Source organism: Pecten maximus, chromosome 6 (assembly GCF_902652985.1).
Source record: "Pecten maximus chromosome 6, xPecMax1.1, whole genome shotgun sequence".
In the NCBI taxonomy this organism is placed as follows: domain Eukaryota; kingdom Metazoa; phylum Mollusca; class Bivalvia; order Pectinida; family Pectinidae; genus Pecten; species Pecten maximus.
In genome coordinates this window covers 24,108,074-24,241,442 of record NC_047020.1, presented here as the reverse complement: position 1 = coordinate 24,241,442, position 133,369 = coordinate 24,108,074, and the positions used below count along the sequence as shown (strand labels likewise).

At 35.6% G+C, this 133,369-nt stretch overlaps 4 protein-coding genes across 9 annotated transcripts; 3 read left to right on the top strand and 1 right to left on the bottom strand.

Annotated features, from left to right (window-relative positions):
- The first annotated feature begins 1,489 nt into the window (after window positions 1–1,489).
- Window positions 1,490–19,013, top strand: LOC117329306 (ceramide phosphoethanolamine synthase-like). The gene is made up of 5 exons (XM_033887200.1): window positions 1,490–1,552; window positions 5,820–6,767; window positions 9,200–9,322; window positions 9,961–10,041; window positions 10,767–19,013. Exons 2-5 carry the CDS (start codon window positions 5,934–5,936, stop codon window positions 10,788–10,790), a joined length of 1,062 nt encoding a protein of 353 aa, XP_033743091.1. The 5' UTR covers window positions 1,490–1,552; window positions 5,820–5,933; the 3' UTR covers window positions 10,791–19,013.
- An 8,866-nt stretch (window positions 19,014–27,879) lies between these two features.
- Window positions 27,880–48,984, top strand: LOC117329305 (ceramide phosphoethanolamine synthase-like). Of its 2 annotated transcripts, none has more exons than XM_033887199.1 (5): window positions 27,880–28,296; window positions 39,210–40,089; window positions 41,634–41,756; window positions 44,749–44,829; window positions 46,179–48,984. In XM_033887199.1, exons 2-5 carry the CDS (start codon window positions 39,277–39,279, stop codon window positions 46,218–46,220), a joined length of 1,059 nt encoding a protein of 352 aa, XP_033743090.1. In that variant the 5' UTR covers window positions 27,880–28,296; window positions 39,210–39,276; the 3' UTR covers window positions 46,221–48,984. The 2 variants fall into 2 exon arrangements, with proteins under 2 accessions (XP_033743090.1, XP_033743089.1); XM_033887198.1 differs by lacking the exon at window positions 27,880–28,296 and adding an exon at window positions 32,361–32,692.
- Window positions 48,985–69,060: 20,076 nt separating this feature from the next.
- Window positions 69,061–124,595, top strand: LOC117329304 (heat shock 70 kDa protein 12B-like). 5 transcript variants are annotated; one of them, XM_033887197.1, is made up of 5 exons: window positions 69,061–69,460; window positions 118,563–118,879; window positions 119,884–120,102; window positions 120,782–120,929; window positions 122,023–124,595. In XM_033887197.1, the coding sequence occupies exons 2-5, from the start codon at window positions 118,571–118,573 to the stop codon at window positions 123,012–123,014; spliced, it is 1,668 nt and encodes a 555-aa protein (XP_033743088.1). In that variant the 5' UTR covers window positions 69,061–69,460; window positions 118,563–118,570; the 3' UTR covers window positions 123,015–124,595. The 5 variants fall into 5 exon arrangements, 4 of the variants coding, with proteins under 4 accessions (XP_033743088.1, XP_033743085.1, XP_033743087.1 ...); XR_004533145.1 differs by lacking the exons at window positions 118,563–118,879; window positions 119,884–120,102; window positions 120,782–120,929; window positions 122,023–124,595 and adding exons at window positions 97,111–101,393; window positions 102,264–103,034 and having other exon boundaries at window positions 69,080–69,460; XM_033887194.1 differs by lacking the exons at window positions 118,563–118,879; window positions 119,884–120,102; window positions 120,782–120,929; window positions 122,023–124,595 and adding an exon at window positions 97,111–103,034 and having other exon boundaries at window positions 69,080–69,460.
- Window positions 124,596–127,406: 2,811 nt separating this feature from the next.
- On the bottom strand, window positions 127,407–131,806 carry LOC117329303 (macrophage migration inhibitory factor-like). Its single transcript, XM_033887193.1, has 3 exons — window positions 131,546–131,806; window positions 130,170–130,345; window positions 127,407–127,738 (listed from the first exon to the last, which is right to left on the bottom strand). The coding sequence occupies exons 1-3, from the start codon at window positions 131,663–131,665 to the stop codon at window positions 127,699–127,701; spliced, it is 336 nt and encodes a 111-aa protein (XP_033743084.1). The 5' UTR covers window positions 131,666–131,806; the 3' UTR covers window positions 127,407–127,698.
- Window positions 131,807–133,369: the final 1,563 nt, after the last annotated feature.

Sequence of the window (133,369 nt, the reverse complement as noted above, 5' to 3'; positions counted from 1 at the left end):
AAACCCCAGGCTTGCCTACATCAAACAATCTTTATTGTAGCTCTGTTGGTAACATAGCATTTCAATTTTTTTCTGTATAATGCATTCATTGCTCTTTTTTTTACTATGCTCGACAATATTTTTATTGTCTTAGTTTTTTGCTTGTTTTACAGAAAGTGCCGTTATGATAAAAAGGCAGGCCTATAAGAGAATAACTATCCTGTGTGTCTTACACTTCACCAAAAAACGTAAACCATGGGTGCTTAGCACGTTTATATGTCCAAGACCGATTTTAAACTAATATCTCTATATCTTAGTCTATCAGTCTTGGACTTATAAACGTGCTAAGCACCTATGCGTTAACGAATATTTGTACATTACCGGTTTTTTCTTTTTTCAAAGATTATAACTGGAGTTTTATTAAGATGAGCCTTACTTTCCAAATGTCACAATATATATCGAATTCAAGAAAAGCTTTCTGGAGACCTTTGCTGTTTCTGAAATAATTGATTAAGAACTGTAACAACAACAACAACAACAACAACAACAAAAAGAACAAAAAGAACAAAAAAGAAACAAAAAAACTTCAAGATCATTTAGATATATCGAGAACAAAACGGGGAGATATTTTCGCCTTGTTACATATACCCCCAATAATGCATGGTCACGTCAGTGGCTTGTAGTTTTTAACCCTAATAAATCGGAAACCATCACCATAAGTAGGAAATGATGCCCTCCAAATCACTCTATATCCTTCATATGAACCAAGTTCCTATAAATAACGTATCTTTCCATCTGCACCTCGGGAGTCTTTTTCTCTTCCAACGGTAGTTGGGCAGACCATGTCAACTACATTATCGCCAAAACATCACAACTCAGCTTTAAGCGGACTTTTTGTGGCTGTACAGAATAAAATACTTAAAACTTGCAGGTTTTCTTCAATAGATTGATGACATGTAGAATATGGTTATATTTCACCCAAAACTTTACTTCCAAGTTTAACTAGTATTGTTGCCATTAATTGGTAAACACGTTAATTTGCGAGTGAGTGTTTGTGGATGAATGGTGTTATTATAAGTTGCTGTTTAGAAATGGTGATAAGTTTACATATATGTCTCTGACACTTGTTCCTATTTCCCAGTGTAATCTTGTACAATAGTATCAATATGCTTGAAATGAAATGAAAGAAAGTTCGTTTAAACTAAAGCCTACAAATAAATAGCATTACATTTTTTTTTCTGTGATTAATTATCTTCCATAAACCAGAGACCTATATACTAAACCAGAGACATATATACAGACAGTATCGAACGCTTTTCTGAAATCGACAAACGAAACAAAATTGTCTGATTGTTTTATGACTGACTATGTTTCATCGACAAAACATTTTACGCCAGACGCCGGCGGGACACGCCCACCCAACAAAAGATGACCTAGATTTTGATGCCTCACCAAGATGTTTGTCATCCTCAGTGGAAAGCGCAGCCTCAGAGACACAGTTGTACGCATGCGTAACTCAGTTTGGGAGTGAAATGGAAAATGGTGAAAGATGGAAAGGGACAACACTAGAAAGGTAAGTGTCAAATAGCTAGAGTCTTGATAAAAACAAGCCGAAAGATTCGCATTTATAGAAGTTACGTTTTGGCTGTATTTCCGATGGCCAAACCCCGACTGTTGACAGACGATTTCGCAAAAGACTGAATAATCCTGAGCATATGCCGTGACGGTCACTCACCTGTTTTGGCGTGACGGTCACTGGGTCGGATGTAAATAGACAAGTAATATAAGCTAGCCATCATAATGCTACATTGTTTATTTCAAGAAATCACTGTGCATTAACCGTCTTTCTGAAACCCAAATTACTATTATTAAAGATAGACACACTTGCAGATCCAGGACTATTTATTTATATGAACTTCGCGATTCTTAACAAGTTACCGGTAGGTACTACTGACGAAATCCTACTGAATGACAGTTTACATTAGTTCAAAAATATGGCATGTAGGCTTACAGTACATTACAATAGCGCGAGTTCCCTCTGGCCTGACACCAGACTTTGACGTGCTGATAGCGAGATGTTTGGTTATTTACGAACCTTGTGTTAAAATGACAAAGCAAACAATGAAATAGTTGTGAAAGCAATGCTTTTTTGAGACAAATTTTCTTATTTTACCTAGATGGTGTAGAGCAAGGGTACGTAATTTCGCACAGTACGTAAATTCGCACACCTGACGATTTTTTGCGTTTTTCCTCTTAGTGGTCGAGGACTGTGTTTTTTTGTTTATATGTTGACTAATGTCAACCTTTAGTGGAACATTTCCCATTTTAAGTACATCTTTCCAAATTAAGTTCGTTTTGAAAACAAATTTTAACTGATACAACTCTCTTCCGATAAAATTGTTACCGGATGATTAAATATTTTATTTAAAATAATCCCAGTTGTTGATTGGCATGTGAATTTGCAAATATTTAAGGAAAATATCATTTGATCAGATTATAAACAAAACTGAATACAAATCCACCAAGTATAACCAATAACAGCGCTGACCTGCTGACACCCCGTCATTTTCGCCGCCTTGTTTACATTACCTCTGTAGGGAGCGATCATTATTTAAAGCAAACATGGCAGCAAATTGACACTTTCCAATTTTACATTATTTTGTTTTTAAAGATTTTTTAATCATGGCATTGGGCTTAATCTTAGTTTAGGATGTTGTTTGTCTACAAAATGGTTGAAAACTATTTTTACTAACAAAATTTAAGAAGTTAGATGGGTGTGCGAAATTACGTTCCCGATCGACTTCAAACCCAGCAATAAACACAAGTTAACAACAGCTCCCATGCGCAGTGTTACGTGTGCGCATATCAGGTTGCACACTTGTATGTTACGAAGCATTTGTACATCTAACAATGTGAGGTATTCTTTTTTGATTTGAAATTGATTTGATGGAAATGTATTTAAAAACATACCGAAAGTGTGCGAAATTACGTACCCCCACTCTACAGGTATGTATAGGCCTACAAAGTGACTTGCATATATATAGGAATATACATATATATAGGCCTACTGCCTGAGCCTCTGTTGAGTACAATGGGTTCATTCAAATCTTTCTAGAGAGTAGATTGATAGATTTTTTTATTTAGGTATTGTCCAATAATCTTACCATAGTGACGCAAAAACAAACAACCCTAGCTTTGTTATCAACTGTATTCTCTAGATATGTTCATTACAATGTGTAGAACTGAGGGATTACAAAGCTTATAACTATGTGTCAGAATCTACATCTACACTGTGCATGGATGAAAATTGAACAATTTTAAGTGTTTTATGTGTTTTAAACAGTATTACCGGTAAGGAGATATAATATAATATAGTGCTTATAAATATATTTTAAATGGACTTGCCAATAAGATAAATGTAGAACTTTATACTTAGGTAAATATAATATGTAGCTTTGTACAATGTTAGTTATCACCCGCATAATGGGAGGAACGTCATAAACAATTACGTCATAATCATATACTATTTTTAGACTTAGATGGGAGCCGCATTTTATGCACAATAGGGTAACAAAATTTGTAAAATTTGTCCTGATGAAGCCTATATAAGGCGTTTGGAAAAGTTTGGAAAATTCAACTTCGACTGCTGTTGTGATCGATATACTTATCGTAATGTGTAGAACTAATACATATGTGAATATACTGTTTCTACCACAATACCCTGTGTTATTCCACTCTCAAGCCATTGTATAAATGTGCCGACTGTTGGATAAATATATGTTATATACCACTAGTGGTATATGACCTTCCGGTCTTTTGATTGGTCAAGAATTCGAACTTTGATCCATGCTGCAATTGTTATTGACGTCATCAATAATCAAATGACGTCACATCACCGGGTCCCGGACGTCACCGGTACACTTTATTTGCATTTATACGCGAAATTAGACTTGGCCACGTTTCTCTTTGATTCAAGCTGATATTATTGTGGTAGAAACAGGTCACACGACTCGTGATTATTGGATATGGAATTTAATTCACACTCGTAAGTTATTTTTAAAAAGTTGCAAAAGACACCAGCTAAAGCTTGTGTCTTTTGTAACTTTAAAAAAATAACTTACTCGTGTGAAATAAATTCCATATCCAACAATCACTCGTTGTGTAACCTCTATATATATAATACTGTCATGCTAAATTATATTATTGATATTTTGTATGGATTGGGTCATCACAGTTAAGAGTCATTCGTGATTATAGACTACTGATCATACTCTATATAATTAATAATCAATGAAGTTTTCTGGGGCATGAGTACCTGAGTGATATCCTGTATCAATAGAAAATAAGATGGCTAAATTGTATTGCTATCATCAGTATCATGACAATAGTTTTGTGATACATTTGATGTATAGTGTTCCTTCAACACCAGATCCCTATACTGAAAAATTAAGAATGATATCTGGATCTTAACAATATCACTTGTAGATCTAGACATGTCTTATCTTGTGGTTTTCAAGTCATTAAACTTTAAATGTGCATGTATAATAATGAGTTACTAATAGATTTGGCCTAGATCACAACAAAACAAACTATGAGAACAACAATATATTGTTATGCTTTTCCATGGTAAATAAATTATTTGGGATTTAAAAGCACTGATTCAGCGTAACTTTTAACTGACTGAATTGAGCTGAGGTTTCAAATTCTACCTGGGCTTAAAGCTCTGAATTGGCCCTATATATAAAAATTACTTCTGCTACCACTCGGTACATATACTGTATAGCTCTTTTAATACCAACAAAATCATTTATTAAAAAGACCTCCCCCTATAACTATAACTGCATGCACTCCCAACCTTTTCAGGAAAAGTGGATGGGAATACATGAAGTTTAACCGTTTCTTACCTTGTTGATCTAATAATTTTCTTCATTCTTTTAACAAAAGTCTCTGGATTATTTATTTTTCCTTCGTACATGTTACATGTAAATAAAAAAAAAGTTCTTTTTTTTTCCACCCAGATTTCACATGGAAACCTTTCCCAATATATATATATGATTTTACTGAGTGAACCCCTTTTGTGTTTTTGTAAATAAGAGCACTCTAGATCTATAAGTATACTTATTAGATCAAAAATGGTATAGTCCTGGTCTAGCCTGACACTTCTCTAAGCACTGTAGATTTCAGATTTAGGTGACATTGCTTGGTCACGCATGATCTCATTTGCACATTGAATATCAAATATATTTATATATAAGTGAATAAGGAGACGGGCTATCATAATAGGTCAGGGCTACAGGCCTAGGGTAATCACAAGTCCCACAACAAGCTAAAGCATGGTATGTACCGGTAGTTTACACCTCAGATATAGGTTTTTGTGGAGCAGCCATAGCAAGAATCAGTTTGGATTTGGTTTATATATGAGTTTGTTTGAAAGGAAATTTACAATTTCAATGTCTACACATGTTTTTATAGACAGTAACTTAACCAGCTACTGCAGATTTTGTACATTACCTAGAATCTTTACAAAGAATGTAGTAATTACATGTAATGGCCAGCTGACATATTACTGTGAATTGTTGGTGAGTTTTAAATACCTGTAATTATCGTGAAGACCAAAGCTTGGAGCGAAAGTAATTTAATACGGGTTGGTAAAAACATGCCTCTGAGTTATATTCATTATCTTTTTGCAAGTGTACAGCTCATTTCATTTAAATCTTTGATGTGTGTTGTGCTTTTAGCTCTTATCAACCAAGCTTCTGACTGAGGTAAATATTATTAACATGTTATTCTGTCTCTAGTGACTGTGTGTACTGTATAACTCCTATTTCTTTGTTTTGTAGGTGGTGAGGACAATGAGAGATAAAACGGACACTAATTAGGAAATTCTGCGTGGTATTGCGTAATATCCTGTGGATCTATTGTCATTGTTGAACAACCCAGCTTTACCCTACATAATGAAGGAACTACAGCAGATTCAGAGAGAGGCACCCTCCAGGATGATTTCATATTTATTCCAGTCAGTTCGGAATGAGAGAAATCTGATGATGATGGTTAGCGTAATGATATTGATGTATTTCTTTTTTATGGACATTATACTGTATGCTTCCTTACAAAATACCAACCTTCTAGACCAGAAACGAGATGGGCCGTATTCGCCTTTCCACCCGTTGTCAATCAAACTGATCATGACTGATCCAGCTAGTCACTACATTATTAACCCTACGACGGAATATTTTGATCAAATAACGCAGTTTAGTAACATTTTCTATTTCATTACTCCAAATGTAATTAGCACATTTCACCTCTTCCTCGGACTTTTGGCAGCAAAGTTTGTATCGTCGGATTCATTAAGGAATCGTAGACTTGGTGTGGTAATTTATGAGATCCGGAGTTGGTTGGATGGATATGATGGAGTTGTGTACCGCAGTCAGTCAGGGAAAAGTCTGTATAAATCTAACAGACATACGTTTGGTTATTTAGTAGACTCTGTATGTGACACAACAGCTGGTATAGCATTATGTTTTGGTTGTTTGTTTTATTTGTGGAAATGTCCACCAACTACAAAAACAACAACTATTCCAGAAGTTTTACCTTGGACAAAACCTACAGAAAGCAATATACAGACTTCTGGTGAAAAATCAAACAGTGGAAAACCAAGTAAAAATATCATGTTTTTCAAAGTGTTGTGTTTTGGATTGATGTTAGCACTGGCTTCTCTGACATGGGACCGTACAGTGGAATCCTATGCCTCAGTTCTACAGAAAAAACTGGAAACCACACAGCAAACGGTAAGAATTTGGCTGATACATGCATTTTAAACGATGCTGTCATTTGAGAAAATACTGGTAAAGTTTTAATGTAAAGCTGATCTGAACTGCAACAATAATGCACAGGTGCCTGACTCATTTTTTTTTTTTATTATAAAATAACATGTAGGAGTACTTAAATGAGAAAATATATGTAAATATATGTACTCTTATATATGTTATTATTTTATAAAATGAGTCGCTCGATCGGGCACCTGTGAATAATGTATAACCTTCAGAAGGTTGTTAAAAGTAAATAATTTATATACAGTAATTACAGTACACGGTGTTCCTGAATGTTGGTTTTTGTTTAGTTTATTTTGTATCTCATTTAAAGCTGTACTGTTAAAGGTTTCAAAAGTTTTGTAAACGTATAGTAGTGTTACACATTCTATATTGCAGATCTAAATCTGAAATGATTTACAAAAACAAGGGAACAAAAGAAAGGGCTTTTTATTGGACCAAAAAGAGTTATTTGTGCATTAAAAACATACTTCAATTCTTTCACTCAATATAATTTTATATATACAGTAAAACCTGCTCTAACGGCCACCTTGAATAAGCAGCCACCTCCATCAAGCGGCCAGTCAGTGGTCTGCCTGATGAAAAACACTATATAATGAACCTTAAATAAGCGGTCACCTGTCTAACGCGGCCAACGGCCACAAAAATCTGCCCCAAGTCGTTGTATTGTCCTGTATTAAGCGGCCACTTTGTCCGGAAGTAGACATCCGCGATTATCATATATATGACCAGGTATTTTTTATCAAATTCATCAAAACTTTAATTTTTGTTGGTTTTCATTTCAAAATACACTGTACAAGGTATATTGTTATCAATATCAATAAGTGCATTATAATATGATAAATTCAATAAACTGTTGAAAAAAGAATTGGGCAACAGGCCGTTTCTGGCCAACCTGGTTTAAGCAGCCACCTGTCTTATGCAGCCAATATATATCTGTCGATCCCTTGGGTGGCCCCTTAATACAGGTTTGACTGTATGCCATATGCATATGGTGATCATATTGTGGCGTGGAGACTCAACAGTACTAGTTGTCGCACACTGCTAGGATTTGTAATGAAAGTGTAAGGTACTGATTTATTGAAATCTATGTATGGACTCTATATATATTCAGATATTAAATTTCGTAACATTCAGATATTAAATTTCGTAACAATTTGCAACTCGCTTGTCAGCTCCACCATACATGACTGTACATGTCTAATGAGAAATTTAAATAACAGGTCAAGTAGTTTATGACATAATGCCTTTAGCAATATTAATGCCTGCCATCAGCCTGATATTCAGTACTTTGTCTCATTATTTATATTGACATAGAGGTTATTAAGCTTGAACTTTAGGGTACAATGAGTATAGTCACTGATCAAGACATTGTGTGGATAAACCTGTAGCTTTATGTACATTGTATTGCTGATTTCACTGTGTATTTCCTCCTCTCGAGACATAGATATGCTTACAACAGGTTCTGATTGGCGTCACTGGTATGATCTGTTAACATTAGGCACTTGAAATTTATTTACATTACAATACAAGTCGAGTAGTTTTCTATCCTTTGTGTGTGTCGGTCTATAGAAGATGTAATAGTTATTGATAAAAATCAACAAAGGGAAATCTGTAATTTTTGGTAGTTCTATAAGAGGATACTATTAATTGTAAACCATGGTCTAACAAATGCACTGATACTGGAATTAAATTTAGACGGAAGTTTCACAAAGCTTTTGTTAATTGGTTTAATTATAACCCAATACTAATTAATAATTTTGGCTGTTGCTTTCTGATTGAGTTAAAGGTAAAGAAGATTGTTCAAGGTCACAGGCCTAGGTTTAAATGTGTTTTTTTTTTTCCTTTCTAGCAGTTGATCATGAACAGCTATATACAGTATATTTAGTTATACATGCATATGTAGTTTTTATGTACTACATATATAGGGCAGTTTGCGACGATGAGTTACTCTATCAAATTCATTTGAACATATATGATAACTTATCTAGAGTAAGTTTGAAATGTAGATATATTGCAGACATGTTCTTTAATGGTTGTTCAAATTCATAAAAGACTGTCTAGATCTACTATAGGAATCCAATATTCATGTTCACCCTGAAATTTGTGATACAGTTGTATTTATTTTACTAATAAAACACATATAACAGTTACTGACTGTTGGAGGAAATTTAAACCAGAGCACCCGGGTTACTACCCATGTGACCAGCAGTTGATCCCATACCTTTACATGTCCAATCAGGGAATCTAACCTCAGTAAATAGTGAGGATATCAATATATATAGCAGAGGTGGTTGAAGTTTTTGTCATGATGAAATTACTTCACTGTAAAAATGTGATGGATTTGTAGTAATGCATCTACTAAACATATTTTGGTTTTTAATTGGTAGGAGCTTCAGACAACTGTGCTACACTCAACAGGGACCTGGGTGATTGTGTGGATTTGGAGGTTATGTGAAGGCCAGGCCATGTTACAGATGATTCTTATTGCCATCTTCATTGATAAAATATGGGTAGGTATATCGGGGTATACAAATATCTACTAAACAAGCTGTCTGTCACTAATGGTCAGAAATTACAGTTCATCCATGTCCAGACCATGGGGTTTCGTTCTGTACAACGGACAGTTTGTTATCAGTTTTAATGAAGCTTGATCATGATATACCAAAGATTTATTTGATTATAGTAATCATGTATATCGGTAATCTTTTAAAAGTCTTATTATCATCATCAATGTTGATATTATTTTTACCTTGGAAACTGCATTTTTTGCACAGTGGTATATATATTGCTGGCAGTTCTAGATCCTCCCCTCAAAGATAATGTTTAATTATTATATAAACTAACTACAGATTCAGGCCCTGCTAAAGCCTTTGAGATCTCACTTAAACAATGTTTTCGTGAAAAGGGAAATGGTAGTTACTTCCCTTTGTTCAATGCTAACAGTATTGTGATAATGATAATCTTGATGTGCAGCAGTTTGAGGCTGAGAATGGATATGAAACACTGTCACACACCAACTTAACTATACCATTCATTAATTGCAACCCAAAGAAGAATGAGAGTGTTGTTATCACTTGTGAAAGAACAGTATATAACATGTGTTATAAAATATTTTTTGTTGTCAATTTGTTCACTTATTTCCTTTCAGGAATTTTTAAATCTTATTCAGTATTCAGGATTTATTATCCTTGGAGCTTTGAATATTTTTAGCGAGATTCACATTCGCCATGTAAGTATGAGGACAAATGAAAGGCTATAGGTACATGTATTTACACATGAAATGAAAATTTATATGTCACTTTCTAAAGTTTATTAATTTAGAAAAAAATTGCTGATGATTATTTAATATCAGAAGTTAGAACATGAAATTCAGAATTTTATATTTACCATCGTATGGCACTGCCACTATATAACCCTACCAATTCAGTTGCGAGTTCACCAGCCTATGAACTGCCAACAGGAAGTGATCTCTGCTACTGGTAAGCGCGGGAAATTTGAATTTGAAAATTTCAAAACAAAAATCGCATGACAAATAAAAAATCGCAGATGGTAAATATAAGAATTGAACGGCTTTCAGTTGGCATTCATAGTCAATATGAATTCCAACTGGACAGAGGCAAATTCAACATGAAGCGCTAGCGCACTTCATGGAATTTGCCTCTGTCCAGTTGGCATTCATATTGACTATGAATGCCAACTGAAAGCCATTCAATACTTAAATGAATATCTGAACAGAAAAGAAATTTAATGTCAATTACCAAAACAGTGATTTAGTGACAAATTCATGATTTTCAAAATTAATACATGGTATATATAAATATATATTTAGCACAGATTAAATTAACCAATATGTTCACGATCTAGAAATAGTAATATGATAAGCCGATAAATTGTACCATATACTTATATATTTGTAATTAATACCTTAAGTAACGTTTTCTTTTTTTTTTACAGGCCAAGTTAATCATTGGCATGTAATCAAGTGTGTACAGGAGAACAATGCTGGTGAATTTCATTTGTTATTGGGTGATTTTAGATCATCCAAGGGCGAACAAAGATGTTAAAACCTCGGTAAGTGTTTCCTACAGAGACATCTTGTACAATTCTGGGCACGTTTGAAAGATTCCTTATATTTAGGACAGAGCAAAATCCGTTACTTGTGGATAGGATGACGGTGAGTTACATTGGTACGGAGTCTGTAATTCTAGTTATTGTTCACAAGGATACTGTAAACTTACTTATTCTAACACAGTCAAATTTGAGCGCAAACGCAGAAAAATGTAAAATAGGATTTATTTGCTTGGACATGAATTTCGTCTCTGAAATTAGACACTATCTCAACAAGTGACCACTGACAGATGTATGAACTGTTTTCATTAAAATTGAGTTGTAGTTGTTTCATTGCTAAATTGCTAATATACCATCTCCAGCAATGACAATAGTAATCCATACGATCTCAGTCAGTAACGTGTTTGAAAGATTGTGCAACTATCTCAATTGTATCAAAGCATACTATAAACCAATGACTTTACACAGACCGAATGACAAATTCATTTATCGTAACATCACAGAGAAAACTATCAAACTCTTTTAAATTGAGGCAAAAAGATCAAGCCAAATATGGGGCATTTGTGTAAAATAACAAGAGTGAATATATATCGGACAAATTTCCAATGACGTAATTATGTAGCGGTAAAGTAATGGAGTTGTTTTCTGAATATGCGTGCAAAGAAAAAAAATTAACAGGGTTTCAAAAGGATCACACCAATAGGCAGAATGCTGGCATGTCATTTAATATACCATGATAAGTAACCCTTGATAATATACCATGATAAGTAACCCTTGATAATATACCATGATAAGTAACCCTTGATAATAACACCATGATAAGTAACCCTTGATAATAACACCATGATAAGTAACCCTTGATAATAACACCATGATAAGTAACCCTTGATAATAACACCATGATAAGTAACCCTTGATAATAACACCATGATAAGTAAACCTTGATAATAACACCATGATAAGTAAACCTTGATAATAACACCATGATAAGTAAACCTTGATAATAACACCATGATAAGTAAACATTGATAATAACACCCTCCAAGCCCAGGTAGATAATATATAATTCGTTGATTTGTCACCTGGCAGAAAGTGTAGTCTATTTAGATAAACAAAAGATTGAACACCTGACATGCAGCAACCTGTTCACGGCTCGCTACACACCAGGTAAGTTTTACCACAGGTGACTGCAGGTCACAATCATGGGGTCAATTAACGTTCATTAGTGTTCTTTGAGACTGTCAGAAGTGGTTGTCATTCAGAATAGCTGGGCAGTCTTATTACTGAAGTGACATATAGAGAAAAATAACGAGACTGAAAAAAATACCAGCATGCATAGATTAGCGATGCAAAACAGCGAAAAGCACTTAAATTAAACTACCGCTAAAATAAGTAAGTTTACAGTATTAGAAATCAAAGAAAAGGGTACTAAACCACTCATGAAATTTCTTGTTTGGGAAAACATTCATTATTTGAAGTGAATCCTTATTAGCTTATTGGTATGATAAGCCATTTGGGTCTATACCTAATCAATTCAAATATCTGTACAGTCAAACCTGCATTAACAGTCATCTTTATATCTAAAATTTAAAACAGGTATATATTGTATTATAAAAAGAGATATGTATATTTCTGAAAAAAAGTTCAATAAATCTATTGAAAAATATGTATGTCAATAATTAAAATATAAATATCTCAATTTTGAAAACAGATATTTCTACATTTTGCTTGTTCATACAGATATCAGTATTTGAATAACAGACATCTATTTCAAATATGGCAAGCTGTTCTGGTTTTCAAATACAGATACCATCCATATCTTTCTTCAAAGATATGTTTAATCAAAATACAGAATCTCTGATTCAAATACAGATACCTATATTTTGAATACCCATTCACATATCTCAAATTCAAATATAGTTATCTGTTTTTATGTCTGAAATAATTGCATCTGTGTTTCAAATGCATACAGCTATCTGAGTTAATGAGTGAAAACCCAAACGGCTTGCCGTATTTGTATACTGGTACATAAAGTCAGCTAACAACCATTTGTATGTTTAAAGTAACTTTGTTGAATATATTAAAACTTTGTTGAAATTAAAATTTAAACATAAGCCTGATCTATCTCGTGCCATTTGATAATTTCACAATCATGCATTAAGGGTAATAACGGTAAAAAGTGAAGTAACTCCTTCAAATGTTGGTAAATCGTTTGAAGTTGTTACACAACAGACAGGTGCTTGTATTATGTACATGTAGTGATATTGTACTGTAATGAATTTTTGTAGAGTGTATTTATATGTTTATTGTATTAGTTTTATCCTAATGAATCTCACGTGAACTGACAGCTATAATTCTGTGATGGTTGAGTGGTGATTGTTGATAATTGTACTGTTTTGAAAATTTGTTGTATGGTAGTAATTTAAGTACAGTTTAACAGGTGATCTGATATCAGTTTACAGTTTTTATAGATTTATTTATCTTAAGCTTAATATAGTTTGCTTTAAGAAAATACTGTTTTAGATTTTATATAGACCTACGCTTGAAGATGAACTTACCGGTATTTGTTAAACTTATTTACATATAAGTTATCTTTTTTTACACCTGTATGGCAGTATGTTTATTTTACTTTGCAACTAGTTTAACTTTAAGAATAATATTCTGTTTTTACCCTTAGATAATCCTATGGTAAGAGAAATAACGTTTTTATGATTTTTGTATTTTTGTAATTTTGTTGGATAGCATTATATACAATTCAGGTTGCCATTACGAGATTCTATTTATTTTTCTTCTTCAGCAGTGTCATTTAATGTATTTGTATTAAAGTAAGTATCTTATGCAGGTTATAAAAAACTAACCCTGGCAAACATTGCACGGGTTGTGATTTAAAGCTGTCTTGGTATGAAGATCAGCTCTTTGTGTACTCAAGTATCCTAGGATTATTATTTCTACCTAACATTAAGTGTATACTCGCATAATAATTTGTGCAAATAAGTTGAAGTATACTTGTGTCGCCAATTAAAAAAAAAACTGTAAATAAACGTGATATATTCGAGATATATATTTGTGTCACTGATAAAAAATATCTATATACATGTACACGTATGTACATGTATATGTGATATAATCAAAACATTTAAAGATGCACCATGTGGGTGGATCATAATTATATATAGATCTTGATAAGATTTTGGTGATCATTGGTCAAAAGGTCATTTCTTACAGCAGGTTTGATGAAGAAAAACTTACATAATAAACTTTATGTGATGTTATCAGAATTCAGGGTATTCCATTATCATTTTAAGTTAATTACCTCTGATGTTCAAAATAGGTGAAGGGGAATAACTCTACTGAATTTTAAGTTATTTGAAACAGATAGATATTAAATTATAATTAGCAAGAGTAAATGTCATTCACCAGAGTATTTAAATGTTTGTAGCTGTTTTGTCCAAATACTCTGCTAAAGCTCTGATCGTCCAGTTCTTTTGTTTGATTTTTTCAATCGATTACCCTTCTACCAGTTTATAATTTTCTTTTTCTTTGTGACAAACAAAAATAAGGAAACCAACCGTATACATATACTCCCTTGATTTTGACCTCTGGGACAGTCTAGTGTAACAAATGCTATAAACAATTGCAAAAGTGTTCTTTGTTAAGTTGTAATTTCCTGTGGAATCTACCAGTATGTGTGTTAATTAAATAGCTACAACCATATGTGTTTATCCTCTTATTTATATAGGTAAACCTTTGTGATGTAAGGTTAAAACAAACATAAACATCTAGTACTTACCAAAAAACATACAATATAATATTACCAAAGATTCAACAAGATATAAGGCATGACATTATCTGTAATTAAGGATTTTTTTTTGTTGGACACTATAATATAGAGCTTATTCATTGTCTACAATGTGTAGGGCTGCGTCTTTATCAAATATCAATGATAAAGATATATTGATACACTGTTTACATAGATTTTTGCACAAGTTCTTCCTTCACATTCAAATAAATTTATTTTATATGCCTAACATTTGCTAAAATAATTAAAAAATGTGATGTTGTTTTTTGTTTTGTTTTTCCTGGACATGAAATGAAATGTTGTATATAATATTGATTAATATATGTTTACATACACATGTTTATTTGTTTTAAACATTATTCAGTAATCAAGTTTACAATATATATATGATTTCATGTGCTTAATGATAATGGATATGTGCTTGTATCAGTCAGCATTCATTTCTTTTAAAGTTTTTTTTATATAGATATAGATATGATTATGAAAATATACACTAACAGTGAATTATTTTTTAACCAAAAATCCACTAGCTAAAAAGTGTTTACATTCCAAATATACCGGTATATAGGTTTTACATTTCTTCTTAATCAATTGGTCGCGAATTGACAAAGAAAATTGGATACAGCAAAGTTTACTTTTGACAGGTTATAATATATATATACATATACAGATATTTTATTTAAGTCTCATCTTTCGTAATAACATTAAAACATTGCTATACATGAATATGGAAGATCACATAAAATTTTATCACGAAAGCCACTCTAAAAGAGTTATGAGAGACTATAGATATTTAAGAAATAAGAAAAATTTGTGTTAATTAAATTTCTTGGTGATTTAAAATATCACTTAGGGCTTTAATTTGGCACAGAATTATATAATGTATTATTTATGTATAAGCCATCAACATTGTTTAAACCAAAATTGTATTTTCAAGGAGCATTACTATAGAAACATCCCCTTTTTTGCCTATATAAGATGTTTTTAAGGAATCCTTCCCATAGCAATTCTGTCTGTACAGATTGTGCTATGAATGTTGATCATCTGTATTTTCTACATTCAGAAATTCTTCTCTTTCATACTGTGTTTTGCAGGAACCTGCAAATATAAAATTACCCCGGGTACCAACTTGGTTGCAAAGGAATTCTCAAACTAATTTTTTTCTCTTTTTCTGTCTGTTTTAAAGGTAGCTATCGTTAAACATTTTTCCCCGCAGGAATTGATAAGAAAAAAGTGTTCTGAAACTCCAAGATTATTCATAGAATTATAGTTTTAGTTAAAAAATTGTTTGTTGTCATAAGTAAAACATTCTAATTGACTTTTCTGTCAATTACGATTTGTATTAACTTTTTTGTTACTTTTTGTGTTAGTACTGGATTATAGAACATTCTGTTCTCTGTGTACCCAGAAATATCAAACTTTATACAATGTTTTCCGAGTACCTGGTTATAGCTGTCATACTCTAGGGCACACAGTTCAAGACAGATTAGATGTACAGGATAGTTTTAAATGCTCAGGTTAAATATTTCATACCGTTCATAAAAACTTGACAGAGTGTTGTTTTTAATTACAAATTATGGAAAATGTTCATAAGAACTGGAATAAGTGTTGTTTTAAACTATAAATTGTAATGTTCCAGATTTAAGGGAATGATATATTGTTTGAATATATATACTCAGGTGGTACATGTCATGATCTGGAAAGAGTAGAATTGTTTTGTTTGGTGTTTGAATAATACAAATGTTTATCAATTACAATGTATTTCATTGAACTAGTATTTATTGGTGTAAAACAAATGAGCATTTGTTTACAAATAAAAGAGATTTTATAATTTCAAACCCCTCTATGTCTTGTTCCAAGATAGATGAATATTATGCCAAGGTGACATATACAATGTAGGTATTACTATGTCAGCATCAACTCAAGTTCCTTTGGATCAATCAAACTCAAACTTCATGCAGATTTCCTTGCCAAAAGTGCTTGCTTGGATTGCTTTTAAGGTCCGAAGTTCAAAGGTCAGGTCACTTTTACTTAGAATAGAAAATTAGTTTTATTGTGATAACCGAAGTTCCTTTGGGCCCATCAAACTAAATTTATATGCAGTTTTTCTTTACTACAAGTGCTTGCATGGGATTAGTTGGTTTTTTTTTACTGATCCAAAAGACAAAGGTAAATGTTACTGTTACTATAAATAGAAAATCTGTTTCAGTACAATAACTCTTGTAAACAACTTTCTGTGCAGCTGACACATCCACTTCTGTGAATTTTTTTATTGATATAGGCATATGCATGTATTTCAAATTTTACAAATTATAAAAACTTCCAATTTTTGAGGGTATAAACTTCCAATGCCATGCCATTTAATTACAGTGTAACATATTGACAGCATTTACTTTTATGTGTGCAATTTTTGGGTCACCTGAGCAAAGCTTAGTGACCTTTTCCAATCTGGCTTAGTCTGTCATAGTGTTTCGTCTGTCATTAGTTAACTTTTTTCACATTTTTGACTTCTCAAAAACTCTGGAACCTTTTTTGATGAAGTTTTGCAGAAATCTTCCTTAGCTTAAGGTTTACCAAAATAAGTGGTCCCTTCCCCGCTGGGGCCTGAAGGGCAGGACCAAAAGAGGTCAAATTGACAAATTGATTTCAAAAATCCTCTTCTCAAGACCCAGATTTGGTAGAATCAAATACTCTTCATGGATAAAAAGTCTTAAGGTGTTTTATCAAAATTGTAAATTTCATGGCCCCTGGGTTTCATGTTTCTCCCTGGATGAAAGAAAATCCCATTTTAATGGAAATTATTCCAAATTAGTTAGAGCGGTGAGGATCGGGGAGTAAAACTTAAGTATTATTTATATAGAATCAAAACTGTATGTAAATACAAAATGTACATCAAAGATAGTTACAGGTTTAAGACTCAGGTGACCGTTAAGGCCCATTGGCCTCTTGTTATGTCTGTAGAAAATGTAAACTAATGGTTTTAAACAGCATTCCAATTTGGCATATTTGTTAATTTGTTTTCATGTGTCATTAGAAAAGTGGTGTTAAAAATATGTTTACAAAAAGCATTTTAAGGGTAGTTTGAAACATGTTATTTCATTTAATATGAATAGGGTGCTAGAGTTATTTCTTTATTTGTGCTGAAAGTTGAAATAAAGCTTTATCAAATACATGTTGTATGTTTTAAAACAAAATCAAACTCGGTCCTCAACATACAATATGATGTTAAAGTAAACATACGCAATCAGACAAGTAAATATTGTATGATGGTGGTCGGATAGAAATTTATGAATCTGACTTTTAACATTTCTGTATGGAGATATTATTTCTTATTTGTAATAATTTGTATACAGTGAGAGGTTGACTCCGGTTTGTAACATTTCTGTATACAGTGAGAGATTATCTCTGATTTGTAACATTTCTATATACAGTGAGATTATCTCTGATTTGTAACATTTCTGTATACAGTGAGAGATTATCTCCGATTTGTAACATTTCTGTATACAGTGAGAGATTATCTCTGATTTGTAACATTTCTATATACAGTGAGAGATTATCTCTGATTTGTAACATTTCTATATACAGTGAGAGATTATCTCTGATTTGTAACATTTCTGTATACAGTGAGATTATCTCTGATTTGTAACATTTCTATATACAGTGAGAAGTTAACTCTGGTTTGTAATATTTCTATATACAGTGAGAGATTATCTCCGATTTGTAACATTTCTATATACAGTGAGAGGTTAACTCTGGTTTGTAACATTTCTGTATACAGTGAGAGGTTAACTCTGGTTTGTAACATTTCTGTATACAGTGAGAGATTATCTCTGATTTGTAACATTTCAGTATACAGTGAGAGGTTAACTCTGATTTGTAACATTTCTGTATACAGTGAGAGATTATCTCTGATTTGTAACATTTGTGTATACAGTGAGAGGTTAACTCTGATTTGTAACATTTCTATATACATTGAGAGATTATCTCTGATTTGTAATATTTCTATATACAGTGAGAGGTTAACTCTGGTTTGTAACATTTCTGTATACAGTGAGAGATTATCTCTGATTTGTAATTTTTTCTATATACAGTGAGAGGTTAACTCTGATTTGTAACATTTCTGTATACAGTGAGAGGTTATCTCTGATTGGTAACATTTCTGTATACAGTGAGAGGTTAAATCTGATTTGTAACATTTATGTATACTTTGTAACATTTATGTATACAGAGATAATTTTGTTTTGTTTAAGTCACATTCTATATATTGGGTTGGCCTGTCACCAAGTGTTTGACATCATCTTTAATAAAATTACTTCATGTTTGTTATTTTGTTATATATTTGTTATAATTATCTGTCAAAAGTTCAATAACGAAACATACAATTTGTTTAGGACACCTATGTAGTATGAATGTCCCCGTACAATGTGTATATGATAGTGAGCCAGCCATTATCTTGGCCTATATATAGCCTAAACCAGTCATAATTAGAGTACATTTCCATTGACCTATTGGAAATGCTGAAATATACATACAAATATTGCCATGAATTCCTGTCTCGCGAAAGCAACATTTTCAAAGTAATACACCCCCGCCCCTACAGCACTCTTGCCACGCTACTGGAGTATGCATGACGGCCATTTTGGCTGTTACACCAAGGTCCGAACAAAGTTTTATTGACTTAGCGTTACACCAATTAACTGTATAAGGTGTTGAATAATGCAGTATTTACTATAAACAATAACAACATTGGATAGTGATAGTCTACAGATGTGAAACGTCATATGACATCCATGGGGACTGTACAGTTGGAAGCAAAATTAGCCATGTAGGGCAGGAAACTGGCACAAAGAGTAGCGTATTTTAATATAACGAAACGTGATTGGACAATTAGGCTTGTTGGGTAGGTGGGTAGGAAGCTACGCTGTAACAAAAAAGGAACAGTAATTTTTTTAAATCCAGAACGCTATTGGACAGAAACTAACGTTGTAGGGAAGGAGGCTGCGGTCTAAAGGACGGCGAATTGCTACATGTATATACCAAAACACGATTGGGCAAAAAAAAAACCTAATTCATCTGGTCAGACACATATATAGCACATAATTGTTTTACTCTTATAACATAAGAGGCCGCTGGTCGGCTCTTTTTCTATCGGATATGATTTTGCCGACTGCGACGGCGCCTGTCAAAAGTATCTCGCCGTGTAAAACCTCTAACATTGTTTGAGTAATAAATGTTTCTGATCTGGTAGAGTAGGGGCGGTCACAAAGGGTAGTTAATTGTTTCAATAAAAAAGTCATTAGACACAAAAGTTAGCCTTGTAGGGGATCGGCAAATTGTAGTGACAAAACGTCATTGGACTAAAAATCTAGCCTTGTTGGATGGGTGGCCGTCACAAACGATAGTGAATCATTAAATATGAAAGCGTCATTGGACGAACAACTAGCACTGTACGAAATTAGACTCAATTATTTGAATTGTAAAGTATGAAATTGTCATTGGAAAATTCAAAAAATCCTCGTAGAACCAAAGCAATGGTGCGGTATAGACCGCTTGATCACGATTAGTGTACATACATAGCCCCACGGGTAGTTAGGAGCCTACTTTGTAACTTCCAATAAACTCTCCTATAAACAGACATATATTGACTTACGTTCGATATCTGTTATTGCCTACATGCCTGTGAACACGGCGTACCTTAGCGGTACGTGTCACGAGATTTATGTAGGTTGTAGGATCAACCGACCCCACTTTTAAACTACGTAAATTGATTTCTATGATAAATGTGTTGATGATTAAATTAGTGTTTCTTTAGAATATAATTCACAAATCTTATAAAATTGCCAGGTACAGAATGTAACAACTTGCATGAGTCGGCATTGTTACTGATGCTACGAGAGACTATAGACAGATATCTTGTTTATTTTAATTGAAGTCATAACAAATCGTTTGAAATCCTAATAGGAAAAATGTCAGTTATGTAATGATAATTGATTTCAGTGTCTGTCGTGGTTTTCCCGGGTGACGATACTTTTTTCTCTTACCCTTGACAGGGATATCCGCAGTTTTACCGGGGTGAGATTTTCTTATCTCACCCTAGGGAAAAGACAAGCTACACGTGCTCTTTTCACGTTCTGAACAATTGTATTTCGTCACGTCAACAATACAATGACGTCACGGCAACAGTACAATGACGTCACGGCAACAGTACAATGAGGTCACGTCGACAATTCAATCTCGTCACGTCAACATTTCCTTGCATTGATGTAACGTCAATATTAGATATATAAGAGGGTAAACAGGGTAAGAGAAAAATAATCATTCCCCCCCCCCCCCCCCCCCCCCCCCCCCCCCCCCCCCCATGGAAGTGAGACAGGGGAATCTCAACCCTCAGGGTAAGAAAATTAAGCTGCCAAACACTCGGCAAGCCTCATGTTTGGCAACTTAATAATCTTCCCCTCGGGTTGAGATTCCCCTGTCTCTCCCTCAAGGGGGTGAAAGATTCTATTGATCCGTAACAATCATTGTATAGGGTAATGTAATGTACAGTGAAATGTCAGCGTTTCCGAAAGTGAATTCATATTTCTGTTGTGTATACATTACATGTTAAACAGTCGCACAGGAAATGTACTTTGGATTTGCTGAGTGTTATGTTTTCAAGTGTTAATTTGCGGTTGTATCACGCCTCAAGCGGGCTAATCACGCGCGGATATCAGCAGAATCCAGAGGACAATGAAGCCTACATGACCTTGGCATGGTATGTTTAACTTTCACGTCATACTCGATACTCCAGGGTAATTGTGATATTGCATCAAAGACATCGTTATTGAATTGAATGCTAAAAGATGATTTGAAAAGATACCTTAAAAGTTATCCGACAATCAAGCTGAAAATGAAATACATTATAACCTTGCTGAATTGCATCATTAAACAATATAATAGAAATCTAGATGGTCATTCTCACTACGTTACATGACAACATCCCATAAGGGGTCACGCCAGGGTGACCTTTTGGATTAACCAATCAAATTACTACTTACAGAATATCGTATGTGCTAATGATTAGAGTCCATATAGCTATACAAATGCTGTACCGAAATGTTAGCTTCATATGCATTTTGTGACGAATGTGTGAGCGATCGATGACATCGAAAAATTGACAATTCGACCTGAAAGTGAAATATTGAGATAAAAAGGTCGTTAGATTGTTCATGTAAGGTAATGAGAATGAGCATTTATATTTTAATTGGATTGCATCATAAACATAGTACAATGTTTTGTATCGGTTTAACGTCCATATATTCAAGGTCATAAGAAGGGGTTTCAATGAGACGGACAATGGAGAGATCAACAGGAATGAAAGGTTAAAGGTTCCCTGTGTTATATTGGAGACATTTTGGTCTCTTCAATGTCTCCTAAGTAGCGGGTCTCCAGTTCTGTAATGTCCCATTAACAAGATTCAAGATTTCAAGATTTTATTCAACACTCAGACACATAAGATATGTGTAAAATGAGGAGGCATACAAATACATTTGACAGAATGGACAGTTAAATTTGGTAATAACAGTTACATGTACATGTGTGTATATAATAACACCAGCTGCACACACACCCACGCACAATGCATACATTATACAATTTGGACACGCGCTCGCACACGCACCTACATATAACTCGTTCTTATAAATCTACACTATGTTTATAAATGTATACATATAAATAGCTTAATATTTAAATCAGAACAGTTAAACATTTGCACACGAATTAATTACAAAAGAGGAGACATTTTGGTTAGGAAAATAGATAAACCTGTCAGAACTTGTTGGTTGCATATTGATAAAAAAAACCTTTAACTTATCGATATTTGGGTTTGTATAATAATAGCGAGGTATATATTTGTTAACAAACAAGTAATGAAATTCGTCGCCAATACTGTCCACGCATAAATTACATAAACGATTCTCTCTAGAGATATTATACCATCTACCCGTTTCTATTGGGAATTTAAAATTCGAAGTGCGCAGTTTTGTTATTTGTATTCTGGCATGTTCTGACAGATTAAGTAAATATTTTTCTATACAAAATTCTGTATTGCATACAGAGTAGAATTGTCCACGAGATGAGTTAGCACAGGCGGAAAACCATCTTTGTATAAACTGATCAATCAGACGTTGTTTCAAAACATCTTTGTAGAAATTATCAGGCATCTGTATTTTATTATCGAATATAAAAGAAAATCCAGTTTCGTTCAAAATATTTTGTAAACATTTAATCCATTTAAAAGAAAAACTAGCGTCATTTTGCAATTGTAAGGCTAATTGTAATAAAATGCTACTTAGTTTATTGTCATTGCTTAGCAGTCTATTCCAAAAACATACTAATCTTAATTTAACATTTATTTCTAACGGCACACGACCTAGCTCACCATAAATCATAAAGTTTGCGGTAGTAGACCTCACTTTCAGAATTCTTTTGCAAAACTTAAGGTGAACCTGCTCAGTCATTTTCAAATTTTCGAATCCCCATACATCTGATCCATACAATAGGATCGGCTCTACTAAAGAATCAAAAAGTTTTAATTGTATATCTATCGGAAGAGAAAGATTCCTGATTTTTTTATGCATAGAAAATATTGCGTAATATTGAATATTAACAGAAGGCATCGGAGAAATCACCTGTAAGGGGGTCGGGGAAGGGTTTCACCTGTAAGGGGGTCGGGGAATCAAAATTCTGTAAATCCGAAATGGCTTCCTTTAAAAATAAAAATAACATTGACCGACCAATTTAAGCAAAGTTGGGCGGAAACATGTAGAAACTCTCCAAAATCCATAAATTATAGAGTTTTTAAATCTGAAGTTACTTTTGAAAATTATTTTAATATTCTTTCCAGAAAAGATGCTATATTATTGTGTAAATTCAGAACAAGAAATAGTCACTTACCTATTGAAACTGGAAGTTGGCGACATATACCGAGGGAAGAACGTCTCTGCCAGAAATGTAATAAAAGAGATATTGGAGACGAATATCACTATATTTTTTAATGTTAGACCTTAGATATTGAAAGGAGAAGTTTTTTACCTCAAAAATTAATCATCCGACATAGTGTAATTTCATTGCAAGATATCATGACGTCCAAAAGACTCTCTTCCTTAAAAAAAGTTATGTAACTTTATCAAAAAAATCAATTTCGTATGTTCCCCTGAGTAGATACTAGATATTTTAATTCAAATATAAGTTTACATCTTTATGATACTTTCATCCCTCTGTATATCCACGCATGTTCACCCATATTATTGTAAATTTACATGTATTGCATTTTGTAGTCTATCTCTGTATACCTGTATAGGTGTTGAGATAATAAATGAATTTGAATTTGAATTTGGGAAGGGTTCTTTTTTCTGGTCAGTATCGTAACTCCCATACTGACTTAAGTGATGACATTTGCATACGTATGTACATTTTGTATAATGTATGTGTCACATCGTCTATTACAGTGTGGCTGCTCATATAAAACAATGCCAATATTGTAGTAACTGGAGGAGGACAAAGAGCATCCCTGACCCCAACCACAAAACGGAGATTATATCTAAACATTTACATATCTACGAAATTGTACTGACGGATCGAGCTTGTATAGATATGGTTAGATTTTCTTTGTATGATGTTTACACTAAATATAAAAGAATTTTATATATTTGTTTTATATTTATATACTTGAATATGATTATAATATATATATATACTTACACATATATCCTTAATAGAGGTTACTCAACGAGTGATTGTTGGATATGGAATTTATTTCACACGAGTAAGTTATTTTTTTAAAGTTACAAAACTCGTGTGAAATAGATTTCATATCCAACAACCACTCATTAATTGTGTAGCCTCTATATTTACATCTTTCCCTACTTCAGCTTTGTAAATTCTGTCTGCGAATAATTTAACGTCTACGCAGTGAAAAGAGGCTCAGTGGATTAATAAGCGCGGGAATCGGTAACATAATCATGACGTCGTCTCATTGTGATGTTACCGGAACGTCGATCAACTAGACGGCGCCATTTTGAAAGGACTGATCAACGCAATTTTAGCGTTTTCGCCTGTTGCCCGATGATTTCTGCACAAAAAGCTAGCAGCAAGCGAGTATTTTGTCAAAAACTAAATTGATTATTGCGGACATTCGATCACGTCACTACTAACTTTGTGTCAATACACGCTGTGCTTGACAGCCATAGTTTATCTGAGACGGAAATTGTGGATTGTGAATGTATCAATTAATTAAAGCCACATACTCCCAAAGAAATATACATAAGTGTTTACATTTTGACCTCTTTACATATTTCAGACTTAATATAATTATACCGAACAAATTATCGCGAATCAAAACCTGGATGAATGTGTATTTATGAAAGAATAGGGGAAATTCCCAAAAATAATAACTGGGTCCGACGGACCAAGTTTCTATCCAAATTAGTCCCACAATGCAACGGACGGGTTATCAGTCAATAACAATAATGGCGGAACGCCGAAAGCATGTGCTTGCCAAAACGCAGATAGATTTCTGCCAAAAAGAAACGTAAAATGGACTGGAATCGGCAAAGCCTCTGGATTTCCTTGGGAGAAGAATGGCTTCGTTGGAACTTAGCAAGAGAAGAAAAGGGAATAGACTCGAATTCCGATTTTGCCGGACGTCTTTTGGTTTGCTGGTTAGCTTTTTCTATTCCTCGTACATTATCAATTTTTTTTTTATCAATATTGCTATATTTTAAAATAAGTATTTAGTTGTGTTTTTGTTACTATTGATCAGTTATTACGTGAATAGTTTGTTAATGTGTTCAAATGAAAGTATTAATAGGCAAGTTTACGCATAATCGATATGTAAACAACGGCAATGTGCTTAATTTATTTCACGGGGGTAGGCGCGGACCTTCGTCACAAAAAAATAATTGTCAGATAAAAAATAAAAAATCACGACTACATATCTTTACATATCAAGCACAGCGGGTATTGACACAGATTTAGTAGTAACACGGTCGAATGTTAGCTTACCTCGTTGAGAAGTTTAACATTCACTCATTTCCGCAAGCTTCAGTTTAGTTTTTGACGATATACTCACTTACCGTCAGCTTTTCTTTTGAAAACGGCACCGTCTAGTTGACGTTCCGATAACGTCACAAAGAGACGACGTCATGATTATGTTACCGATTTTCCCGCTTATTACTCCCCTGAGCCTTTTTTCACTGCGTTTACGCTAATTTTAACGCAGTCGTTTACTAAGCTGAAGAAGGGAAAGGTGTAAGTATAATCATATACCTTTTGTATATGTACATACAGACTTACACATATACGCTTACATAATTATATCATATATACACGTATACACATACTTGTATATTTATATCATATATACACGTATACACACACACTTGTATAATTATATCATATATACACGTATACACACACTTGTATAATTATATCATATACAGTATACACGCATACACACTTGTATAATTATATCATATATACACGTATACACACACTTGTATAATTATATCATATATACACGTATACACACACTTGTATAATTATATAATATATACACGTATACACACACTTGTATAATTATATAATATAACACTTATTTAATCATAAATAATACTGCGTACTTTATAGATGCTTCACATTAATTTCCTATCTTGTATATCATTATCTCGCATTTTATTGCCTACATCATTCAATAGATATTGTGTGTACGTCCTTATCAAGGTCATCAGCGTCGGTGACGTCATCAGCATGTTGTATATGTACTTGCTATAGATTTAATGGGACCTTTGACAAAGTCATATCGTGTGATGTGTATTAGCTGACCACCTAATCAGTCTATCTCTGATATACACTGTATATGACTGTAATCTGGGTTCGTTAGAGTTTACTATGTTATCGTTACTCTATAATGAGGTTTAATTTGGTAAATACGCTCCCTACTGGAGCTTGGTCCACCGTTCTCGGACGACTTCCGCGTTGGAAGACAACATACACTAGTGTTGTTACCGTTATATCACAAACAGAATGTAATAACCAAATATATGCAGTACATATATTTATTCTGACAACACATACAATATAATTGTTACCGTATATATACAATATAATTGTTATCGTATATATACAATATAATTGTTATCGTATACATACAATATAATTGTTATCGTATACATACAATATAATTGTTACCGTATACATACAATGTAATTGTTACCGTATACATACAATATAATTGTTACCGTATACATACAATATAATTGTTACCGTATACATACAATATAATTGTTATCGTATACATACAATATAATTGTTATCGTATACATACAGTACACATATTTATTCTGACAACACATACAATATAATTGTTACCGCACACATCACAAAAATGACTGTTTATACGACAATTAAGGTTGCCATAAATCATAATAATACTAATCCACGTGCCAAGATTTAGCACTAAAGCCGTCCCCATATCCGGTCTTTGAAAGTACATATCTTTCATAATCGAAACAAACACTGTCCTTAATATAAAATGCAAGACAAACACGTGGTGTACTCAAAGTATTCGATGTGACTTCGTTTGAAATCTGTCGTATAATTAAGTGTTTGAACATCGTCATTATCGATCGCCGACGGAGACAAACATTGCCTACAGTACATCTCTTGTCTGCTGTGATCTGTATACTGGATAGCTGTGTAGTCCTTTATAGTAACATCAAATGACATCACTCATTAACCAACTACTATATAAAGCTAATGAAGACCACGACCTTGTCCTGCTTTTTCATTTTGAAAGAGAGAGAGAGAGAGAGACTGGCGGTTCGGTAGCAATATCATTTTGAAAGGGCAATTAATATGTAGCTCACCATAGAATCACAATCATGATGGTCATATTTTCAAGCATTTTTTTTGTTTTTGTTTTTTGTTTTAGAATCTTAGTAACACGTCTAAATTCTTGGTTTTTGTCTGGTTAACACTGTCAGCTATGGGACTGAACAGAACACATCATGTATATTATAGCTTAAAGGTTCCACTGAGTCATACGCAACGTACGTGTGTTATACGTGCATTAGCATATATAGTGAAGAACGTGTACCGTGTACCTGGAGACCCTGTTTACCTGTACCATTACGTTACCGAACACCCTGTAACAGGAAAATACTTAATATGATATAAACAACACTTCTCGTGTAGAACAACAGAACACGGTGGTAAGATTCAATTTTGATTACATTGATGTGTTTTAACGACTTGTTGTGTAGTTACAATGGCCATACCTGACCCATTGGGCAGTGTTCTTAAGACAGATACAATTAGGGACAGATCAACGAACAAGATAAATTATAACCGCCACAATACACGAAGTGCGATGAAGCGTATTGAGCACATCATTCATTGATTACAGTGTACATGTAGCGGACAGCACACGACAGAGGTCCTACTATAATTGTACATACAGGTATAGCCACGATATTACCAGGTGCGGGACAACCAAGATGTGACGCCACGGATGTAAACCTGACCTGTGATGTTCGAGAAGACTGGTTTGTGGATGTAACACAGGTGGGATCCAGGGTGAGTGCATTTCAGTGACAGACAGAAACCATTGTTATCGACTAACGTCGGACAGGTAAAGGACTCCACATATAAACATGGCGGCAGTATTTGTAATGTATACATTTGCACTCATTACAGCGATGTTGAACTGTATGTGTACAGGATATAAGAGTATAATATGTGATATCTTATATTACGCGAATGAACTTTTTAAACTCATATTCATCATTTGAGACATGTTCACCGGTGTAGACTGGTCTTAGGCTCATTACAATATCCATCGCCAGTCGCTTTGGGACACATGCTTATATGGACGGATATTCGAATCCGCCCTTACAAACCGGACGTTTACTTAAATAATACAACTAGAGTTCACTTGAGGAAATATGTCAATTGTATCGAAATAATTGACCAGCTAGTTAACGAATATGACATCATCATGTCTTAATTAGTCACAAACCTTCAATACGACAGGCTTCTCTATAGCTGTATGTTCAGTTAAAGACCTCGACACAGCAGACTCACTTCGTACAATATAACGACCATCATAAGTCGGTACCGTGTATATATGACATGAGCATCATTGTGAAAGTTTGTTTTCAAAATACCGTTCATTCACTTAAAACAAAGAGAATATTACGTTCAGGTAACAAATTATTTATGAGCGGATGTACTCATCGTGCTGAAAAAGATGTCTCGCAACTTTTTATTGATATATGAGCATACAACTAAATTCTCTCACGACGAAAGTGCGGATTCCTAAATCTTTTAATGGCGAATAAACGGATACCAAAATCTTCTAACGGTGAATGAGCAGATACCTTAACATTCTTACGGTGAATGAGCGAATACCCAAATCTTCTAACAGTGAATGAGCGCTACTTTAATCTTCTAACAGTGAATAAACGGTTATCCAGATACTCTAAAGGTGAATGAGCGAATACCTTAATCTTCTAACAGTGAATGGTGAATGAGCGAATGCCTAAATCTTCTAACGGTGAATGAGTGGATACCTTAATATTCTAACGGTGAATGTGCGAATAACTAATATTCTAACGGTGAATGTGCGAATAACTAATATTCTAACGGTGAATGTGCGAATACCTAAATCTTCTAACGGTGAATGAGTGGATACCTTAATATTCTAACGGTGAATGAGCGGATACCGAAATCTTCTAACAGTGAATGAGCGGATACCTAAACCTTCTAACGGTGAATGAGCGGATACATTAACATTCTAAAGGTGAATGAGCGGATACATTAACATTCTTGCGGTGAATAAGCGATTGCCTTAATCTTCTAACGTCTAACGATGAATAAGCGGACACCATAATCTTTTAACGATGAATGAGCGGATACCTAAACCTTCTAACGGTGAATGAGCGGATACCTAAACCTTCTAACGGTGAATGAGCGGATACCTAAACCTTATAACGTTGAATGTGCGAATACCTTAACATTCTAACGGTGAATGAGCGGATACCTTAACATTCTAACGGTGAATGAGTGAATACCTAAACCTTCTAACGGTGAATGAACGGATACCTTAATATTCTAACGGTGAATGTGCGAATAACTAACATTCTAACGGTGAATGAGTGAATACCTAAACCTTCTAACAGTGAATGAGCAAAAACCTAGATCTTATAACGGTGTATGTGCGAATACCAAAATTTTCTAACGTTGCATGTGCGAATACCTAGATCTTAAACGGTGAATGTGCGAATACCTAAAACTTCTAACGGTGAATGAACGGATACCTTCATATTCTAACGGTGAATGAGCGGATACCTTAATATTCTAACGGTGAATGTGCGAATACCTAAACCTTCTACCGGTGAATGAGCGGATACCTAAATCTTCTACCAGTGAATGAGCGGATACCTAAACCTTCTAACGTTGCATGTGCGAATACCTAGATCTTAAACGGTGAATGTGCGAATACCTAAACCTTCTAACGGTGAATGAACGGATACCTTCATATTCTAACGGTGAATGAGCGGACACCTTCATATTCTAACGGTGAATGAACGGATACCTTCATATTCTAACGGTGATTGAGCGGATACATTAAAATGTGCGAATAACTTAATCTTCTAACAGTGAATGAGCGGATACCTTAATCTTCTAACGGTGAATGTGCGAATACCATAAGCTTCTAACGGTGAATGAGTGGATACCTAAACCTTTTAACGGTGAATGAGCGGATACCTAGATCTTCTAACGGTGAATGAGTGAATACTTAAACCTTCTAACGGTGAATGAGCGGATACCTTAACATTCTAACGGTGAATGAGTGAATACCTAAATCTTCTAACAGTAAATGAGCGGATACCTTACTCTTATAACGGTGTATGTGCGAATACCAAAATATTCTAACGTTGAACGTGCGAATACCTAGATCTTAAACGGTGAATGTGCGAATACCTAAACCTTCTAACGGTGAATGAGCGGATACATTAACCTTCTAACAGTGAATGAGCAAAAACCTAGATCTTATAACGGTGAATGTGCGAATACCTAAACCTTCTAACGGTGAATGAACGGATACCTTAATATTCTAACGGGGAATGTGCGAATAACTTAATATTCTAACGGTGAATGTGCGAATACCTAAATCTTCTAACAGTGAATGAGCGAATACATTAACATTCTAACGGTGAATGAGCGAATACATTAATATTCTAACGGTGAATGTGCGAATAACTAATATTCTAACGGTGAATGTGCGAATACCTAAATCTTCTAACTTCTAACGGTGAATGAGTGGATACCTAAACCTTTTAACGGTGAATGAGCGGATACCTAAACCTTCTAACAGTGAATGAGTGGATACCTTAACTTTCTAAAGGTGAATGAGCGGATACCTAAATCTTCTAACGGTGAATAAGCGGATACCTTAATCTTCTAACGGTGAATGAGCGGATACCGAAATCTTTTAAAGCTAAAGGAACGTGTTTGGACACCATTTTTGATGATTATGAGGAGATTTCCAAGAGAAATTTATTGGTCAAGATGCAGTTCAATCAACAGTGACGTCATCTTTCCAAACAACGTACACGTACCTACATGTATTTATTACATTTTTACCAGTGAAATATCAAAATTTATTCATTCTATAAAAGTGATATTTTTCACTAGTGAAAAATATCACTTTTGCTGATTTGACCAATCAAATTAATGATTAGAAAATACCAAAATAATTGACCAATCAGAAAGCCCGACATATATCTCAGCACCTGGACAGGGGAACTACATTTTTTGTTTACAAATTATCGCTGTAGGCCTAGTTAGCATACTGGGTAGGTTTTTCGTTGATAAAAAATGTAATAAGCAGAATATCTAACAGTGTCTTCAGTAAAACCAAATATATTTCACTCGTGCGGCTAATATTTTGATATTTTTCACTCGTGCTGCGCACTCGTGAAACATATCAAAATATTAGCCCCACTCGTGAAATATATTTGGTATTACTGAAGACACTGTTAGATATCCTCTATATATTTTACACCGAACAACGTACACCGAACAACGTATATTTCACACCGAACAACGTACCTATATATTTCACACCGGACCTAATAGTAACTTACTTCGAATAAGATATTTGTTTCCTGAACTTATATCTTCGTCAAAACTACCTTGGTACATACATTATATATTAGCGCCCCGACTATTTGGGTTCCAAGCTGGAGTCTGACCAGATGTTTGAATAATTCAGTGAATATCAGTTATTCGGAATACTAGCCTACTGGCCTTACCATAGGAGTGTATGTACTCGCGATGTGCTGATGGTTAGTCGACCATATCGACCGTGTATATACGTTGTACCATATCATGCTTTAAACAGATGTCTTGTTTGTGTTTTTAATCGAGACATACGTCATTAATACTTCTGTATTATACTTAATGCTACTTCGATGTCATTCGACGTCTTACTTGTAAGTATAGTGAGTGTATTTGATAACTTTCTCTGTCTCATTCATTCTCAGTACACGTATAAATACAATGTACAAATATAATACTGTGTACAAACGCGTGTTCTTATCTATACAAAATATAATGTAATGAAGATTTTCGTTCCACGGTTGCCGGCTAGTTATCTACTTATCTACACATATGTAAAGCTACCGTACAGTAGCAGAAAACACCCGTCCTACAACGGAATGTTACATACACATACGTCACGTGTACACATGCTTATCAACAAACACGCACACACGCGTAACGGGCGCGGTCACGTGTGTGTGAGGGATATAACATATTTTGGAATGAGTATACACATCTTTGTCCGTCGAGGGAGCACGTTTACTCCACACACGTACGACTAGAATACCGGACGAAAAGATTATATAGGCCATGTAGAGTTTAATACCATCAGGTTACCATTGTGGATGAACAGCTGCTTGCAAAGGTCAGTATGTCGTAGTAGGATAAGGGAAGTGCGGTTTAACTCCCTGTAAACTCCAGTCGATGTAAGTTATTTCTCATTCAGTGTTACATATGCTATAATTGATACATCTTAACGTGGTCTCTCACATTAGTATTCACAAAATGAACTTACTCCCATAGTAAACAAAATTACACGGCAGCCGTGATATTATTCCTTATTATGTATGCGACGTTACCTCGACACTTATCAGTCCTACATTGATACACCCCTGGTAGTTAGTCCTAGACTGATACACCCCTGGTAGTTAGTCCAACACTGGTACCCCCTGGTAGTTAGTCCAACACTGGTACCCCCTGGTAGTTAGTCCTACACTGGTACACCCTGGTAGTTAGTCCCCACGTTGGTACCCCCTGGTAGTTAGTCCAACACTGGTACCCCCTGGTAGTTAGTCCTACACTGGTACCCCCTGGTAGTTAGTCCAACACTGGTACCCCCTGGTAGTTAGTCCAACACTGGTACCCCCTGGTAGTTAGTCCTACACTGGTACACCCTGGTAGTTAGTCATACACTGGTACACCCTGGTAGTTAGTCATACACTGGTACCCCCTGGTAGTTAGTCCTACACTGGTACACCCTGGTAGTTAGTCCAACACTGGTACCCCCTGGTAGTTAGTCCTACACTGGTACACCCCTGGTAGTTAGTCATACACTGGTACCCCCTGGTAGTTAGTCCTACACTGATACACCCCTGGTAGTTAGTCCTACACTGATACACCCCTGGTAGTTAGTCCAACACTGATACACCCCTTGTAGTTAGTCCAAGCACTGGTACCCCCTGGTAGTTAGTCCTACACTGGTACACCCTGGTAGTTAGTCCTACACTGGTACACCCCTGGTAGTTAGTCCAACACTGGTACCCCCTGGTAGTTAGTCCTACACTGGTACACCCTGGTAGCTAGTCCTACACTGATACACCCCTGGTAGTTAGTCCAACACTGGTACCCCCTGGTAGTTAGTCCTACACTGGTACACCCTGGTAGTTAGTCCAACACTGATACACCCCTGGTAGTTAGTCCTACACTGGTACACCCCTGGTAGTTAGTCCTACACTGGTATACCCTGGTAGTTAGTCCTACACTGGTACACCCTGGTAGTTAGTCCAACACTGGTACCCCCTGGTAGTTAGTCCAACACTGGTACACCCTGGTAGTTAGTCCAACACTGGTACCCCCTGGTAGTTAGTCCTACACTGGTACCCCCTGGTAGTTAGTCCTACACTGGTACACCCCTGGTAGTTAGTCCTACACTGGTACCCCCTGGTAGTTAGTCCTACACTGGTACACCCTGGTAGTTAGTCCAACACTGATACCCCCTGGTAGTTAGTCCTACACTGGTACACCCCTGGTAGTTAGTCCTACACTGGTACACCCTGGTAGTTAGTCCTACACTGGTACACCCTGGTAGTTAGTCCTACACTGGTACCCCCTGGTAGTTAGTCCTACACTGGTACCCCCTGGTAGTTAGTCCTACACTGGTACACCCTGGTAGTTAGTCCTACACTGGTACACCCTGGTAGTTAGTCCTACACTGGTACCCCCTGGTAGTTAGTCCTACACTGGTACACCCTGGTAGTTAGTCCTACACTGGTACACCCTGGTAGTTAGTCCAACACTGGTACCCCCTGGTAGTTAGTACTACACTGGTACCCCTGGTAGTTAGTCCAACACTGGTACACACTGGTAGTTAGTCCTACACTGGTACCCCTGGTAGTTAGTCCTACACTGGTACACCCTGGTAGTAAGTCCAACACTGGTACCCCCTGGTAGTTAGTCCTACACTGGTACACCCTGGTAGTTAGTCCTACACTGGTACACCCTGGTAGCTAGTCCTACACTGGTACCCCCTGGTAGTTAGTCCTACACTGGTACACCCTGGGTAGCTAGTCCTACATGAGTACACCCCTGGTAGTTAGTCCTACCACTGGTACACCACTGGTATCTAGTTCCTTAACACTGGTTACCCCCTGGTAGTTAGTCCTCCACTGGTTACTACCCTGGTAGCTTAGTCCTACACTGTACACCCCTGGGTATGTTAGTCCAACACTGGTACACCCACTCGGTAGTTAGTCCTACACCTGGTACACCCTGGTAGTTAGTCCTACACTGGTACCCCATGGTTAGTTAGTCATACCACTGATACACCCCTGGTAGTTAGTCCAACACTGGTACCCCCTGGTAGTTAGTCCTACACTGGTACCCCTGGTAGTTAGTCCAACACTGGTACCCCCTGGTAGTTAGTCCAACACTGATACACCCCTGGTAGTTAGTCCACACTGGAACCCCCTGGTAGTTAGTCCATTACACCTGGTACACCCCATGGTGTTAGAGTCCTACCACTGGTACCCAACCTCGGTAGTTAGTCCTACCTGGTATTTAGTCCTACACTGGTACCTCCTGGTAGTTAGTCCTACACTGGTACCCCCTGGTAGTTAGTCCTACACTGGTACCACCTGGTAGTTAGTCCTACACTGGTACACCCTGGTAGTTAGTCCTACACTGGTACACCCTGGTAGTTAGTCCTACACTGGTACACCCTGGTAGTTAGTCCTACACTGGTACACCTGGTAGTTAGTCTACCTGTACCCCTGAGTAGTCCCACTGGTACACCCTGGTAGTTAGTCCCCACGTTGGTACCCCCTGGTAGTTAGTTATACACTGGTACAACCTTGTAGTTAGTCCTACACTGATACCCCCTGGAAGTAAGTTATACACTGGTACACCCTGGTAGTTAGTCTTACACTGGTACACCCTTGTATTTAGTCCTACACTGGTACAACCTTGTAGTTAGTCCAACACTGGTACACCCTGGTAGTTAGTCCTACAATGGTACACACTGGTAGTTAGTCCTACACTGGTACACCCTGGTAGTTAGTACTACACTGGTACCCCCTGGTAGTTAGTACTACACTGGTACACCCTGGTAGTTAGTACTACACTGGTACACCCTGGTAGTTAGTCTTACACTGGTACACCCTTGTATTTAGTCCTACACTGGTACAACCTTGTAGTTAGTCCTACACTGGTACACCCTGGTAGTTAGTCCTACACTGGTACACACTGGTAGTTAGTCCTACACTGGTACACCCTGGTAGTTAGTACTACACTGGTACCCCTGGTAGTTAGTACTACACTGGTACACCCTGGTAGTTAGTACTACACTGGTACACCCTGGTAGTTAGTCTTACACTGGTACACCCTTGTATTTAGTCCTACACTGGTACAACCTTGTAGTTAGTCCTACACTGTTACCCCCTGGTAGTTAGTCCTACACTGGTACATACTGGTAGTTAGTCCTACACTGGTACACCCTGGTAGTTAGTCCTACACTGGTACTCCCTGGTAGTTAGTCCTACACTGGTACACCCTGGTAGTTAGTCCTACACTGGTACACCCTGGTAGTTAGTCCTACACTGGTACACCCTGGTAGTTAGTCCTACACTGGTACACCCTGGTAGTTAGACCCCACGTTGGTACCCCCTGGTAGTTAGTCCTACACTGGTACCACCTGGTAGTTAGTCCTACACTGGTACCACCTGGTAGTTAGTTATACACTGGTACCCCCTGGTAGTTAGTCCAACACTGGTACCACCTGGTAGTTAGTCCTACACTGGTACCACCTGGTAGTTAGTTATACACTGGTACACCCTGGTAGTTAGACCCCACGTTGGTACACCCTGGTAGTTAGTCCTACTCTGGTACACCCTGGTAGTTAGTCCTACACTGGTACACCCTGGTAGTTAGTCCAACACTGGTACACCCTTGTATTTAGTCCTACACTGGTACAACCTTGTAGTTAGTCCTACACTGTTACCCCCTTGTACTTAGTCCTACACTGGTACACCCTGGTAGTTAGTCCAACACTGGTACACCCTGGAAATTAGTCCTACAATGGTACACACTGGTAGTTAGTCCTACACTGGTACACCCTGGTAGTTAGTACTACACTGGTACACCCTGGTAGTTAGTACTACACTGGTACACCCTGGTAGTTAGTCTTACACTGGTACACCCTTGTATTTAGTCCTACACTGGTACAACCTTGTAGTTAGTCCTACACTGTTACCCCCTGGTAGTTAGTCATACACTGGTACATCCTGGTAGTTAGTCCTACACTGGTACACCCTGGTAGTTAGTCCTACACTGGTACTCCCTGGTAGTTAGTCCTACACTGGTACACCCTGGTAGTTAGTCCTACACTGGTACACCCTGGTAGTTAGTCCTACACTGGTACACCCTGGTAGTTAGTCCTACACTGGTACACCCTGGTAGTTAGACCCCACGTTGGTACCCCCTGGTAGTTAGTCCTACACTGGTACCACCTGGTAGTTAGTCCTACACTGGTACCACCTGGTAGTTAGTTATACACTGGTACCCCCTGGTAGTTAGTCCAACACTGGTACCACCTGGTAGTTAGTCCTACACTGGTACCACCTGGTAGTTAGTTATACACTGGTACACCCTGGTAGTTAGACCCCACGTTGGTACACCCTGGTAGTTAATCCTACTCTGGTACACCCTGGTAGTTAGTCCTACACTGGTACACCCTGGTAGTTAGTCCCCACGTTGGTACCCCCTGGTAGTTAGTCCTACACTGGTACATCCTGGTAGTTAGTCCTACACTGGTATACACTGGTAGTTAGTCCTACACTGGTACCCCTGGTAGTTAGTCCAACACTGGCACACACTGGTAGTTAGTCCTACACTGGTACCCCTGGTAGTTAGTCCAACACTGGTACACACTGGTAGTTAGTCCTACACTGGTACCCCTGGTAGTTAGTCCAACACTTGTACCCCCTTGTAGTTAGTCCTACACTGGTACACCCTGGTAGTTAGACCCCACGTTGGTACACCCTGGTAGTTAGTCCTACACTGGTACACCCTGGTAGTTAGTCCAACACTGGTACCCCCTGGTAGTTAGTCCTTCACTGGTACACCCTTGTAGTTAGTCCTACACTGGTACACCCTGGTAGTTAGACCTACACTGGTACCCCCTGGTAGTTAGTCCTACACTGGTATACACTGGTAGTTAGTCCTACACTGGTACACCCTGGTAGTTAGTCCTACACTGGTACACCCTGGTAGTTAGTCCCCACGTTGGTACACCCTGGTAGTTAGTCCTACACTGGTACACCCTGGTAGTGAGTCCTACACTGGTACCCCCTGGTAGTTAGTCCTACACTGGGACCCCCTGGTAGTTAGTCCTACACTGGTACCCCCTGGCAGTTAGTTCCCACGTTGGTACACCCTGGTAGTTAGTCCTACACTGGTAAATCCTGGTAGTTAGTCCTACACTGGTACCCCCTGGTAGTTAGTCCTACACTGGTACACCCTGGTAGTTAGTCCTACACTGGTACATCCTGGTAGTTAGTCCTACACTGGTACACCCTGATAGTTAGTCCTACACTGGTACATCCTGGTGGTTAGTCCTACACTGGTACCCCCTGGTAGTTAGTCCTACACTGGTACCCCTGGTAGTTAGTCCAACACTGGTACCACCTGGTAGTTAGTCCAACACTGGTAAACCCTGGTAGTTAGTCCTACACTGGTACACCCTGGTAGTTAGTCTTACACTGGTACACCCTGGTAGTTAGACCCCACGTTGGTACACCCTGGTAGTTAGTCCTACACTGGTACATCCTGGTAGTTAGTCCTACACTGGTACACCCTGGTAGTTAGTCCTACACTGGTACCCTGGTAGTTAGTCCTACACTGGTACATCCTGGTAGTTAGTCCTACACTGGTACACCCTGGTAGTTAGTCCTACACTGGTACATCCTGGTAGTTAGTCCTACACTGGTACACCCTGGTAGTTAGTCCTACACTGGTACACCCTGGTAGTTAGTCCCCACGTTGGTACACCCTGGTAGTTAGTCCTACACTGGTACACCCTAGTAGTTAGTCCCCACGTTGGTACACCCTGGTAGTTAGTCCTACACTGGTACACCCTGGTAGTTAGACCCCACGTTGGTACACCCTGGTAGTTAGTCCTACACTGGTACACCCTGGTAGTTAGTCCCCACGTTGGTACACCCTGGTAGTTAGTCCTACACTGGTACACCCTGGTAGTTAGTCCCCACGTTGGTACACCCTGGTAGTTAGTCCTACACTGGTACACCCTGGTAGTTAGACCCCACGTTGGTACACCCTGGTAGTTAGTCCTACATTGGTATCCCCTGGTAGTTAGTCCCCACGTTGGTACCACCTGGTAGTTAGTCCTACACTGGTATCCCCTGGTAGTTAGTCCTACACTGGTACACCCTGGTAGTTAGTCCCACGTTGGTACACAGTGATAGTTAGTCACCAGTGGGTACACCTTTGTTAATAAGTAATTAAAATGACACAACTTTGTAGCTGAAGTCATGGTGTTGCGTTCATATCATCCTACGCCTGTTGTTTGTGATTTGGATAAAATTGCAAAAAGCTTTAAACAGAAATAGTACTATACATTGATGTATCTGATAGTGTTCCATTTGTTGCAGGAAAACGACATCAATTCAACAGACAATTGTAAAGATATTAGGAAGGTTACACTTCAGGGAGGTCTCCATGACAACCGACCCTCCGTTGAGAATGCTGAACTACTTGTTGCAATCTTGTCGGACGGAGCGAAGTCTGCTGCTGATGACGTCACTTCTCATCCTCATGTACTTCGTCATCATGGACATCGTTCTGTACATGACACTACAGAGTACAGCTCTAGTGGATCAGGAAAAGACTACCTCTTATTCCCCTTTCGGACCGTTGTCAGTAAAACTACTGATGACCGCGCCCACAAACCATTACATCATCAGCTTGACGACGGAGTACTTCGACGAGTATACACAGTTTAGTAGGATTTTCTATTTCATCACCCCGAACATGATCAGTGCTACACATCTCGCCCTCGGATTTCTGTCTGGAAAATTCGTGACGTCAGAATCATTACGTCGACGTCGCATCGGCGTTTTAATTTTTGAACTTCGCCTTTGGTTAGACGTTTATGACGGGGTTGTGTATAGAAGCCATAAAGGACTACACGGTTACCGTAGCGACAGGAGAAATCTGGGATTCGTAGTAGACACTATTTGTGATACAACAAGTGGCATTGCCCTTTGTTTTGGCGTTCTTTTCTATTTATGGAAAAATCAAGTGCAAAAACAGCCAACCGTTTCCCTACCATTCACAAAGTCGCCCGAGAACGGTACAGCATCTTTAGGGGAGGGTGAAAAACCATACCAGCAAAAATATCCAAGAAATCATATATTTTATAAAGTGTTGTGTTACGGCCTTATGTTAGCCCTAACGGGAATGACTTTTGATAAAACCACGGAAGCTTTCGGTGGAATATTTACTACCAAGATGGAAACGTCACTAGAAGAGGTAGGTAGATAGGTAGACGGTGGCAGAAGACTGATAAAATAGTGGTAAATAACACGTTACGTTAGATGAATAAACTAATATACATGTAGATTACGATTAACATGCCCAAAGTCCTTAGAAGTGAAACATGTCATTATAATGGATGATAACACTAATGGTAATAGCTGATAATGTATAGTTATAGGTAAAGATATACACATGTACATAGTTATGGGTAAATATATACACATGTGCATAGTTATGGGTAAAGATATACACATGTACAGTTATAGGTAAAGATATACACATGTACATAGTTATGGGTAAAGATGTACACATGTACACAGTTATTGGTAAATATTTACACAGGTACATAGTTATAGGTAAATATTTACACAGGTACATAGTTATAGGTAAAGATATACACAGGTACATAGTTATGGGTAAAGATGTACACATGTACATATTTATAGGTAAAGATATACACATGTACATAGTTATGGGTAAAGATATACACATGTACATAGTTATGGGTAAAGATATACACATGTACATAGTTATGGGTAAAAATGTACACATGTACATAGTTATGAGTGATGATGTTCTTAGAGTCATTGTCACCAAAAACGAAGTCAACATCTTTAATCACTGAAGCCATAATGTTCAATTTAACCAGTACATAAACAAGGATGTACCTACAAGTCAGGGATAGTATTCCCCATGCCTTCTACTTAGGGGACATTGGTTACCAAATATTCCTGACATGTTGGGTCCCACTGTACTTAGGGGACATTGGTTACCAAATATTCCTGACATGCTGGGTCCCACTGTACTTAGGGGACATTGGTTACCAAATATTCCTGACATGTTGGGTCCCACTGTACTTAGGGGACATTGGTTACCAAATATTCCTGACATGCTGGGTCCCACTGTACTTAGGGGACATTGGTTACCAAATATTCCTGACATGTTGGGTCCCACTGTAGTTAGGGGACATTGGTTACCAAATATTCCTGACATGCTGGGTCCCACTGTGTGTTGTCCGGGTGTGCGACTGAAAGTGTCCTCCATCCCATGCAACTGAAAGGCCGTAAGCTGACGAAAGCGCCTTGACCTTCTACATAGGGCATATGGAATAGACGAACATTGTTGTGCTTCCCCAGTTGCGACTTTGTATTTTCCTTTCTTTCTAGTGAAGTTTTTCTTTCTTTGATTTGTTTGCTTCTATTGGAGGACTTAACGATAAAATGTTCAAATATGTTCCGATTTGAAATGGTAGGAATTCGAATCCCTATGAGTTTGCAGAGGCACAAAAAACATCTACTATAAGGGTCGATGTTGTTCAAAGTTCGTGAAGTAAGATATTATTTAATTAACATACATTTAGATTTTAAATTAAAACAAAAACATGTTTCAATATGTCTCCGCGAGTTTTAAATGCAGACATGACACTCAACTTAATGGGTATGGATTAAAAAAATCCCTATCATATGCAGCCTTGGACCAAGAAATGGTGGTAAGCTTGAAACAAGTACAATGACTTTATGACTGTATTTTATTAACAGGAACAACAGACACTAGCTCTCCACTCCTTAACCACGTGGGTAGTGTTTTACTCCTGGAGACTGATAGAGGCACAAGCCATGCTACAGTACCTCCTCCTGGCCATATTCCTGGACAAGATATGGGTAAGTACCACTACAGCCACTCAAAAGGCATCTCCGTATATCTTTAATTGTAGCAAAATCACCACAAGATAAAGGTAGGTGCTACTGCCATCTCTCCAATGTCGTGGCTGCGAACGATCAGGCGGTATAGTATCCAGCAATGTACCTCTAGTGGAGAGTAAGTATCTCATGGAAGCTGTGACCACGGACCGTCCGGAGCTGCTGTGGTTTTGGCCTTGTGACTAGAATCTTTACCCTATTTGCACTAGATGACATACGAGAGAGGTCCCTTGTATGTCGTTTAGTGAGGTAGCCACCAAAAGGATTTCAAAATAATCCAGCTGTTCATAGGGAAATATGCCCAGCAGTTGTAAACAGTTATTCAAAATACCTGTATGTGCCATGCACAAAACACCATTAATCCGAACAGACCCATGTCGGTAGGAGTTACAACTACAAAAGTTACTGGTAAGTATCAGCTTAAGAATATAATGGAAGTATTTAAGCACATCAACATACATGGTAAATACCTAATGAAACTGTTAGTACACAACTACACTGTAGTTTATAAACCTATCAGAAAGAACTTAAGTATACATTCAACGATACGTCTACTGTGACAGCTGAAAGATATGCTCATACCAAATCCGAAATTTGGAAAGTGTTTGGTAATTCGTCGCTATAATACGATAACAGTAAACTATCGGATATTGATATTAATATATCCATTGATCTATTTGATGTTAGTATTGATATTGATATATCCATTGATCTATTTGATGTTAGTATTGATATTAATATATCCATTGATCTATCTGATGTCAGTATTGATATTGATATATCCATTGATCTATCTGATGTCAGTATTGATATTGATATATCCATTGATCTATTTGATGTCAGTATTGATATTGATATATCCATTGATCTATTTGATGTTAGTATTGATACAAATATACACCTCGACTGATTTGGTATTATTATTGATATGAATATAGTCAATATACACATTGATCTATTTGGTGTTACTATTGATATTAATATATTTATTGACCAAATTGATATTAGTATTGATGTGAATATACACATTGATCTATTTGATGTTAGTATTGATATCAATATACTCATTGACCTATTTGGTGTTTATATTGATATTAATAGATACACTGACCTATTTGGTGTTTATATTGATATTAATAGATACACTGACCTATTTGGTGTTTATATTGATATTAATAGATACACTGACCTATTTGGTGTTTGTATTGATATTAATAGATACACTGACCTATTTGGTGTTTATATTGATATTAATAGATACACTGACCTATTTGGTGTTTGTATTTATATTAATATGGGGCAAAGAAGTAATTCAAACAGTGTAAACAATAAGGTTTGTTAAATTTTCGAGGCAATCCGCCCCTTTATCAAAACACAAAAAATTACAAATACAATCACATAATATATATAAGAAGTACTGGAAATACAATAAAAAACAATAAGAATAATGTTTTAGTAACTGGAGAAACCACAATGAACCCTTCGGCAAACGTGGGCCGAAGGCGGATACTAGCGTGACTGCATCATGTTCAACACTAGAACGCTATGCGACCAACGGCAGAGATATTTTGAATTCCCCCGCACGTGAAAGTATATCGAAGAGTTCAAAGACGATTCGTCCCTAAATACTGCTAGTGGACGACATTGCATTCATATAAAAAAATTTGCATTATCGTCTCTACAGTGATTGATTAAATATCGTGTACAAAGTCTGAAAAACTTTAGAAAAATATGTTTTAGATCATTAGAATTATAGAAAGTGGTGTGAAAAAACTACTACAAATATTTATCAAGACTGAAAATATAAGAAATACGAAGGCCGAAGTGTCCCTACAGGACGCTACGGGAAACAGACGATTCGGACCAACTCGGACCAAGATGCTGTTGCATGATGGCGGGAGGCGACTAAATGTGAGTCTCAAAGAGCAACAATGAATAGATGCCCCAAAAAGTACAGCAATTATGAAAAATTTAACAAATTGAATAATTAACTACATGAATAGTCAGATATAATGGTCAGATGGAGAGTACATCCAGAAGACGTCTTTAACGTTCGTTCATACCCCGAGGGTAGCAGGTTTGGAGATTGGTAATCCAATATCTTTCTCTGGAACGAAACGTCGTTCCAGAGAAAGATACTGGATTACCAATCTCCAAACCTGCTACCCTCGGGGTATGACGTTTCGTTCCAGAGAAAGATACTGGATTACCAATCTCCAAACCTGCTACCCTCGGGGTATGAACGAACGTTAAAGACGTCTTCTAGAAATAAATAGCAGTATTTAGGGACGAATCGTCTTTGAACTCTTCGATATACTTTCACGTGCGGGGGAATTCAAGATATCTCTGCCGTTGGTCGCGTAGCGTTCTAAGTGTTGAACATGATGCAGTCACGCTAGTATCCGCCTTCGGCCCACGTTTGCCGAAGGGTTCATTGTGGTTTCTCCAGTTACTAAAACATTATTCTTATTGTTTTTTATTGTATTTCCAGTACTTCTTATATATATTATGTGATTGTATTTGTAATTTTTTGTGTTTTGATAAAGGGGCGGATTGCCTCGAAAATTTAACAAACCTTATTGTTTACACTGTTTGAATTACTTCTTTGCCCCATATATAATCATTACAAGTAATTCGTATCCTCCATACATTTATGTGAGGATCCAGTGTTATCTGGATTATACTGTTCATATTACTTCTTTGACCCTTATTGATATTGATAGATACACTGACCTATTTGGTGTTTATATTGATATTAATAGATACACTGACCTATTTGGTGTTTGTATTGATATTAATAGATACACTGACCTATTTGGTGTTTATATTGATATTAATAGATACACTGACCTATTTGGTGTTTATATTGATATTAATAGATACACTGACCTATTTGGTGTAAGTATTGATTTGCGATCTTGTTCATTACGGATTACTTTCACTCTTATTTCAGGAGTTTCTTTGTTTCATCCAGTACACAGGATACGCGACGTTATTTTTAGTCAATATTATGAGTCAACTACAAATTCGAAATGTAAGTATTCTTTAATTTAAATCATTAAAAATTGCTAATATCCCACATAGAGCTCTCAGAAGAAATGTAGTCCTACTGCCGACATTATACTGTCTGTTGTCAAAAAGAAAATATCTTTCCAAATTCGCTAAGTACATAACACAAAAGGTTGGATCTGTGGATGTCTGCGTTTTAGGATTCCAATGGGAACAGAAAAATACGAAAACACCACATTTCCCCAGGTTGCTGTTGAACGCTGTATATATCCCGTGGTTAGGCTATATCATATTGGCTGGTGTTATATGGTTGAACGTGTAAGGACTGGGTAAAGTAAAGGACGATTAACTATCTTTCTAGACAGAGAATTATTAATAGCGATCGGAAGTGCCCAGACAGACGGGAATTACAAAACATATACAATAACCAGACACCAATGTTATAAAGACACGTGTGTTAGACACTAGGATGTATAAAACTACAAGGGTATTTTTTCATATGTGGGTATGAAAGACCAACAGCATTTAGTAAAAACCAGAGGCTTGCCGTTGGTTTTACCACAGTTTGTGATCCCGAGGGTAAGATATTTACATCCTTCGTACCCACTTATGAAAGAGTATTTTTTTCTCATATCTTTTCTATCACAATTTTCCGCTATGTTTCATTAAAACATTCCCCCATTTTGAAAATCCACAATTATCGACACTTTGTTCTTCAAGAAAACCATAACTGGAAATGAAATCTTGGTACCCGAAAAAGCAACCACCAACCTGAGGTGGCGCATAAATATCGTAGCTTCTATCACCGCCTGTGTCCTTTTTACGGGTTTCAGAGGATGACGTTAAAGTTTTGACGGGAAGACTTTGTCATTTTGTTGACGTTATGTCATTGTTCTTTATTATGACGTCAGAATAAAGTTATCAGGTTTTATTACATAGCTATGCATGCAGTAAACCAAAGAGTTTATTACAAGGGATCAATCAGTATTACATCTGTAGGTACGAGAGAAGCAAATGTTTACACGTTGAAGATGATTTCTACAGAAAGTTTGGACCTGTTAAATTTTCAAAAATCGTTCTTTTTTACTAGATTCTGGCTATTAGTCTCGATACGTTTTCCTTCTTAGGGCGCCCTAGCTTACCTACATAATTTCCTGTTATAGAAAGTTACAAATTCCCAGCTCTGTTATAGAAAGCTATAAAAGTCCAATATTAACATGTACATTTTGTATTCAAATAGAGATTTAGCTCCCATTTAAGAGTCTTGCGCTTATGGTTTCCTCTCCAATATACTTCTGGTTAGCTATTTGTTTGTATGTTGCATAACGATGCATAACATTTATCATATTCTCTTCTCATCATTGATAATTTCAGGTTCGACATATGATCCAGATAGTTGGCCCTGAATATGTATAGCTGTGGCCCTAGATATGTATACAACAATGGCCATGTCCTCTGCCTTGACATCTCCTAGAAGGGGATACACTGCCTTACCATGTAGTGCCCATGTGTTCTTCTATGAACGGGTGTATTATGTTTATAACCGACCACCGTCACCTGTTACCCATGTATTGACAACCATTAAATGGTTTGGTGTCTATCACATGACGATAAAACGTTGGGACGACTCTATGACTTGTGTTACAAAAAGCTTGTCTGTATATACTAATCAATTACGGTTTGCATTGCTTAAGTATGTTTTAATTGTTCAGTTTTTAAAAAAAAATTATATTTACAAAAATATATTTATAAATTTGCTAGTAGTTTTCATTAGAAATTTTAGCTTGAATTCTGCTCAATAAGTCAGGATACTATGAAATATGTTACTTTTACTAACAATGAAAAGATTGTCTCCGATACATTATTTCACACATCACCTACACAATGCTATCGGAAATATTACAATAGCAATGCCATTTTTATGATTATAACATTCATGGAGGTGCCATTTTTGGAAAGAGGACATTTTGTGTATGTCAGATTGATATTTTGGTTGTTGAATATGGTATTATTTTACTATAATATGTTTTTATATCTGTTACTAACGATGCGATAAAAGTATGATTATTTATTGATGTTAAGAATGTTTTATCTTAATTTGCTGTTTAACAGGGTGTGAGAAGTTAGTAACTCCTAAAAATAATGTGTTTACCGGTTTTAATGTATAACATGAATTTGGTTAAGGAAGTAACTAGTAGGTATAATACATGTACATTGATGTAGTTTTTATGTAAATTGGGAGAGGAACTGCTGAAAATAATGTATTCACCGGTTTTAATGTATAACATGAATGAGGAGTAACTAGTAGGTATAATATATACAAAATTATAAATGTATGTTAATGTAATAACAGGGTATGATTTGTGAGAGTAACTGCTGAAAATAATGTATTCACCGGTTTAAACGTATAACCTGAATGGTTAAGGGGGGTAAATAGCAGGTTCAATGCATTTTCTGTAATGACAGGGTATAATTTGCGAGATCAACTATTGGAAATAATTATAAGATATTTTAGCGTTATAAAAAAGGGTATGATTTGAGAGAGTAACTGCTGGAAATATTGTGTAAGATATTTAAGTGTAACAGAGTATATTTATCGGGTATATCTACTGGTATTCTGTGTACTTCACTTTTTATTTTCATTTAGAGTGCACTAGACTTTTTATTCCATTGTTATAATTCATTATTTACATGCCGAAAGTTTTGCCTTACAATGTAACACAGTTAAGTCGACTTATTGTATTAGTGCCTATAATCGATATGACATATCAAGCCAAATTTTCATATAAGCTTATCATGTCAGCAAATTAAAATAGTGTCCATGACATTGTGTACTTGCAAAAAGAATAAAAGAAATGAAATGAATTGAAAAATACAAAGTAAAAAAAAACAATAAGCAAATCAAAATATATATAATGAAGCAATAATTATACGGGATTAGATTTGCAATGTTAATGAAAGTATTGTTAACATATATAGTATGATATAGGCCTGTCCCTGTTGGTAACATTAATATTGGGCTGTATTTAAAGGATCACAATAGTCGGTGAGATTATAGACGGAGTATTAAATAATGTTACAGTAGTAACAAATCCTTACTATGGCCATGCTTGTCTACGAAATCCTTTAATCAAATTACAAATATTTTTACTATGGTCGTCTTCAATGTAAAATGACTGTTTACAGCAGTCATTATGATAATGTTCAGGTGTTTATGCTAATATTTTTTTACGTTTTATGTGGCTAATGCAAATTATATGCTATTTAATGTTGAATTAAAGTTGACAGACAGGTCTGTCGTGTTACTAATTATAGGTATGTAGTCTTGCTAAATAGAAGTTTGCGAAATGGTTATAACTAAGTGAAGGATCGGCTGAAACATCCTACTGACAACATATATTAGCATTCCTGTATTGACTCTACAAGTCGATAACGGATAACGTAACCCAAAACATCATGAAAATAAAGAAGAAAAGGGTATTCCATTAATGGATTACTTTACCGTAAATATCGTAAAATTCGCACTGTAGTGAGGAAAGGTATTCAGCTAACTAGTCGTTAATATACTATTTTTATTGAAATATAGTAAAAACCGCACACTAGCGGGGGTTAGTCCTCAATATATTTAATAGTAATACTATGGGTTTACCAGAAAAATGAAAATAGTGCTGTAGCGAGAAAATTATTTCTTATGATACACAAACGTAGTGAACATTTGTGTGTTTGTTGTTTTATCTGTGATACAACCTCGTCCAGTACTTGGCGTAATGATTCTCCACCAGATTTTATAATCATTGTATTTTTTTACCACGGATGTTAATCAAATGATTAAGTTGCATTGATGTGTTATGTATTTAAGCCTGAATTGTGTCGGTAAGTCTTGCCTTTACATGTGATTAATGGTGTGTGCGGTATTAATTCCGTATAACGATGCCTACTTGCCTGTTATGAAGGAAGTTTATATTGGTAAGATATTTTTTTCTTTTCTTTATTTTGTTTGTGTTTTTTATTTATTTTTTTTATCATTCATTTCGTTAGCTGAAATAAGAAATAATTGATTTTATTTCTCCTGCAAGGGGCTCTCATTTTTCCTCATCTCACAAAAAAATACAATGTACATAAGATAGAGATATGAACGGATATATCAGTAGTGTAATCTGTAATAGTGTTCATTGAAATTAAAAAAAAAACTTTCCTGGTTGGTGCACCCTCGAACGCACCGGAAGTTGACTCTCTGTTTGTGCAGTAGACCTACAGTAAGTGTAAATATCAACATTGGATGGCCATGTGCAGTTAGATATAAAAGATTTTTTATTAATTAAATAAAAATGTTAACAATATTAGAATTAAACTTCGACCAAAGAACTGCAAAATTTAGTATAGTCATTGTGTTGTGATGAGATTCGTCTGTTTGGTATAAATATTATTCGGAAATAATTATTATCCTTAAAGAGGCTTACCCGCAGACGGACCGGTAAACGGCACATCTCCGATCACTAAATAAACTTCAGTACACGTTTCTATGTGACAAAATTAGAGGCTTTCCAACTTTATTTCTTGAAAACAATTACAGAATATGTATTTAAAAGACGTTTTAAAACTCAACCTGAGAGGGAAATGTATGGAATATAACGGCAAATCTTCTTTGTAAATCGACGCTGCCTTTGAAGTTATCACTGTGCGGCACTGTGCACGTGCTTGTTTCTTTGATTAAACTCCACTTTATAGCGGGGACTTATTGCGGGTTGCGATTAAATAAATAATATTTAAAAAATGAGGTTTTAATATCACTTTTCAGCGTTTTATAAGGAAAATAAAATGAAAAACTCAACAATTCCAACAATCTGTCATGTGTAAAAAATCTTTTTCTATTAGCCGATTTTTCTGATCTCTCTGCGGGCAAGCCTCTTTAACACAAACAGTGATTCCAAACTGCGTTTGTTGGCTTTAGAAAACGTCAACAAAATGTTTGCATAGAGTTGCTTGACAAAAGGAAACGGGACGTTTTCGAAATCTCTTAGGCAATTTTTAATCGCTGTTTGTGTTACTGTTTGTGTTACAGATTTAATATATTTCCAATGTAGTTCTAAAGTTCTTTTTTATTCGGACCTTTCTATCGACCAACCAAAAAAGCATTCGTGAACCACAATGTGATTGTTACAATAAAAAGGGAGATTACTCGCAATGGTCGCTTAAGGCTGAGTTAATATAATGACTTGTATTGCTAAACGTTCTGTTGGATTTCCGTTTTTTAGAACCATGTTATTTCTATGCTTTACATATAAACACATATATATGTCGTGCTCCAATATGTACAGTGCTATTATGCTTTATAAAGGCAAGTTATCAACTTAATGTTTATTTTACTTTCTTCAAAATTGATTTTGCAAGTGTCATTGATGAAAAATATTAGCTTTCCAAGTAGTAGTAACTTTAAAAACATTTCAATGTAGTTGATACTTTTTACCCTTTCCATAAGGCTTCCATGGCACGTATAAGCATAGAAACACCAACGCCTTATGTTTTTATTCAAAATTTTATTGACATATTTTATTGGCAAATTGTCATTTGAATTATTGGATTCGTTTCATAATGTTCTATTTGATCAGCCGCTTACTTCGGTCTTTATTTATAACTTAACTACAGAGACAGCTTACAGCGTAACCAGTTGTTAACTTAACTAACAGAGACAGCTTACAGCGTAACCAGTTGTTAACTTAACTAACAGCGACAGCTTACAGCGTAACCAGTTGTTAACTTAACTAACAGCGACAGCTTACAGCGTAACCAGTTGTTAAGTTAACTAACAGCGACAGCTTACAGCGTAACCAGTTGTTAACTTAACTAACAGAGACAGCTTACCGCGTAACCAGTTGTTAACTTAACTAACAGAGACAGCTTACAGCGTAACCAGTTGTTAACTTAACTAACAGCGACAGCTTACAGCGTAACCAGCTGTTAACTTAACTAACAGAGACAGCTTACAGCGTAACCAGTTGTTAACTTAACTAACAGCGACAGCTTACAGCGTAACCAGTTGTTAACTTAACTAACAGCGACAGCTTACAGCGTAACCAGTTGTTAACTTAACTAACAGAGACAGCTTACAGCGTAACCAGTTGTTAACTTAACTAACAGAGACAGCTTACAGCGTAACCAGTTGTTAACTTAACTAAAAGAGACAGCTTACCGCGTAACCAGGTGTTTATATTTTCCCGTCGTTTATCGATTATTTTTTAACTGTCATTACAACGTCCTATTACTTATATATAGCACAGCAAACATAGATCGTCGTGCTTCGATATTGATTGTATACTCAAATACTGTAAATCACTTAGATTTTGCGAATACTGACCTCATCAGACATATTCGTGAATACGTGATTTCGCACACGCTGATTTAGAAATGACCAAAAATATGAGAATGACCAGTTTTTAGAGTCATGGACTCTTATCGATAACCGATAGCTTGATCACCATCGAAAGGTGTTATTTTCGTGCAATTAATCGCAAAGGATTTGAATTCGCGATTGATCCTAAACCCCAAGTTAAATAAAAATGATTTACAGTATTAGTTTACTCTAGAGGGTTGTATTTCATTATTTAAATACGTTCCGCTGTATTTCTTGTTATGTACTTATTTGGCACACGGTACATGTGTCTTCAGAAATGAGCAGATGCCCTGTATAACTTGTTATCATTGTTCTATATGGCGTTATTATGTCTAAGCTGATATAAACAATTATAAACGTAATACGTATTCACCGAAGATCGGTTTATTTGGGCCCAGTGCACATGCTTGACATGTTTTTACTCTTTTGTCTCGCCTGCGACGAAAAGTCGCGAAAGCAAGAATATGTATTACTTTTCCGGTGACAACGGCGGCGTCATCGGTGACGGCGTGACTTCAAATCAATGTGCCTTTCATGTATCTCAATCATGATGCTGTTGCATTTTGTAGGAAAAACCATGATATGTCGAAGAAGTTTGTCAACATATTGATATTTCAATGTTTGCTGTAAATTTTAGTTTAGTTTGAATTAAAACATTTCCACATTGATCATGCTATGCCAAAATATTTGTTAGGATTTGAAATGGAATTTAAACAGCTACCACAAAGTGTAGCTGACATCCTCATATCGCAGTATATATTTTTATCTCCGCTATTCGTATAGTACTTGATACCGACCTTCATTTTTGAAAAAAACAAATTTAATGATTTTTTTGTGACTAGTTTTTTTATGTTCCACTAATTACACTCATTACCTCATGTCGCCTTTTCTTTCCCCGATGCATATTTCATTTTATACATATTATCTTTTGTCTTGCTGTTTCACATACTTATTATATATTGTATGTAATATTATTCGTGGGCCGTAAGGCTTTACAGTCAATAAATTGAATTAATATAAGTTTGTGTTTGTTTGTCAGTGCAGAATGTGATGGATGGGTGTGCGGGTAACTATGTGTATTTACTATATGAACTATAATGGGTAGAGAGATTTTGGTAACCAAATAACATTTAATAAAATATAAACTGAAAACATTAATTGCTTGAGTTACTCTCAAAATGTGTACTTCTTTGTGGATTAATGCGGGGATACTAGAAATAATAAAATAATACATTTTTGAGTAGTTCGGGATTGTCAATCTTGTCTCTATTATCCATGGTCGGATACCAACGGTTGATTGCAATACTCTACGTTTCACGTATCACCCGTGGGTCAACTCTGTGAAAATTCCTCAATTCGATGACGTCGCTCTATAAGTAGAAACCAATCAACATAACCCTTTCAGAATCAGAACACTTCAGTTTAGAGATGAAAACATTTAAAATAAAGTACATATAATGTTTCACACAACTAATCATCTGCTGTTATCACCAGTTACTTCGTCCCCTCGCTCGCTCATTTGAAGATAAAATGATATGAAATTTATAATACATTAAAGTTTGAAATTTTCACCAACTGAAACATGGTGTTGTTGTATATGTTTAATGGCAAATAAGAGCACACCAGTACTTGAAAGACAGTAACCCCGATGTTTACAGTGCACTGGGAAAACCCACCTGGGGAGCTCCAGCCTGTTTATACTTGTAATCCTACGTCATTCTATTTTAGTAGGAGTATATGTGTGTTATTATTTCTTTTTTTTTCGTATAGAGAAAATACTTATTTCATATGTTATCTACTAAGAATTATGAGTGAGCTACAAACCTACGAAACAGACTTTTTCAGGGATTTGATTCAAGCAAGCAAACAGCTGACTGACTGATCAGTTGCGTGAGACCTGTAACACTGTGGCTGTGTCCATAAAGGGACCAAGGGCAATCTACATGTGGAGATTGAGAAATACTTCTTAAGAAGTAGACATTACAAACTTAACTTAATCTGTCACGAAGGCTGTCTGTCGGCCATTTTGTCTTCCCGATCAGACTTGAAATTGAATAGATACAGCTGGGGACCAAGGAGAACCTACACCTGAAGTTCGACAAATATCTCTCCAGTACATTTCAAGAAATATCTTAAACAAACTTCAACTGTCAAAATGCAAAATGGCTGTCTGTTGGTTATTTTGTTTTGCCGATAACAGTCAAAATTGAATGAACACAACCAGGAACCTACATGTGAAGTTTGAAAAATGTCCTGTTTGCTACTGTTGTCTTGTTTCGATAAAACTATTATAACTAGTACATCATTTGCGACACCACTTATGTAGCCAGTGGCGTATCCAGACGGTATCCCGATATTCCTCTTTGGGTAGTCGAGGTCGAGTCTTTTAATCTTTCAGGAATCTAGCAGATAATGTTACTCTGCAATATCACTTTAGCTAAATAAGTACCTACGCAATGTAGAATTACAATTACTGAATTGTGTTTATCTGCACAGCACGGAATCTTTCTATAGAAACCGGCAGGAGTAGAACTATTGCCCAAAATAATAGATGAATTGTAATAAATGTAACAAAATGACATTGAGGATGAATTTCACTTTCTATTTTCATGTCCTAGACGCACAGAATTAAGGAAGAAAATTATTAACGAACCTTATTAATAGATTTACTGAATACAACCCATTTTAGAGAATTGAAAACAGATAAGAAAATTCATTAGATACATTACAGAGGCAAATAAAAGTAGAACAATGTAGCACTATAATGTCACAGTGTTAAACATTCTGTCATGTATTTTGATTACAAAAAAATATGCAATAACAAATAAATAAATGAATAACATGTATGTACAAGGTATATAAAAATAGGAATTTTAGATAAGTCAGATTTCTATATTTTCCTTAGAGAGAGAAACATGTAATTACTATGTTTTTCCCAAAGCCGCATTACTTAGTATCAGGATTTTATATAAAAAAAATACATGTTTCCTTAAAAGGATATTCAACGTATCTGTGTTAAACAAACTTAATAAATAAACCAAACAAACAAACAAACAAACAAACAAACAAACAAAAAGAGTAGTATTCATAGTTTCGACCTATCAGTGGAACGGGACATTTGCTGATTCTTACCCGACACATTAACATATAAAACACAAAATGTACAACAGAGACAAATGATTACGATCTAAAATACATACTGAGTGGAGCGTATTAAAAGAAAACAAGAATAAGGTTAAGAGGAAAGATCTAAACATAAGGTGACCGTAAGCGCATAGGTTACATAACAACAGTGTACACAACAATTAGATCATATATCAAAGCACTACCACTGATGTACACAGAAGATAATATAAATGGTAAGTAATTGCCAGTAAGGTACATGACATGCATCTCAATCACGCTACATCACTATGGCATAATGTTAAAACATAATTAAGTATGAGAAATAAATGATAAAGAAGTAATAAAACATCTGAAAATAAAGGCGCTGTCCTTAACTCATTTGGCAGGCTATTCCGGCTGCCTCAAAGCGAAAGGATTATTTAAACCTTACCTGGTGTTGTTCACTCTTGTAATCTCCACTGTGTTTTCTTTCCTGTTGAAAACATTTAAAGCACGATAAGATCTTGAATATATGTAGGTGATACAATATTTACAATCTTAAAAACCTCTTTGGTCATCAACTTAGTGCGTCTACCATATAAATGATTCATCAAAATATCATAAAATGTGGTTGTGTAATTTTCTACCATTCAGTGTAATTAAGGCTCGTTCCTGTATTTTCCCAGAAGTGCCAGATCAGAGGATAGCAATTAAAATTTGACAGAATATAGGATTAGAAACTTGACATTCTGCTTTGTTTGGATTCGTTAGCGAGCAGCTAGTCGTTTAGCAGCTTTTCTACATATGTTAGAGATGTGAGTGTCAAACTCTTGGTCAATATTTACAGAATCTACACACTGTATAACGGAATCTGAAATATTTCAAGAGATGATGCTGCAAACGTTAAAATCATAAACGATTGCCTGCTTTATCACTCAATATTCCGAACTATTTATCTCACAATCTATTACGCTTGCTGCCTGGTTGGGTGAGGGAAGGTAATTCGTGTATACTATTGTAATAGCTTATCACGACATTGGAAAGTAACCTCACGGGTAAATAAAAATGACCCTCACCTGTTGAATACTGGTTTAAGACAAGCATTTTCAGTTGGCAATCAATAAGTGAAATATCCGGTTGTTTCTATTTTACTCTAAAAATGAAAGTATAATATTTCTGATTGATTCTGGCGTCATTTCCAAGAAATAAACAAATGGTTGTGCTGGTTGACCTGGACGAAGAGATTATGAGGTGAAACCTAGCTAGTTTCAGCACCTGAATGTTTGATTCAACAAATCACTGAAACGGATAAAGTAGGCCCATTCTTTGGTAACAAACAATACATTTCCGAGACAAGTTTCTTCTAACGAAAGTTATCATAGATCAAATATCTACTAAGTATTTTAAACCCTAAGAACCACCGATCTAAGAATTAAACTTAAACGTAGCTTGCCAATTGAGTGAGCTATAAAAAGTAATTCTGCATCATTCAGCAGAGCGATAACACATCAACAACATTTTCAAAGTCAATCAAATTCCTGAACATCCAGGAGTGCAGGAACTTCTTGTGGCAGCCTCAAAATTCATATGGCAGTCTCTTTATTGGTGTTGTCTCCCCTACATCACTGCTACTATTCGTAGAATGATTTTCACTGCAACTTGCGAATTGCCGACGGCTGAGCGCTTTTCCTTGAATGCTTGGGACTACAGGCTGCCTTGACATCAAATTGAACGTAGCCTATCGAGGATGGGGTGTTGAAAGCTGAGGAATCAAGAAGAGAGAGAACACGTGTCTGCAGACCTATTACTCTGGTGATGGTTGAGAAAAATTCAATTCAATTCGATTTGATGTCACTGAGACACATGCTCTTTATATTGTATGCGATAGGAGGTCAATATGAAGTTCTGTAATTAAATGCTATGATTGAAAGTAAAACACACATCTTATCATTCAAACGTTCAATGATATACACACAATTACACTCGTCATAAAATGATAGACACGACATGTCACTGGTCATACATACTATCATACCATGACTTGACTTTTGGTATCATTACTTACATGTACAGTAATTTTCCACAAGACACCACCAATATACTTTTAGGAGTTCCAAGATGTATTCGAGCTGATGGTGGAACTGGAAATGGTCATGTGAAGGACATGCTAAAAGCACTCGGGTGCAAATAGTGTCATTATTTGTAGTTCAACATCAAATCAGGTACATGTACACGTTTTATACAATGAAAACAAACAATTGCTAAAGCTCTCCAGCCTTGCATCACTCGAAAAAGAAAAGTACGCAAGTGCAAAGAACCTGTCTCCATCGCGAGGCGAATCAATGGCGCGAAGCAAGGCCTGACGGGAAATCTCGCTTCGGAACCTCGCCTCGCGATCTCGGACTTTAGGTCGAGATTGCGGCCACCATACTTTTCAGCTGTGTTGTCAAAAACAATGAGTCCCACAATGTTAGATTTAAGTATCTCCAGAAATTATGTGAGCACATACAGGACTCGGGACTCCCATGTAGATTTATCACTGTGTGATTATCAAAATATTGAAAAGAGTTTTATTTTATTTTAAACCTTTTTAAATTCAGATTTAGGTATCAAATATTTGAAAGCGTTATGAATGCTTACTAGACTTAAATTTAAATATAATTCTGCCGCTTAGTGTCAATTATGTCAAAGAGTTAATAACATATTCTTCGTAATATTGTTTATGTATGTAATTTTACCCTTCTGTATATCACATAAAATTGTATCATATTAAAAAAGATAAAGGTCAAATTATTAAACGATTACAGTAGGACAAACGATCACTCAGAATATATAATGCATCGCACATGTTTTACAAAAGAAAAGTGTGGGTTGTCATCATACATTATAAGTGAAGGTTTATACACAAGCTATCTGATCTAATGTGTGACCATTATGATATAATTAATTTTCTTTGTTTTCATGGTAAATACTCAAATCTGATTGGTCGAAAAATTCTTTTCATTCTTCTATGAAAGAAATTCCGAGAATGGCGCGGAAAATGTGACGTCACAATACGACAATTGATGTTGCGTATGGATTTGAGAAAAAAAATCCCATTTAAAACCAGTAAAATTGTACATAAAACATGTTTTAAATTAGAAAATCATTTTCAAAAATTAATTATAAACGTTGATGTCAATTATTTTTTAGTTTCATCGGGGTATGAAACAATTTTGTTTGCAAACTTCTGTAAGAATCCGCTACGCGGATTCATACAGTTTGCAAACAAAATTTGTTTCATACCCGATGAAACTAAAAAAATATTACATCAATGCTTAAAAGTTTACAGGTTATAAATTGTAGGAAAATTAGCATATCGTATATCATAATTCCTACGCACGAGAAAAAAACCCAGTATGAGTTGATTACATATTATATATATTACAGTGATAACGGGACTATTTTAAGTTTAAATTTGCAGCTTCCTCTATCACTGACGTCATCAGGTTCAAATACCGGAACAGCCGATCTTCCAGAAGGATTGATATAGTTCCCTCATGTCGTAATTAATAGCAAACACATAAAATGGTTTTGCACAAACTTGGCTTTATTTTCTATTTCATACACGTTTGTAGATATCGTCAAATTATTCACAATTGCATAATTTCTGATTGTTTAAAATCAATCCAAGCCGTTTTTCGGCGCAATGCTATACGATTAACATTTAGAAGTGAATGCGGCTTTGAACGGGTATTGCACAGGACAGACTCGATTCCTCAGAAATACCTAAGTTTCTATCGACTGGATTTACGTTATTTTCAGAAGAATATCAGTTCTTAAATTCTAAATGAAAGTCGTCTTGACAGTAGGTGAAAAGATTCCAAAGATATTTCGTTCGAAACAGATTCATGTCTAGGTTTACCAGTCGCATCTTAGCAGACGACTTTCAACTTCACACGGGCTCGATTTTGTAAGGTAGGCCTTTAACATCAGTGAATAACCAAAAAACTAAAATCTAATATACATACACAACCGGAAACCATGTCGATGCTCCCGATTTTTCACAAGATTTTTATTTTATTTTATTTTATTTTATAAATACTGGACTTTTAGTGTTGTCGTGTCTTACATTTCTGAAAATTCGGAAACGAGCCCCTGTGAGTGTGACGACATTGACAATTTGATAATTCTTATATCAAAACGGCGCTTTAGTTATTTTATGTTGACTACATTTTGTTTTGATTATAAAATATTACTCTCATAACTTGTGAAGTTGCTTTATTTTTCGTGTTGTGGATTATAAATGCTAGCATTCGAAATCTATCCAGGCTGAAAGTAACTGGCGGCCATTGTTTTGACCAGCAACACCTGGGGCTGTATTCCTACTCTGACCGAATCACTGTAAATTGTAGTATACAGTCTCATGAATACAGTTTGGTTTACCAACGACATATAGGCAAATGCAACACAGAATGTAAATATTTCTATATGGACCGGAATACTGGCTACTGCCTGATATATATATATAGGTTCTAGTAAGTAATAACGACGGTATGGTCAAATATCTATACCAACTGTACACCAACCAAGATGTTTCGTAATTGATTAAAATATGCCCTCGGCTAATGAATTATCGACCGAGGGGTCATTAACACAAACATAACGACATTGCTCGTTGTCTATCTACTATATTTGTGTAACTGTTACATGTCCTATGTCTATATGTGATCGTTTGTTATTTACTTGTGTCTTTATAAAGATGCAGATTGTCTCGAAAATTCGACAACTTACTTGTCTGTACTATCCTTATTACTACATTACCAATTATATATATTTATACATATGTTTACCACGCACTTGGAACCATGACTTGTGGTTATTGTAGACCGACTGCTGCTTCTGAATTTACATTATCTATGTATTATAAATGTTATGTTGTATTCGCATGCAACATTACCGGATATGTTCTTTTCTAAGCAATCTCTTGGAAAACACTGAAGATCGACAGCGCGTCTACTTAGCTCAATCACAAATATAGTAGTAAGAAAGAAAAGAAAGGGTCAAGTGCTCACTCATTGTCCACAACATATACCACATGTACATAACACTAGTATGTCTACTTGTATACTCGACGTCGACGAAAAGAAAGTAAACACACAATTACGCGATTTCGAAAAAAGGTACCAACGAAAATGAGCGCAAATAAAACACACATGTACCAAGAGTTAATTGTAACGAGGCCAATTACAGAAGTCCCCTATTACCTCGCATTCGATAATGAAGCAATGATGTTCATTCGGGCATAACCGTATGTTACTATCTTTTAACATCCTATTTCATCGAAATTGAACATCTACATTTTCATCAACCAGAAGATAGCAATGTAGTGGCCATTCTTTATATCCAGAAATGGAAGTCACAGTTGTTGCTGTTGGTGTAGCATCATGAATCACCGACGTTACCATTACCATGGCAACCAAACATTTCATAACTGTTCCGCATCCCTTAAAACTCTTACGTAGCAATTTTCGTCAAAATTATACATAATTTCATTGTTTGTTTGTTTGTTTGTTTTGTTTTTTGTTTTGCTTTGTATTATTATCAAACAATGGCTACATGATTATAATAGACAATATCTGATGAGGATAAGCGATTCAGCGATCATCAATAAACCGCCACGTGATCAGGTCGGATGCTATTGTTTTCCCCGAGTCCGACCAGAGTATATATGGTCACATTAACGATCGATAGCGTTAATGGATAATGTGCTCAAATGAGTGATTATCGATTGTTCGGTTGTTCTCAAAGGCTAATTAAAGTCGAAATTAGTTCCGCGCCATCACAGGGACACTAACATGCACACACCTCACACACAGGGAAGGTTTCCTTAAATAACTGTTGATACGACGTTAAACAATACTAAACCAAATCACTAGGGCAGGTGGTCGTGATGTTTGTGTAATTCATTTTTGTTCCAAGATGTACAGAAACAGACAAAAAAAGAGAGAAAAATAAACAGTTGACCTATTTAACATTTTATCGAGATTTATTCGATCAGAGAGAAAATAACAGTTGACCTATTTAACATTTTATCGAGGTTTATTCGATCACAGAGTGGAAATAACACAGTTGACCTATTCAACATTTTATCGAGGTTTATTCGATCACAGAGTGGAAATAACACAGTTGACCTATTTAACATTTTATCGAGGTTTATTCGATCACAGAGTGGAAATAACACAGTTGACCTATTTAACATTTTATCGAGGTTTATTCGATCACAGAGTGGAAATAACACAGTTGACCTATTCAACATTTTATCGAGGTTTATTCGATCAGAGACAAAATAACACAGTTGACCTAATTAACATTTTATCAAGGTTTATTCGATCATGGAGACAAAATAACACAGTTAACCTAATAAACACGCTATCAAGGGTTTGGAAGTTTTTTTACATGAATATACATGTACATATACATAAAAAGCACGCCACACGTACACATATGATCACATAAGATTGTAGTGCACTTTATTCTTCGAAATCACGTATTCATAAAAAGAGCAATCTCACTGAGGCAAGTACAAAGTCTAACTCAGAAATAGCTCAAATGTGCATTAAGATATTTATCAGATACTTTTTATTTCATAAACAACTGTAAATCCTTCTCAACAGTTGGGCGAACTGTAAAACTTGGCATCGAGGCGAGATTTGTTGCCGGATTTTGCTTATATTCGATTATCAAAACAGTTCAAAGTTTGTCTTTATTGTCAGACAACGTGGAGTGGCGGCGGTTATTATGGAACGATAATGATAACCCAAATGGTAACAAGCTCAGGACCTACGGGCTATGATATATTATATATTATATTCTATATATTATTATACAATGTATTGTTGTAAATGATAAAATCTCCTTTTTTATATCATTGCCATTTCCATGCACTTCCAATCGGTCTCTTTTTTTTTTACTTCATTGATTTCCAAATTAATTTCATTGTATATAACGTACAATGTACATACATGTCTATTTCTGTGTAAAATGGATATACAGAGAACTAGTAGGCGATACCTGGTACAGTTGATACACCAGACCGCCAATTCCGGTACCAGAGAGAATGTGTGTCCACTGTGACATAAATGGAAATGTCAAATAAAATTAGTTAAAACTAAATATTGAAGACGAAAAACATTTTCTTATCGATATTGTATATGCAATGCTACGTCATCATCATACTTTATTTCCTCCAGAAGGAGATGTTTGAATATAAGAAATTAACAAAAGAAAGAGAAGAAGAAAAAACAATAACTAATTAGTACATTAAAGTGTCAGTATGGTAAGGGAAATTACAGGACTAAATGAACACATTGTTATTTTTTTCGATGGAAATGGTTCCGAAATCAGTGTTGCTGAGATATGTAAAGAAATTAAACATATGCTAAAAATGTTAAATCATATGATATAGATAGTACATGTGGAAGTTTTACGTTGTGGAAACATTTTTTTTTTTTTTTTTTTTTTTTAATAAACTGTTTAATTTGTGTTTCCTAATTGGAATAATACCATATTTATGGAAACAAGAGTAAATAAATCCTTTACCCAAGTCATCCTCGGTTGAGCCAAAAGATCCACTAGGATGAAGGGGTTTTATATTAACCCCAATATCGTATGAATTATACTGTTTTATCTTAAATGATCGTTTTAACAAGTTTGGAGCAGTTTACAGCGTCTTGGATGATTGTCAAAATGCTTTTTTGCAATGCAGTAATACAGTTGATCATTTATCTACCCTTACTTCTATTACTGAGACACGTACATTGAAACGTTTGTCGACCTTTTGTGCATTTGTTGATTTTAGAAAGGCATATGATAGCTGATACCGACGAATTCCGTTCTCGAAGCTTAGAGATTATGGTTTTTCAGGTAAATTCTACAGTGCAATTTTCTCCATATATGACATGTAAAATGTTGTGTAAGGCTAGATGGTTTTATATTGTTTGGTTTGATGTAAGAAGCGGTGTTAAACAGGGGTGTATGTTATATCCCTTGCTTTACAATTCATATACATGTATCAATGATTTGATGATAGTGTTAAAAGTGCCGGAATAGGTATTGATATAGGCGAGAGTAAAGCATGTGATTTATTGTATACAGATGATTTAGTATTTTTAGTAGAAAGTGCTGCAGATTTGCAAGTATTTTTCTAAAACCTTTTAGATGTCTGTAAAATCAAACACAAAATGGAAATTAATAAGGAAAAAACCAATGCAGTGCATTTATTGTGCGTACCAAACATATTTTTTAATGTGGCGAAGATAGCGTTTTTGTGCGCGATAGTTATGGCTATCTTGATATTTCACCATCAGAACATTTGGATTATTCCGTGGCGGCTTAGCATGTTGCTAATTCAGCCTCTTGAGCTCTTCGCTTGTTAATAACTAAGACAAAATTTATGGGCTGCTTGCCTGGTGGTACTTTTACGAAATCATATAATGATATAGTGTTAGCTATTATAACATATGGTGCTTCAGTTTGAGGACAAAGACAGTATGCATGTGTATTAGCCATTCAAAATCGTGCTTGCCGTTTCTTCTTAGGTGTAGGTTGATATACGCCTAATGGCGGCAGTAAATGGAGCTGTAGGATGGGCTCCAATCTTAAAACAATGGGAAAATGTTGCAAGCCAATTTTATAGATTAAGTACTAAGAAAAGTAGTAGGTTAATTAGAATAGTGTTTTGTTGGGCTTATCAGCTTAGAAGTTGTAAAAATTGGAACTTTGGAGTATATATGTACCTTAGTGATTTTAGAATTAGACAAATATATAATTGGCTCAAATGAGGTTTCTTATAAAGTATTAACATGCTCTGTTACTGAGAGGCTAGCTTCAATAAATACTTCCGTGATTAGCAGTCACAGTTAAACAGGAACTTGTCAAAGCGAAATTGCGTATCTATAGAAAGTTTAAGTTAAACTATGGTGTAGAAAAATGTTTGTTAAATTATGCCCATAAGGTATTGGGGTGCTTTATTAAATTCTGTTGTAGAGTTGCTCCACTAAGGCTGGAAACTGGTAGATACGAGGGTATTCCAGGAGAGGAATGCTTATGTTTCAATTGTTTGACGGTGGTTGAAGATGAAGAGCACTGTCTATTACACGGGTATTAAACGGGTATTATTGCATGAAACGGTGTGTGTATGTATATGCATGTTGAATGAGAACCTCCTTTGTGATGTCAATTTATGTACGTTTGTTTTTGATGATGAAGAAATAAAAATCAGTGAACCTGAAAACAATATAGCTATAAATGTTCAATGTTAAGTCGTGTGATATTGGAGCAGCATAATCCAAAATTAGATAGTACAGAATATGCCTACCTGTCTGATGTCACTTGATATACTTATTTATTTATTATTATTTATTGCAAGGCAGAAACATGTGACAAAACGAATTGCTAAATCAAACGCTGCTGAAAAGAACGCAATTGCATTGTGTATGACCAGGTTCGTACATAATTATACAGGGAATGTAAAAAGTCTCTGTCTGATAGTAACGACGTAGCGAGATGACATCGAGTTAACTCCCTATTTTTATACAGTACATCTTGATTGTTCATTTTTTAATCACTTAAAGCTGAATACGTTATAAATTGCTTTATCAAGCTTAATAGCAAACGATTTTGAAAAAAAGTTAAGCAAAGGTGGGGTCAACATTTGGCCCCTACATCAATTTCTTTCATATTTTCTTCATATGTAGATATATGAAAATAAACCATAACCCCATAAAGTATTAGTCATTATCACTACGGATAGTCATACTGGACCTCCTTGCATAAAACCAGATTGATTGACAGGGGTACTCTAACAAAACGCTTGATATTTGTCACAGGTAAAATGTCAATTTTCAAATAACTGATATCATTGTATAGTGTATAAATTTACAGTTATTGTGATACCAAATATGTTACATTGGCATATACGAAGTAAGCGTAGTGACACCTTTAATCAGAAAAATATGCGAATTTTTCATAAAACAAAAAATATATCCAACATTGTAAACATGATTTTGTATGGTTCTAATCACAGTCTACCTTTTATACTTCTCAAAAAAACTTCCACATATATATGCTGTATACAGACAAAAATAATGTAATTTCAAAACCAGTAAAACGCTTTTTTGAGCACGCCATAATCATGAAGATTAGCCTATCATTTTTTTTAATGCAAAAACTAATATTTTTCTATTTTTATGACAAACCAAGTCACATCAATTATATTATTTATGATTTGATCTTCATCAGTTATAACATTAGAAATAGGCTTTTTGCAAAAGTTATCTATCCTCTGAACAGCTACCTTAAGGCTGAGATTGTAAACTTTAAGAAAAGAAATTGATAAAGTAAGAAATGATAACATTGTCTGACACTCGACACAAGTTATTTTCTCAACATATTTATATAAACTCTGAAGCTAGCATCTATGCGAGACACTATTTATTAGTTCACTTACTAAAAACCCATGTCAGATAAGTGTATAGGTCGTGGTTTGCAAAACCAGATTGAAAAATTTGCCTAAAGAGTCCCGAAAACAAATACGACAGGTATAGTTATCTCAATATAACTGGTTGCAGCAAATACTGGCTGCTGAGAGCATCAGCATATCAGAGGAAAGTATAATATGTGGGAAATGTTACAAGCGCTACATCAAACAAAGGCCGTTGCAATCGAAGGTTGAGGTTGATACCTACATTAAAATCTTGTAATTTCACCTCTATTTCACACACATTGTAACTATTTCAGCAAATCGCTTTCGTGTGACCTTGAACAAGGGTCAGGGTCACCAATTTTAACAAAATTGATACCATTTGGCATGGACAACCATCTTGCAAAACATCAAGACTCACCGACTTTTGGTTATTAAGAAGCAAAAGTTTAAGGACACATGGTCGCGATTTTTTGGTTTTTTAAAGCAAATGTGTAAAACGTAAAACGACAAATTTACCGGTTTTTATTTTTTTCATAAATCGTCTTGTTGAAAGATAACATTGGCAGCCAACTTTTAACCAAGTATATAAGGTAGACTAGTTCTGGAACTTTGCAAATTCAGCTGTCCAAAATGGGAATATTCTCATTTGTGATGGAGTTTCGCAAATTATTTTGCTTAAATCAGCAATAAAAATGAACAATTTCCCTTGAAATATCGTAATATTTGGTATCAAAATGTTAGATGGAATATTCTGAATACAATGATAGAATAATTTTATGGTAATTGTGTCATATAATACTCGGGGGGGGGGGGGGGGGGGGGGGGGATATAGCAGCACCTCTAACAACGACATAGGTGTTAGTCAAGGAGGTCCCATTTTTCACAGAATTAATTCTGAAACTAGCTTTTCCAGATTTAAGCTTCTCATACCCATACATTTTTGTATTTAACATATTTTGAAAATCCAAACGGGGCCGATGCTAATGTTAAGCCTCCATATATGTTGACGCCCACCTTTTGCATCAAATAGCAGACCTCTGAGCAAATATGTCCAACTTTACATAATGCCTGCTGGTATAGTATTAGTGACATAGTGACCGCGCACAAATACAAAAGCGCGCGCTACGTCAGTCTCCAAACTTGTGGAGTCACCAATCCCTGTATGTACGTCCCTGGTATGACATGGTTAAAAAACCTATCTGGTGATAAAAGTGATGTATGTGAAAGGGATATACATGTATACTGAACGCCAACATTTTGAATTTCTCTGGAGGGCAGTTTGTTTTGATAGGGATTATAGTCTTTTCCTTAAAATGAGTCTTTGTGCCAACAGGTAAATACAGGTAAAAAAAGACAGCTTATATGAAACAGTATATAATTTACTCCCTATTATTTCCTATAACAACACCTATAACTAACTATTGTTGAAAAATATGTTGGCGTTTAGAGAACACGTAATCTCCTGTCATGTAATGTAACAAGCCATGATTCATGCAGTAAAAGTATTTTCATTTCAAAATATTTTATTCAATCAAGCATTTGAATTAATTTAAATACAATATTTCATAATAGAGATAGATATACAAATTGGATTGGACAACAGGCTTAGCCTATACAGGTCCTTTCCATACTTCCGTTAACATAAATACTATTAATAATTTTAGTGGTATAGTTGTAAATATAATTATGTAGGGAAAAAGTAAAATGGAATGCTTATTATCAATTTATGGAAAAGAAAGATCATAACTGAGAGGAGAGTTTTGCTTTATAATAGAGAGAATAATTTATTGAAGAGAATGTATAACAGAGAAGAGAAAAGGTTAACAAAAAATAAAATATATAAATAAGTAGAAAAATGAAAAATAGATATAACAGTAGTTAATGGAGATGATGAGTAAACAAGGAGAAAAAAAAAGAAAAAAAAGAAGAGAAAACCATCACCTATCTTCATACATACATACATACATACATACATACATACATACATACATACATACATACATACATACTTTACATACATACATACATACTTTACATACATACATACATACATACATACATACATACATACATACATACATACATACATACATACATACATACATACATACATACATACATACATACATACATACATACATACATACATAGATTCATACATACTTACATACATAGATTCATACATACATACATACATACATACATACATACATGTATGCATGCATACCAATGTCATCGATATCCCTATACTCGTTCACACACACATACATTTAAATTTATACATACAATTATACATTCACATACATACTGCCACATATAAATATGTTGTTTTATATAGCATGGTGTGTTTATATGGTATAAATTACTTATAAGTTGTAAATCTTTTTGTTTTGTTTTTTTAAATATGAACTTGTATGAAATAAAATAACTTCATTAATTTCATTTGACTTCTCAAGAGAGCCACTTAATAAAATATTCACATTTACCAAACCAATAATATTAAATACTGTGTATATATGTAATTTAAATTCATTATATAGAGGACATTCTAGAAAAAAATGTTCAACATTTTCTAATGGTGCATCACATTCACAGGAACAATCATCAGTCAAGTGATCAATAAATTTATCGTGTTGTAAGTCACTTGCTTTATTTCGTAATTGACATAGTAATATATTAAGATTCCTAGGGTTACAGTTAATAAAAGTTTCAGAAATTGTTGTTGGAAATAATGTTTTTATCTTTGATTTAAAACTTGAAATAGAGACAGAGTTTCTTAATGAGTTATCAATATTGTTCCATTGTCTCATCGTAGAAGGGAAAAAACTGTTAGTATAGTTGTTAGTCCTAGTTTGTGGTATATTAAATATTCTTTCATTTCTAAATGTATAGTTGTTATTTGTGTTAAAGAAAGGATTGATGATATTGTGAAGTAAAAGTATACATATATATCAGGTACAACATACAGAATATAAACATAACAGTATATTATATACTGGGTACAACATACAGAATATAAACACAACAGTATATTATATACTGGGTACATCATACAGAATATAAACACAACAGTATATTATATACTGGGTACAACATACAGAATATAAACACAACAGTATATTATATACTGGGTACAACATACAGAATATAAACACAACAGTATATTATATACTGGGTACAACATACATAATATACACATAACAGTATATTATATACTGGGTACAACATACAGAATATAAACACAACAGTATATTATATACTGGGTACAACATACAGAATATACACATAACAGTATATTATATACTGGGTACAACATACAGAATATAAACACAACAGTATATTATATACTGGGTACAACATACAGAATATAAACATAACAGTATATTATATACTGGGTACAACATACAGAATATAAACACAACAGTATATTATATACTGGGTACAACATACAGAATATAAACATAACAGTGTATTATATACTGGGTACAACATACAGAATATAAACACAATAGTATATTATATACTGGGTACAACATACAGAATATACACATAACAGTATATTATATACTGGGTACAACATACAGAATATAAACATAACAGTATATTATATACTGGGTACAACATACAGAATATAAACACAACAGTATATTATATACTGGGTACAACATACAGAATATAAACATAACAGTATATTATATACTGGGTACAACAAACAGAATAGTAACATAACAGTGTATTATATACTGGGTACAACATACAGAATATAAACATAACAGTATATTATATACTGGGTACAACATACAGAATAAAAACACAACAGTATATTATATACTGGGTACAACATACAGAATATAAACATAACAGTATATTATATACTGGGTACAACATACAGAATATAAACACAAAAGTATATTATATACTGGGTACAACATACAGAATATAAACATAACAGTATATTATATACTGGGTACAACAAACAGAATAGTAACATAACAGTGTATTATATATGTATGTTTCTATTCTGTATGTTGTACACACATTTGTTTAGTATACCACTGATCACTGATTTACTCTTCCATGACTCATTGAAATCAATTTATTTCACTCAATATTGTACAGAAATATTCAAACCTTGACAAACCCGTAATCAAAAGAACAATTACCTTTGAAAATATTTCCACACGATTATCGACAGGGTTAAAATCTACATAACACGACAAAAATAGAATTGGGCACTGGCAGGCCACCTACCGGTAACTTTAAAAGATTCGTCACACCTGGGCGGACACATGCTGACACTAAACACTGACAATTAACAACTGTTCAAAAGAGTACAGGTCAATATTAGGGTTATACATCCTACAAATATCCATAGAGAAACCTCATATTACGATGACATTTATAAACAATCGATATTGTTACGGGTGTCTTAACATATTCAACCAAACGTATCCAAAAGTACTTTTATTAATGATGACATTAAAACCGAAACACACCATTGTCCCTAGGTATCGACCACAACTCAGATAAAATAGGCCATTGGAAACCTGTTCTACAGGGCATTCAAATATTCACCACACCTGACCGCCACTATTGTAGTCGGGGTCACAACCGAATTCTTTACCAGTGTTGGATGTAGGAAAACTCGGAACCAACGAAGAAAAGGGAAAGGAACGGCTGTCTTACATCTAAGAGGTAATTCTTATCTTTTAATTTTAGTGTTTTTGACATATCTCATATGACCAGTGAAATCTTAATCTGTAGAGACCATTTTCGACACTCCAGGTTCGATATTATATGCTTTCGTTGGAAACACCCAGTTCATACCATACTGGACAGGGATCTGAATGCCAATTAACCTGTTAGGCAACAAAACAATTGTAATTAAGCAAATATTTAACCAACATTTCCATCATCCTTTGACAGAGAATGGTTTGCTATTCAACGTCACATTTTCGCATTTTAAACACAAAGAGGTACTATTCTTGGGAAGCGGCTGGTGGCATTGTGGTGTTAACCCCTTTTCACTTATCACGTCACATGGTGTGGTTGTAAACAACAATGACCTAATATTTGGATATTTATATAAAATATGAACATTTCCCTTACGCCGCTTACACTGTATGTAGGTTTATCTTTGATTCAAAATAAAATAATAACGACGATATAGGAGTTTGTATTCACCCTATTGTTCCACTATGAAATCATATTTATACTTGAGTACCATTTAACGATACTGAGCATGCTCCAAAATTCTCCAACGTATGGCTACCAGATTTATTTGTTTCGAACCTAACATTATCATAATGTTCTATACACGTCTTGAATAATTGTTTAACTTTATTTCATCCAAAATTCAGTGAAGGACCTCTGATACATGGGAATATGATCTTGTGTACCCAGACCCTCCTCATATTTGTATTGTCGGTCGTCTCAGATGGTCCAATAAGCAAGTGGTATTCTAGGTGTTGTACTGTACTGTACTGTCATATGTACCTAGAAATCTGATAGCGGTTGTTGTTCTGTTGTTTATGCGATTGTTCAGCATAAGTTAACTGTTTAGTAAAATGTTATTGTAGCCCTTCTATGTCATTCTTGGATTGTACATACTGTATCTTATTATGGTGTTGAACAGTGACATTTGAGAAATGGTTTACATGCCCGTGCGCATGTCTCGTGTTGATAATCCTTCCTAAGTACCTATGTATGCGTGTACAGTGCGTATTAACCGGTGGTTGGAAGGCTGGGCTGGTGATCGAGGGATCACTACCTCGAGTGCTAGCATTGACGTAGTCTCTTTTAACAAGAAATACCACCAGTAGGATTTAACTAAAACTTGCGAAGAATAGTCCTGAGATGGTTCTGATCAAGTATTGTAATTTTCAAACTACTCCAAACTCCCGCATGGAATCCGGATATATATTAATATTACTATTTTACCAGTGGTCGTCACTAGTTTTGGGGTCTTTATGGTCATATTCTGTAAAATCAAATTTACCCCACTCGGTCTTCATGCGGGAAGTCATTTTTATCGAATTTCAATCTAACCCCATCCCCACCCCCCTCCTTTCCAAAATAAATAAATAAATAAAAAATGTCGAAACACACGTAACTAATTCTCAGGTCCCTGTGGGTTGTGGTCATAACAAATTCTCAGATCCCTATGGGTAAGTGTGGTCATAAAAAATTATCAGGTTCCTGTGGGTAAGTGTGATTAGAACTAATTCTCAGGTCCCTGTGGGTAAGTGTAATTATAACAAACTCCAAGGTCCCTGTGGGTAAATGTGATCAGAACTAATTCTCAAGTCCCTGTGGCTAAGTGTGATCAGAACAAATACTCGTCTGCCATTGACATCACCCAATTTGCCTTGGCATTACCTTGATAATGACAGGCCATTGAAAATTAAAGGAATGTTCCAGATTTGCTTTACTGTCCTTGTCAGTATTTCTAGTAAAGACATTATTTGTTAGCCTATTTCTATAGCGTGCTGTCCTCCTTTTGCTCAACGCGGGTTTGCAGAGCAGAAATTAAAATGTCGGCACTTCCTTGTAGATACGGTAACCGGAACATTCCGCCATTCTAGGGGAATATCTCAGAAGCGATTTCTGAAAAACGGATACTTCATATATATATAATATTGATTGGAAGCTTTGTAACTTGCCCTGTCACGCTTAAATTACTCATTGTGAGAGTGTACGCTGAAATTAGTTCGTTAGTACAGGATTAATGTCACTCCCTATCCTCGGGCGTAATAAATCCATTATCACTAAAAAACCAAACAATTGATTACATCTACAACAAAAAATACACTCGTTAGCATGTAAGTACGAACACGTGGTGTGGTCAATAGAGCCGACACGCTGCTTCCAAATGACCCTAATATTTCATGTAAACATAATAGTTAGACGCTATGATATTGACAGGTCAGTCTGTATAACTTGTATGGTATTAAGTGCGAACAAAGGGTAAGCCTCGACAATAGCAAAATATACATTACAAATGACAAAAGAAACAAGTTAATAACGTATTATGTTAATGTTTTATGCTGAATATCACTAATGATATGGATAAAGAGACGAGATGCCTGTGTCCTTTAACTGTCCTAACTCTTGTAAAGCGTATGGAAATCATCCAGGGTTCACTGTCAGAATAATCGATGTAACCAAACCATATACAAATAGATCATGGACGAAACCTCGTGCAATAGAACATCGGTCGATTACCAGTACCCGGGGTCAAATGATCTGGACTATCGCGCGTGTTATACATGGTTCTCTCCAGCCAATACCTCTGGTGACGCAGTTTTTACGATGACGTGGATAAGTGAGGATGACGTGCTTTACTGACATTAGAATTCATAAAAGAGACAAATATTGTACGAACTCATGCCAGGTCTTGCTAAGCTCTTTGATATTTTTTTTGATGTTTTTTTTTCTCCCAGAATCTTGGCCACAAAGCAATCTCCAGTGATATAATATTGAAAATAAGGATAGACTATACTGTTGCTGTAAAGATTATAGGAACATTTTTTTATTTATTTTTATATAGTTTTTTTTTTGCCATAAATTATATGAAGTCGTTTATGATGAAATCTTATAAAACAAGAAATGATGGAAGAAATGTTCAAAGTTAACGTGCAATCTTTTTACGAAAACTTGAAATCTTGTATCAATTTTAATATGTTTTTGTCCGAATATTACAGAAACACTATCGGATCATTTCAGAGAAAAATTTGTCTTCAATTTTGGTCATCAATTTGTTTTATTAGGTTCATGACCAGACCTCCAGTAAATATTATTTGCTATTGAAATAATTTGTACAAACACCAGGGTGTTTGCGAGATTAGCTATGGTTTTACCTGTGTTTCTTTTGAAAATGGAACACTCTTGTATTCACAAATGTCTACCAACTCTTCCTAATAAACCAAATGGTTGGTTCGTTTATTGCGAGAATAAGTAGAAACTTCAAAAAAATCTATCTCAAAACAGGTAACAGGTACGAAATTATACTTTTCTATGAATAATCATATGGTATTTACAAAGGTACTCCTATGCTTGAATTCTAAAACTGCATCTTAGATTTTGACTTTCAGTGTTGTAAACTCACCTACCCTATGTATGAACAGACCATTTCAGAGGGGTAGGTACATGTGACAATGAGTTTTTGGTATTTATAATCAATACTCAGGTAAAATATTGATAGCAGTACCTTTCAGACAAATTGATAAACAACTTGTTTTATTTTCGTAATGATGCTAGTTCCAGAAATGGCTCTGGATTTTTTTGAAAGGACATAAATTTTGCCATTGGATTTGCTAATATTGGGCAATGTATACATGTAGGTGAAATACACAGATAGTATGTCCTTGGATTGTAAAAGTGCAAGGTAACCTGGGGTCCATTGCGGGTACAGTACACATTTTCAGTGGAATCTTATGTAACAACGTGTTTCAGTTTCGTTAAATACCCAATGCAGTACCTCACCAGCAAAACCTGTTCGGAAGTCGGAAAGGTGTCTGCGGTCAAGAATGACGGTGTTACAATGAGATTCACTGAGAGTGTTGTCTCAATAGCCCTGGGCATAGACGACCAGGTGTGATTACCGTAGTCGCTTCGTAAAAAGCCATGGGTTTACAGGTAAAATAAATCTGAACGAAGATGTTATGTCAACTTCAACTTTCAACTTTCTTTATTCAATCTCTTTACAAAAGTTCAATGTATAGAGAAACATATTTACAACATTCAACAAATACAATATATAAGGAGGACAAATTATATAACTTTTTTAAACAGAACTTTGATAAATTTACATAAATTTCTTAATGTTTTGATATTTGTAGAGTTCATTAGCTGTGCAAATTTTATAATATTTGGTATCGTATAATAGTATTTATTAATATATAATTTTCTTTCCAAAGTCAAAAATGGGCATTTTAATAGATAATGAAATTCATCACCGATGTCATTGGTATCACAATAAGGACAAATTCTATTTTGATAATTTACATTATTTCATCTACCAGTTTCCACAATGAGTTTATGATTACTTGTTCTAAATCTACACATCAAAATTCTGTCGTTGTCACTTAATATTTCAAAAATATTTTTCAAAATTACACTCTTTTTTATACATTCTATAACAGACTGACATCGCTGAATTAAAAAATGTCATTATTCCATTTTTGTAAAAATTGATCACACAATATCTGCTTGAGCTTTAACCCATTGTGGGTTCAAATTATTATGGAATTGAGAATTCCATATATACATCAGACCACAATCATTTAAAATAGTTTGTATAAAACTTAAGTATGGAACAACTCTATTTTCATTAATAAATACATGATATAACATATTATACATTACAACATTCAATTTACTTTCTTTTGATATAATCATATTTGACCAATAATTAATCATCTTTATTTTTATGTCAGTTACAAGTGGTTTTGTACCCAGTTCGCCATATACCATGCAACTTGGTGTACTTTTTTTCAAACCCAATAGTAATTTACAGAAGTTCAAATAAAAACGCTCAATTGATTGTATATTTGTAAAACCCCATATCTCACAACCGTATAACAAAATTGGTTTAACTATTTTTTCAAATAATTCAAAAATACACCTGGTCGATAAATTCAACTTTCTTCCTTTTATCAAAACGTCATGCATCGCAATTGAGGCTTTTTTAATATTCTGACTCTTGGCATCATTAAATGAAGATGTCTTTGAAAATACTGTACCAAGATACGTAAATTTGTTCACACATTCAATTACGACATTTTCGAATTTGAAAACATGTCCATTGACAAATCTTCCTTTTGAAAACACCATACATTTTGTTTTATCACTATTAACTCTTAATTTCCATCGAGTACAGTATTCACTAAATATATCAAGCTGATTTTGTAGATCAGTAGGATTATCAGAAAATAAAATCGTGTCGTCTGCATATAGTAGGATGAAAAGTTTGATATATATACGAAGTTCCATTTCAAATTTATTGCTAAGACATTCAATGCCTTTAATATTATTTTGAACTAAAAAATCTTCTACGTCATTGAGATATATGCTAAAAAGAAAAGGTGACAAGTTTTCCCCTTGTCTCAATCCGATGTCGCACGGGGGAAAATCTTTATTGTTGACCATTTAAGTTCATTTTAGACTTAATTCCTTGGTACATATTATATATAACAGTGTACATCTTACCATTCACATTATTAATTAATAACTTATTTCACAGGCCTGCTCTCCAAACTCTATCAAATGCTTTCTCAAAGTCTATGAATACACAATAAAGCTTTTTTTCAACATGTTTGTAAGGAAAATTAAAGAGTAGAAAACATAAATATTATCTAGCGTTGAGTACTTCCTTCGGAAGCCAGCTTGGTTTTCCGATATAACATTATGTATCTTCGGAGTACCTTTGGAGTCTTTCATTCAATATACATGTAAATAACTTACCAAGACAAGTGACAATTGTTATAGGTCTATAGTTTTTAGGGTCATTAACCGAGCCTTTAGTCTTATATATTGGAATTATAGAGCCCTCTATCCATTGTTCCAGAATCTTACCACTATTGAAAATGAAATTAAATAGTTTGACATAGATATCTATCATTTTAGGAGCAGAATGCTTGATATATTCATTTGAAATTTTATCATCAGCACATGCTTTATTAGATTTTAGTAGCTTGATAGCTCTTTCAACTTCTTCCCTACTTATAACATTATTTATTTCATAGTTATTCTGGTTAGCATCTAATTCAAATAAGATATGCTCATTTCCATCGTCATTTTCAGCAGCATTGCAGTTTTTAAAATAGTTAAAAACGGTTTCCAATGAAATCTGTGTTTTTGATTTTTTCCTTATGCAATTATTTAACAATTTCCAATAATCTTTGGGATTACTACTTTTCATATTATTAAATTTGGACCTCATATGGCGCCTGTAAGCATATATACATTTATTCATTGTTTTTCTCTAAGTTTTTTCAGACGATTTATGTTTACTTAGGAAATAATCATTTCTGTGACGTCTGTATTGGTTTTTATGACGACGATAATTCTTTTTGGCCATACTACACTCTCTATTAAACCAGGGTTTTGTCTTTACCTTATGATTAAAATAATCATTATTATAGTTGGTTTTCCGTGTACCTAGGGTGGATTTTTCAGCATTTAATAGTACATTATTACATTCCATTACTAAAACATTTACATCTAAATTATAATCATATCCAGCTTCATCAATAGAACCTATAATGTCTTCTTTGTGCATAGTTTCAATATTATCCGAGAACTCTCTAGATTTCATACTATCCCACTTATTGATACGGTCATCTTTACTACTTCTATATTTAGTTACATTGTTCCTGTCAAAAATATTGGTATTAAAATTAGCTCGAATGATTTCATTAGCCAGTTCATCACTTTCGTCTTTTTCACTGTTATCAATGAAGTCCAGACAATTAGCTGTTCTAGAATTAAAATCTCCAACTAAATATACAAATGAACAATTACTCGAAAAATTCGTATATTCGTTTTCAACTTCAGAGTATGGGTCTCCGATACAATAATTGGAGCCCTCAGGCGGTATATATGTCAGAAGTGTGGACATGTACCTTAATTAATATGCAGATGATACTGTTTAGATTGCACCGCAGTTCCCCAAGATATGTTAGGTGTGCTGTTTCAATATAATAATGATTGGAAGTTGACATTTAACGTTTAGAAAAAAATGACCTAATGTAGGAAGACAGCGTGACAACAAAAAGTGGTCTTATAATAATGCATGTACCTAATACAGCGTGTCACGTGATGGCTGAGCGGTAAAGACCTGGGGTAAGTTGTGTGATGACATTTTCGCTATAATTCATACTTCTAGATGTTTCTAGTTATTGTAACTTTCCCAATGTGCTGACATTCACTTGACAATACATTGTGACGATTGAAACCGTAGGAATTTATCTAAATGTTGGAAATTGTCAACGACGTACTTGGTGGCTTTGTCTGGCAAGCTATTTTTAGAACTGGTAGAACGACTGCACGCGCACATAATGCATTGTATACAGGTATTCAGTCCAATTCAATACAGTTCATTTATTCCTACAATATACATAAGACGTGTATCACAGGAGCAGGCTAATATGTTTGACTCCTGTAAACTCCAACCTTATCTTTTCACCAACAGTGTAGTGAATATTGGTTTCATTTTACTCCTGTTTTATCCCAGAGTGTCTGTATAGGCAGATTTTACCCAATTCATTGGTCAAATTGTACTATTGTAAATCTACAAATATCATACTATACCGTGCATTCATGCTAACCGAAGGAGTGTTTATAGCGCACATGTACCTACATGTACGCTTTTGCACATAAATAACAAAAACATAAGTTTGTATATTAAGTAATAGAATTAGCATTTATACAGGCTTTACTCATAATACTCATGTGTATTCCGACACTATGCTTATGCTTTTTTTTTTTAAAGATGTTTTCGTTTTCCTCTCATTCATTTCAATGTTTTGAAGCATTTTCATGCGTAGTCTGTATAATTGGTACGTCACAATTCACACATTCTAATAGTGTGTGTATATTTGAAGTGAAGTTTGTACGTGTAATGTACATGTACGTGTCAATTTTACGTACTTTGCACAAAAGTAGTTGAATGAATGATAATTATATACAAAGAAAACAATTATGCTATTTTTTAAATCGTATGGAGTGATTCAGGAGAATGAAAACCTGGGAAATAGAGTGATAGTCAATTTAACAAACTGAAGGTTGTCGGGGCTACTTAAATTATGCATATATATTTTATTTACAAATCCGCAACAACTATATTTAATGATCATTATTTCCTTTCCCTCCGCCTTAACTCCATCTTATTTTATAATTAAAAGTCGTTATAAATGTTAAGAGTGTGTCCTCGTTCTGCGTGAGATGTGTTTACACGTGTGAAATTGTTACTTATCGTAACAAAATTAATGTACTTGTATCTACATACTAACTAGATTATCCTTGACATAGAGTAACTGGTAACTTAGAACAACTTGAACATCTCCGGTATAGTTTATATGTAGAGCTAATGGAATTATTTCATTTTCTTTTTAATTTTCGGATAGTCACCACACAGTCTTGATGTCCTCATCACATCACGTGATTCTCCACACTGCCCTATTTTCCTCAAATGAAGTAGTGAAACGGGGCCGAGGTGAGGGGTGGTTCAGGTGTCCCGACACTTTATCACTAGCCCTCCACCTCTGGGTTGCGAGTTCGAAACCCACGTGGGGCAGTTGCCAGGTACTGACCGTAGGCCGGTGGTTTTTCACCAGGTACTCTGGCTTTCATCCACCTCCAAAACCTGGCACGTGATCCACGCGGAACTTCATGATGTACCTCATCGTGTCTTGTTCTATGTGTTCGTTAACATTATTACTTGCTGGGTTGCACGTCTTTTTTTTTAACTTAAATAATACAAGGTGCCGATTTGCTGTTCTGCTACTGATTCTGGCTACATATTTTATAATGTGCAATTCCTTTATGTGTCACAGAATAACGATCGGCAGGTTTATGTACTGCAGTTGAAGAGAAAAAACGTGTGAAGTTTTTGTGATATTTCCAAAGCTTTTGATAGGGTTTATCTTATAGGGGTTTGTTGATTAAGTTAAAACCGTATGGTATTTCAGGTGAATTGTATTCTTGGCTAGAAAGTAGAAACTACAGGATATGATGCTGTGTGTCGAATTAGGCAGGTTCCCATTATGCATTACCAGGAAACTGAAAAAAAAATGAAACTTAAATTTCATTGTCTAAAAACCGCCACCACCCATTGATATATCACAACTAGCACGAGTTCAGATATCAGATAAATAAACCGGTTCTCTCTGTCTAATGCGGATTTCTGCCTAATCTGCTGATCTATACTTATATTGAACAGAAATAAAATCGTGATATATACATGCCTGATTTAAATCCCGTCTTATGCTAACTTTAATATCAATACTACTAATCTGTAATCACATCTATTGCTGCTTTGTTATACCCTAGTTTCATGTTGTTACTTTACCTAAAAACGAAGAGTTTGGTGTGTACTTAAACAATCTGCCTCACGAGGACTTCTTGAGGCGCCTCTTAGGTAAAAAGACTGTACAGTCATCATCCATCAAAGACACAAGTGCATTTTACCTAGAAAGTGCGAAATCTGTATTCAAGGCAGCCAGATTCTACTTTGTAAATAAGTAAATGTCAGTCTTATATATGTGATATTCATCTCTCTGAATATTATATATGTAACATGTAAATATGACGGAGAAAAGACTTTGCCAGTTAAAGCTAATGTAACATAAATTGTGTAATATCTTTTCAATTTGTTTCAAAATTTGAATCTCTCAACAAGAGTAATAAAATAATTGATTGATGATTGATTGATTGATTGATTGATTGGCCCTTACAAGGGCTGACCCAAGGTCTGATCAGTACAATACACGTATATATAACCCATGTATCTGGTAATGACCACAGGTCTGACCGGTACAGCACCTGTATATATAACCCGTGCTCCTGACAATGACCACAGGTCTGACCAGTACAATACTCGTGTACCTGACAATGACCAAAGGTCTGACCGGTACAATACCAGTATATATAACCCTTGTACCTGGCAATGACCACAGATCTGACCAGTACAATACCCGTGTACCTGACAATGACCAAAGGTCTGACCAGTACAATACCCGTGTACCTGATAATGACCACAGGTCTGACCAGTACAATACCTATATGTATAACCCGTGTACCTGACAATGACCACAGGTCTGACCAGTACAATAACCCGTGTACCTGACAATGACCACAGGTCTGACTGGTACAGTACCAGTATATATAACCCGTGTACCTGACAATGACCACAGGTCTGACCGGTACAGTACCAGTATATATAACCCGTGTACCTGACAATGACCACAGGTCTGACCGGTACAGTACCAGTATATATAACCCGTGTACCTGACAATGACCACAGGTCTGACCGGTACAGTACCAGTATATATAACCCGTGTACCTGACAATGACCACAGGTCTGACCGGTACAGTACCAGTATATATAACTCGTGTACCTGACAATGACCACAGGTCTGACCGGTACAGTACCAGTGTGTATATACCTTGTATCTGACAATGACCACAGGTCTGACCGATACATCACCAGTGTGTATATACCGGGTACCTGACAATGACCACAGGTCTGACCGGTACAATACCAGTATATATAACCCGTGTACCTGACAATGACCACAGGTCTGACCGGTACAATACCTGTATATATAACTCGTGTACCTGACAATGACCACAGGTCTGACCGGAACAGTACCTATATGTATAACCCTTGTATCTGACAATGACCACAGATCTGACCGGTACAGTACCCATGTGCATAACTCCTGTATGTTTTATAACAATTTACAACAATAAGATAAACTTTAAATTATAGAAAATGTTTTCTAGTTTTCGGAAGATGCCGACTCTTTCGCAAACATTTCTCTTAGATCTATCGGATTTTGGAATTTTGAATACTTTTTAAGAAGCGTTAGTAATGTTGTAAATCCACTTAAGATCCATTGTACTGCAAATTTTTGACGCATGGGCAGACACATCACCTTCATTTCATCGGAGGTAATTCATTTCAGTACATTTTTAGAAAAGAAGAATGGAACAGGATATTCCATTTTTTGCTGGTTTTAATATAAACTTTTCATATTTTTACTTAACATAATATGTGGATACAGATACATTGCGTGTTACATTTTGTCATTATGCCATAAGAATATTAAACTGCAATTTTTCAAGATTGTAGACTAAAATGTACTACAGTGATTCGGTAAGTGTACGAATACAGTTAATGGTGTCTCCCGTGTAAACAAACATGGCCGACAGTCACAATCGCTTTAAAGAATCGATTGTAGACTGTACGGACATCGATTAGCTAGAGGGGAGGACCTGGTGTCTCTGTTGTAATCATTAGAAGGCTGGTTATCGATGTGCATCGAAGTGAATTTGATGGCAAACTTGTAGACTATGTCAGTGTGTAAATATGCATGGCTATAACCACAGTGTTGTTCCCATTTCATATTATGAAGGTAAAAAATCAAAGAGCTATCTTCAGAATCACGTATGAATTATAGATCCATGTATCGGTATGTATATGCCCGCTAGCTATAGGCGGGCCTGAGCTCCAATGTTTCGAGCTATGGGCTGGCCTGAGCCCCATTGTACTATAGACAGGCCTGAGCCCCAAAATTTCTAGATGTAGACGGGCCTGAGTCCCTAAAGTTTTGGCTTTGGGCGAATCTGAGCCCCACTGTTTCTAGCTATGGTGTCCCAAAGATTCTAGCTATCGGCGGATCGGATCTAAACATACTGTTGTCAGGCGAGACACCAAAACAAAGTACAGTCAAATAATATATAAAACATACTGCCTTTAAGTAAGACATCAAAACAAAGAACAGTCAAATATAAAGTTAAATTCACGGGAATTTCTGTTCTAGATCTGTGCTTAAGCTCGACATCAACTTAATGTGTTGATAACGAAATTGTAAAGACCGAGAAGTACGTAGACATTTTCTTGGAACTGAAATACCAATCTTTTCTACTGAGACATTTAAAAAGGAAACGAATTGCTAGAATTGCTAATGAAATACAAATTTCCCTTAAAACACGTTTTAAATTTTTTGTACAAATTCTAGTTGATGAAAATATGAACAAGGTGAAACTCCTGAGTTTTAAAGCATGCGCCTCCTGTCTTTTGAGAATTACGTTTTATGGAGACCGTTTGATTCGGTCTTGTATTGTTTGACGCCCTATCAACAGCTATAGTCATTTAAGGACGACGTCCCCTGTAGTGAACGTGTGTTGTTTGGAAGGCTTGCGATATATTCGTGTTTGTCTCATTGCGATAGGTACAAAACTAAGTGCCACGTCGCTGATGGTACTGTAGACTTCTTAGCCATGGTTGTTAGACTCGTTGCCATTAAACCGTGTTAACCATTACAAAGATGTTTATTAAATATGAAAATTCACCAAGTTTTTCAAAATGTTTTCACTATATTGGCAATGCCACTAGTTTATAGTTTGTAACGCTGTTTCTCGGACCAGACTTACAAACTGGTATGATATTTGCTTTTTTAAAAACACAAGAACAATACCACCGGGAAGTGATTTATTGAGCAGGAAGCAAGCCGGAATAAAGTATATTGCCGTATCATCAAGCCTGTATCAATATTTTACGGAAAGCTTACGGAATTTGATAAAGATCAGTTCAATTGTTAAAAAGGAAATTTTCAAAAGCGTTGTTTAGTTTGAAGATATCTTCATCGGAAGTAAACACATTCTGATGATTCAACAATGCTTTTTGCTTTGTTATCAGAATTACATACCTACCCTGGAGTTGGACCTTTACTTCTTTTGCTATTTTTATAGCATATGTCTCCACACCATATAAAGACGAGAGGAGAATGTTTACCTTAGCTCCCACCACATGAAATTCCTTGCCTCAGATTCCCCCAGGCAGGAATCACAGACATGACGAATACAATACGCGTGGATGACCAACACAGATGTAGATAAATATTGATTTATTTGAAGACCCTTGAATATTATAGTGATAGCTCGAACTAGAATTTATAATATTGCTAGACATACCTGGATAGTTTTAAACAAGAAAATCCCGGTAATAGTATTTCTAGACATAACTTGGTAGTTTTAAAAACAAACAAGAGAAAGCCGATAATCCAAAGAGAATTTAAGGTAGACCGACCCTTCTGTGACGTCACAGACATGAGTCCGGCGATCCGGCCACCCGGCGTCCGGCGATCCGGGCCCTTGATTATATTCACGAATAGTTACATCTGGTTTAATAATAATAATAATAATAAAACTTTATTTCACGAGGGTTACATATTTAGTACAGTACTAATCTTACATATGGCCCTCACATAAAACATGAAGAAAACAAAAACATTCATTTTGACAGCAATACAAACATCGTAACTTTTTTGTCAATATTTCCTTCACTCACACAAACACGTCTAATTAAAAATCAAAACATATTAACAATTATTTGTTAATCATTTACAAAAATACTAGAGCGACAGTAGCATGTGGAATGTTGAAAATATACCTAGTTTGATCATGTAAATAAATTAAAAATCAATTTGTTAGATACATTGTTAACAAGTGAAAACTATACATTTTCAAGTCAGCTGGGAGATAAATGTTTAGGCCTACAGCACGATACGGTCAAGAGGTAAAGGGGTCAGTTTTGTAAAACTAAAAGACTAGGTAAGGCTTATGCTTTCAATGAAGTGAGAACATAAATTAAAGCACAGGTGCCTGACTCGTTTTATAAAATAATAACATATAGAGTACTCTCATTTATATGTACTCTATATGTTATTATTTTATAAAACGAGTCAGGCACCTGTGATTAAAGATGGTCCATTGAAAACAAGGACAGCGCCGATGTATCACATTTGTGCCAATGTGTGACGACCATATAACGTTAGTTACAGTCTCGGCGGAGACAATTTATATCAAGTCAGGAAGAGGTTAGAACATCTCCAATTTATGGCAATGTAGAACAAGAGGACACTTCATGGCGCACGGGCCGACGCATAGTGGAGTTGGGGACTTTGGCCGATGCTCTAAAAGCATGTGCACTTTGCGGCAACCAACTATTACTTCAGTATGTACTCCATCTGTCAGATTGTATATTGTAAGGGGAACGTAAGTTCGGCCTTGCGCACTTTACATGTGATATATTGTTATTCAGAATGCGAGGTAGTCAACCATATTCCAACCGCGGGTAGACACAGATCAGAAAAAGGAGGAAACGCATGGGACGTAAACACAAAACTTGCAACATGCATTGATGGTATAAAAGATCTATATAAACTCTCACGAAATTTACGTTGACATTCGACAATTTTTCAAAAACCTAAAACCCGTGAAATTGATGTAGATGTTAAGTGTCTTTTTACTCATATACTGGATATATTATAAATATTGTATTTAATTAACTGTAGGCCTATAAAACACGTTTCTTGTGATCGGTCTAGGCTGGAGATTTCACTCCATGGGGAGCTCTCTACCAGGTTCGAGCAGTTTTATAAATAGATCATAACAAAAACGGATGACGGATTGACAAGCACAAATTCGGACCCTTTAAAGAGGCATGTCCGTGAATGAATTGTAACGAGTTGCATAAATGCAAAAAATACATAAATAAAAACCATCAAAAGGCCAACTCTGGTAATTTCTACATCACTACCATGTCAGCAAATTGCGGCGCCCGGGTGTTAAGCTCAAGAGCGTCTTCGTTGCCACAGGTGTAAAATACGGAAATGTTTAATTTTCCTATTTAACTATTACCAATCAATCCAATAAGACTTGACAATGTCAAAATATATAATTCCGATAAACTGTGAGATTTACAGTCATTTCGATCGCGGATTTTGATGTATATGTTGCATAATTCGTGGATTGCGGCATAATTTGGTCATACCCGCCTACAATGTGGGCGAATTAGCAAAAAATGAGAGGTGTTTTTCCTGTCAGTTATCCTTGCAAGTTGTAGCCAATCTATCATTTTGTTCCGTGGTCGGGTTATTTTCCTTGAAGGACATCATTATCACATCAAAAAAGAGAAAAAATATTCCAACCGTTCTTCCGATCCCGTCTTCGGCGTTCATTTTCTATAGAAATTATCGTTGCCCGGGTGTAAAATTCATCGACGCCCAGGTGTAAGCACCGGCGTCCGGTCAGTACGACTGAACCCGGTGAGTAAAGCCTGGGGTCGCGGTTCGATGACGGTGGAGGCACACTACTTGCTTTCTGTTACATCGGTTGACCACTCCAAGTGCAAGCTATATGAAAATGAGAGGCTTCGTTGGGGATAAAACCTGGCTTAATGTGTGTTCGGGGCGAACACGTTTGAAAAGTGAGGAATAGTGAGGCAGGTTTTAATTGTAAATAGGGTACATAGTGATTTCAGGTGGGGGAATTTCCATTAAGTCAGTCGGTAGAGCGACGGAGCAGTAAGCAGAGGGTCGCGGGTTTAACCCCTTGTGGAGGCACTAAATTCGCTTTCCTGTTATATATATCATGAAAATATTGTTGTATCGTCTGCCCTTTTACGTTGTTAATAGTAAAGAAATATGGCAGTAGAATACTGATGCCATTATTAAGTGCACGATCATTTGGAATCCAACAGTGCAAAGTAAAGACAATGAAATTCACATCAGGACAAACAATAAACAATTCTGTCAGCAGTGTTCGAAAGTAAAGGTGGTCCGATGGCCAGAGGCTATAGAAAACCTGGTCGGTATATGTAAAATTTCTTAGTGTTGGCCCCAATGGCTATGAAAAGTTTGAGTCCTGACATACATTACAATTCATGTAAACAACATTCCAATATTTTCTGACAAATGATGATATGAAATCAGAGCTTAATTTAACCCATAATAGCGTGTTATTACTGGATGATGCAAGCGTTTGCGTGACAGTAATGCTACTTTTCAACAATATGTTTACAAAATGGGTCTATGGAAAAATGACTTGGGCTATGGGATTTCAATTTTCTGTAGACATACTGTCTAAGGAATTTTCATATATACTTTCATGTATAGATGTTTAGATGTAATACATAGTTTATCTTACAATGTGTTTACATGTTTAGATTTAGATTAAAAAAAAAAAAAAGTCTAAAATCTGAAAATGTGGTAGTATATACATGTTACGGTGAGTGATTACTGTCATAGCTGCGCTCTTCTAAGGCTTTGCCTTCATTCAAATTACATTATCGCATAGGTTGGAACGCTCGACACTCGACACTCGAGCAACATTGTTTAGCGCTGCAAATGAAGCTCATATTGTGCATGTTCTGGCATTCTGTATCACCGATACGCTTCGTTTCACATGGCGTATTAGAAGCAAGCGTCTGAAGGACTGTTAGTGTAATGTTCTAATTTTCATCCGGAAAAGAGGAAAATATCCGGAAAATGTTAATTGCGTTTGGGAAATCAAACAAATAAAATTCTTTTAGAAAAAAAAGCACCAGTAACATAGATTACAATATAATTTATGAAAGAAAATGGTAAAGATTTAACAAAAAAATTCATCAATCTCAGATTCCAAAATAACTGCTCTAATTTGGTAATTTGAGCCATACTTGAAGCAAAAGTTTTGGGGTACCAGCAAAGTAAACGGCCATAGTGTGAACAGAAATATGGTGAGGTGTTATTTTTATTTTTTTTTTCTTAAAGCATACATATGAAATTTTTAATTAAGCAAAATGTGCTATAAATGTGATAAATCAACTCGAGGATAATATGATTTGGAGGCATTCTTGGGAAATTTTATACACAGTTCCTTGAATTGTAAGCTTCAATAATATGTTTCATACATATGCTGAAATTATTCATTGCACGCATTTTAGGCTCAAAATATACTCTACTCACACTTCGCTTCAAATATACATCACGTGTTGTAGGCTTGAACTAAAAGGGTTTTTTTGATACGAAATAATACTTGTAAACCTATTGTATTGCTTTTAAATTTTTACCCACACTGGGATTGTAAACACAGGGATGTACATTGATAAAGTAAAGGAGTCGTGGAGCTACAATAGCGCACGGACTGCAGTTTTTCTTTCTTTCTTTCTTTCTTTCTTTCTCGCCCGTACACATGGTTGAGTTCATTCGACAAAGTTTGACCAGTCAGGGTAACTTTTCATATTTCACTATTTCCCAATTACATTTGTATAAAGCAACGAGTCGACTTTTCTGTATAGAAATCAGTAGGTGGATATGAATGGTTGCTGTGGCTGTAGAATTTCAGATTTAGGATAATTCATGTTCAATATTCCATATGGACACTTCAGCATGCGATATAGTGCGGGCCACGATAGCTGAATCGGTTAGAGCGCTGGCCACTTTACGTCACGTGAGGGGGTGAGGGTTCCACGCTTCCTAACCGTGTCGATGTGTATTTCTCGGGAAGCTGAGAAACGGGTCGGTTTGTGTTGTGGTTGTGTCCCTGAAACGACACTTATTTCTCAGGATGACATGCGACGGGCCTTTCGTATGTTGTTCAGTGAGGTACTACCAGGACACCCTACCCAAAAATTACCTAGCCTATATGTATATACCCCTGTAGCAATTCATTGATTGATAGTCATAATTGCTCCAGTAAAAAGTTCTTCTGTTTAAGGATGAAATGCTGAGATGTGAAGTGGACCGTGTAATTACGGAAGCCATGGACAGACATTAGCAGTTACCAATTATTTGTTAGCATTTCTGTATTACTGCTTATTTTTCACTCCTTATTTGTTGTTACTTGTTACATAGTTATTTTGTTAATTTCTATTTGTTTGTACTTTTTTTTTCTATTTAAAAAAAAAAGAGATAAATACAGACAGGAATATGGAATGAGTTAAACCGGAAGGAGAAAAAAGATAGATGAAAAAAGGTAAATTATGACTGACAGGCATAGTCAAGTCTGTACTGTTCTGACATTGCACTGAAACTTCAAATTAGAGAATTTTTATAGATGGTTCCGTGTAAATCAAATAGCTAAAAGTTGATGAGTTTAGATGCCAAAATTTTTAAGCATGACATCATTTCAGTATAGAGTAAAATGTATTGGAAATATACTATGAGATCTAGCTGAGATGCATAATTGTAAGTGTTGGCCAAGTTTGTTATTTTTATCCTCTTTTGCATTATTTTTTTCTGAACTGTAAACAGGTAATACTCTTTAATGCTGCTAACTAGGGCCATTATATTAAATGAGCTATGTCAGCATCTAGTTTTGTAATGTAATCAGTAATGTAAAGAGAATTATTTTATTTTCAATCATATAATATATTCCTGTTCTATTGATAAATAAATAGTAAACATGGTTTCTTTATTGATTGCAAAGGGAATGACAATAACGTCTTAAATAGTTTTAAAATTTGATAAAACGTTTTGCTCATCAATGCACTCCCATAATAAATGACTGATTGTCTTCCTTCATAAAAGAACATAGCACGCAATTGGGAGTATTTGAAAGTCCAATCTAATAAACACATGAGTAAGTTCTTAGATGTGATGTGAAATTCCAAATTGTAGTCACTGTAATTTAGTATCAATAGAAGCCCATGAAAGGTTAATCATTTTTACAATTATTCTGAATTAAATATAGATACTAACTACCACAATTTACCAACAAAAGAAGATTTACCTTGGTTTATAAAATAATACCCATTTACTGTCCGGTCTATAGAATCTTCTTATCTAACTAATTTTTAACCAATCCATAAAAGATGGAAGATTTACCCTTTAGACCCCCATCTATAACATTTTGAATAGCTACATCTCGCTTTGATTTTATCGGTGTTTCTGTCCCGTAAGAAGTTCTAGAGAACAGAGTTTTAGCTGTTTCATAAAACCTGATCAGGGTTTGGAAGATTGTTCCACTGGGAAATTAATAAATATAATATTAATAGGAGTAAGCTGCTTCCTTCTCCATCCTTTTATCAGTTTGAGTAACTATTTACTTTAATTCATTTTGGTATTTTATGAAGATCTACATGAAAATCAATACTAATAAGTGTACTTGTATTCAATCCCAATTGTAGGTTCGCGTTTGGAAGAATGGCGCCGTTACTACAATGTATATTATTTATTACCAATACAAATCACTTGGGGTTTCCCTATATTAACCTTTAGTCCAGAAATCTTTGCATGGGTATTGAATTCGCCTCCTTCTGCCTTCAGAGATTTTTTTCTGATCCAGCAAGTATCAAAGCAGTATCGTCTGCATGTTGAGAGTTTAAAATATAACAGTTATCTACATTGATACCAATACTATTTTTTTGTTATTTCTAATACGAATAGCCAATATCCCTGTCTCTATAATATTAAAATTATAAATGAAACTGAGCTGTATGATTTTGGTCCCTAGAATATGTCTGATCCTAACTTTCAAACTAGGGGCAGATAATCTAGTATTAGAATTTATCTTGGTAATTATTAACAAAACAACTTAGGGTCTGGTGGCCAACCTAACAGCCAAGCATCTCTGTAGTATAAATATTGACTTATATATAATATGAAGCGTATCGATTGATGTTAAATTTTACCAACAGTATAAATTTAAGTAAATATTTCAGAGCTGAATTCTGCCGGAAAGCCTCACCACGTTGTGTAATAATCAAATAACAACTTACTTGTAACAACTAAGTAATAAAAAATAAGTAATGATAGATAAGGTGTAACCCATTGTTCCTCCAGGGCGTAACGATAATATTAGCTTCTAGCTTCTACCAACATAATAAATTTCAGTAAATAATTTAGCATGTTCGTTAGAGCTGAAACAGTCTATTCTGACAGACACGCTTCACACGTTTTGCAATTATCAAATAACAACGAACTTTAAAAAAAACTATGTAATAACAAATAAGGAATAATTTATTAGTGGAAACCAAAAATACCCCTCTAGGGCATCCTTATGTATCAGATCGACTAGCAGCTTTGCATTCCACAAAGTATGTGCCAACGGGAAGCTTTACCTTGGGTTAAAGAGCGTACGCTTACATCATAGCAAACCTACCCGGACTATCAACATCTGTCATCTACATCAGAAGTCGAAATATACACGGAAGGGTACTGGCCATACGGAAATAGCTGTCGATATAATACTATAGAAATCTTAAGGTTTGTACATTTTATCAAGTTACGGTTTTACCTCGCCGTTAATGTATTCTTATTATCATTTCAGTTTTCGCGATTAGGATATTTTTATTTCTGCTGCAGGTGGTTCTATTTTTGAATATTTCTATATGTGCTTTCCAAAAACAAACTGCGATAAAACATGAAATATCCACTCATAAAGAATAATATCCAGCAGTAATACAAAGCGAAGCGAATGAAAAATCAAAATCATTTTTTTCGATGGAGCTCCATGACAATTGGAATAATTAATTTCGGCATTTATTTGTCATTATTAGAACAGTTTATTTGTGTTTGTTAGATATTTGTTACTGAGTTTATTCATATTATTTTCCAACATCATTACCTGTATGGAACCCAACTGGAAAAAGTCGATTTCTTTTGAGGTTTGAAGAACTTACCAATATAATTTAACATAACTCCTTAATAGCTGAAATTGTCAACTACCGCAATCTAAACTTCTTTTAATCTTTTTATTCTCTCAACTTATAATTCAGTAGTTACAATATTACATACGCGTTTACACTGATATCGCATATCATCTTTATATAGACGGTATTAAAGTATACCCAGAAAATGATTCATCACGTGACTAACTATTCTTCCTTCTTTAGAATACCAGCCATGTTATGTACAAAAACAGCCAGGGTAAACAACACAAAGCATAGTATACGGTCACGTGTACTAGTCCTCTGTTTTTAGAATATCGAAATTGTAAATTAAACAGAGCTTTATAACATGGGAATCTAGGGTACGTCTGATACAAGGGATATGTAATCTTTAAATCTATATATTAGAATTTAGCTGGACAATTCGTCGCTAGTGTCAGGCGGCGCTGATGGGGTGTAAGGTGATTGGAATGAGAACCTCCGTTAGTCAAGTATTTATTGCAGTTTTACCAGTGAAATATAGAAATTTATCAAGCTATTATTATATTATCATATTATATAATATTATATTATCATAAAGATTATTGAGTATGTTACGGTTGACAGAAATAAGACTATTATATCTATGATATGTTGAAATACATAAAACAACAATGATTTATCATAGTTATGTTGCTATATTGCACAAATATATTATAAATTACTTTATTGCATTTCGTTCTGTACACGTATTCAATTAAATGAGAAAGTTTTTTTTAAAGATAAGATGATGACCTGTATCAAACTCGCTTATGACATATTGACAATAGACCTTTCGGTTCAGTTTCATTTGGATTAGAACGATGATGGTTCGGCATATGCTTTTACAAGAAAACATAATGATACTCGTCTCCAGCATTCTCTAAACACAAGGTACATATTCTTTCTTCTTTTGAAATTCTTTTTTGCCACCTACCAGTTTCAATGGGAAATTTCGAATTGCATGTACGTACTACTTCGAATCTTTGTTAGATAAATATAATCCATTATTTTCCGGCAATCATAACAAATATTTTTCAAAGCTAAATTCAGGCTTGCAAATTGACCCATTTGTTTCTTTTATCAAATTGATCTTAGAGCTTATGTTATGATGAACATCTTATATTTCCAAATATTATTTTCGAAAAAAGGCTCGATTCCTGATACATATTTTAAATTTTGCTATTCCATTTTAAAGGAGTGTGGTCTGGCGTCGTTCAGGTAAAGATCTAAATGAAGTAATACGCTGCTGAGTGCGATTCTAAGTTTAACTTTTAATTCTAATGGGAACCAACATCTCTTTTACATAAATATATGAAAGATGGACTTCTTGATCTTACTTTCAATATACTTTAACCTCATTTCAGATGTCTTTGTTCCAATGTATTTTGGTTGTTCGATCCCTACACTTCCGTACAGCAAAATCGGCTCGACTACAGGATAAACAAATCTTAAGCTGTACATCGATTGGAATCGTATGGTTACATTATTTGCGCATGTTCAATAACACTATTGAAAGTTTCAATTGTAGTAAAATATTACTTAAGTTTATACAATGATTTTATTTACAAAACCAATGAATGTTTATCGTGACGGGAAAATTATATACACTAAGTTGTATATACACTTTCAATCATTTCAAGCGTTGGATGTTTAAGACGAAATTCGAGATTTTGCTACCTTTTCGTTTGCAGAAAATCATAAATTTGGTTTTGTCAACATTCACTTACAATTTCCAAATTTCACAATAATCCTGGAAAATATACAGCGTTTTTTGTTTTTTTTAGCCCGTCTGGCTTTTTTTTTTATTTCCGAGAAGTTTATCATTTGCTTATATCAGGACAAAAACATTCAAATGTGTAGTTCATTTGAAATTGGTTCAGTGATATTTTATTAATAAAGAGCAATTTTCAGAGAAAGAAATTTTAATAATTTTATAACATTAACAATTATATGGGCGATAGTGTCTTTCCATTGTCATATTCCAATTAAAGACGGGATGATAAGATATAATTTTTATGGTCGATATCAAAACCTTAATTTGAAATATTCTATTTCCTTACATGCGATATGAAGTCAGACATTTTCAATGTGTGTTGATTTTTAAAATGTGACGTAACACGGATATGATCTAGACATATGACGGATGTCGTTGATGTAGACGCTTACTCTCTTGTATCATATGGTCGTATTCTCCTTGTACTTTTTCAATTGTCCCCATACAAGTCTATACAGTGGACCCGCGATAATCCGGACGCCGATAGTCCGGAAAACTCACAGTCCGGACGGAAATGCACGGGAACGGATTTCCGTAACGTTATTTGTACTCACCAGTCCGGAAATTCCGATTCCGATTCCGGAAGCCCATTTTGGGAACGGAACGTACTTTTCATTAGTAGATTTCCCTCAATAATCCGGACGATTTTTTCACCACGAGGAGAAAAAAATGTCGGGGCAAGTCACCCGTGTCGACAACTGTACAGACTATCGCTTGACACTGTGCGTAGTCATAGCGACCGCTGCCAGGTCATAGCCCCGTGTGTTTACCTGTGTTACAATGTGTAGCTTTTGTTTTTATAACGGTACATTGCTTTTTCTCTACGACCTAAATGTTACAGAATTTATGCACAAACATACAGTACGTGATACGATAATTAATCAATCTCAAATACATGAAATAAATTTATGATCGGTAATAAACATCATTAACACTTGTATTGGGTAAACACGGATATCGGCTTTGTAACACCGTTACGTGAAACGACGACTCATTGAAAGATTGTATATAATCAAGGGAGATAACTCTTACACGAGAATTTTTTTGACCTGGTACACGAAATTCGGCAGTCCGGAAAACTCGTAATCCGGACGGTTTGGACTGGGAACGAAGGTGTTCGGATTATCGAGGGTCCACTGTACATGAACTTGTGTTTATATTTTGCACTCGCTTTAAAGCTTTCGAGTTTTGATTATGGCTTCATTATTTTTACGGTATTGTTTTTTGTTTTTCCTGCTTATGCTCGAATTGTATCAATTTTAGTTGAACTTGCTTGCGATGTAAACGGGTTTCATTGTTCATGAAAGCAATCAGACACATTCCCTGCCACCTGATAATAGAAAACTAACGAATAAACCTCTAATCAAATCATCGGCAGCGGTCGGGTAGCGGTCACGATTCAGTCCTAGAAATTTGACAGCTTTACGATACATGTTATCAATTTATCAATGATTGATGTACGCCCTTAGGCCAAGCTGTTGCCATTGACTTACTTCCCTGGCTTAGATATGTGTAACCCTGGTAAGGTTTAAACAGAAACATACTGCTCGACTAGAGAGGAAAACGTTCAAGCTCGATTGGTTGAGGAAGACTAGGAAGAGATGTGTTTTGTAACACAAGGAAGTAAAAGAATCCGAATCTGAGGTCTCTGGTTCGATCCCAGAGACATTGATAAATAAGGACTTGCATTACAAAGGCACTCCTGTAGAAACGTATACATAATGACATTCAAAGTTCATCAGAAGGTCATCTAAATAGAGTTACAAACGATTGTAAAAGATGAATGCAAAATAATTCATTAGTTTCCTTTCATTCATTCATTTCATCCACAGTATTGAATACAAATTATCTACCATCTAATAAATCAAGTATAATAAAAATATCTACCACCGAGTAGTATAATAACAATATCTACAATCTAATAGATCTAGTATAATAAATTGTCTACCATCTAGTAGTATAATAAAAATATCTTTCATTTAGTAGTATGATAAAAATATCTATCATTTAGTACTATAATAAAAATATCTATATTTTAGTAGTATAATAAAAATATCTACCTTCTAATACATCAAGTATAATAAAAAATATCTACCATCTAGTAGTATGATAACAATATTTACCATCTTGTAATATAATAAAAAATATCTACCATTTAGTAGCATAATAAAAAATATCGGAATTATCCAATATGCTAAAATTGGTATTAACACAAGTTTACACGATTCAGTATTGCAGTAGAAACGCGTTCTTAACCATCTACAAACAATTCAAGCAAGTGCGTTACAAAGGAAGTTTGAATATTGTAAACATATTGTACTTAATGTAGGTTAAAAATAACAGTTTCATTATTGTATATCATCAATGTTATTCATACCTGTCCAGCTGATAACATATTTAGAATGATTTACAAAGTAGTAATAATCTCTGGTACAGTAAAATACGTGTATGTAACATATAGTCAATGTAAATTGGACAGGTAATTAACAACAAAATGTTACACGTAAATGTGGTCACTTTTTTCGAGTATTAAGAATCATGATAACTAAATCTGTACATAAGGGCAAGGCATTGTTGGTAGTACTTTCATGTTGTCATTTCGTATGTCATCAATTTCGTTTTATTGTTTTATTTTCTGTAGCTCGAATAATTTCCTTTGCAGTAATTTCTCAATTGTGATCATCAGATAACACATCAATATCAACTAAAACATGCCAATGTTATCTTCATCATAGTTAGCAGAGGTCAAGTTCAAGTTTCAAATTTTCAGTTTTCGGAGAAGCAGGATGACACCGAATATGACATACATTAATTCTGTACAAATAGCATTTCGATACGGTCAATGGGTGGTTTTATTTACATACAATAGTCCGAAATTGACATTTTTGAAATCAATAAAATTAACCATCTATCCACATGAATGAAAAGACTACTGGTAACAATGTCAATAAAAGTATATCAATTTTGCTGAAAATTAACAATTTCAAACAAAACAATATTACCGGTACGGAGGTTTGTACAGAACGGATGTGAAAGTTAACAATAGCAGGGCGTACATTCCTACATTCCTCATCAAGACCCGATTGTTGAGTTGGAAGACACAAACTACTATGTAAACAACACAATATATATATTGTTAGCACAGGGACTTGGACATCAATCTATTTGTAATTGGACCTACCATATCGTATATAGATCATTTTAGACCTAGTCCCACTAATTGTTAATATTGATCTGTGATGGATGTTGGCATAGCGACGGGAACACATTAACACGATAGTATCTATCTTCATGCATTATGAAACCCACACGCAATTAACATACGCCAGTCATCAACACTACGCATCAAACAATGGTTTCTCCTCAAACATGCTTGGGACCAAATATATGGAAATAGACAAAATAAGTTAAAAAGGCAAAATAGACATGAGCATATGTTAACATTTACCGAGTAAACAGGTATCCAAATCTTACGTTTAACTTGGTCAAAATGTTAGGCAGACTGTTTGTACCGACATTCAACATTGGCTATCAAAGAATGTTGTTTTTTGCTTTGTTTTAAGTAGCTTAATGACGTAAATATAGACGTCCAGGACATATAAGTATCTTTGTCCCTTGTATGACACAATTTTGATAAGACATGTAATAAAGGAAAACTTCTGGTTTACTGTCTTGATTGCTAAATATAGATACGACCTTTCGTCATTCGTGTGTTTACCTGACTTAGATTTTAGATGTTCTTTAGCGCCGCTAATATTGGTTCTTTTCATCCATGTTCGTTCTAGTCACAGTTACGTACCACGTAAGTTCAGTCATAGTGACAATGTACAATGGATTCAGTACTCACGTCGTAGAAGTAAAGTACAACGGATTCAGTACTTGAAAAACTTATTTAAAATATGAATACAAAATGTTAGGAAACTAAAACTTGAATTATGAGCTGAGTAGATTAACCTGTTTATATTTACATTCTGTACAAATTGTATTCATGAGACTGTATACTACAATTAACCATGATTCGGTAAATGTAGGAATATAGCTCCAGGTGTTGCAGGTCAAAACAATGGCTGCCGGTTCCTTTCGGCCTAAAGAGTTTTCGCATGCAAGGCCTAGCATTTATATATATAATCCACAACAAAAAATAAAGCAATTTCGCAAGTTTTGAGAGTTATATTTTATCATGAAAACAACATCTAGCCAACACAAAATAACTATAAGCGCCGTTCTTGATCTAGGAATTATCAAATTGTCAATGTTGTCACACTCACAGGGGCTCGTTTCCGAATTTTCAGAAGTGCAAGACATACAGGACAACATTAAATGTCCAGTATTTATAAAAAAAAAAAAATCTCGTAAAAAACCGGGACTATCGACATAGTTTCCGGTTGTGTATGTATATTCACTGATGCCAAAGGCCTGCTTTACAAAATTGAGGCCCCTGTTAAGTTGAAAATCGTCTGTTAAGATGTGACCGGTTAGACTGGAATCTGTTTCGAACGAAATATCTTTGGAATCGCCTTCACTCACTGTCAAGATGACTTTCATTTATAATTGAAGAAATTATATTCTTCTGGAAATAGCGTAAATTCAGTCGATAGAAACTTAATTGTTTCCGAGAAATCGAGACCGTCCTGTGCAATACCCGTTCAAAGCCGCATCACTTCTAAATATTAACCGTATAGCATTGCGCCAAAAACGGCTTGGATTTTAAACAATCAGAAATTATGCAATTGTGAATACTTGGACGATATCTACAAACGTATATGAAATAGAAAATAAAGCCAAATTTGTGTAAAACCATTTTATGTGTTTGCTATTAATAACGACACGAGGGACTATATTATTCCTTCTGGAAATTTCGGCTATTCCGGTATTCGAACTAGATGATGTTAGTGATAGGGTAAGCGGCAAATTAAACGCGTCATAACCTACATTAAATATAATATTGTTTTGAATGAAATATAAGCATTGAACCAAATGGTAGTATGCAGTCGATATGAACACAATTTTGGTGACAGATATATATTTCATGTCGCCCTAACATTCTATTTATCTCTCACCCAAATTATATTCATATCGACTGTATACTACCATTTGGTAACAGTTCAATGCTTAAATGTATGGTGATGTGAATCAGTCTATATCATATATTTATAAGGCCGATATAACATCAGAAACCTGATTAAGGTCATCTATGGATGACTTCTCTGTGTTAACAGCTAGTTTATGTCACCTAATACACATGATAGTATGATGACATATTTCAATGTGACATTTTCACAATCCTTCAAGATATATGTATAGATATTTGAATCACTTGAATTGATACAGATTGCTGTTGGATTTTTGCTTTTTTCAAACTAGAATTAATGTTGTTGTTGTTTTTTTCAGATACGGGGAAACCTGAAGGATCATTATGATTTATTTTTTAAAAAACAACAAGTGGTCCCTAACCTGTGGAAAGAAAACTGTGATACGTTTGTCAATAGCTTGTGCTTTTGTGTATGGTTTCTTAACTTACACTGTTATGCTTGGTCACCCAAAGGAAACTATAAAATCATCTGAAGACCGAACTCCGTTATCGAATCTGAATAGCCATCCTCATGTTGTTCTAGGGATGCTAACACCACATACCAATACAAAATTTAGAGACGCGCAGCGATCGACCTGGATATCTACTATCCTACGCTTGGAACTTCCGTTTAGAATTACCTACAAGTTTCTGATCGATCGACCAACCAATGACACCATTTTAGAAAATAAAATGTATGACGACATTGTTTTTCTAAATGCAACCAGCCAAGGACGAGGTGTAAAATTTGGAGAGAAAATGTACTTGTGGTTCAAATACATATATGAAAACTTCCCTGATGCTCTGCTTGGTGGCAAAGTAGATGATGACGTTTTTCTGTGCGTCCCGCAGATTTTTACTAGACTTGATGAAATGAAATCAACAAAATTATACTATGGATGGTCACATGGTTCAGGTAAAAAAGTAAATACAGACACACGAATGGATGAAATGTTTGTAGTTCTTGGTAGAGATTTGATAGAAAGAATCGCAAAGCGTAGCTATTGTACAGGAACGAAATGCAACGCTAATGTAGATTTAATAGATACCAACTTTGGAGGGACATCTATAGGATCTTGGCTGTCGATATACAAGGATATAGATTACCAAGCAGATAACAAAAGGATTGTCCACATGGGCCGTGGAAATGAAGCAAAGATATTAACATATATAAAGCCGGATTTCTGTTCAAAATATATCCTAAACCATAAATCATCTGTGGAAATTATGAAACAACTTCAAGAGTACAATAACCCTGGATCAGCCATTTCTTCACTTGACCGATTCGTTGGTGCCGTGACAGGGTCAATGTTTTCAGGTGATGTTGTGAGGACAGTTGTACCACAGTCGTTATCAAATCCATACAAAACTTTGGCAGTCATGGACAAGATGCCTGCGTGCGATAACTGGGCTGTTGTCACAACCATTTTTGCTCCTTCCAAAGCTGTAAAAGACATAGCATCTCTTTCCAATTGGTGCTTAGTGATAGTAGCCGACAAGAAAACACCACAGGAGGAAATATACTTTTCTAAAATGGGAATGAACCAAACAACTGCAAAAGGAATCAAATATCTTTCCGTGAAAGAACAAAGGGACTTATATCCCCTGTTATCGGACGTCATACCACTCAATCACTTCGGAAGGAAAAATATAGGATACATGTACGCTATCCATCACAAAGCTAAATATATCTGGGATTTCGATGATGACAATGACGGAACTATTGATTTAAATGATTTCAAAACAGATGTTCCTTTCCATTACGTCACACTTTGCGAAGGTAAACAATACACACTTGTGAACCCTTATCCCTATTTTGGTGTTGAAGAAACTTACACCTGGCCAAGAGGCTTTCCATTGCAGGATATTAAAAACAAAACGACATTACCTATACTGTGTAATTCAACAGATCCCATTCAGCTTGGTGTAGTGCAATCGTTGGCAAATCAACAACCGGATATTGATGCTGTTTATAGAATGACGCGCGACGCCCCTTTTAACTTTCGCGCTGCACAAAAGACCCATCGGCCTTTCGTTGTGCCTGGAAATACGTATGCACCATTTAATGCCCAGGCCACTTTATGGTTAACCCCGGCGTTTCCCTATCTAGCGTTACCTATCAGTGTGAATGGACGTGTCAGTGATATCTGGAGAAGTTACATAGCGCAATATTTTCTTCATAGACAAAACGTTCGCTTAGCTTTTTCACCACCTTATGTGACACAAGAAAGAAATGCTCATAATAGCTTGAGAGATTTTAACGCAGAATTAGATATATACCAAAAGGTTCAACAATTAGTAAGTTTTCTTTCATCTGAACAATCCAGTAATCAGTTAAATATTGTTGAGTTGTACAAAAGTTTATATATGAGAAAATATTTAGAAGAATTAGATATTCGATTTGTTGAGGCATGGACGAAGACATTGGAAAGCATAGGTTAAAATTATGTTATTTCAAAACTTACAAAATAATGAAATCCATTTCTGTCATCGTTTACTCCTCTCTACTTGATGTATCATCACTTATTTACCAACCAATGTATATGATAACGAAACATAAAAAAGACATGGATCAATACCTTACCTTCCAAACATACAGTCACATGTAACATACACCAGGGTCTACAGGGGTAAGCTATATAAGAACATACTAGGGTCTACAAAGTTTAAGTTATATAAACATACTAGGGTCTACAGGAGGGTTACATTCTATAAGAACACACTAGGGTCTAAAGGGGTAAGTTATGTAAGAACATACTAGGGTCTACAGGAGGGTTAAATTCTATAAGAACACAAGGGTCTAAAGGGATAAGTTATGTAAGAACACTAGGGTCTACATGGGGGTTAAATTCTATAAGAACACACAAGGGTCTAAAGGGGTAAATTATGTAAGAACACTAGGGTCTGCAGGGGTAAGTTATATAAGAGCATACTAGGGTCTACAGGAGGGTTAAATTCTATAAGAACACACAAGGGTCTACAGGGTAAGTTATATAACAACATACTAGGGTCTACAGGGGTGAGTTATGTAAGAACACACTAGGGTATACAGGGGTAAATTATGTAAGAACACACTAGGGTATACAGGGATTAGTTATATAAGAACGCTCTAGGGTCTACAGGGGTAAATTATGTAAGAACACTAGGGTCTGCAGGGGTAAGTTATATAAGAACATACTAGGGTCTACAGGAGGGTTAAATTCTATAAGAACACACAAGGGTCTACAAGGGTAAGTTATATAACAACATACTAGGGTATACAGAGGGTACGTAATATAACAACATACTAGGGTCTACAGGGGTGAGTTATGTAATAACACACTAGGGTATACAGGGGTAAATTATGTAAGAACACACTAGGGTATACAGGGGTTAGTTATATAAGAACGCTGTAGGGTCTACAGGGGTAAGTTATGTAAGAACACTAGGGTCTACAGGGGGTAAGTAATATAAGAACATACTAGGGTCTACAGGAGAGTTTAATTCTATAAGAACACACAAGGGTCTACAGGGGTAAGTTATATAACAACATACTAGGGTATACAGGGGGTACGTTATATAACAACATACTAGGGTCTACAGGGGTTAGTTATGTAAGAACACTAGGGTCTACAGGGGTAAGTTATATAAGAACATACTAGGGTCTACATGGGGTAAGGTATATAAGAACACTCTGGAGTCTACAGGGGTTAGTTATAGAAGAACACTAGGGTCTACAGGGGTTAGTTATATAAGAACACTAGGGTCTACAGGGGGTAAGTAATATAAGAACACTAGGGTCTACAGGGGTAAGTTATATAAGAACATACTAGGGTCTACATGGGGTAAGGTATATAAGAACACTCTGGAGTCTACAGGGGTTAGTTATAGAAGAACACTAGGGTCTACAGGGGTTAGTTATATAAGAACATACTAGGGTCTACATGGGGTAAGTAATATAAGAACATACTAGGGTCTACATGGGGTAAGTAATATAAGAACATACTAGGGTCTACAGGGGTTAGTTATGTAAGAACACACTATGGTCTACATGGGGTAAGTAATATAAGAACATACTAGGGTCTACATGGGGTTAGTTATATAAGAACACACTAGGGTCTACAGGGGTTAGTTATATAAGAACACTCTAGGGTCTACAGGGGTAAGTTATATAAGAACACACTAGGGTCTACATGGGGTAAGGTATATAAGAACATACTAGGGTCTACATGGGGTTAGTTATATAAGAACACACTAGGGTCTACAGGGGTTAGTTATATAAGAACACTCTAGGGTCTACAGGGGTAAGTTATATAAGAACACACTAGGGTCTACAGGGGTTAGTTATGTAAGAACACACTATGGTCTACAGGGGTAAGTTATATAAGAACATACTAGGGTCTACAGGGGTTAGTTATGTAAGAACACACTATGGTCTACAGGGTAAGTTATGTAAGAACACTAGGGTCTACAGAGGGTAAGTTATATAAGAACATACTAGGGTCTACATGGGTTAGTTATATAAGAACACTCTAGGGTCTACAGGGGGTAAGTAATACAAGAACACTCTAGGGTCTACAGGGGTTAGTTATATAAGAACACACTAGGGTCTACATGGGGTAAGGTACATGTATATAAGAACATACTAGGGTCTACATGGGGTTAGTTATATAAGAACACACTAGGGTCTACAGGGGTTAGTTATATAAGAACACTCTAGGGTCTACAGGGGTAAGTTATATAAGAACACACTAGGGTCTACAGGGGTTAGTTATGTAAGAACACACTATGGTCTACAGGGGTAAGTTATATAAGAACATACTAGGGTCTACAGGGGTTAGTTATGTAAGAACACACTATGGTCTACAGGGTAAGTTATGTAAGAACACTCTAGGGTCTACAGAGGGTAAGTTATATAAGAACATACTAGGGTCTACATGGGTTAGTTATATAAGAACACTATGGTCTACGGGGTAAGGTATGTAAGAACAGTCTTGGATCTACAGAGTAAGTTATATAAGAACACTCTGGAGTCTACATGGGTTAGTTATATAAGAACACTCTGGAGTCTACATGGGTTAGTTATATAAGAACATACTAGGTCTACAGGGGGTAAATAATACAAGAACACTAGGGTCTACAGGGGTTAGTTATGTAAGAACACTAGGGTCTACAGGGGTAAGTTATATAAGAACACTCTAGGGTCTACATGGGTTAGTTATATAAGAACACTCTAGCGTCTACAGGGGTAAGTTGTGTAAGAGCACTCTAGGGTCTACAGGGGGTAAATAATACAAGAACACTAGGGTCTACAGGGGTTAGTTATGTAAGAACACTAGGGTCTACAGGGGTAAGTTATATAAGAACACTCTAGGGTCTACATGGGTTAGTTATATAAGAACACTCTAGCGTCTACAGGGGTAAGTTGTGTAAGAGCACTCTAGGGTCTACAGGGGCTAGTTATGTAAGAACACTAGGGTCTACATGGGGTAAGGTATGGTAAGGACAAATTACGTATACTTAAATTACATAATTATTTGTAAGAATTAACATCTATATGTAGAAGTGTACAAGCATATATTTAAGTAGTATATCTATTTGACGTATCTTGATTAGCTTGCATAATAAATTCCTACCTGTTTGATAGGATGTGTAAATATGTAATTTATACTTATATGTTCACATTATAAATGTATATATACATATATTAATATAGTATTGCATATAAATGTCCATTTAGATTACAAGAAAAATATGTCAAAATAATACCGTCAATGTGAGAGTTGTGCTGTAAAGCTTTTATACATTACCGGTATGCATAGTCAAATCTGTTCTGTGTGACCACCCTCGTAATGTGACATCTGGGCCCGTATGCATGAAAACATACTCATATTCGTATTTTTTTCAGTGATTTACAGAAGTATGGAGACTTCAAGTGATATATAAGAATATTTTGATGTGTTTTGTTGTTGTTGTTTGTAATTTTTTCTTCTTCTTTCTTTCCTTCTTTCTTTCTTTCTTTCTTTCTTTGTGAAAGCTAGATGTTTATGATGTTTGTGTCCCAATAAAACTTACAGTAGTTCAGATTTAGTTTGTTAATGGAATACTTAATCATATGGAAGTATCATATATACAGACTGTTGCTGTTTTCAAATAAAAAATATATGATCTGTTTGATCTGTTTTCCAAAAATATAACTTATGATGTTCATAAAACGTAATATCTCGTGTGTAAATGTGGTAAAAATAAAAACACGTATGCTTTATTTTGCTGTTGATATTGTTCTTATAAGCAATCTTCAAATGTGCTAAATTATGGTCTATGACTTTTTAAGTTTGGTGCATGGAGAGATGCGACGTGTTGGGGGAGCCAAGCGGGTGTGCAAGGGATACATTGAGTTGGATAAACTTGCTACAGACATTGGTTGCTACGGGTATCATATTTATATCTGTGAATGTCAGGAGATTAAATTTTAATGTAAGTAAAAGAAGAGATGTTTTCTATTTGGTGAAACAAAAACATGAAGATATCAATTGTTTTCAAGAAACACATTGTAAAGATAAAGTTATAAAAATAGGGGGAATATTATGGGGATTTATTTCGGAAACCGTAATATAAGCTCACAATCGATTAAACGAGGGCAAAATCGAAACGAAAATATAGATTTGCATGGAGACTCCTGAAAAGTACAAAGACTATAAGACCAGGTGTTCCGGGAGACTAAACGTCTTCTGTCTGATCGAGGACACGCACCATACAAATCAATATCAATTCATGGTTAAGTCACGATATCAAGTGAGAGTGAGGGTGGTGACAACGGAACCACTAGATATATAAACAAACACCATACATGATTTCCAAATAAGATCATGATGTCACCCATACGACTTCCCCCATGGTCTCCATTCATCAACCTGCATCTCTCTAACACTTGTGTTGTTCTATTCTTCGTCAGTTGTCGGCATTTGTCATGAAAAAACATGATAATTGAAAAAAGCTGTTGGATATCGAATGGAACATGAATATGATATCTGTAATATTTTACACGAAAATAACCCTAAAACGTAACAGGGTAATGAAAGATCAATACATATTCACGATTCGGCGGATCCATTGCTTCAGTTTTATTGTGACTTTCAATCATTCATTTTCAGACAGATAACTACTAATAGACAAGCAGACGTACTCTCTCATTTCAAAAATTGAAAATCTGGAACAAAGGACTTTTAAGTTATGCCAGAATATAAAACTGATCACTTGTTTGTTTTGGAAATATTGGATTTATTAAAAAGAGGCGAATGGTATTGGAAACACAATGTACCATTCATGAAAGACATAACATACTAATGTGTAGCTGAAACTATTGAAAAATACTAACGGGGGTAAACAAAATGCTGAAGCACTAAAATTGAGAATAAATTGTCAATTATTTCTTTAATTTTAAAAATAAAAATCAGATCCATCACAATTATATTTTCAATAGCTAAAAAGCAGAATAATGAAATTTATAAGAAAATCAAATTAACTTATCACCAATCACAGAACTATAAACGCTATACAAATGTATACTTTGCAAGGTTACCTTTTCTGTTTAACTCTTGGATCTTATCAGCTTTGTTTGAAAACAAAAAAAACAAAAAAAAACAGAAAACAACAAAACAAAAAATTAATCGGCCAACAGAAGGTCACAGTTTATTTATATGCGTATGCCAATAGTCTGTTGGGGGATCTGGTCACCAAACTAAAAAATGACGCTGTCGATCAGAAATAAAAACGAGTTCATCTTCGGTATATTTTCTATGAGCTCTAGTCGAATTTTCTTATCAAATATTCTCCCGTATAGTTCACAACTGTGTACAAGGAAAAGAAAGCTGTCGTTACAAGAAAATGAAGACGTTCCTCAAGTTTGGAATGGGGGATGGTAAAGAGTAAAAAAAAAACGCATTTGATGGTTCAAAATTATTCAAAATATCTTTACTTTTCAAAGTAAAAATATTGAGCGTGATACTTTGATCGGTGCTGTAGAAAATGGGGGGAATGTATATCACTCATTTAGGTATTTGCAAGCTAGATAGATGAAAACGTAGATGGCTAATTAATTCATGGCATTTAATAACCTGTTGATCTGGACATATTCTGTGGTCTAGATAGAGTGAAACTAAAAGAAGTTGTTAAAATCAATTTGTGTAAGATGTCTGTTTTGCATTGTCAGATATTCAATATGAGGCGAGCACTTTACAGGAATATCTTGGCAGTTGAAAACATATTTTCTTGAAGTTACTTCATAGTTCAGAACATCGGTGAATTCAGTGCCCGAGATGCACAATATGACGATCAGTATGATATACAGGTATAGCGGTCCCCCAACAACAGATGTTTATCTAACTCGAGTTAATTAATTTTCAAAGTTGGGGCTCCAGCAATGTTAATTTCCCATAGGGATCCGCCTAATTAACTTATTACGTAACTAAATTACTAGGCTTAAAACGCAGATTGTCACAAAACAGATAAAAATGATTATCTATTCTAAAGGAATAGGAAAGTTTGAATCATAACCTTAATACCAAAAAACTGAAACAGTAAGTATATCACCTGTGATATATATCTTTTGAGGCATTCTATAAAAAACCTGTCAATTTTTGTAAACACTGTCAACGTTAGGGTTACGATTTTTCCCTATGGGATGATGTAAACAAATTTATGAGGACCAAGGACACCATGGATTATGATGAAAGATGAGTTTTGTGCGCTTTGGCATAATGGTCGAGTTTTTGTTGAAACTATTCATACATAGTGTGTATTTGGCGTGGACAGACGGGCCATAATATAGATCCTCTTGGATGATAATGGTATGTTCCGCCATGTATCAACATCACTACCAACGTTTAGATCTTAATTGTATATATGATATCTGACATGTTATTATCAGCATGTCCATGCTTAGTTTTCTAAACAAAATGAAGAATTGATATTGTAGAAGCATTTTCCCCAAAAAAACCCCATAAATTTGAGCGCTCGATTCTTGCTCATGTCCATGTTTTTTTTAACTAAATGCCTAATTGTAAACATAGGATTACAGAGGCTGCCACTAACACATACAAACTATCGTATTTGCTTCTAAGGCCATTTTGAAAACCCACCTTAAGAAAAGACACGAGCTTTAGAGTGTCTTACTAACTCGAGTAAGATAAACATGATAAACAACCGTCTCTTGTTGAAGAACATGTTTATCACATAACGTTTTATTCATAAAAATCGGCTATCGAGCTCAAATTCTCCCAACGTGGCAACTAAATTGAGCCGAATCACTACGCGACAAAATATATGTGTGTGTTATCTTTTTTTAGATGAACGATAAAGGTATAATGTAATATATTTGTAAATCATTAAATTATACAAAATGAAATAATAGTAAAATGATTTAAATATATTCAAAGACGACACCGCGAAGTCGAACGTCACAGCTGATTACTAGACTAATCACTGTCAGATTCAATTATGGGTCCTTTCTCGGACTTCGAGGTATGCTATCAGAGTTTATAGTGTTGCTAAAAGTTCATCCTGAAATTTATAGTCATAAAATATATCATGCATTTCAACAAACATTTTTCATGAAACCAAGTTGGAGTGCCGATGAATGTGTGTACGTATGTCGGTGTGTTTAATAAAATCATTTAGATCTATCAGATTACTGACAGGAGACACGTGTTCCTATAATGGAGTTTTATATTTTTATGTTTGGGATGAAAATTCGCAATTAAGTGCAATGATTAGAAAGTCTTGTTTTGTGCTGTTGGCAACAATATTCGCACAGAGTGACACCGTCGTAAACTACAGCAGCTACCAGGGAAAGGAAGCCCGAGGTTTTAGCCTCCATTAGATGTCACCACCTGTCATTCGATTAACAACGACTATGGACAGTGAGTTCACCATTTTGTCGTACCTTTGTGATTTGATTTGTTTTTACGGACATGGGGACAGTTTTGTCCTAATTAATACGATATCTCACCTCTGTTACCATCATCAAATTATATTTCATAGATATCATTTTATTTTTCTTTGACGGCATCCCTCTTAATCAGTTATGCCAATGTTGACCGCCGGTAAATGGAAGGAACGTGGTCATAAAATTAATGAGTGATGGTAAAAGTAGTCCGTGGTCAAAGGCCAGCTGTTAGCCAATCAGATTTGTTGGGGGTCTGAAACGACCAATCAGAGGCTTTGAATGTGGTAACACACCGCGGTGATAACAAGGAAGACAACGTTTTGACTCGTGCCCTGACAGGGCCTCGAACTCACGATCTACGGCATCCAATCGCCTAGCCATATATATATATATATATATAAATTTATAGTGAAAAAATAGTTTGTTTCCATGTGAAAGTAAGAATAAAGATATAATAATAAAACAACTCAACGACTGACTTTCAAGCGCTTTCGCAGCTCTTGCTGCTCATCAGGAAAGTGTTTATTTTAAAAAGACAACTTAATGGCGTCATAAATAATGTGACGTCACAATGGTATACATGTACAACGTTTTATTATAAATATATATATATCGTACCTGTAAAACATGGATATGGGTGTTGTTTTTGATGATGATGTTATTGTTTATTTTCTTTGTTTGTTTTTAATAAACATATTTACTCGTTTTTTTTTTATTTCATATATGCATGTCTGGATTTTTGATGTAAGGTAAATCAGTGTGGAGAGTGATAGCCATCCTGTGTAAGGACATAATTTGTTTATGAAGGCTGACCCAGGGGCCAAACATTGACAGCCTTCCAACAGTCATACGTTTGGGAAATAAAATGACTGGACATTTTTTATGATGGAGATAAGTCGATACAGGTTTATTAGAGGTAGCAAAGTGGCTTCGTCACATCATTCTTCATAATGAATTGGTGGAAGTTGTTTATTGGATATTTGCGTCATGTTGAGGATGTTAGACATAAGGAATTATTTATGATAACGTAGTCGATACCAGCAAAGAGTTACACTCTTGATCACGGCATCCATATCACGTCACGTGACTTAACAAAATGATTGTTATAAACCATGACCTCATGTACCTCAGCTTCATCTCCCTTTCACCCTAATTACCATTCGACTGTCAATCGTCAGATTTATAAACTGCTAAGGGTCTAAAAAGTACTAGTGCCTACCAGGTTAGGGGGAATTCAGCACAGACGGAAATGAATGTCAGGAATGTCAGAATCTGGATGAGGGGGTGTATTAGACCATTACTGAATTAATGACGTTATTTTCAATATTGGATTCCGAATAAAAGTTAAGTACACGTTTCCATTGACATGTTTATTCTGAACCGTATCACTATATCAGTGAATTACAAGGTCACATACAGGATAAGGTAAACCTGGGCAAGTTATGTCCGCCAGCATTATCTATCATAGCAAAGGATTGTACAAAACATGCTAAGGGCATCAAGATACCTGATAAACAAAAACGAGATATAAGAAACATAAATTGTATTCATACCTTGTATACAAAAACGAGATATAAGAACATTAATTGTGTTAATACCTGATCGCTGAGTTAACGCTCTGCTAAAGGATACAGAATCACTTTTTGTAAATCTCACTGAATTGGCATGCTATGATTAAGTTTAATTCTTAGATCGGTGGATGTTAGGGTTTAAAATGTCCGTCACATTTCCTGATAAACCACATCGTGATTTTCTCAAAGATACCCGTAAATTACTGTCCCATATTTTCTCTTGCGTTTTCAAGGTCGTTTATTCAATTTAATGCATTTTTCTCCCATATATGAATTCATCCGGGTCAAGATTAGATCTCCGAAATTTATTGTTTGTTACCAATGAATAGGCCTACCTTATATGTTTCGGTGGTATGTTGAATTATACAAGCTTTTCGCTATCGACTGCTATAAACTAAGCAGCATCTTTGTTGCTATCGGAATCTCTTCGGTGCAGAAAAGAGCTAGTTTTCACCTCTTAATCACATCATTATAGTCAACCAACACGGCCATTTTTGTATTTCTTGGAAATAACACAAGAACCAATCAGAAGTATTCTACTTTCATTTTAAGTTTCAAGTAGAGAAACAACCGGATTTGTTTACATATTGATTGAAAACGCTCGTCTAAAAACAGACTTAAATTTTAACTTTAATTACCCATGAGGTGAATTTTCAATGTCGCGATAAAATAATCAACGAGAGTATGCACGAGTGACCTTCCATCACACAAGCCAGGTAGCAAGCATAATAATTTGTGCAAAAAAAAAGTTCGGAACACTCGGGGATAAAGCATTTTCCAAGATTTAATTCTTTTGATATAGTTTATTTATCTCAAACAGGCGTTTTCGACGAATAAATACAAATTCATTTTTAATTATTCAATTTAAAACAAATGCAGCCTCGTAGTCTAGCAGAAGACAGTGTCTGACTGTCTGTAGGCCCATGATGTAATATTTACAGCAGGCATTTAAAGGAATTTTGCTAAATGGACCTGAGAGTTTGTTACAATCTACGTGTACGTGAATTTGAACCTTCTCTAGTTTTAAGGTAATCTGGTAAAAATGACACACCTGTTGAGAGTATAATGAACACTGGAGATGTTACTTTAACCGAATTCTAACCTAGCCACCCATAACGTCTGAACATGTGTTATATACACTAGGTAAGGTCCAAATACACGTAGACTTAACACAATCCGAGGTCCCTGAGACCCCGCAGGGCCACAAACACGTGTGCCATAAATAGGTAAACAAACCGTGGTACACCCATACGATTGAAGGAAATCACTCGAGATCTAGATTTAGTACCAAGATAAATGATGATTACAGTACAAAAGTCATTGTCATCCGAGGAGTATCGAGGATAATTACGGAACAAAAGTCATTGTCATCCGAGGAGTATCGAAGGATAATTACTGTCCTGTTACAAATTGGTCTGACGACATTACTTAGACAACAAACTCGATGTGACATCCATGCATTAACCAAACATCACCGCTATAGAGTGTTGTAGCACGAAAAACATTTTTTTTTTATAAGACTTACACCTAATTTGGTAAAAAAATTGTCGAGGGATTAAAAACATTGAAAAGAGACTGATTTCTCTGAGAGATATATCAATGTTATAGCGTCCATTCGAAAGATCTTACAGCTAGTGGAACTTTAGCGACCAATCACCTAAAGCAATTTGACTATCCGCATACTGCCTATCTATGTTGTCTGTACCTCAGTCAGGTCAGCTATGTTACCCAGACAACAGACCATTATACTGTATGGGAACCCACATCTTCGCTAGCCAAGGCTTCTGATTTTGTTACGTTCGTTCGTAGAGTGTAACGTAATCAGAAACCTTGGTTAGCGAAGATGGATAATCCCGTAAAACATTACCTTCCATTTGGTGTTAAAATTAAAATCATATCCGAATGTGTCTTCCCCACTGACGAATTATGTTATTACAACAAACCTCATCCGAATGTATACGAATATATAGGGAAGATCGAGGCGATCGTTGGTCATATATAATGGCACCATATGAAACATACCGGCAGGGTACACGCTTGGTGACTTCTCTGAGATGGGGATAGCCCTACATTTATTCACTTTAAAATGAAAAATAAAATGAAAAATAAAATTGTAAAAAGTAAATTAATTGTAAATTCTAATCAATCAATTTATCTATTTATTGATTGATTATGAGGATACCTTACAGACTACCATGTGATATGAAATATTCAGGATCTAACACGTGTAACATTTTCTCATTAATCACCGTTATATAGATTCAAAGTATTTGCAGCCAATTATATGATTATGGATATGCAATTATATGTTTATAATCCGAGCATACCTAGAGAGGTGTTAAACTTCTAAATATGAACTTTAACAGTACAATTAGAGAGGTGTTAAACTTCTAAATATGAAGAGGCCGCGGTGGCCGAGTGGTTAAGATGTCCCGATACTTTATCACTAGCCCTCCACCTCTGGGTTGCGAGTTCGAAACCTACGTGGGGCAGTTGCCAGGTACTGACCGTAGGCCGGTGGTTTTTCTCCGGGTACTCCGGCTTCCCTCCACCTCCAAACCTGGCACGTCCTTAAATGACCCTGGCTGTTAATAGGGCGTTAAACAAAAACAAACAAACCAATTCTAAACATGATGTAATTTTATTTAAACTTATCTATTTCCTCTTATCATTACGAAATGCCGTGTTTCGATTGATTAAGCGTGCCTAATCTTTTGACCGGATACCTTTTAAATGTTTCGTACAACGCACACTTCGATGTGAATTAGTGACACAATAAACAGAGGAGCTTTAATGATTTTATATGAGAATTAATAAAACGAGTCTTCGAAAACATTTGACAGGATGTAAGTCAAAATGTTGAAGACAAAATCGAACGAATTAAGACTTTTTGCTTCGCCATTTTTTTAATTCATGACGTTATGTCATGTCCATGTACTGTAATGGCATAACTGATTTCCGATTTGCATAGCCAATCAAAAACGTTCAGGCTATAAATCACTAGTGACAAGAATATTACACTTCGGTTATATATATCTGTATACGTTGTTTTACCTGTTTCTGGTTTAATACAACGGTATTATGTGATGAAATATGTGGAAGATTTATAGATAGATAAATGTTACAACCTACGGGTTTAGGATAATTCTTCCTCATTAAAAGTCCAATGTACCTCACCTCATTCCGTTGTTACATCTGTAAGTAAAATCTATTTTAAAACCAGCTTATCTCCCACTCACTGCGGTGAAATAGAGGCTAACTAGTTAAGTGTAGAATTATATGAATCTGCTTTCGGTCGAAGGGTATGGGGACACAGTAGTATTCTATTTATAACTGTCAGGCAAAGGTAGCCATTACCGTAAATGTGATATTTTATATAAACAGACAAAGCCGTAACAATCAATGTGATATTTTATATAATCAAATAAGCCCTAACAAACCAAAGTGATGTTTTGTAAGATACGCGAGATTTTGTACATTTCAACCGACGTAGGGGAGACAATTCTTATAAAATGTCTTTACAAAAAACACAGGTAATTGTCGGGGATATTTGAGAAGGCATACATTTTATATTAAGCCTAGATTCAACGCAACAGACAAGGGTTGCCATCTTATCCCATATTAACTGTTAAAATCTTATACGAGGACACTACGTGGCCCGATTTTAACCAATCAGTTACGACAATTCTGTCCGAGTTGCGATATTCATTATTAGTTATATAGTCAGGCGGCAGTTACTGGCCCCCTAAAGACAATTGAGGATTAATAATATATATAGATGTATACATCTAATTGAATCCCGGACCACCTATACATCTAACTTACCCCCGGACCTCCTATACATCTTACTGACCCCCGGACCTCCTATACATCTTACTAACCCCCGGACCTCCTATACATCTTACTGACCCCCGGACCTCCTATACATCTTACTAACCCCCGGACCTCCTATACATCTTACTGACCCCCGGACCTCCAATACATCTTACTAACCCCCGGACCTCCTATGCATCTTACTAACCCCCGGACCTCCTATACATCTTACTGACCCCCGGACCTCCAATACATCTTACTAACCCCCGGACTTCCTATGCATCTTACTAACACCCGGACCTCCTATACATCTTACTAATCCCCGGACCTCCTATACATCTTACTGTACCTCGGACCTCCTATACATCTTATTGACTCCTGGACCTCCTATACATCTTACTAACCCCCGGACCTCCTATACCTCTTACTGACCCCCGGACCTCCTATATATCTTACTAACCCCCGGACCTGCTATACATCTAACTAACCTCCGGACCTCCTATACATCTTACTGACCCCGGACCTCCAATACATCTTACTAACCCCCGGACCTCCTATACATCTTACTAACCCCCGGACCTCCTATACATCTTACTAACCCCCGGACCTCCTATACATCTTACTGACCCCGGACCTCCAATACATCTTACTAACCCCCGGACCTCCTATACATCTAACTAACCTCCGGACCTCCTATACATCTTACTGACCCCGGACCTCCAATACATCTTACTAACCCCCGGACCTCCTATACATCTTACTGACCCCCGGACCTCCAATACATCTTACTAACCCCCGGACTTCCTATGCATCTTACTAACCCCCGGACCTCCTATACATCTTACTAATCCCCGGACCTCCTATACATCTTACTGTACCTCGGACCTCCTATACATCTTATTGACTCCTGGACCTCCTATACATCTTACTAACCCCCGGACCTCCTATACCTCTTACTGACCCCCGGACCTCCTATATATCTTACTAACCCCCGGACCTCCTATACATCTAACTAACCTCCGGACCTCCTATACATCTTACTGACCCCGGACCTCCAATACATCTTACTAACCCCCGGACCTCCTATACATCTTACTAACCCCCGGACCTCCTATACATCTTACTAACCCCCGGACCTCCTATACATCTTACTGACCCCGGACCTCCAATACATCTTACTAACCCCCGGACCTCCTATACATCTAACTAACCTCCGGACCTCCTATACATCTTACTGACCCCGGACCTCCAATACATCTTACTAACCCCCGGTTATAGCCAAATTTACAAAATCGACAACAGAGTCGTCACTATGTACATTGGTATAGGGCGGACGAAGTGTACCTGCTGTCCCTTTTTATTCTGTTAGAGGCTAGTACTTTCTTCCTAATGTCTCCCTCGTCACTGCCTCACTTTCTGTCTTTAGTTAAATGTTCATCCCGATAATGAAAGCTTTTAGTTCTGTCCCCTGGTCGCGACTAATAGAATCGTTCATCCCTATGAGGACGGCTTTTGGTTCTGTCCCCTGGCCGAGACTAATAGAATCGTTCACACCTATGAAGAAGGCTTTTGGTTCTGTCCCCTAGCCGAGACTAATAGAATCGTTCACCCCTATGAGGGCGGCTTTTGGTTCTTTTCCCTGGTCGCGACTAATAGAATCGTTCACCCCTATGAAGAAGGCTTTTGGTTCTGTCCCCTGGTCGCGACTAATAGAATCGTTCACCCCTATGAAGAAGGCTTTTGGTTCTGTCCCCTAGCCGAGACTAATAGAATCGTTCATCCCTATGAGGACGGCTTTTGGTTCTGTCCCCTGGCCGAGACTAATAGAATCGTTCACCCCTATGAAGAAGGCTTTTAGTTCTGTCCCCTGGCCGCGACTAATAGAATCGTTCACCCCTATGAAGAAGGCTTTTGGTTCTGTCCCCTAGCCGAGACTGATAGAATCGTTCACCCCTATGAGGGCGGCTTTTAGTTCTGTCCCCTGGTCGCGACTAATAGAATCGTTCATCCCTATGAGGGCGGCTTTTGGTTCTGACCCCTAGTCGCGACTAATAGAATCGTTCACCCCCTTGGGGATGAGACAGGGGAATCTCAACCCGAATGGGGAGATTCTTAAGCTGCCAAACACGAGGCTTGTCAGAATATTTCGCTTCGCACTTGTGAAAACATCGATATTTTATCATACTCGTGAAATATATGTTATATTCAACGGGAAACCATATATTATCCTCTATGTAGCAGCGTCTATGAATGCCATGTTTCTGAATTAGTTTTCTTGCTTTATTAATAATTAATATTATCTTCTCTAGCATCTTTCAGCTAATTACTATTCTTCCTCCTTGGAATAACATGCGCCAAAATTATAGAAATTGAAAAAAAAAGGTTTTAAAAAATGTCTTTTTGTGAGAATTATTTGTAGTCAAAGCAGTATCTGTACATCGGACAATAAATGGTAAAATAGTTTGTGTTAACTAAGTTAGTGTCAACAGCAATATATTCCCAGCAAGTTCTATTAGAAATGACAATCGAAATGGAAACCATACTATATGTTAGGGCGACGGATACAGATGGAGATCGTGGAAATGGAAGACGGTTTAAAATATCGGGAGTAACAAAGTACCCCGTTATCTTATTGATAATATACTTTATACATCTATGATGATCTGCCCTATCGTGTATATGTGAAGTATCTTTATCTACTGTCCCGAATGGACTGGTAGATAGGACATGTTACTGTGAGACTCGGCCAGAGTACCGCCCGTTTTCCGATGCATATTGTAAGTATTAAATTGTGATTAAGTTAGTTGAATTAGGTCTGAGACACAAACTGAAGCATCCATCGGTTGTGGAACTTTCGTCTTTCAGCAACAGGTGAAAAAGGATCGGTACATTGACAAAGACCCATTTAAAATTAGTGTGAATTAGTGAAAAGGCCAAGGGTCTTACAAAATGATCTCGATGTTAAATATCAAAACGACATTTACTTAGAATTATCACTGTTTTTGATAACGATTATTGTCATCATTTGGACGCATGTTTTAGTCTAGTGGTAGGACGCAATGTTACGTGACCGATTGGTCGCTAGTTCGACTCCCAGCGCGGGCGCTTTGTTGTATCCATGAGCAAGATACTTTATTTTGCGCAAAACAAAAATGGCGTGTGTTAGCTGTCAGCGCCGAAATGGCAGCTGCAGCTGTATTCTTCCCTAGGGGTTAAGACATGGGGTGGTCGCTGAAGGCCCAATAACCACGGATAATAGTTTGTGAACGTTTTGGGACGACTTAATTGCTGGGGTAAAGCGGCAGATAAAACTCCCAAATTATTATTATTGTCTTATCTAGATTATTCGTAATGTGTGTCGTTTGAATTCATATACTAAACTAAATAATCACACCTTGCTTTACTAACAGCCGCCAATACACTACATTAACCATGAAATGATAATATCGTTTGATAACAGACAGACTGATACAGACGCCCAGGGTACCAAATCATTTTACTATGTAAGTTTGTATACGAGCATTGATAAGGCTAATTTTGTTGCTAATTTGGAAGTTTTTGTTTCATTTTTTCAGTTCATATGTGTATATATTTTGTATTTCAAAAAATACGTAGATTTTATTCTGACAAAAGAAGGAAATTACATTCCTTTGACAGTCAGCTCTGTAATAAATGATATATTAAAACTGAAACATTCACAGTTCGATTTTTTTAAACAATATTTCTGTGGTTGATTTTCCCAATGTTCTTCTAACTTATTTTCAAATGCCTTGATAGCGTTTACATTGACTACATTCCACGGGAGAGTGTTTACATTGACTACATTCCACGGGAGAGTGTTTACATTGACTACATTCCACGGGAGAGTGTTTACATTGACTACATTCCACGGGAGAGTGTTTACATTGACTACATTCCACGGGAGAGTGTTAACATTGACTACATTCCACGGGAGAGTGTTTACATTGACTACATTCCACGGGAGAGTGTTTACATTGACTACATTCCACGGGAGAGTGTTCCATGCATCGACAGTTCTCTGTGTAAACGGATATTTTCTAACATTTAATCTCGAAAGTTTGTTATAGACATACTCGATATGGGGTCTAACCAAAGCTGTGTACAACAACTTAAAACTATCCAGACTCATATATTCTATTGTTCTCCGTAAAATTCCCATTATCGAGTTAGCTTTATTCACATTTTCACATACATGTTTATCAAATGATAATTTATTGTCTTTTATGACACCGATGTCTTTTTCGAAGTTCACAAATTCTAGTACTCCTGCATCTTCCTTGAGGATGTAATTAATTTGATCTATATTTGAATTCCTCGGGTGAATCATTTTGCATTTACTAGATGAAAATGGAATTGCTAGACTTCAGACCACTTTTGTAGAGCAAATTTGTCTTGCTGTAAAACCTGACAGTCTTCCTCTTCATTGATTGCCCTAAATGCCTTTGTATCGTCCGCGAAAAGGAATATATTCTTGGGACTTCCGGCATGTCATTTAAATAGATAACAAATAAAAGTAGTCTTAAAACAGATCCTTGTGGTATACCGCTTATAACATGGTTCCATTCAGACTTCGCTCCATTTAAGACGACCCTCTGTTTTCTTTCGAGCAAAAAGTTCGATATCCAAGAACAAAAACGTGGCAGCGATTACATATTTTGCAAGTTTATGGATTAGGCGTTGATGAGGAACGAATGCCTCCATAAAATCACAATAAATTACATCGACACATTCTCCTTTATCCAAAATTGTTGTCCACTTATCCATAACCTTTATAAACTATAGATCTACCATCAATAACACCAAACTGAGCTTTGCTTAAAAGCTTGTTTCTCCTCATATGGTTCATTATTTCTTCCTTTACAATTGACTCCATTACCTTACATACAACCACGGTAAGTCGGACTATAGTTCGATACTTCCTTAAGGTCTCCTTTTTGTATATAGTCGTTGCATTTGCGCATTTCCAGTCTTCATGTATTTTTCCGGAAGCCAACTCGATCTGCACTCTTCTTCTTCTAGAATATAACTTCTGGTCACTCGATTTGTAGCTCTTCTGCTTCTAGAAGATCTTTTATCTCTTCTGTCTCGAAGCTGGAAGATTTATCTTCCAAGATGGCGGTGACCATGTTTAAGTGTGCGAGTGATGAGTTTCACTGGAGAAGGATTTATTGCACATACGTGCACAGGTTTGTTTCACAGTGTTTGAGAAAACTTAAAGACTTGTTTGTTTTGGGTTATGTTCTTCCGGTTTAGTCGATTTACATATAACAGAATGCGATCTTCTGAGAAGGCTTCTCTTCCGAGAAGATTGCAAATCGAGTTGGCCTCAGTACTTAATGATGTTTGGAATATCAATGGAAGCGGCTTACATATGACATCGCATGTTTCTTTTAAAACTCTTGGATGAATCATATCTGGTCCTGGAGATTTTGAAGTTTTCAACTTGAATAGTTTTGTTCTAACTTTTTCCGGAGTAATATAATATAATATATACTATAATATTGAGCCTGGAAAGAGGTTCCACTATTAGTTTTTTTTCTATATCGGGCATTGCTTCGTTTGATTCTCTGGTAAACAATGTTTGAAAGTAGCCCGCAAGAACATCAGCATTTCTAGATCAGATACAGTTATGCATTCCTTGTTTGGATCAGTGTAAAGATAAGAAATGTTTGCCTTTGACGAGGTTATAGATTTTCTGTATTGCCAGAATGTTTTAGGATTTTCTTGAACTTGTTTAACAGCCTTTTTGGTTAGTGTCTTGCTCTGCAATATTCCTTGTATATATCTTAATTCCCTTAAGTATTTGCTCCATAGCTGGCCTTTTATTTTATTTTTGACAGTGTTTTTCAGTCAAGAGGGGATTTATATTTACGGTCTATTGGTTTCAGTTGTTCATGCTGAATCAGTTTACTTGGAAAAGTTTCTTTTATGCATTGTTCCAGTTTTTCCTTTTAAAGGGTGTCAGTAGGCTTAGACATCCATGTACCTTTTTAAGAAATACCTTATTATTGAAATCATAATTAACCTTGTCTTATAGATATGTGCATCTGTAATATTTTATAAACATAAGTACCTGTCTCAAACAGTTCTCATCTGTAAATTGTTATATACGTAAGTACCTGTCCCAAACAGTTCCCATCTGTAAATTGTTATATACGTAAGTACCTGTCCCAAACAGTTCCCATCTGTAAATTGTTATAACTGTAAGTACCTGTCCCAAACAGTTCCCATCTGTAAATTGTTATATATATAAGTACCTGTCTCAAACAGTTCCCATCTGTAAATTGTTATATATATAAGTACCTGTCCCTTACAGTTCCCATCTGTAAATTGTTATATACGTAAGTACCTGTCCTAAATAGCTCCAATCTCTCAGCATAGTGTGGTATATATTTATATTATGATACTGACTGACTTCACGTTGTCTTATTCATAACTTCAGAAACCAGCATGGCTTGCTCTGGACAACATTTATTCGTAGCCGCCATTGACTTCGGGACCACATACTCGGGGTACGCATTCTCCTCAATCAATGACTATAGACGGGACCCTTTAGGTGTTTCATGCAACAACTGGGCATCGAGATCAGGAGGGTTTATTTCCCATAAAACGTCCACCTGTGTTCTCTTTGGACCCAACGGAGACTTCAACTCTTTTGGATTCGAGGCGGAAGACAAGTATTCCGATCTCGTTTTAGACGAAGAAGAAAAAGGATGGTATTACTTTCGACGGTTTAAAATGAAGCTATATGAAAACAAGGTATGTATTCGATCAATAGATATCATTAATAAAAAAAAAAGTTGAGGAGTCTAGCGTGCTGTCTTCATTCATATTACACTTTCTCCGTCACTGTTTCCTTTCTGGGCGGTGCTTAACACACTCATAAATATCATTAGGTACTACTTTACTCTGATAAAACTTAAGTCTAATATTCAATATTCACATGCCTATTGACATTATACTCTTAATAAACCATCTTTAAATAGTTATTAATCTTTTCGCATGAATTCAGAATGCTTATTGATATGTTCAGTAGCCCCGTTGTCAAAACCGTTACTCTCATTTGATATCATGACGTGACCTAGAATTTGGCCTAGATTTGCATGGCATTGAAACAGAAGACGTTTTTCTCTTTCGGAACACATGGTCTTATTTTTCTTGTAATTTTCAAAAGTCGTTTGGCGAATGAATGATTGACCGAAAGGATCAAAACAAAAACATAAACACAACGATATTGTTGTTGTTTATCTACTAAACTATGCAACTGTTTCGTGTTCTATGTCTGTATTTGGTCGTTTGTGGTATACTATATACTAAGGGGAAGGATTGCCTCGGAAATTCGACAATTTACTTGTCTGTACAGTCGTTATTACTTCAAGATCATTTATCTATTGTAGTCAATACGCATTCAGCGGACGTCTGTTTGCTCGGATCTAGTGCCCATTTTGGACCCATTACAATATTCATCAGAGTACAACTACGGCAGAAAATTTAAATCTTTACCTTCGGATCACCAACACATAGTGCATATGATACATTGTACTAATTATTTGATATATAACATAGCAACACAACTGACGAAGGAAGACAACTTTATGACTCGTGCCCTGACCGGGACTCGAACTCACGATCTATGGCACCAAATCGCATTACCAGAAATGTATATTGAAAGTATAAGAAAGAAATCACAGCTTAGTTCCACAGATTTACGTTCCTATTATGTTGGGAACATTTCATGATTGAACTTTTCATTTTGTTTTCAGTGTTTAAATCGCTCATTCACTCTAGAAGATGACCAAGGTCAGACTATGCAGGCAATCAAAGTCTTCACAGCAGTTATCAAGTATCTGAAAAACCATATGCTGACGTCATGCGAAAACAAAGTGACAGGCATTCAAATATCGGACATCATCTGGGTCCTCACTGTTCCAGCAATCTGGCCCGACGCCTCAAAACAGTTCATGAGGGAGGCTGCTGAGGCTGTAAGTATGTTATTCAAACAACATTGAAATCAACAAACTATTAAAAATAAATAAACTCATGTAAGAAATACTTCAATCCTGAGTCACAATATATTTGACTATTCACTGATAATACATGTAAAAGTATCATGTTTCCATTTTTAAAATTGAATAAATATATTTCTTATCTATTTCAGTAAATATCCTTCCCTGAGTTTAAGCTGTACGAATTGTACCTGCTGTCCCCATTGCATAATCGTCTGAGTTGACTTTATGAGGGACCTTACTTTTTCTCCTCTTTCTAAACATCTCCCTTCTTACATCGACTCTGCCTCTCTTCCGGCCGGCTGGTTAAGCATTCGCGCCTTGTGAAAAAGGCTTTGGTTTCTGTCCCCTGGCCGAGACATACGAGATTATTTAAAATGGTAGTTTGACACGATATACAAGATAATAAGCTCTTTATATGTGATTTAAAAGTTTTAAAATAACACCACACAGTTATTTCTACTTCTAATAACTCTTGAGTGTGGTGGAAGAGGTGACAAGTGTTGAAATCTAGAAGGGATATGAAGATAATGATATAATAGACTGTGGACGTTCCATCCCCATCGTTCAATCAAAATAGTAAATGCGTATTTTCGTTAACATGCAAGACCACTTAATGTTGTCGATATCAATACGGTCAGTTGTATGTTTCTAGGCCGGTATAAGAGGAGACCATCTGATGATAGCTCTAGAACCGGAAGCTGCATCCCTTTACTGCAAGTACCTCCCCCTGGAACTAAAAGGAGAGGGTGGTCTTCAGTCCTTTACACCGGGTTCAAAGTATATCGTCCTAGACGCCGGAGGTAATTAGACAGCGTATTAGACAGGTGTAATACATTCGCATTCTCTCTAGGGAAAAATTGGTGTTCAACATTTTTAAACGAAAATTGTTTGTCACCGCCCTTCTCCCTCCCGCAAAGAAAATCATGAAACATTCTTCATCAGTGTGTAAAAAATCTTAATCCAATGATGACAAATTATCTATATTCTGTTTTATGTATACATAAATAGACAACCATATTTACTCGTTATACCTATATATTATAAATAGTTTTAACAAATGTCACGGTGGTCAAACTTTAATAGTCTGACCAACACCTAAACATGTAAAGTGTATATAGATACTTGCGCTGTGTATCGTGTATAATGTTTGTACAAGTCCCTGTGTCATATACATGTAATGTCCTATGTACCTGTGTATATAGTTGTTATGGTGACGTATGAGAGGTGAGCGCAAGGATTGGTTGAGTGTGTCACTTTGACCCTGCATGACCCTATACCCGTGCACGTGGAAAACCTTACCTGGGCCTTGCCCAGGTGAGTGCAGCCACAACGGCTATAGATCCCACACAAGCCACACGTCCGGTATAAGCCTGTGTGCTTTATGGCCACAGTGCTTCTAGGTAAGTTTATTTAATTTAAAATAATAATATAAATACATATTTAATGTATTTTAGCTATTTGATATATAAAATACATTAAACTAATATATTTGCATTTTAAATATCTTGCCCTTAATATGTTAAAATATTTAACTTATGACATACACGTGGTCGGGCTCCATAGGGTCAAAACTATTGTAAAAATAATGTATTATAATTGTTAATTGTAAAAGTGTAACTATGGAATAAAATAGAATATAATATAAACATATATAATATACCTAAATGAATATTTAATGCGTTAAGTATTAAATAATGTAATTGTCGGCATCGTTCACACGTGTCCGTATGTATTTTAGGTATTGTTCTTTTTATTTCAGGTCACTGTCTCCGTGTGTGTGTCTGTGTTTATGTTAAATAAACTGTGCTTCATTTGAACATTGTTTGTGCATAATTGAAGAAATACCCACATATTATACTACTCGTGTGACACATGTCAATCCATCATTTCTAGGTGGCACGATAGATATCACCGCACACGAGGTTCAGAGTGATGGCTCCCTGAAGGAAATCCACAAGGCCAATGGCGGTGACTGGGGAGGTACTAAAGTAGACCATGCTTATCAGCTTCTCTTATCAGACATTATAGGTGATAGCGCACTTCATTATTTTCTTGAAAACAACAAGATAGACGCATTATACCTCTTCAATGATTTTGAAATAAAAAAGCGCACTATCAAACCAAATGTTCCCTCTGAAAAAATCACCTTTACAATCCCGTCGACAATGGATGACATATGCAGACATGAAAATAAGGCGGATATAGCTACAATTGTGGAATCAAAGTTCAAAGGAAATGTGTATACGATAGACAACAAACTAAGAGTCAGCGGAGACCGTGCTGCAAAACTATTCAAGGAATCCACAGAACATATCGTGGACCATTTGAAAAGCTTATTGAAAGAACCCACTGTTCAAGGGGTAAAGAGCATCCTGATGGTTGGAGGCTTTTCGGAGTCCTTCGTCCTTCAGAATGAAATCAAAACAAACTTTCCAAACTTACGTATAATTGTGCCTCGTGAAGCTGGACTGGCAATTTTGAAAGGGGCTGTTATTTTTGGTTTTGAACCAAAGGCTATCAAATCAAGGGTTTGTAAATATACTTATGGAGTGAAAATGTCACTACCGTTTGATGCTGAGAAACATGATGCACCAAACCGTTACGCCACTTCAACTGGCAAAGTGCTTTGCAATAATTTGTTTGATATTCATGTTCGCGTTGGAGATAATGTGGATATTGGAAAACCACAGATAGTAACAACGTATAAACCTTCAGAACCGAGCCAAACAAAAATGTCATTCAAAGTATATGCTTCCACAGAGAAGAACCCAAAGTATGTGACAGATTCCGGATGTACCAAGATTGGTCAGCTGAATATCGCCATACCATACACTTCAAAGAGAGTGGACAGAGCTGTAGCGGTACAATACAGAGCTCGAAGTTAAAGCAATCGACAAAAACACAAGAAAGATAATAACCGCTGCGTTTGACTTTTTGTAGACTGTGGATGCTTAAAGAACTCATGTCAAGTGTGTGCTTATTTCATGGATGTTTATACATACGGCAATACATACTATCTATAACAGACATTTAAAATACACGTTCAAACATCATCGGTCATTTGGTAATGCTTCAACACATCAAAACAGTACACCGGAGAACACGTCAAACCGTTACATCAGAGAACACATCAAAACAGTACACCAGAGAAAACGTTCAAGCGTTATATCAGAGAACACATCAAAACAGTACACTAGAGAAAACGTTCAAGCATTACATCAGAGAACACATCAAGACAGTACACCAGAGAAAACGTCCAAGCATTACATCAGAGAACACATCAAAACAGTACACCAGAGAAAACGTTCAAGCGTTATATCAGAGAACACATCAAAACAGTACACCAGAGAACACATCAAAACAGTACACCAGAGAAAACGTTCAAGCGTTATATCAGAGAACACATCAAGACAGTACACCAGTGAACACGTCAAAACAGTACACCAGAGAACACGTCCAAGCATTACATCAGAGAACACATCAAAACAGTACACCAGAGAAAACGTTCAAGCGTTACATCAGAGAACACATCAAAACAGTACACCAGAGAAAACGTCCAAGCATTACACCAGAGAACACATCAAGACAGTACACCAGAGAAAACGTCCAAGCATTACATCAGATAACACATCAAGACAGTACACCAGAGAAAACGTTCAAGCGTTATATCAGAGAACACATCAAAATAATACACCGGAAAACACGTCAAAATCATACACAAGAGAACACGTCCAAGCGTTACACCAGAGAACATATCAAAACAGTACACCAGAGAACACGTCCAAGCGTTACATCAGAGAACACATCAAAACAGTATATTAGGATTATTTGTCGGCTGTTTTGTTAATAATCAATGTGAATTTTGTGATGGATGTCTGGCGTCAGATTCTTTCAATTATAGACAGCATAACGTGAGGCAACCCGTCACAGGTGTGCGTCATTTGTAAATGTTTCAACTTTGTATTAAGAACCCTGGTCTGATGTGTAAAATGGTTAACACCAAATTACCTCCATTGATATATATCTCCTAAAACTTAAGATATTAACAACTATGCTTTGAGTACAAACAACAAGTACATAATCCCACATTATAGACTCTCTCTTACCAACTCTTTCTATATACCTTCCCCTATAAATCTGGAATGACCCGAACGAAATGAACAGATCTCCACCTTTGCAAGCAACTTTAAAAAGAAGTCTGACAAGGGTGTTTCTCAGAATAAATGCACAGTCTATTAAAATTTTGGAAAGAGAAAGCCTAATTTTACAAACCAAGTTTAGACATCGTTTTAACTAATTTAATAACGGTTTGTTTCGTTCAAACATAACCAACAGTCCAAATTGAATATAAAATAATCGTTGTGAGAGTGCTTATCATTTCTTCTTTGAATTTGAAAATATGGTAATAAACTGTAAACAGAGAACAAAACCTTTAGTCATTTCAGACACGTATATCATTAAATCAATCCCAGTAAAAATAAAAATAAAAGATTTAAAGACTTCAATTTTAATATGTACAGTGTATTATCAATTGGTATTGTTTAGGTTACTTGTCCAATCTTTGTCACTTTTAATTCATGCATTATCAAGACAACAGAGCTATCTAAAATGTACGATTAATACAACTGAGACGGAAATGCCATCCTTTAACGCAAGCCTTGGTTGACAAATGCAGTTCAACAGACACAACCTGGTAGATATCAGGACATTGTAACTCAGGACGAGGTAGGACCACGGGGACTACTGAAGTCCGAGACCGATAACAACAGACACAACTCAGGACGAGGTAGGACCACGGGGACTATTGAAGTCCGAGACCAATAACAACAGATACAACTCAGGACGAGGTAGGACCACGGGGACTGCTGAAGTCCGAGACCGATAACAATAGATACAACTCAGGATGAGGTAGGACCACGGGGACTACTGAAGTCCGAGACCGATAACAACAGACACAACTCAGGACGAAGTAGGACCAAGGGGACTACTGAAGTCCGAGACCGATAACAACAGACACAACTCAGGACGAGGTAGGACCACGGGGACTACTGAAGTCCGAGACCAATAACAACAGATACAACTCAGGACGAGGTAGGACCACGGGGACTATTGAAGTCCGAGACCGATAACAACAGACACAACCAGGAAGCTATCAGAATATGATAATTCAGGACGAGGTAAAACCTCGTGGAAATAATGAAGACCGATAACAACTGCACTATTGGACGATCCGAGTATACTTGAATAATATCTTGATGGTGGTTTATCAGAACTGATAACGCTCGGTGAGACTGCTATCCAGATACTTCTTGTTTGACAAAGATTAAACAAGAAATGTCTTAAAAAAAGATAAACGGCATAGTTTTAATGCTGGTGGATAATGTAAAACTGCTGGTGAAATAAACTAACGAACTAATGCGTTTCATCACAGATAACAAAATTATATCGGTTTTAATCATTTTTTTTTTTATAATAAGACTGCATTTGAATCAGGAATATAAGTTTAATGATGTGTCATTTGAAAAGATACAGTCACTTATTCAGCTTACATTAATTGTTTCGTTTTTAACTGTTTATCTGCATTTTGCATTTACCGCTACATTGACCAATCAAATACTTCAGCTTGACCAGTAACGCCACCTGTCGCGTCATATCCGGGGCCAAAATAATACTATACGGCTATGCCGAAAAAGATGTCCAACCATCTGCAAGTATATAAACAACATAAAAGCTCTCGAAGGCAAATGACGGGTTTTCATAGATATCTTTGTCTCCTCATAACATGGACAATAAATTGTTTACCTGAGTAACGCTAAATGTTATTTAAAATGTGGGTTCAAATTGAATTCTCTCGACCATTTCCCTTCGAGAACTCTATAAAACATTTCGTAAATGACATTGTTGCATCCTTCGTGTTGAAATCATCCTTTTATAATGGTATGTATAAGGCATAATGATATCTTTTTCATCCAACTTTGACAGATATACATCGGTTTCTCCTATTTGGTTAAGATATTATTCCATTAGATGTTGTCATATTTTAATCGGGCTAGACATTAGTCATTACAGTGATAAAGGCAAATAAACGTTGCTAAACATTTGGGGGTACATGTTTCCATCACACATTTGTGGATACAATGAAGTCTTTTTATTTTTGCGAGACTTGGTGAGCACATATCAAATCTTCGAGACGAGTTTCATAAAATCTGCTGTACTGCTGTATAAAATACTCACTTGACAAACGTCTTACAGGCAAAATCAATTAAGAGTCGAAAGCGCTGCAATTGCATTCAACAGCACATTCAAATGGCACCGTCTTGTTTTCAAACGGAACGTCATGTGGATACGATTTCAAATAATATGCTGCTGATTCACACACATTTTTGACAAGTAGATTTGTTTCGTGCTTATAAATTTAGATTAATTGAATTATCCCTGTTCAATGTAACTTTTTTTTCACCTAGACTTTCAAAGTCGTGTTTTACCGACTACGCCTGGGTCCATTAGAGAAAGGTACGCCAGGTGTGATATTTATTATACATTTTATACAGAATTTATATTAAGATAATCATATTTTTTTCTGAATAGCACTGTTTAATCTTCTCATGACTATTTAACTCGATCCATTACACCCGCACATCTCTGATTTGCCAAGATAAAGTCTGTTTAGAATACAAGAATAGTCCTTTCTTCTTTAAACCGAAAATTCCCCTGAACTATCTAACCAAGTTAAGATGATTCCTGACACAAGCTTCTGTCCGACGTGGTAACTTATCGGACTAGGAAGAAACAACCTAATATATTCAGAGTTATTTCCCCTCTACCACACTCCCTCGAATGGCGAATTATAATCGGGTGCGCTGTGAAACTACCATACGTACGGTACAATTAACCTGAAGTTAACTAGACGATACATATAAGTATATACTCACATTAATCTATGAACAATACACAATGTCTTGGATAATTTCATCGAGACAATTTCTCTGGCTATGTTATGTTGGTACATTATCTGATCCCAACCATATAACTTAGTGTGTCCTTGTATCGGTATACTTACTTTCCATGGACTGCTGAATGCATTTTATCCAAAGGTAATAATGACAAGAGAAATATTTAACTTGTTACTTTTGTGTGGTACAATATCTATGTTTTTATAACGAATATGCACCCCTCTCCTCCTGATGATAGTTGGCCTCCGCCTTTAGGATGTAAGTTTAACCGTCGTCAGATTAAATTCTGGTATATTTTCCCATATAATAGATAAACAAGTAGAATATCATTAGATTATTTTAATGTATTGAATATGGAGTAATTACATCATTTCTGTCGGACTAGCAACCTACGTATAATCACGTGACACTCCGTATACATCGTATCAATGTATCACAGTATTTGGGTTTTTTTTTATCTTCTCCAAAAAAAAAAAAAAAAAATTATAATGAAAATGACGTCTATTAAATGAAATAAATTAATGTTGAAAGTCTATGCGTCTACAAATCACATTTTGTTCCTCTCAGTTTCCGCAAATCTCCACTAGGAATTAGAAGCAGTGTGTCTATTGGGCGATCACGTGCACTTCCTTGTGTCAAAGAAAAGCACCAGTATCCTGAAAGACAAAAAATGTTATTCTAGTCAACAGTTCTTAATGCACTAATATTCAGAAAGATATATTATATAAAAATATATTATATATTATATAAAACTATTTTATTTGAAAAGTAAAATGTTGATCACAATTTGAAAAGTAAAATGTTGATCACAATTGTATAACCAGTGTGCGTTCACGGGACTACAGCCATTACAGATTGATCTGTAGCATGCATTCATCTCATTCAATGAGGTTTGACAAGTTTCTTCAAGCGTTTTTTTTTCAGATTTCATTAAAAAAGTGAATGCTTCTTACATCTTATAAGTAAGTAATCATGTACTATAGTTAATACACAGGAAATCTATAGGAACTTTGAGTCTCATCAGAACAACAGAATGAACATTCACGAATCTGAGTCACTATCCTTTAAAACATTCGACACTCATCGTGTCCCTATCTTGCCAAGCTCTTTTCTTTCTCAAAATCATAATATTCCCCCATTTATTCATTCAAACATGATTTGTTATGAGAGGAAAACTTTCTTATAAATATTTGAACTTTAAGCAATGTTTAAGAGGAATGATTAGATCTATTGTATCGATTTTAGGTACTGGTTAGATCCTCCTGTTTTATCTTACAATGATCAAACTCGGACAATTGTCTCTCGGACACAATGCAGTCCGACAAATTGAGGGTTTGTTGTTAGCAGCTGTCGAACGTTATCAAGTACATAACATGGGTATTCAAAGACTTGGCCAATCTCCCAACATCAAATATGCTCACATCGGGTAAGCTTTACATTAAGTTTTCGTGTTTGTCAAACCTAATGTTTCTTTTATTTCAAAAGTAAAACTCGTACAAATTGGATTTTTTATGTACTGATTCAAAATAAAATGTTATATATATAGGAGTAATCATAAACTTTTCTAAATATTATTGAGTTTGAGAATTCTTAAATTTGAATCAAGAACGCGTTGGCTGACAATGCTTGAAAAACACTGATATAGGATTTTGATATGTGAGGATTTGTTAGCTTTTCATTATCCTTTGTATATTAGAATATAATCTACAATGCAGTCAGTTTCGTGGCTGCTTTCATATCGAAATGTTTTTCAAATATGTACTAATGCAATGTAAGTTTGTGTGCTTAAATTTTATTGGACACATTTCAGAGAAAATATAGTTATTTTGCCCAAATGCTGACTAAATCTTAACAATTAAACCATGACTATAAGATGATACACTTTACCATTCATAAATAGTACAATAATGTAGTTTGACAATAACTAGAAATATAACTGTGCTTACTGACATAATGATATACTTTTTATGATATATTAAGAATAGCATTGTTCCATCCAGACTTGCATGAATGCTATGTTCAATTCCCATCTCACAAGCTGGGATTAGAAACCGTATTGTTGTATATAAAATGTGTAGATGTTTACCGCTACACATGTAGATTTTTTATGTTTTAATATGTACGGACACAATAGTGAGGTATAGCGTGTCCTCATCCGTCTCCCTCTCACAAACATAGGCTATGTACCTCATTACTCCCGCATGGTCGGTCAAGTTATGTCCGGGGTTTTAAACCAAACATTGGACATTCAAGACGAATAAAACTCTAAGGCGTGAGCAGTATGACGCCAAATCAACACCCCATTAGCTTAACGACATATTGTTACCAACATTCTCATATCGTACTTAGCTAAGGATTTGAAAATAACAAATTAAAATATTGGAATTCAAAATAATACAATTCAAACAATTATCTTAAAAAACACTTTCAACGTTTGATAACTGTTTTGAAATAAACCTAATTAGAGTTTCGGGTATATGTTGTATGAAGCTTGTTGATAACACAGACATAGGATAGCTGGTAATGGGCCAACCAGTGTTCATTTCATCGTTTAACAATACAAGTAGACCTCGCGTGTAGGGATGATACTAACATGCTTGTTATTGTTGTATAAACATAATGAAGTAACTATGGCTCTTTCTAAAGTAACAAATAACTCCATCTTGTCATATCGGTGCCAAACATAATTCTTTGAAGGATGACAACATAGTTTAAACATTAGAAATGTATGCCATACCTATTCCATTTATAATTGCTCTTAGCCTTCTATCGATATTTAAATAGATCTATAGATAAACAATACATTTGGCGAGGCTAATGATATAAAGAAATAATATACAACTTTACGACGCATGGAAGATTTATGGCATAATATGGTACAATAGAATTTCCGTAACAGTTGTAATGATTTAGTAAGATTTAGATATATATGGTTATTCTGAAGCATGCAAAAACACGTACACATCCTCACACCCTGACACACAATCAATTAAACAACCAATACAAGAACTTTAAAATGTATTGAAATGAATTTATTTTTCAGATGAAAAGGAATGGATGGAGAGGACAAAACTCTTGCTAACGTACCTGTCGACAGGGATGCTGACCGCATCATTAACAAACTTGGCTATAGACCCGGCGTCGGCGTGCTTCGTTGCCTGGGTGATCATGTCACTATTGTGGTAGACATTCATATTTAACATTGGTGACGTCTTCCCTCCACGTGTCATCATGACGTCACCGTGAATCTCGAGAACCACATGCTAAAAATAAATTGATTTCAATATAGTTTAAATCAATCTTTAATCAAAACAATGGAATCGGTCGCAACAAATTTTATAACTAAAAATGTCTAACAATTCTAACAAAACATACATTAACATGTTATAGGTAGGCTGTGCATTCTGGCAAGCCTGCCTTCCTCAGTTCGGTTGACATTTTAATAAAAAAAAAGGCCCATGTCCTATAAGTGTCGGGGTCGTTAGAAGATAACATCATTATTAGATTATCGAAGTTACTCAACACAAAAAGCTACATTAACACAAACTGCTTCTTATCACAGTATATTTCACTTAGTACTGAAGTAGTTCGTAAGATATGCTGAACCACTGACAAATGCACATAGTATATATATGTGGTTTCCGAGGCTGTTCATCTCCTGTTCATTATGATAAGTCTAGAACACATCAATCTTGTGACGTAAACAAGAGACATAAATAACAGACTGATATATAAGCCGTCTACGTAAACCAATATTGTCACAAGAATGTCCCTTAAGTATGAAGGTTCGGTTCGTGTAGCATTACATATTAGGGAACTGTGTGGGTTGATAATCGAATTTTACAACTGTGTACTTATCAGTAGACTGGTCCCCTGTTTCTATAATATTAAAATTACAAATCAAATCAAATCAAGCTTTATGATTATGATATCTAGGACATGTCCATTTGTAGTTTCAAACTAGAGGGAAATAATCTAGAATTAGAATTTAGCTGGGCAATTCCTAACAAATAAATCAGGGGTGGGTTGCCAGTCTAACTTATGAGAGACTTTACTAGACTTACATTTAAATCGTTTGATAATAATAAATCAACTTTTACACACCTAAGTGAATTGGGTGTGAAAAGTATTAGTAAACGTTCCACTAACATAGAAATCGATTGTTTATAATATTCCAGACTCTAGAAACAAAAGTATGGCTGTGATAAATCACACTAAGGTATATCTACCAGTCAATAATGGCTAACTTGACTTCTATAGAAGTTAATGGACTGGTGTGTGTCGAGTAGGAAACTGATAGGGAAACTCAAAACAATAGAGAACTGTTTCTACAGTATTGTGTTTAGAAATAAAAAAGGGTTTTAAAAATGTATGTTGTTTTTTTGTTGCTTTTTATTTTGACCTGGTAGTTTCAGTTTGAATTAATGTAACACATCCTGATATTGAATAAATTGTACACTTACCTGTTCTTCGGTGTTGTATTTTTTGGCCAGGTGAGTTGACAACTGCTCGAGGAATTCCTTCTGTATAGCAGCTTTCGGAACATTGGTTCGGACAACTACGGCCAGCTTCGTGATGGTCATTTTGTCTCCTGGTCGTGTCTGGTCCTCGATGACCAGCACCCGTGTGTATTGACTGATCGATACGATGTAGACACCTCTATACCTATATAACGCCCGAGTGTGTATTGGCTTTAGAAATGCATTTTTCAATACCTATAGTCCGTTTCACATAAATGACGACTCAGAAGGCAGCTATGTAAATTCAATACCTATGTATTCGATTTAAGTTGTTGATATTACCTGCATTATTGACCTAGCTCTCACAGGTAGCCTGCGATACAGGAATCAATTCTGTATACACGTTTACGTCTACAAACTCTACAACTGTTGAAACTTATCTTAAGACCTAACGATAACTGGTGTGGTAAAATCGTGTCACCATTTTTCATAAGTTCCTTAAAGTAATCTCTTCCATGTTGACCAGAAGAGCTGGGTTCAGAAATGGTGTAATTTGACTCCTATCTGTTCCAGTGGGTTTCAAGCTCTCTTTAACATCATAAATCTTTAACATATCATTTTTTTTTCATTTCAAGAGAATATAACTCGGAGTTTTCTCTAATTCCCGAACAGTGAACATAACCGATTTAAATCTTACTCCTAATCATAAGATAATATGGGGAACTGAGTTCGTTATTGGTTGAAAAATGATCTAGCATTATTGACAATTTTATAACGATACTATAAAATTATCTATGGATGCCAAGTCTCGGGTCTAGCATAGTAGTCATCATCTAATACTACTCTATAAGTACAGGGTAATCAAAAAACATATAGCAATAAGATATTTTCCAAAATGATTTTGTTTTAAACATTAACTTATAAAACAACAGCTGAATGTGTCCGAATGAAGTAAGAAACAGCCGATGAGGCAACCTAACATTGAAACGTCATAAAGTCTGATAAAACTTAATTGGTGGAGATGTCAGTGTTTCCTGTACCAGATGTGGTACCCGCCATTAATCCTCTTGATGAGACACTAACACCTTACATTAATCTCAAAATAGCCCAACGGAGATGTATTATCAAGCATATTTAAAGCCATTCTAATAATTATTTTTTTTTGTGGAAAAGGGGGAAAGGATGTTGGTATCCTTTCCGATAGCCGAGATTTCCTCTGGCCCTGACACCATGTCTGGTGTCAGGGGTCAGGGCCAAAGGAAACTAGGGCTACCTTTCCGATTCATTATATGAAGGACTTTATGTTAGATTTGTGATATGTAAGCTAGTGTATAAACTATTTTGCCGTCATTGAACCACTTGAAAATAATACAAAGCCTTTTCGCCTTCTTTCTTTATTAACAATTCATGCTTTTAATATTTAAATCTAAAATGTGGTATTTTTTCTCTGATGAAATATAACTGACAGAATACAGACAAAACCGTTCTTAGTGCCAAAATAAATTGTATAGCTGACAAGCAGCACATAACCATTGTTAGAATATAAGTGGTTTTCAAATCATCGTCATATGTCTTTCAAATGGAGGAAAGCGCCATTGAAGATCTGTATAATACCATTCTTTGTGATCCAAGGTTCCGATAATTAGATAATGTTTTGGATACATAGTTCGTAGATCGATATATAGGGTTAGGTTCTGACCGGGTAGTATGGAGGTGCTAATGTATAGTTACAGATCAGTTTGTTTGCTTCACGCTCTACGGCTTTTATAGAAATCTATGGGTACCTATAGGTATATAAATATATATCGAGTTGCATCAGCTTAAATA

Bases quoted from the DNA above. Each gene is read 5' to 3' on its own strand.
- LOC117329305 (XM_033887198.1), top strand. From the start codon at position 32,673: ATGAACAGCTGCTTGCAAAG. The intron at 41,757-44,748 runs GTAAGTACCACT...CTCTTATTTCAG, and splicing joins TATTCCTGGACAAGATATGG to GAGTTTCTTTGTTTCATCCA. The intron at 44,830-46,178 runs GTAAGTATTCTT...TGATAATTTCAG, and splicing joins GTCAACTACAAATTCGAAAT to GTTCGACATATGATCCAGAT.
- LOC117329304 (XM_033887194.1), top strand. From the start codon at position 97,136: ATGATTTATTTTTTAAAAAACAACAAGTGGTCCCTAACCTGTGGAAAG.
- LOC117329306 (XM_033887200.1), top strand. From the start codon at position 5,934: ATGAAGGAACTACAGCAGATTCAGAGAGAGGCACCCTCCAGGATGATT. The intron at 9,323-9,960 runs GTAGGTATATCG...ATTTCCTTTCAG, and splicing joins TCTTCATTGATAAAATATGG to GAATTTTTAAATCTTATTCA. The intron at 10,042-10,766 runs GTAAGTATGAGG...TTTTTTTTACAG, and splicing joins GCGAGATTCACATTCGCCAT to GCCAAGTTAATCATTGGCAT.
- LOC117329303 (XM_033887193.1), bottom strand. From the start codon at position 131,665: ATGACCATCACGAAGCTGGCCGTAGTTGTCCGAACCAATGTTCCGAAA. The intron at 130,346-131,545 runs GTAAGTGTACAA...ATTTATTTTTAG, and splicing joins AATACAACACCGAAGAACAG to CATGTGGTTCTCGAGATTCA. The intron at 127,739-130,169 runs GTACGTTAGCAA...TTTGTCTTTCAG, and splicing joins GTCAGCATCCCTGTCGACAG to GATACTGGTGCTTTTCTTTG.